At 43.2% G+C, this 144179-nt stretch overlaps 3 protein-coding genes across 4 annotated transcripts; 1 reads left to right on the top strand and 2 right to left on the bottom strand.

The window, feature by feature from the left end:
• Window positions 1-1176: 1176 nt before the first annotated feature.
• Window positions 1177-35423, bottom strand: LONRF3 (LON peptidase N-terminal domain and ring finger 3). Its single transcript, XM_033946559.1, has 11 exons — window positions 34801-35423; window positions 28662-28780; window positions 27898-28020; window positions 25365-25599; window positions 21843-21933; window positions 18432-18546; window positions 13788-13909; window positions 13497-13655; window positions 5340-5502; window positions 3340-3489; window positions 1177-1766 (listed from the first exon to the last, which is right to left on the bottom strand). The coding sequence occupies exons 1-11, from the start codon at window positions 35270-35272 to the stop codon at window positions 1611-1613; spliced, it is 1905 nt and encodes a 634-aa protein (XP_033802450.1). The 5' UTR covers window positions 35273-35423; the 3' UTR covers window positions 1177-1610.
• Window positions 35424-39367: 3944 nt separating this feature from the next.
• COMMD5 (COMM domain containing 5) lies at window positions 39368-71465 on the bottom strand. 2 transcript variants are annotated; one of them, XM_033946005.1, is made up of 7 exons: window positions 71195-71460; window positions 68587-68747; window positions 63969-63997; window positions 60334-60384; window positions 56688-56783; window positions 42632-42707; window positions 39368-40562 (listed from the first exon to the last, which is right to left on the bottom strand). In XM_033946005.1, exons 1-7 carry the CDS (start codon window positions 71325-71327, stop codon window positions 40461-40463), a joined length of 648 nt encoding a protein of 215 aa, XP_033801896.1. In that variant the 5' UTR covers window positions 71328-71460; the 3' UTR covers window positions 39368-40460. The 2 variants fall into 2 exon arrangements, with proteins under 2 accessions (XP_033801896.1, XP_033801897.1); XM_033946006.1 differs by lacking the exon at window positions 56688-56783 and having other exon boundaries at window positions 71195-71465.
• Window positions 71466-71736: 271 nt separating this feature from the next.
• Window positions 71737-107110, top strand: FAM199X (family with sequence similarity 199, X-linked). Its single transcript, XM_033946003.1, has 6 exons — window positions 71737-72129; window positions 86723-86942; window positions 99680-99829; window positions 100564-100725; window positions 102799-103050; window positions 105984-107110. Exons 1-6 carry the CDS (start codon window positions 71966-71968, stop codon window positions 106155-106157), a joined length of 1122 nt encoding a protein of 373 aa, XP_033801894.1. The 5' UTR covers window positions 71737-71965; the 3' UTR covers window positions 106158-107110.
• The last annotated feature ends 37069 nt before the right edge of the window (window positions 107111-144179 follow it).

Here is a 144179-nt window from a genome sequence, read left to right on the forward strand (position 1 = left end):
AGAGTTCAAGAAAGCTTGGAAGAGGAAGGGACTCATAAATGGCACCGATGAGCAGACTGGATAGGCCATAATGTCCTTAGCTGCCTTCATTTTTCAATGTTTCCCAGTTATTTGTTGGTCCTCCTGTTACTGCTTTGAACCCTCACGGGGGATTTTACAGGAAAAGTCTAATTAAAGGTGTAAAAAAAATAATAAAATCTAAGAGATACCACTTTCCAAACCACTAATAAGAAGCTTGATTCTCCCAGCTATGACTACTTCCTATGATATGAACTACTGTGCTCTTTAAGAGGACAACAAATTGCTTTTTATTGGAGCATATGATCTCATCTGAACCAATGGAAAGCTCTGTTACAAAATTAAAGTGTCATAAAGTTCTATATTACAAATATACATTCCACTGCATGCTTTCCCCCTCCCTCACATGATGGATATTTCTCTCCTGTAGGCAGAAACTAACCCATCAATCAAATTCACCGTTTCATAACTTTAGCTAATTTATACACATGTAAATATACACACAAAGTTTATATACAGACAAAACATTCTAGAGTGCGGCATTTAAATATTTGATGATGACATTTTATGCCAGGTCTTAGGTGTGGAAGGCTTAATCCCTGTCACAGACAGTTTTACTAGATGGGGCTTTGAAATGCTTAAATGGAGTTGGGGTGGGGGGGGCTTGGGTGTACCTCCATGGTCCTCACTCTCAGTCTGCAAAGGTTACCAACAAGTTAACTTTTTACGGATACGGTTAATAAGAACACGTAGGCTACCTCTATTGTATTCAAAAACTCATGAATATTCATTAGGGATATCTTGAAAACCTGATCCACTGATGGACCTCGAGGACTGAGAGTTAAGACCAAGGGGATACAGGGATTAATGTGTGCATCGATCTAACTCAGTGGTTCCCAAACCTGTCCTGGGGGGACCCCCAGCCAGTCAGGTTTTCAAGATATCCCTAATGAATATGCATGAGAGAGATTTGCATATAATGGAAGTGACAGGTATGCAAATCTCTCTCATGCATATTCATTAGGGATATCTTGAAAACCTGACTGGCTGGGGGTCCCCCAGGACAGGTTTGGGAACCACTGATCTAACTCTTGCTGTGTTAAATTCCTCAGTCATTTACAGAGCATTAAAAAAAAACCCACACATACACATTAAAAATAAATAAAAATAAACATTCTGTTCAGAGTAGCAGCATATAAATTACAATTAATAATAAAAAAGTGCAAAAAAAAATGAAACAAGTCAAAAGCATCATTATTAGATTCAGTGTTGTATGGAACCTCATGTAATGGAAAAAATTTGTTGTTCACTCAATACCGCAGCTTCATTAGTATTCAAGTGTCCCATACAAATTCCGTTTCTAATTACACATTGCAATGATTTATGGCAAAGGATAGCCTTTCTGTCACCCTGCCACTGCATTACCAGTGCAGGAGCTAAGTGAGAATATGCAGAACAGTTCTCGGTCCAGCTAGAGAGCTGCAGAAACGTCCTCTAACCCGTGGCAAGGTTTGGTTGGAAAGTGACCCTGCCCGTCACATGCTGATCCATAAGAAAATACAGAAGCAAGACAGGAGGGACCCTCCAACAGTTCACAATCGACAGCGGCACATGAAGGTCAGGACACGACGGATGCTGCTCAAGCGCTCTTTCAGCGACGTCATGGCGAGAAAAGGCAGTTGAGCTCTGCTTTCTAGGGGGAGGACGGCTAGCACCCACCAGCACCACGCAGGGCCATTGGGGTTCACCTGGGAGGGAGCAAGCATTGAGAGTCAGCTGCCAGAAGCTACTTCATAGATGACAAGACATGACCAAAAAAAAAAAAAAAAATCACTTTCTGGAACACATTTTCACCAGACTTTAAAAATTTTGTTTCACCCATTGTGTGCCTGCTTGGTCCTGCCATATGTTGGCAGAATGAATATGTATAATTCTTTATTCATTTTTAAAACTTTCATCAAGTGTACAACAATCATAATAAACACAATTAATCAGAGCACTTGCATATCTTATCATTATAATCTAAAAATACAAATGTAACCCTCTTCCCACCCTCCCTCCCTCAAAGCCCTTCATTCATAATAAGAAACCTATATTTGTACCCCTCCCCCCTCCCAATATTATATGGTGTATAACCAATAGAAAAATGGCATTTAATCATGACAAAAACACGTTAATGGCTCCCAAATTTTAATAAAATTATTATTATTTCCATTTTGTATCGCTATTATCTTTCCATTCTATATATGTGACATAATGAATTCCACCAAAAATTAAAATTCAGCCTACTATGATCTTTCCAATTCTTAGTAATATGTTGGATGGCAACTCCAGTCATGATCATTAAAAGTTTATTATTACACGATGACATCCGACTCTTTTCTCATATACATGGAGCGGCAGAGTGAATATGAATAACACTGCACCAAGATTTTAAAACCGGCTACTGACTTCTTCTCTCATCCAAGCATAGACTTGTTCTATGTCTTGCTGCAGAGGCTACCTTGCAAGAACTACATTATTCTGTGTTAATATCTTATTTATTTATTTATTCAGTTTTCCCCCCAGGGAGCTCAGAACGGTTTACATTAATTTATTCAGGTACTCAAGCATTTTTCCCCGTCTTTCCCGGCGGGCTCCCAATCTATCTAATGTAACTGGGGCAATGGGGGGGATTAAGTGATTTGCCCAGGGTCACAAGGTGCAGTGTGGGTTTGAACCTACAATCTCAGGGTGCCGAGGCTATAACTTTTAACCACTGCACCTCACACTCCCCCATATGGCGGAAGATGATCTGAACCAGGCTCCAGCAATTTTGGAAAGTGGAGAACAGTATTTGTGGCAATATAGTGGTCCACTTAACAGTCTAGCCACCACAAGGGAGATAGTCACCTCTGCACAGCAAGTGGCAAAATCTAAGCAAATCAGCAGAGCGTGCCTGGTCTTCAAACCCCTCTTTATCAATAGTATATTAACTATATATGCATGAAAAATAAGTCACAAATATATGGCAGATGACAGATTCAAGTCATGGATTCGACATGGTCCGTGTTTTGGTTATGGTGCCTGCATCAGGAGTCCCAGTGTGAGAAGTCGCTGTCATCCCGAATTTGTATGCCATTTGTGGTTTGTTTTTCTCTTTAAGCATTCGGATTTCATTAATGGTTTGTTTTTATCATTTGGGGCACCTGATGCAGGATTCTCGGTTTCTATTCGCTTGGCACTGCCGTCCATAGCTGACACTAGAGTGGTTCTGCTTTGCGATAAGTACAGAGAGCACACAGCTTTGGAATTTGCTTCTGAAGGATCATGCCGACCTACCTGTGGATCAGGTTCCTTTGCAGGCATGGGACCAAAGTGACTGAGAATCCGGCTCTTGAGCACTTGTTTCAGGGTGTGAAACCACGTGGATGCCTGCTCATAGACTGAATCGTGTAACTGGAGCAGCTCAGCAAAGTTTTTGCCCTGGACCTACACATCAACAGCAGACAATTTAGAATTTGACCTGCTTTTTTAAATTCTTTATTCATTTTTACATCTTACATCAAGTGAATATACATAATAAAAGACAATTTTCACATATCACTTGAATTACAATCAAATATTCTTGTAAGAGAAAATAAATACCCCCCTTTTTATCAATACTCTTATTTCCATATGATATTCATTCCCTCCCTAACCCTAAACATAACCTATCTATGTGCTAAGATATCTGATCATTAGAGTAATTAGTCAATGGTCCCCATATTTTTTTTTTTTTTAAATTATGAATATTCCCTTGTTGTAATGCTATCATCTTTTCCATCTTATATATGTGGCAAACTGAATTCCACCAAAATGTATAATTTAATTTAGTATAATCTTTCCAATTTTGAGTCATTTGTTGCATGGCGACCCCTGTCAATATTAATAATAACTTATTATTGTTTGCAGAAATCGGACTCTGACCTACTTTTTTAGAAGTAGTATATACAATTTGAATTCAATTCCAGCACCCTACACTGTTGTGGTATACTGGAAAGCAAGCGCCGATTCCAGCCTCTGATTCTGCTGGGAGCTGTATCCTGTCCACCTAGCCTAGGATAACTATATCAGTGGCTCAGGAAGCACCTGCCCAGCCTGGTTCTTCAGAATCATCCTATCAGATATGAGATATTTGCATGCAGGGATATCTTGAAAAGCAGACTGGCCAAACAATCCCCAGGGATGCACTCAGAACCATGAAACTAGATAAAAGGGGAGAGAAGGAAAAGAAGCTAAAAAAAGGTCCTAGCTAAGCGGTATATAAAGTATTTTCATAAACATGAACATACAGTCATCCATACTTTTAAACCTTAAAATTTTAATCCTTAAAATACAGCTTGGGATTTACAAAACGATAACCATCTATGTGTGGTGCTTCTGTCCCAAGCCTTGCATGCCAAAGAAAAGGCTGTCCTAATTGATTCCATTTTATATATCATTCTCCCAAGGGAGCTCAGAGCAGTTTACATTAATTTATTCAGGTACTTAAGCATTTTTCCCTGTCTGTCCTGGTGTGTTCACAATCTATCGAATGTATCTGGGGTAATGGGGGGATTAAGTGATTTGCCCAGGGTCACAAGGAGCAGTGTGGGTTTGAACCCACAACCTCAGGGTGCCGAGGCTATTATTTTAACGACTGTGCCACACAAAAATACCAAGATAGCCTAAGCAGAAAGACTTAACTTGAGCATCTTCGTTTATGTATTCCTGAGCACTGGGAAATTAAAGGTTCAGGAGCTTCAAGAGGGTAAGAGGAAAACTGAACCCAGTCCATAAACCATTCTTAAGGTGAACTTGGGAAAATTTGCTGCTTATTCTTTTACTCTTCAGGGATCTTGCCAGGTACTTGCGACCTGGATTGGCCACTGCTGGAAACAGGATGCTGGGCTTGATGGACCTTCGGTCTGTCCCAGTTTAGTAGCTTTTATGTTTTTATATGAGCCAAGTAAAAGACGATCAAGCCATTCTGACATCACTGAGGTTGGCTTTAGGCATTGGTGGAATGAGGCATTATGACATCACAATCTCAGCTCTGGAATGGTGCTACTTTTTGGGTTTCTGCCGGGTACTTGGGACCTGGGTTGACCACTATTGGAAACAGGATACTGGGCTTGATGGACCTTCCAGTCTGTCCCAGTATGGCGATGTTTATGTATTTATGACTGCAAGTTTCACAGCTCACTTCTGGCATTCCACATTTATGTAAAGCATCCGTTAAAATGCTGAACACCTTACTAAGCAGATTGCATTGATCACTTTGGTCTTTATTCATCCTCCCCTATATTCTCTAAACTTACCTTTTCATCTTCAATGTATTCAATATCTGCTGTATTGTATCCATCACGCTGTCCATGCTGTACCACCTTGAACCTCCTCTTCCCGATGCTATCCACTACCGAGCGGCCATCGGCAAAGAATTCTACATTTCTGATCTCCAGCATGCAGCCATAATCTGCAAACCTAGCCAGAAGAAAGCTCACACATTAGTTTCAGAGACAGTGTTTGTGTGTGTGTATACACATATTACATAAAAAAACCACAATGTTCTACACATGTTTATTGTAAGCTTCTGTACTGCCACAAATGACTGGGGAGTCAATTCAGGTAGTTTACATGAGCTTCTGTAATGGTGCTACAATATAGATATAGCGTGTTTCTGTGATGGTTTTCAATACAGCTTCAGATGGTACCCACTGAAGGTTTTGGTGCATTTAGGAATCATGGTATGGTACCTTTACATATCTAGTTACTGCGATCAAGAGTATAATGCTTTAAAATTCTGTAACTGATTTTTTAATATATCCAGATCAAATCAAAAACTGGTCTTCGGGACATTTGGAGCATCACGATTAAGCATCAAATTACTGCGTCTCAATGGTCCCGAATTTGGTCTTGGAGGATGAGATGTACAGTATCTGCATCTATGAGACAAACTTGTTTTTTTCTGATACATAGAGCTTTCTGGACCCCTGTTCGTTTACAAAAATTAGATAGCTCTAAGTCTAATAGATGTTGGCATTGTCATCTCGAAGCTGGGACTTTAGATCATTTATTATTCTACTAGTCTTTAAGCCCGTTACATTAACGGGTGCTAGAATATATGTTTGTCTGTCTTTCTTTATTTCTGTCTCTCTCTGCCGCTGTCTTTCTTTCTGTCTCTCTCCCTGCCCCTGTCTCTCTTTTCTTTCCTTTCTGTCTCCCTCCCTCCCACTATCTGTCTTTCTTTCTCTCCCCACTTCTTTCCAACGTCTGCTCCCCCTGTCCCTCAGACTTCCATTCAGCGGCTGTCCCTTCTCTCCCCTACACTTCCATTCAGTGTCTGTCTCCCTCTCACCCCTTTTATCTACTGTTCACCCTGTTTTTCCCCTTCCATTCACTGCCCTCTCTTCTCTTTCCATTCTGTGTCTGCCTTCTCTCTCTCTCTGTTCCATATGGCATCTCCTCCTTCCTTTCCCCCTTCCTATTCACTTGGTGTGGCATTACCTTCCTCCTTCCCTGCATGCCCTGCCATGTCTTCTTCCCTCTAAGCCATTCTCTCCCCCTCTGCTCCCTTTCCTCCTTGAACTTCATCGGCCAGCAGCAGCATTCATAATTCATTGCTGTTGCCAGGCTTCAGGTCTTCCTCTCTGGCCGGTGCTGTCTTCATGAAGTAGGCAGGAAGTAGGCAGGACCCGCCAGAGAGTAAGGCCTGAAGTCGGCAACAGTAGTGAATTTTAAATGCTGCTGCTGCCCAAAGAAGCCAGGCCTTAACAACAAAGCTCCCTCCAGCGTTGGCAGCCGCGAGAGCGAGGTAGGGATACTGCTGGACTACCATGTTTAAAAAAAACAAAACAAAACAAAAAAAAAAACTTAACGATGGCAGCGGTGCTGGGGGGGGCGGTTTGAAAAGCCATTGGCCGTGAAGTATGCCACCTGCATACTTCACGGCCGACGGCTTTTCCGGATTTTAAAAACTTTGCAACGATGGCGGCAGTTCTGGGGAGGGTTTGAAAAGGTGCCGCGGCTCCTCTGTCGATCCCCGCCTGACATGTCTCACAACAGCAGTTTAAGTCCGAGGTAGGGTGAGAGGAGCCGACACGGAGAGCAGGAAGTCCAGCGCTAGTGGCGAGTGGTAGGTGCTGGAAACTTAAGTAAGGCTGGGGACTCGCGCATGTGCACTCCTGCAAAGCCACGGAACTACATCTCACGGAACAGGGATCACAGAAGCACGTAGTTGAGTGCGCATGCGCGGCTAGCATTTTATTATTTTAGATTGTCCATGCATTTTGGCTTTTTTGAAATCAATTTGGGGCCAAATAAATAGGTTGTTAGAAAATCCGGTAGCCTTGACACATGATACTATTTTATTTGGCATGTCAATGAGAGCGAAAAGTCAGATTTCTTCAAAAAACAATAAGCTTCTACTTATTCTGACTGGAATTGCCATTCAACATATTACATTCAATTGGAAAAATCAGAGTAGATTAAATTACAGTTTTTGGTGGAGTTCTGTATGTCATATTTATAAAATGGAAAGAACGGTAGCCACATAGAGAGGATATTTTGTTAAATTTCGAGATGTTTGGGGACCATTAACAGACTTTTGTAATGAGTAGTAAACATTTTCCCTTCATAAGATAATTGAAATGAGGGGATAGGGATGGGTGGTAGGGATGATTTTTTTGATATATTAATAGAATGTATATTGTATAATATAATATAAATGAATATTTTTGATGTGATAGGGATGGGAGGGGAGGTTAACTTTCATGAATTTTTCTGATACACTTGTAATATGCAAAACTGAATAAAAAAATTAAAAAAAACCCAAAACTTTCATGAATGTCAGTTGATGATAATAATAGTAGTAATACAAGTGATTTTTTTTTTTCAATTCAAATGTTATTTCTTGATACACTTGATGTAAGTTGTAAAATGAATAATCTTTTTAAAGTGGACTCAACCAGAGAGATTCATGGGCAGCTGGGGTTTATCAATCCCGGGATTGGGATAACCCTGTAAAGGCAATCCAGTTTACGGGGTCCCCAGGGACAGTTAATGGATTTTCCCAATTTTTTTATAAAAAGTTTCCCGTAGGATGTCATGACGGGTAACTTCAGACTCCTTAGGAGGTTTTCGAAATCAAATGCCTCAGGAAGCCGTGACTTCTTGGAAACAAATCAAGGCAAAGATAAGGCCCCGATAACTCCTGGGAATTTGAAAAAGAAGATTGCTCAGGTTTAGATGTGGTATCGGGGGCCGAGGGCTCTTCGTCCGACGATGATGCATCCTCCTCGGTACCGAGGGGAGATTCCTCCCAGAGGTCCGGGTCTCTGACATCGGTGTGTGCGTGCCGAGAGACTGGAGTGGAAGGTTCGGTATGATGAGCTTTAGACCGAGACTTGCCTGAGCGTACCAAGACGGCACCGGGGGATGAAGACCTGTGTCTGTCTCGGTCCCGGGAAGAACGGTGCCGGTCAGGTTCGCGGGAAGACCGGTGTTCCGCTCGGTCCCGAGGAGGATCGGATGTCGTCAGAGCTACGGCCTCGGCATGGGCATGGGTATGCGGTGCCGAGAGAATGGGCATGGAGGGGTCCATAGGTACCGATGGCGTGGATGCCGGTTGGACGGTGTGGGGCTCGGGCCGGTCTGGTACCGAAAGCAGCGGTGCCAGGATAGAGGGCAAGAGCTGTTTAAGTTGCTTTTGGAGTTGTTCCTGCAACTTATCCTGGAGGATGGCCGCAATGCGGTCATCCAGGGTTGGCACCGGAACCACTTTTTTCTGCTTTGGTTCCATGGGTGCCGCTCTACGCTCCGGCGATGAGGCGGCCGATGACGAGGCACTCACCGATATCGGAGCGGAGCGCTTTTTAGTTCGGCGTGGAGCCGAAAGAGCCGGTGTCGCCACCGAGGTGGGAGGGCGCTCAAGGGTGGAAGGCTTCTTAGCCGGCTTACCTGGCGCCGGTGGCGCCGATGTAATGTCAGGCGGTGTCGAGGTGGTCGGTGCCGACTTCGATGGTGCCGCAGTTGAAGAAGTCGAGTCCATAGTCGGGCCGGTGCCGAACAGCAGACTTTGCTGGATTTGGCGATTCTTCAAAGTGCGTTTTTTAAGAGTGGCACAGCGGGTGCACGAGTCCGCCCGATGCTCCGGTCCCAAACACTGTAAACACCAATTGTGTGGGTCAGTGAGGGAGATCGGGCGTGCACACCGCTGGCACTTCTTAAAACCGGGCTGCGGGGGCATGAATGTGAACACGGCCTCCGCAAAATCAAACCCCGAGGCCTGGATCGTGACAACAGGCCCCGCCGGGGCAAAGACAAAAAACGAAACAAAAAGAAAATATTTTTTTTTTTTTGGAAATGAAATAAAAAAGAACCCGAAGGTAAATAAAACGAAAAAAGAACGCGAGCGGGAAGGCAAAAAGAGGATTTCAATCGGAGTTGAAAAACGCACGTCTTCTTCGCTCCGCGGAAACGAAGAAACTGGGGACCACGCTCTCCTCCGTCGGGCGGGAAGGCACTCGCGCACGCGCGGTGCGGCCAACTAGAACTTTCTAGTAAAAAGGTCCGTACCGTGGGCTCCGTCGGTGACGTCACCCATGCGTAAAGAATATGCTGCCTGCTTGTCCTGGGATAATAGAAGATACCCAGGAATGGGGATTGCGGCAGTTATGGAAGAAGTTGCCATGGGATTCCACTGGGAGTGTAACCAGAGATTTTGATGACTCCAAAATGAGGCTTGGAATGAACTAAGAGGGGCAACTGAAGCACCAGAATGAAGCTTGGAATGCTCAACGAGGTACCTGGGGAGGCTTGGGAAAACTTATCGGTTTCAAGTTTACGCCCAGCAGTGTCTACGATGAGCTAACAAGACTCAAGGTGAACAAAGCTATGGGACCAGACAAACTACATCCCGGGGTGCTCAGGGAGTTGAGTGATGTTCTGGCGGAACCGTTATTCGCGCTCTTCAATCTTTCCCTAAGTACAGGAAGAGACCCGTTGGACTGGAAAATGGCTAACGTCATTCCTCTTCACAAAAAGGGATGTAGGACAGAGGCTGCGAATTATAGACCGGTGAGTCTCACATTGATAGTGAGTAAACTTATGGAAACACTAATCAAACGCCAATTGGATACGATCCTAGACGAGGAGAATCTTCGAGATCCCCATCAACATGGTTTTACGAAGGGAAGGTCCTGCCAATCAAATCTGATCAGCTTCTTTGACTGGGTAACAAGAAAGCTGGATATAGGGGAATCCCTGGACGTCGTGTACTTAGACTTCAGCAAAGCGTTTGACAGGGTCCCACACCGCAGGTTATTGAACAAGATGAGTTTGATGGGATTAGGTGAAACATTAATTGCATGGGTTAGGGACTGGCTTAGAGGTAGACTTCAGAGGTCTTGGGCCCGATCCTATTTAACATCTTCGTAAGAGACTTGGCTAAGGGGCTTCGAGGTAAAATTACATTATTCGCCGATGACGCCAAACTATGCAGTATAGTAGGCAAAAGCACAATAGACAAAAACACAATGCCCGACAAAAGCTCAGTGCCCGACAGTATGACGCAAGACCTACTCCTTGGTCAAAGACTTGGCAATTAAGTTTCAAAGCCAAAAAATGCAAGGTCATGCACCTTGGGGGAAAAAAATCCATGCAGAACTTACATCCTGAATGGTGAGATCCTAGCAAAGACTGTAGCAGAACGTGACTTGGGAGTGATCATTAGCGAAGACATGAAGACTGCCAATCAAGTGGAGAAAGCTTCATCCAGGGCTAGACAAATCATGGGTTGCATCCGTAGAAGTTTAGTCAGCCGTAAGCCAGAGGTCATAATGCTGTTGTTCAGATCCATGGTGAGACCCCATCTGGAATACTGTGTATAATTCTGGAGGCCACATTATCAAAAAGATGTGCTGAGAATTGAGTCAATTCAGCGAATGGCCACCAGGATGGTCTCAGAACTCAAGGATCTCCCGTATGAGGAACAGCTAGGTAAGTTGCACCTATACTCACTCGAGGAACGCAGAGAGAGGGGAGACATGATCGAGACGTTCAAATATGTCACGGGCCGTATCGAGGTGGAAGAAGATCTCTTTTTTCTTAAAGGACCCATGGCAACAAGAGGGCATCCGTTGAAAATCAGGGGTGGGAAATTTCATGGCGACAGGTTGATCGCTGGAATAATCTTCCACTACAGGTAATTCAGGCCAGCAGCGTGCCAGATTTTAAGATAAGATGGGATTGGTATGTGGAATCTCTTCATAAAGGAAGTTAGGGGGTGGGTCATTAGTGTGGGCAGACTAGATGAGCTGTGGCCCTTTTCTGCCCTCATTTTCTATGTTTCTATGATTATTTATTATTTTATTGTTTAGATTTATTAACTGCCTTTTCATGAAATGATTCACCCAGAGCGGTTTACAAAACACTGAATAATCAGGTATGCTAAGTATTTTTGACCCAATGAAGAGTTTTTGACTAGCTTAACATGCGTGCGTGCTTGTGTGCGTGGTTACCTCATTAGTAAAACATCAGTCATCCAATCCTGGATCTCTTGTACTATTCTGTGTGGCACAGGGGCTGGCTCACAGATTTGTTCATTTTTTAAACAGGATTTTAAAGCAGTTTACTTAGAGAAGAAACATATGAAGTAAAGATTCCCCCCTCCCCGATATACCCAAACAAAGTGAACAGGGCAACACTGGCATGAAGAGATTTAATTTCAAATATTTTAATATAAACAGAATGAGGCAGCAGTCTGTTTATTCAAAAATTGATGCATTGTTCAAATATCTGTCTTTAGTGCTCTGCCCAGGGAATCCTGTTTGCAAGTAAATCCCTCCCTACCCTCATGGTTCTTGGTTATGTGAAAATCTGACAAATGAACCAAAAGCTCATTTCGTGGTTGAGCAGAGCAGTGGGAAAAGAGCTTCAGGCATCCAGGAAATGCCGACTCATCCCCTGAAAATCTCCACAGATAGCTCACATTTTATCTACAGCCAAACAGCAGCAGCTGTGATCAGAGTCTGGTGCTTTGATTACACTTGGATCTATAAAAAAGATGACTCATTATCTGTCTGAACAGTCAGAGAGCTTCGTCAGTGCCAGCAGGAGGAAAAACCGGTCTCAGACTAAGCTAGTGCTGGGGTCTTCTTATGGCCTGCTTGAACTGGCAGTCCTATTGTCAGGGGAAATCAGTAGACATGTCCAATCGTGCCATAGGGGCAGAGAAGGAGAGGAGGGGGGAATTTAGCTTGATGAGGGGGAAAAAAAAAAGGATCCAGCTGACAGCCCCAAAACAAACTGTACCCTTCCAGCAACAGTTGGCTTGTTTACAATTGGACGTGCAACTAATGCTGAAGGGGCTGACGTAGTCTGGGGAAACTCAGGCACAGCTTTATCTCTGAGCAAGCCTTAGGCCGATCCAATGAAATGCTATCAACTTGTAAAGACTAACGCTCATTACATGTTGTTGTACAGGAGCATTAGAGACCCCAGAGGTATCCGAAGCTTGGGCACAACATTTTTGAACAGTCTTGACTTTGCAGTAAGAAAGCTGTTCTGAAAAATAATGCCATACACCATTTCTTCCCTGTGAAAGAGACTAAGGGAACTCCCCACAGCCATTTCTTAATGGCGATCTGCACAGGGCAGGAGCGTAGGAAGATTGCTCCCGTCCCAAAAAACAGCTAGACCACCAGGTAAGGCCGAGAAGCCAGGGGAAGGCGGGAAGGGAGGCGGAGGTGGGTCAGAGCTGGATATTCGCGGTTTTTCACCATTCGTGGTCCGGCTCTGCCCCTATCCCCCGTGAATAACGAGGGAGAAGTGTATATAAACTCCCGTCCCCTTTTACCTTTAAGGGCAGTTCTCTAACTGGGCACCAGCATGTAAGCGCCACTTGCGGGTGTAAATGTACCAAATGCCAGCAGCTTCACAGGGAAGAAATGGTGTAGTAAAGGGGGGGAGGGGGGGTGCAGTTACCTGTCCTACTCCTCCACTGCCACCCCCGCTGCCGTGCGTACATGTCGCTTTCCTTCCCCCGTACCCCTTGCTTTAATTCCACCCAAAACACTATCTACATAGCAAATCAAAAATATTCAAACCACTCATTAGACAGTTACTAGCATCTTGACAAGTCTCATGTAATCCACCGAATGTATTTCACGACAATTCTTGTGTAATCCGCCTTGAACCGTAAGGTAACAGCGGAATAGAAATCAATAACGTAATGTAATGAAGGTGTCAGGATTTTAACATTCAGCACGTCTTCCACTATTTACTTATTTATTGGGATTTATTAACCATCTTTTTCATGAAGAGATTCACCCAAAGTTTTTTTTTTTTTTACATGCAACATACCAAATAGTAATCAGGTACACATAAGTATTTTCCCTGTCTTTCTGTGCTATCAGTTGTTCAATTGCAGCTTCCTTATAAGAAACATGAGAATATTGTCTTTCGTTTAATTCACTCACCCCTTCACTGGATCCCCAATGCACATTCCAAACTGTTTGGTGCCCGTCTCCATGCATCGACGAATCATAAGTCGGTAGCAGGGTTCAAAGATGTGAAGCGGACAGGGCACTGTCGGATAGGCCATTGTACAGACAAATATGGGGACGCTTTGATTTAAGCTGCAATACAGATAACAGTGTAAACAGGTTATACAATAAGAAAACAGCCTTAAGCACACGAAAATACTATATAGAGGCAAACCGAATTCCAGCTTTGGTATCGGCCAAAAATGCAACCCGTTTCCTACGTACTTGGAAAGTTCTGCCATTTCTTCTTGGTAAATTTTCATCCTTTCCTGGAGCTCTTTCACAAGGTATTTGGCTATGAATTCTTCTATCACTTCAGTTTTACAGTATTTCCTCAGGACCAAGTACTGCAGACAACAAAGGGGGGGGGGGGGGGGGGGGGGGGGGGCGGGAGACTGTTACATTACATTAGTGATTTCTATTCTGCCATTACCTTGCGGTTCAAGGCGGATTACATAGGAAGTTATCAAGGATTTCTTGACTACCAGGATTTTTATTTCTTGAAAGTTTTGTAGTCTGGGGTTGTGATCAGTAAATTGGAGCGTTGGTGGTCTAGTTTTGCTGCACTTTGTTCTTGTACAAGACTTTCATTCCAATATTTCCCCTCTGGTTGTATGTCCCTTTGCAATTGCCAATAAAGATATTTAAAAAACAAAACAAAACCATTTTTAAAAACCCACTGCTTTCACCAGAAATAAATCTGTGGTGAGATAATTCAGGTGCTTTAGTTAGAATGATTCTATCTGTCCAAAACGCTCACAATCTAAGCGCCTAATATTAGATATTTAATTGTTTGTGAACCGCTGTGAACTTCGAAGATGTATTGGCGGTATACAAATAAAAATTGTATTGTATATATCCACACCTTTCCCTCCTCTTTCACACACTTCCCATTACTGCCCTTCTATCCTCTGCACTCACTATCCTCCCCTCACTTATCTCCTTGACAAACTGCAGGATTCCACCATGCCCAGCATCTCCCCTCCCTAAACCCCCATAGCTCAGCATTTCCTATCCCCCTTCCGGCCCACCATTAGAGAGTGACCAGAGCCCCTTTTTTTTTTTTTTTGGTTTTGGCAGAAACTGAGTTTGTAACTGAAATTTGCTACTCGGTTTCAGCTGAAACCAAAGCTAAAATTGGTCCAGCCCTGAATGGGAACAGCCTCTACACCCCCCAAATCAAAACAACTTCCACTTCATCTCTCCCCCTATCCCGCTGTTGTGGCAGCCATTTTGACTGCAGAAATAGCATGGGCAGGAATGAGCGAGGATCACTCCTGCCACGACTTGCCACTAGACCACCAGCGGAGAGCTTCTGAGTGGTGGTATCCAGGGACTCTCCGAATAGTTCATCTCCCAGACATGGGGCGTTGGCTAGACGGTCCTGATGGTTGACGTCTAGATCAGAGACCCTGAGCCAGGCCAGGCGGCGCATAGCCACAGCGATGGCGATGCACGGGAGGAGAGCTCAAAGGAGTCATAGACAGAGCGCACCATGAACTTCCTCAGTTGAAGCAGGCTGGAGATGTGCTGCTGGAAAAGAGGGACCTTGTGCTCCGGCATGTATTTTGCATGGAGGAGAGTTGCATTACCAGATGTTTCAGTAGAAGGAAAAATGGAAGGAGTAGTTGTTTGCCCTATTGGCAAGCATGGCATTTGGTAGAGCCGTTTGCCAAATTTGTCCATAGTTTTTCCTTCTCTGCCAGGAGGGGTGGAGGCATACACACTGTGCCCTGAGTCTTTTTCAAGGTGGATTCTACCAGGAGAGACTCGTGGGGCAGTTGGGGTTTATCAAAACTGGGATTGTGTATGACCCTATAGAGACTGTCCAATTTACGGGGGGCCCCAGGGACAGTTAGCGGTTCTCCAATTTTTATAAAAAGTTTCCCGTAGGATATCGTGAACAGGTAACTTTAGGAACTCCTTGGGAGGTTGATCGAAATCCAGAGCTCCAGGAAAGCTTGTGACTTTTTGGAGTCAGATTCCAATGGCAAAGACAAAGCCCCTGAAACTCCCTGAGAAATTTAGAGAAGGAAGATTGTTCAGGTTTGGAAGCGGTCTGGGTGCGAAGGCTCTTCGTCCGACACGATGCATCCTCCTCGGTACCGGGGGGGATTCTTCCCATAGGTCCGGGTCTCTGACATCGGTGGTTGCGTGTCGAGAGACCGGAGTGGACGGGTCGGCATGGTGAGTCTTAGACAAAGACTTGCCTGAGCGTACCGAGACATTTCCTGGCGATGTAGACCTGTGTCTGTCCGATCCCGGGAAGAACGGTGCCGGTCCGGGTCTCGGGAAGACCGGTGCCGGTCGGGTCATGGGAAGACCGGTGTCCTGCCTCGGTCCCGAGGAGGATCCGTCGTCGTTAAGGCGACTGACTCGGTATGGGAATGGAGATGCGGTGCCGAGAGAATGGGCATGGAGGAGTCATAGGTACCAATGGAGTGGATACCGGTTGGACGGTGCGGGGCTCGGGCCGGTCTGGTACCGAGAGCAGCGGTGCCTAGATAGATGGTAAGAGCTGCTGAAGTTGTTGGTGGAGTTGCTCTTGCAACTTGTCCTGGAGGATGGCCCCATGCGGTCATCCAGGGGAGGCACCGGACCACTTTTTTCTTTTTTGGTTCCTTGGGTGCCGCTCTACACTCCGGCGATGAGGGTGCCGATGACGAGGCACTCACCGATATCGGAGTGGAGCGTTTCTTGGCCCGGCGTGGAGCCGAGAGGACTGGTGCCGTCCCCGAGGCGGGAGGGCGCTCAAGGGGGGAAGGCTTCTTAGCCGGCTTACCTGGCGCGGAGGCGCCGACGTCGTCTCAGGCGTCGTCGAAGTGGTCGGTGTCGATTTCGACGGTGCCGCAGATGAAGATGTCGAATCCATAGACGGGCCGGTGCCGAAAAGTAAATTTGTTGGATTTGACGATTCTTCAACGTGCGCTTTTTGAGAGTGGCACAGCGGGTGCAGGAGTCCGCCCGATGCTCTGGTCCCAGACACTGCAAGCACCAATTGTGTGGGTCAGTGAGGGAGATCGGGCGTGCACACCGCTGGCACTTCTTAAAACCTGGCTGCGGGGGCATGAATGGAAACACGGCCTCCGCAAAATCAAACCCGAGGCCTGGATCGTGGCAACAGGCCCCGCCGGGGTAGGAACGAAAAAATAAAACAAAAGAAAGAATTTTTTTTTTTTTTTTTTTTGGAATTGGAAAGAAAAAAGTACCCGAAGGTGAAAAACCGAAAAAAATAACGCGAGCGGGAAGGCAAAAGGAGGATTTCAACTCTGTTGAAAAAACACAACGTCTTCTTCGCTCGCGGAAACGAAAAAACTGGGGACCACGCACTCCTCCGTCGGGCGGGAAGGCACTCGCGCACGCGCGGTGCGGCCAACTAGAACTTTCTAGTAAAAAGGTCCGTACCGAGGGCTCCGTCGGTGACGTCACCCATGCGTAAAGAATATGCTGCCTGCTTGTCCTGGGATAATAGGCTTTCACTTCTGGTGGCTCTATAGATCAGACTTGATAAAATGTGGTTTAATGCCTATCCAACCTGGGAAGGAGCGTGGTTTTGAAGGTTTGCGTAACCGTGTCTGCTGCTGGGCTAGGTTTCTTGTTGCCGTTTAGTTTGTGCTAGTCCTGGAACACATTTCCCAGTTGCTTGCAACACACCAGTTGAATTGCTGTCAGCAAGAACAGTTCATAGCGAGCTGATCCACCATTGGCACTGGAGATCCTTGTACAACCCCAAGCTTATTTCACGACAGCCGATGTAACATCAAGGAGAGGGAGGAACCCTCTGGTTTTGCCACAATTCACAAATTTTAGAGGCATCTGTCCCCATAGGTGGAAGGGGACAGGAAGCTGTTCCAAAGCTCAGGGGCAATCAGAGGGATAAATCAAGCAGTGACCATACCTGGGTGCCCCAGCATAGCTCCCCACTGTCATTCTACCATTAGGGGTAACCAAGATCATTTTTCCTGACTGAGCTAAGCCCATATGATTTGCTATACCTGCAAGGAACTGAATTAAAAAAACACCCCAGACAGTCTAAGCTCAAGTTGGTAATAAAGCAGGAAACCAAAGAGTGGCTAACAAAGTTCCCATGGTTATGATAAAAGCCCCTTCCCTTGATTAAAAGCAGACTGAAAACCTACTTTTTGATATAGCCTTCGATCCATAACTCTACTCCCCACCACCCTCCAACCCAGCCAGCAGATTAACCGTTCCCCTTAACTGTATCCATGGCATCCTGTCTGTCTTCTCTGTTTAGATTGTAAGCCTTTTGAGCAGGGACTGTCTTTTTTGAGACTGTTCAGTGCTGCGTATTTCTGGTAGCATTATAGAAATAATTAATAGTAGTAATGTGAAGAGTTTCAGTCTTTGGGAAGCAGAGTTGATTATGGATGTCATAATGCCTCATTCCACCAATAAGAGCCAACCTCATCAGTGATGTCACAATGGCTTGATTGTCTGCCCACCAACCCAGCCAGCTGATTAACCATTCCCCTTAACTGTATCCATGACATCCTGTTTGTCTGTTTAGACCAGGGGTGTCCAACCTTTTGGCTTCCCTGGGCCGCATTGGCCGAAAAAATGTTTCTGGGGCTGCAGAAACGCTGCAGCAAGACAGAGGAGGGAGCCGGCAAGACGGTAAACACCCGGGGCAGCAGAGGAAAACATTGCATCGCCCTCAACCAGGGCCACACAAAATACTTCACTGGGCTGCATGCGGCCCTTGGGCCGCAGGTTGGACACCCCTGGTTTAGACTGTAAGCTCTTTCAAGCAGGGACTGTCTTCTCTGTGACTCTGTACAGGGCTGCGTATGTCTGGTAGTGCTATAGAAATAATTAATAGTAGTAGCAGCTTCTCATCACAGATCTCACCTCAGCAAGGTCTTCTTTGCAGAGCGGACACTTTGGATTGTGATCTAGGCATCGTTCCAGACATTTCAGGCAGAACGTGTGACCACAGGGGGTAGTGACTGGCTCATAGAACAACCTGCAGAAGAACATTTGCAAACAGAAAGAAAACTATCAATAAACAGCCACTGTAAACATCGATCACCTGCACAAGATTCAGTGGCAACAAGACCATGTAACCAAAGCAGAAAGTGGCTTCCCCATGTCTATTTCAATAGCAGCTTATGGACTTTTCCTCCAGGAACTTGTCCAAGCCTTTCTTAAAACCAGCTACGCTATTCGCTCTTACCACAACCTCTGGCAATGTGTTCCAGAGCTTAACTATTCTCCAAGTGAAAAAATTTCCTCCAATTGGTTTTAAAAATATTTCCCTGTAACTTCGAGTGTCCCCCTAGTCTTCAGAGCGAAAAAGCGATCCACTTGTACCCGTTCTACTCCACTCAGGATTTTGTAGACTTCAATCATATCTTATTTTATAACTTGCCCCTTATCACATCACACATTATCTGTAATTTTTTTGAAACAATTGCTTATGCTGATGTGAATGAAGAAAGTCATTTTCAGAATTCCTCCGATGGCTCCCGATCCCAGCTCTTATTTTCCAGAATTGCTGGGATGCCTGTTTCTAATTCCATGGGAATGGGTTTGAAACAAACCTGGTCATAAGGACATGCTTCTCCCAAAGATGGGGAAATTTCAAGAGACACCAAGCAGTTAATATTATCAAGATCTGTGTGCATCATACTTAATTTTATAACAAAATGCCTTTGTGAGAATTCCTAGTAGGGACCTATTTTAAGCCAGGTTTATACATGCAACCTATATGTCTGCATACTTTTATAAAAATAGACTCCCAGAACCAACCCCTACAGTATGCAAATTTCTACACACAAATCTGCATTTGCTCTGAAAAGGTGTACATATACTCTATACCAGGGGTGTCAAAGTCCCTCCTCGAGGGCCGTAATCCAGTCGGGTTTTCAGGATTTCCCCAATGAATATGCATTGAAAGCAGTGCATGCACATAGATCTCATGCATATTCATTGGGGAAATCCTGAAAACCCGACTGGATTCCGGCCCTCGAGGACCGACTTTGACACCTGTGCTCTATACACACACATGCATTTTCTTAAATAAATATGAGCACTGCAGCTCTGCTTCTGCCCTACCCCAAAAAATGCCCCCAGGAAGAGCAACATTTGCATCTCACATAAAAGCAGGTGCCCTCTTTTCATGCCTTCAAACTTTTTGGACACAGAAGAAAGATACCATTGTGGCAAAGTCTACGCTATAAAGGGGACAATCCTTGAAACAGCATAAAGTGAAACATGGTTCGTGTCAGATGTTATCAGTTTTGATTGCGCAGCGAGGCCGAGTATTGAGATTTTTTTTTTTTTAATTTATAAGATTTTAAATTTTACAAGCATGAAATAACACATCAATACGTTGAGATTTCTCAATAAAATTTGAAAAGAGTCAACAGTAAAAAACCCCAAATTTAACAAAATAATAAAGTAAAGGGCTCCTTTTACAAAAGTGCGCTAGCGTTTTTAGCGCAGGCACCGGATTAGTGCACGCTAGCCAAAAAACTACCACCTGCTCAAGAGGAGGCGGTAGTGGCTAGAACACATGGCATTTTAGCGTGCGCTATTCCGCGCGCTAAGGCCCTAACGCAGCTTAGTAAAAGGAGCCCAAAATGTTGGTTAGAAATTGAATCAACAATGCCAACAGTATGAGCGACACTTCTGAAGGTCCAATGTATCCATTCAGGGAACACATTGTCTACAAAGCAACAGAGGATATATCTATAGGTATCTGAACTTTCTAGGAATTTGAAAGCAGTGGTGAAATAAGGGTGAGCAGCGCCCAGGGCTCCCCTGCCCCGCCCTCTTCCCTTTCCCCATAACTTTTTAAACTTCTCCGGCCTGAGCAGCATGCCCATGTCGGTGCCAGCTCGCCCTTTGACGTCACTTCCTAGGCATGGGCCTGGAAGTGACATCATAGACAGTGCCGATGCCGAGTGGGCAGTAAAAAAAAAAAAAAAAAAAAGATACAGGGAAGGCAAAGGGCACACAGCAAGGAGAGGAGCGGACTGCCCCCCCCCCCCCCACTTACTATGCCACTGTTAGAAAGTGCCCTTTTATTTTGACAGTAGTTGAAATCTGTGTGCATATATAGTCGTGCAATTTTATAAAAGCCCTACAATATGTAGAAAAGGCTAGACACACTGAAAAAGCTTTGTAAAATGATCCCTTCAATGCACACTTTCTTGTGCTAAGTGGAAACCAAACTCAATATAGAACAGAAGACTTATTTGTGTGACGTATTATTGTGAAATATACAATAGTTCTGTATAAATAATAAAATAAAACACAACCATAACTTCTCTAAACACTATCATTGGTATAACCCAAAGAACTAACCAGGGGCTTGAGCAAGAAGAGTAATCTGATTGAGATTTCCACTTTTTTTCTGACCTTACACACTGTGTTTCTGCCAGCTTTGCGGACCAGCCAGAAAATCTCTAGCAAACAGGATGCTAGGAATTATTAGAAAAGGGATGGTTAACAAGACTAAGAATGTTATAATGTCTCTGTATCGCTCCATGGTGCGATCCCATCTGGAGTATTGTGTTCAATTCTGGTCTCCTTATCTCAAGAAAGATATAGTAGTGCTAGAAAAGGTTCAAGAGTGACCAAGATGATGAAGTGGATGGAACTCCTCTCGTATGAGGAAAGACTAAAAAGATTAGGGCTCTTCATCTTGGAAAAGAAACGGCTGAGGGGAGCTATGATTGAAGTGTACAAAATCCTGAGAGACTAAGGGACATTCGAAGTTACAGGGAAATATTTTTAAAACCAATAGGAGGAAATTTTTTTTCACTCTGAGAATAGTTAAGCTCTGGAACGCATTGCCAAAGGTTGTGGTAAGAGCAGATAGCGTAGTTGGTTTTAAGAAAGGTTTGGACAAGTTCCTGGAGGAAAAATCCATAGTCTGTTATTGAGAAAGACACGGGGGAAGCCACTGCTTGCACTGGATTGGTAGCATAGAATGTTGCTATTATTTAAGTTTTTGCCAGGTATTAGGAACCTGGATTGGTTACCGTGAGAACAGGCTACTGGGCTTGATGGACCATTGGTCTGACCCAGTAAGGCTATTCTTATATTCTTATGACCACTGACAGAAAAAGCTTCATTCTTCCTACATATGGCTCAGTAGAGGTCTTGAATCCCAAGAAATGTCACCAGAGAGGAAAAGTGAACATAATGAAGAACCCACAGAATGGATAGCCGATAACTGAGATTCCTGGGATACCCAAGTTTGGGAGGGGGGGGGGCAGAGAGGGGCAAAGTTTGACTGGAAGAAGTGAATACCTCATGCATAGAGAGCAGTCCAGGTCAGCGGGATCCACAAATTCGGATGGAATCGAATGCTCTGTGCCTGAGCTTTCAGTAGGGGCTGCATCTTTCCAAAAGAAAGAAGTTCAAGTTAGAAAAACATTTGGAGCAAATGCATATGAATAACACAATAATATTTCAAAAAGGGAGACCGACTGCAGTGAGAAGAACCACAGATAACCCTTATTAAAACACTTCAACAGTTAAGAGACACTAAGCCTCCACAAAGCCACAGTAAAAAAAATAAAGTGAAGTACGGGTAATGGTAATATTTATTCATACCTGTTAATTTCCTTTCCTTGAGTCCTGCTAGATCAGTCCTTACTAATGGGTGAGACCCCTACCAACAGATGAGGAAAGAGAGACTAAACCATTCCAGTGAATGTGTCAGTATAAGGCTGATGAAGCCCTTCAAGGCGAGATCGTTCAGTGAAGATCTCTTCAAGGGTTCAAATTGTGGACTTGATAAGACACCAAGAATCAGGTGAAGATCCTACTGGGGGAGAACAACCCAGAATAGATGCTGAACATGTTTCATCATGTGCAAAAACACATGATATCTGCCTGCACTGCCAGGAAGCCCCCATGAACCTTACCCCAGAAACATAACAAAGATACCACATGGACATTCAGAGAGCTATGGGCAAAGCCCTGTGCCAGGCCCTGCTACAAAAAAGTCCAGAAAAGCTGGAACTTGAGCTTGCCAGCAGGAAAGTTCACACTCCTTGCACCCAGCACTTGGAATGTCTGCCAGCCTAGGATATTAGTTTTTGCAAAATATGGCTACGTGGATGATTCTCTCTTTTGGTAAATTTAGTGAGGCATCTCCATCGTTAAAATAAATTACTTTGGCTTAGAACAGATTCTTGGATTAAGTTTAAGATTGCATGCATGGTATATAAAAAACGTTTTGTGGCGTGAATCTGGAAAATGTTTTACAGGACATATTTTCTGCTAAAAGACACTCTTCCTTGGGATCTTCCTAGATTACATTGAGACCTTCCTACTCTGAAGAATATTCATTATAAATCAATTTGGGGAAAAAAATCATTTACTTCTCAATGTGCAAAAGTTTGGAACAATATCCCTGTTCATATACATCAAGTTTCTTTTTATGCTCAATTTAGGAAGGCTTTAAAAACGTATCTGGTTTTGGTTCAATGTTGCCGATTTTATTTGTTTTGATCTTAGATTATTAATCCCTTGTGAATTGTACAATCCCTCCTTATGTGGAAGTTTTCTTATTGTAACCGGCTTTGCAGCCTAAAGTTAAGTGCGGAATACAAGAAACCACAACAGAATAGAATATATGCCAATGTGTAGCCTGTCTCCAAGCCTTGAGCAGAGTGGAAATAACTGAAATCAAGTAGAGCCTCTTCCTCCAGTGCTTTTTCAAGGGCCAGACCATAAAGCCAGAATGAACCAGGGTCCTCCGACTACAGACCCTCTCTCAGAATACCAACTCCTCAGCGGTGGGAAAGGGAGCTCTAGCGGCTGGCATCCCAAGGGTGATAGGGAGAGTCCTAGGTCACCATGATCACAAGATATGGATGCCTGGCAACCCTAGAGGATCTTGCCTATTGGGACCAGGGTGGAAACAGATTCAATTCTGGTCATGGTTTATTTAGCTTAATATACTTGTACTACCAATTCATATGTACATAGCAATGCAGTTTATAATACGAAAAATGACAGAAGCACTGCACACAGCAGTTAAACATCAGAAAGAGAAATAGGAAATTAAAAGTTAAAAAGATAGTAAGAGCAAAGAGGCATAAAAACCATTCAAAAATGTCACCAGCCAAAAATTGCACTGGAATTCTCTTTAACTTAAGTATTTTTTTTTTTTTTAATTCTTTATTCATTTTTAAACTTTCATCAAGTGTACAGAAATTCATAATAAACACAATTAATTTAATCATTTGAACATCTTATTATAACCTATAAATACAACTTTCTCCCCATTGTTCCCACATCCCTTAAGTTAACTCAACTTGTACGTCAACTCAACCTGTACTCCACTAATCTTCTGTAACCGCATAGAACTTAACGGTATTGCGGTATATAAACCGTTATTATTATTATATTTTAATAAAAAATTTTTATAATTTCCCTTCTGTACCACTAATGATCTTTCCATTCTATATATGTGACATCATGTTAACTTAAGTATTTTAATTCAGGAAGGCTAATTGAAACAATAAGTTTTGAGAGCAAACTAATAAGTGACCCTTCTGTGATTGTTGCTATGACACTAGGCAGTTGATGAATCCACAAAGGTGTGGTTAAGCAACCTCCCCTTTAGCCGTTTCATTCTTTTTCCAGCAGGATAAGGAAAGCACAGTTATTCATACCCTGAAGATGCTTTATACACCAGGCTGCTAAGAACAGAAGCCAACATTTCCTCAACGTGCTCCTGCAATCCAGTCATTCAGGTCTAAAATGGGGGGGGAAAATTTCAAAAACCCGTGTGAAAAAGCAACGGTCTACTACTGCAGCCGTTTTTATACTGAATCTAAAAACCCAAGACATTCTTAAAAAATTGTGCATGCAAATAAGATCGGCTGACAGAAGGGAAGATTTCCTACATTTGCACATACCCATCACTGTAAAAAAAAACAAAAAACACACTTCTTTGTTGCACTATTGGACGAATGGAAGGGAGAGGAGGGTAGAAGCAACGTCGACTTTTTTCAATCGCGCATAAAACATGCCTTTCTCTCCAAAAAACTACTATAATCCAGGTAAATCTTGTAATTTGTTTTTAATGTAAAATTTAATCAAGACCCACAGCCAGAAACACACAAGACAAGGGTATTATACACACGCTCAAGAAACGTTGGCTTTTAACAAGCGCGCATGAAACATGCCTGTCTCTCCCAGCATGATTTTACTACCCTCCACTAAAAATATATAGATACAACACATTTTTTTTCATTAGCCACAGTCAAAATACAAGTGCTAGCACTATAATGGCACCCCCAGACTAGTAATTACTTTTTGGGCCTGTTCTATCAAATTGCGCTAGCAGTTTTTAGCGCAGAGCCGCGCTGAATGGTACACGCTGCTCCTGATGCTCAAAGGAACTCTGAGCATTCTATGTGGCTCTATGAGAGCAGCATGGGCCATTCAGCGCGGCTCACCGCGCTACAAACTGCTAGCGCAGTTTGATAGAAGAGGCCCTTCATTGCCAAAAGCTGACGCCACTCTTCGAAAATGCCTCGGCGATTTTTAAGAATCCACCAGAGGGCTCATTTCAATGTTAAAGAGCACATTTACATGCCATTGTCGGAGACTGCTAGAAACCTCGCTCAAGATGGAGATAATCCATTTTGATAATCCGCCGCTAAAATGCGTGCAGGCTAAATCGCCGGAAAACAGTTTAGCAACGACGTTAAGGGTTTAGAGAATCTTGCCCTCAATCCCATTCAAGGACAGTAAAACAACCCCCCCAAAAAAAAGACAGCAGCACAACAAACATTGCCCAGACATAGTTACCTCGTCTTTGAAGCTTGTTGGACACATGGCCTGTCCTGTCTACACAGTGCTTTCTCTTCAGGAAGTGGCGAGGTTCCAAAAAAGGAAATGAAGTTTTCACAAAGAAGGCTGCTTTGTCATCACTTTCTAAGTAGGCCAGCTTTGTGTCAGCAATATGGAATGAGTTTCTTAAGCTAGTGCAGTCAGTTGAGTGTCTTTCCTTGGGAATGGTGCAACTTCTCTGTCCCACAGTCATCTGTCAGAAGTGAACACGCATATTATACTTTTGAAAAAATATGAAAAATCCATTCACCCTGGTAGGACCTGCTCTTATCTAAAGCAATACAAAAAGGGGGAAAAAAACCCCAAAACAACCTGTGGGAATAAAGTATTGCTGGGGAAGTTTTATTCATGACTGGATTATAGACATGGTAATCATTCAGCAGAGAAAATGATTATTGTCATTCACTTCCTGCAAAATGCAATTCAATTATTTTTCTTGATGCCCTTTGGCAAAAAGAAACAGTGGCAGTTGATAAAGAAGATCAGGTCAGATCTCTCCTCTCTGCCAATCAGAGTTACAGTTCAGCCATTTATTTGCAAAACAAAAAAAAAAAAGGGGGGGGGGGGGGTGTAATGAAAACCACACTTCATTGGATTTGTAGAGCTAAGACTTGACTATTCAGCAGGGCATGTTTCCCAGCAATATATCATTCTCCTTCTACAAAGCACATTCAAATTACTCCACGGGCGAGGTGGAACAGCTGGCAAGAAGGACTCACCAAACCTGACAAAATAATGCTAGTGTAAAAGATACAAAGCTCCTTCAGTTATTAAGGACAGTTTCATTTAGTATAGAGAACAAAGGAATTCACCTGCAGAAGCAATAGAAATCTGAAAAAAGGCGAGTAGTCAGGGATGTGCCAAATCACTCTGCCTAGGGTTACCATATTTTTCTCTGGGAAACCTTGGAACACTAAACTAAACTAAACCTTGGGTTTGTATATCGCACCATCTCCATAGTTGTGGAGCTCGGCACGGTTTACAGGAATTGTAATGAGAAGGAACTCCATGGAAGGGCTAGATGAAGATCAGAGGGGAGAAGAATGTTAGAGGGTTAGGATGTCAGAAGAGGGAGGGAGTGTTAGGTTTTGGAGAAGAGCCAAACACATGACCCCACCCTGTTCCGCTTCAAACCCTGCCCTCTCTTCTTCCGGACGAGCTGCAGCCGCATCTGGAGGGCCTGGAGCATGTGCGGAAGTGTGTGAATTCATCTGCGCATGCTCATAGGCCCTCTAGATGTGGCTGGAGCTCGTCAGGTCTTTCCAAAACCTGGACAAAATGTCCAAAAGTCCATCTGGGAGCCCAGACAATCCTCTAAAAAGAGGACACATCTTGGAACCCTAACTCTGCCATATGGGTGACCTAATCTAGCTTTTAGTTGCTTAGGCTGGGGATGATGTCCAGTATTGATATCTGGTAATCAGATTCTGTGCATGCGCCTTAGGTCCCACAGAGAACTATGGCTCAGTTTTGCTAATCTGAGGAAGGTAGAGAGGGGAACAGAACGGGGAAAGAAGATTAAAAAGTGGAATAGAATTCTAAGTGGTAACAAATAATGGCTCTTGGCACTACAGCTCAAACCCGGTAGCTTAAAAAGGGTACAGAAGGAAAACTAGATAGGAAAAATAAGAGTTTGTATGAACAAAAATGTTGATTTTGTAGTTATACCTCTAAAGGAAATATTTTAAAAGTACCTAGGCACAAAACTAGTGTATTACTGGTCTTCCAGAATAAGAAGCTGTCAAGCTAGGTGACATCAAGAAGTTTTTCATGTACTATAGCTATGGCTTTATAATAATGTGGGAGTGTGGGGCACAAGGGTTAGAACTACAGCCTCAGCACCCTGAGGCTGTGGGTTCAAATCCCCCGCTGCTCCTTGTGACCCTTGGCAAGTCACTTAATCCCCTCATTGCCCCAGGTACAGTAGATAGAGTTTGAGCTCACCGGGACAGATAGGGAAATATGATAAAGTACCTGATTGTAAACCACTTATGATATAAGTGGTATATAACTAAATATGTTAATTAATTAAATGTCAGTAAACAGACAGGAATGCAGGGCTGGGAAAAAGTGAAGTGCAACAGAGTCTGTGACAAGACAATTATCATGATCTTTCACTACATACAGCAGGCAACTCCAGGCCTTGAGCACAAAAGTTGTTTGGATTTTGAAATCCTCCACAGGGCATAAGCACAAAATGTATTTGCATACAACAGAGGCAGTAAATGCAAATGCATTTCTTCCATACTCATTTTGGGTATCCTGAACGTTCAACAGCTTGCATTGCTTGAGTTGTCTACTCCCACCTCTCATGAGATTCAACAGATGTCACAAGATTTCACAGCCTGTCCATCACCACAAGAATATATAGAGCCCATGAACAGAATGAGGATGGAGAGGTCACAAAGCCTTTTAGTTCAGAAACTAATTCAAGTACTCCTCTAATTTAGGGCTGTACACTCCCCATTGTAAAATATTCTAGTTAACTCACCTTTTGAGCCTCCAATTTGGCCTCCTTGTTTCCTGGGTCTAAGGCAAGGCAGAAAAGAAATGCTCTCAAAGCATCTTCAGTTTTCCCCAGGTTGGCTAATGCTTGTCCTCTGCTTAAGTGACCCTGTGTAGAAGCATATGCAGTCACTATATTGCACCTTTTATTTTTTTTCTTTTCTTTATTAATAAATTTCACAAGATTACTCTCGTTTAAGGCAAAGCAGATGGAAAATCAATGCAAGAAACATATACACTTAATCAATAAGACATAACTAACTTAATCTTTCTTAGACCACAATAAAAGGGGGCGGAATAAGGGCCTTAATACCTTCAGGGGTCTATGACCATTAAGGCACCGCTAGGTACAATTCCATAAATGGCAGGATTATGAAATTGATATATCTTTATCTTGTGGTATAAATATGTCATATAACCCCACTTTTGGAGTCTTTTCACTCAGCAGGTCACACGTTCCTTTTAATTGTAAAGTTCAATTTGGTATTCAAATGCTAGCATACAGACCTTGGACATTTCAGTCCAATTATACTGCATTAACAGAGAACCGAGGCTTCACTCCTATTGTATGCACCAGGCCCAAACCTTTTCAATACAAAAAGGTATTGCCTTATATTTTTGGATTTTTATGTATTCACCTTTATTTCCGAGTATTCAAATAGATTAACATAGCAACCACACTACTTAAATCTAGTATCGTGTGCTGAAACCCGATCTTCCCCCCAGAAAAGTACCGAAACTGGACCTCACCTTTATCCAAAATGGCTGAAGTCTGCATGCCGTTTCGGCATCGTATAAAGCATCTTCATAAGATTCCAGGACAGAATGAATCCCCGAACGACTGCTGTACAGTAAGTGGTTATTCGGTGCTGCAAGTGAAAACAGAATAAATGCTTGATTACTGCATTTGATTTGGAAGACAAAGCACCGAGGTCTTTACAGCATGGAATTGTTATGGGAATTCAACAGCTAAGATTTACAAATGGATTTTGCTTATTTAACACGTTTGAGTTCTGAGCTAAGACAGCAGCTGATTGTAACTTGATTGTCCCAACACCTTTACCGACATGCTGCATCTGCTGATCAATTCATTTCAAGGATAATTTACAATGTGCGCAATGTTACAGAGCCTATCACGGGGGAGGAACGACACCAAATTGGTCCATGTAGTCTCCCCATCTGCAAACCTTCCACTTTGGCAAGATGGACATGTAACTTTCCATCCTCAATCCAACAGACCCCCCCACTTCTCTTACGTAAACTTTCACACACCCCTGTATCAGTCCCATGTGGGCAGAGTCTATTAAAAGATTGGCCTCCACTATCTCCCTCATAGGTTATTTTAAGCCTTATCATCTTTCTCCAATTCTTTCAGGAACAAACCTGATCTGGACAACAAGACCCAGCACTGGTTGAACCAGCAGGTACACTACCCAATTGCCCAAGACAGCAGTTTGTGGGGAGTGGCAAATAACTGTAGCCTAGACCAGGGGTAGGCAATTCCGGTCCTCGAGAGCTGGAGCCAGGTCAGGTTTTCACGATATCCACAATATGCATGAGAGAGATTTGCATCTCAAGAAGGCAGTGCATGCAAATCCATCTCATACATATTCATGGTGGAGATCCTGAAAACCTGACCTGGCTCTGGCAGACCGGAATTGCCTACCCCTGGCCTAGACCAAACATCTGCATGGGGAGTGGCAAATAACTGTATCCTAGACCAAACATATGCACTAACTCAAAGAGCCTTCAGCACATTCTTTATTTTCTTTTCAGCCACAGGGAGGTGGGAAATTTTCAAACACCCCATTTTCCCAGATAACAGCCAAATACCCAAGTGAATATCACGATTGTTGAATAGGAATGTCAAAATCTCTGGTGAGGTAGGTGTAAGGTTGTGGAGGTTTAAGAACATAAGAATAGCCTTACTGGGTCAGAACAATGGTCCATCTATTCTAGCCCAATAGCCCGTCTTCATGTAGGCCAAGGGTCTTAAAGTCCCTCCTTGAGGGCCGCAATCCAGTTGGGTTTTCAGGATTTCCCCAATGAATATGCATGAGATCTATGTGCACGCACTGCTTTCAATGCATATTCATGGAGGAAATCCTGAAAACCCGACTGGATTGCGGCCCTCAAGGAGGGAGATCCTTGATGTAGGCCAATCCAAGTCACAAGTACCTGGCAAAAATCCAAATAATAGCAGCATTCCATGCTACCATCCCATGTCTGTCTGAACAGTAGACTGTGGACTTTTCCAAACTTTTTTTTTTTTTCTTTTTTTTAATTCAGCTACATTAACTGCTCTTACCACAATCCATTCCAGAGCTTAACTATTCTCCGAGTGAAAAAATATTTTCTCCTATTGGTTTTAAAAGTATTACTCTGTAACTTCTTTGCGTGTCATAAGAACATAAGAACTGCCTTCTCCGGATCAGACCCATGGTCCATCGAGTCCGGCGATCCGCACACGCGGAGGCCCAGTCAGGTATACACCTGATGTAGTTTTAGTCACCCATATCCCTCTATGCCTCTCGTAAGGAGATGTGCATCTAATTTGCCTTTGAATCCCAGCACAGTGGATTCCTTAATAACCTCCTTTGGGAGAGCATTCCAGGCGTCTACCACTCGCTGCGTGAAGCAGAACTTCCGGACATTTGTCCTAGACTTGTCCCCACCTTAGCTTCAAACCATGTCCTCTTGTTCTTGATGCATAGGAAAAGAGCGGGAAGCAGAACGGATCCCCTTAAGCAAGGGGTCCACCATACACGAGAGCTCCGACAAGGTATCATCAAAGTGCAAAACCGAGGAGACCTGAAGAATTAACTCATGAAGCTCTTCCCGCTGAAAAATGCGTACCACAGACGCATCCTCGCCAGCAGGGGGGTGCTCGAACCCCTCATTGACAGGATCTGGCCACACAAGAGGAACCTGGAAATCTCACCTAAGTTCCAGGTCCACATGAATAACATCTTGCTCCTCTGGGCAAAAATCCTCATCCCAAGAGACCCTCGGGCACTTGGATGAGAGAGGAGTAGAGGGGTGCAAAACCGCTGCTGTATGGGGCCGCACCGGGGAAGACGTTGAGGGCAAAACCTGAGACTCCTGGAGTGGACACGGAACCTCCAGCCGCCAGCTTTACATAGTGCCAACATAAATTCAGGAGGGAAAACCCCCGGCGGTCCCAAGGGACTCCCTGCCCCAGCAGGGGACCCTGCCATACCTTGCCCTTGAGGTAACAGAAATGAAGGAGGAGGCTTCCGCCAAAATTGGACCTGAAACCGCCAAAATCGGAGCTCCTGCGGTCTGTCATGTCTGAAAAGCCTGGGACTTTCCTGACGCCGAGGAACCGACCGACATGAAAAGGGAATCCCCAGCCACTCCGGTAGTAAGGGAACCCTTCACGAGGTACATGCGGCAGGGTGCCCTGACAACCGGCAACCGTTGCCGATGAGACTCCTCCACCGCTCCGGCCTGCACAATGCTTCCCCTAGTCTTTGTAATTTTTGAGGGAGTGAAAAACAAAACAAAACCCCAAAACGATCCACTTGTACTCATTCTGCTCCACTCAGGATTTTGTAGACTTCAATCATATCTCCCCTCAGCCGTCTCTTTTCCAAGCTGAAGAGCCCTAACCTCTTTAGTCATTCCTCATATGAGAGGAGTTCCATTGCCTTTACCATCTTGATCGCTCTTCTTTGAACCTTTTCTAGTGCCGCTATATCTTTCTTGAGATAAAGAGACCAGAACTGAACGCAATACTCCAAATGAGGTCGCACCATGGAGCGATACAGGGGCACTATGACATTCTTAGTCTTGTTAACATCGCTTTTTTAATAAATTCCTAACATCCTGTTTGCTTTTTTGGCCACTGCCGCCGCACACTGGGCGGAAGGTTTCATCGTATTGTCTACGACGACACCAGAACCTTTTCTTGGGCGCTAACCCCCAAGGTGGATCCTAGCATCCGGTAACTGTGATTCGGGTTATTCTTTTCAATGTGCATCACTTTGCATTTGTCCACATTAAATTCAATCTGCCACTTGGACGCCCAGTCTTTCTCCCAGAAAGAATAATGGGAGTACTCACTGTGACTTCTGGTGCTTGTTTGTTTGAATCAGCCTGTCTGCAGGGAAAGAATTTCTGCCTCAGAAATTGTCAGATCTCAACTATCGATGGAATTCTTCTGGCTGCCGGTTAGACCACAGACTTCTATCCCCGAGATTCCTCACACAGCGATGGGGGGAGAAACTACGCAACTGGCTCCCCGATACCCAGAGGATTGTTACACGGGGGCCCCACAGCCTACACTCAAGCCCCTGGTTAAATCAGAAGGTGAGCCGCTCCCAGCGAGACGGACCCTGAGCTCCTGAAAGGACACAAAGCAGGGTGGCTCCACAGGTATTCGATGAGATTGGCCTGGGAGCCGCAATCCACCCTCGAGGGACTGTGTCCTTTCTTCTGTAGAATAACTACTACTACTATTAATTATTTCTATAGCGCTACCAGACGCATGCAGCGCTGCACAGTCACAAAGGGTAAAAAAACAGTCCATGCTCGAAAGAGCTTATTTCTAAACAGGTAAACAGGATGTCATAGATACAATTAAGGGAAATGGACTAAGCCCAAGAAGGGGACCTCCGAGAACTAAAACCATGAAGAAACTCAAATTCGGACAGAAAAATACTCAAAAATAACAAAATGAAGCAAAGTAGATTAGGACACACCTTCTGAGTTTGCTTGCAAAAGGAAAAACTGAAGAGGGAACTGTTCTCCAATGAAGAAGGGGAGGAGTTCAAAAATCTTAAAGTGATATCCTTCTGCAATTTAGCGGAAACTGGGAATCAACAGCTAAAGTACAGATTCCTGTGTATATGTAACAGGACTAGCTACATTAACCGCTCTTACCACATCCTCTGGCAATGCGAAGCAAAGCCTAATGGACTGTAAAGTCTAAAGGGCATCTGAAGCTAAACCACCATGTCCAGGTCGTGAAGGCCTTTGAGTTCACAGGCCAGGAAAACAGCCTTCCCATGCCAATCTGACCAAGGACATTCCTGGCAAATTCCAGGCTGTCGAATTGAACTGCCACAAAACCAAGCTGCAACGGAAAGACGACCATCCACGTGCTACAGAAACAAGTTTGGAGCCCAAGTATGGAGTTGGGCACTATCTCTTGAATGAACTTGGGAAATGGAGTTGAAACCTGTTGGTATCTAAATCAGGGAGCAGAAAATGATCTTTCCTAAGAGTGGTGCACTATGGTGACTCTATTGAAAGCACTGAACAGGACTGTAAGACCTGTTTTCTGATCCAGGAAGAGACCGGCTTGCAGGTATGCTCTTTCCTGCATGTGCATCATTCCCTGTCTTGAAACCATGATCTTAATAAAGGTTGTAAAAGCCAGGGAACTAAGATCCCCATAGCACTATACTGGGCAAGAGAGAGGTGTTCTTTGTGCACTGAAGATGCCCACTGTGGTATCCAGACTAACAGCTATTTTTAACTTCTCCTCCCATTCTCCCACTACTGATAGTTTAGAACAGGGGTGGGCAACTCCGGTCCTCGAGGGCCGGAATCCAGTCGGGTTTTCAGGATTTCCCCAATGAATATGCATTGAAAGCAGTGCATGCAAATAAATCCTGAAACCCCGACTGGATTCCAGCCCTCGAGGACCGGAGTTGCCCACCCCTGGTTTAGAATCATCAGTAGCTTCCTCACAGGGAGAACAGCCATTAAAAAAATAAAAAAGTGAAATAGATTTTCAGTATCATTTGCTCTTTTTGATAATAGAGTAGACTAAACTATAACTGTTTCACTGTCATACAGGCTCCTACTGTGCACATTCAAAGCATTTTTTTTTTCTCTTCTTAAAAGAAATCTCCAGGCATTCCTCTAGTGACACTAGTTACATAACACTAAATACAGGACTCCCTTGAGCTGCTGTCATCAGAGCAGCAGAATTACAGCTTCCCTTAAATTCACCAGCAGGGCCAGCAGCACAGGAGGACAACCAGGGTGGCACTGACCTTGTCCTAGCTCTCATAACACCCCCCCCCCACCCCTTCATTCTTTTTTGGCATTCTGCACCCCCTCAAAGTCAGGGCATTCTTAAGAGATGGGGGAGGAGACTAGAGGACCTGGGAAACCAATGCTAGCTAGGCATAAGGTGCAGAGGCATAGCGTGGGGTGTGGATAAGGGCAAAAGGGGTTCCATTGAGATGGTAACAATCAGACTAAAGGGGGATTAAAAAAAAAATTATTTGCACATGCTTGTCTGGGCAACTCTTTTATTATTACAAACACTTTATAAAGTACTATGCTATCGTATTGCTATCAGCCCAAAATCCTGCTTTTTTGCCATGCACAACTTCAAAGTCTGCAGTCAGGGATCTAAAAAAGGCGACAAAGAGAGCGCGATGTGCTCAGACGCCTGACCCACTTTCGGGGTTACCTCCCTGCTTATACAACTGTTCTGCGCTAGTCGAGGCGTCGGGATCCCGGCTCGGCGCTCGCTTACACAACCGCTGATCTCCTGACCCACTTTCACCTGCCCGCGCGCGCAGCTCCCCGGGGGGCCGCTTAGGCGCCCAAACCTGAGTCATCCCACCGAGGGGAGAACTCGGAGCCAAACCATTCGGGAGGGGGAGAGGGGGGCGCCCAAACCCGAGTCATCCCACCGAGGGGGAACTCGGAGCCAAACCATTCGGGAGTTTCGGGAGGGGGAGAGGGGGGCGCCCAAACCCGAATCATCCCATCGAGGGGGAACTCGGAGCCAAACCATTCGGGAGTTAGGGGAGGGGGGGAGGTTACAAGCCGGGCAAATCTGTGCCAAAGTTTAGCGCACGCTCCCATTTAGGCGCAAAACGGCGCTCAGCTTCTCCAGCCTTACCTAAGCGCAGCGCCTCGTCGTACTTGAGCAGGGCGGCTTGCCATCGCTTCTCCCCGCACAGAGCGCTGCCCTCCTGCCCCAGCTGCAGCGCCCGGACTTGGGCCGGGAAGCACTTGGCCAGGAGAGCGCTCAGCACCACGTTGACTCGGTTGCGCCCGGCCGGCTCCCCGCACCGGCGGCAGCGGGGGCTCCCCGGCTCCCCCCTCCGCAGGCACGGCCGGCACCAGGTGTGGCCGCACGGCAGCGACACGGGCTCGTACAGGACGCCCTGGCACTGGCGGCACGTGAAGAGGTCCCACCTCGCCCGCGGCCGGGCCCCGGGGCTCTCGGCCGGCGGCTGCTCCCGGGGGCCCTCGACGGCTTCGCACGCCGGGGGCCCCGCCTGTCCCAGTGGCCGCAGCCGCCGATCGCACAGCTCGGCCGCCAGCTCAAAGTTCTGCGCCTTCGCCGCCTCCTCTTTAAACTCCAGCATGAGATCGTGGCTGTGGGGGGCGCCGCCAGCCCATGACACCCCCCACCCCCTAAAGGCGAGGGCAGTTCTGCTCCCCCGGCTCCAGCTCCATCCCTGCGCCACTCGCACTAACTGTATCCCAGCGAAGCGTTATATAAAATCCAAGCATGTGACGTACAGCTGCTCCTCTCATTGGCAGGAGCCCAGGAAAAGGTTACAAAACCAGCTGCTTTTGTAACAGTGTTGCAGCTCCGTGGCCAACCGCCTTTTATCCCCTTTTGTGTTGGGGGGGGGGGAGGGGGTTGCTGAGACGGTTTCCGCTCAGCGCCAAAAGGAGCGCGGCAGAGCCGGCCCCACCCCTTCTTGTGGCCAAGGTGAAAAATGTTTAAAATAAAAATAAAAAAACCCAAACCTTCCTAGCTTTCAGGAATAGGGTACTGAAAAGTAATGCTGGCTTTCACAGTATCAGAAAAATAAAATGAATATGCATGAGAGGCATTTGTAATATACAAAGTTCAGGAAAAGGCTGAAGCTGCAGGTTCTGGGTGGGGACACAGCACTACTCTTCAGACACTGATACTAAAGGCTAGATTCTTCTGCATTCTCTTTCTTAGATTGAGGAAATCTACCTGAGTGAATGGCCATAAAAGTGTCATGACTTTACCCCAGGAAGCAGCACTCTATGCCAGGGATAGGGAACTCCGGTCCTCGAGAGCCATATTCCAGTCGGGTTTTCAGGATTTCCCCAATGAATATGCATTGAAAGGAGTGCATGCAAATAGATCTCATGCATATTCATTGGGGAAATCCTGAAAACCCAACTGGAATATGGCTCTCGAGGACCGGAGTTCCCTACCCCTGCTCTATGCAAAGAAAGATATTTAAATTATAAAGCTGACAGTGATTGGCTATGCAGTGGAAGATTAGGAACAGCTCCCAGCTGGACCCAGCCAGCTAAATAGTGCTGAATATTGCCCCAGCATATTTCTATGCATATAACATGCCCACATGTATAACATAAAACACACAAATTGCATATCTTTTACTAAGCTGTGGCCCAGAATGCTAAATGCTTCATCATTCATAGGAATTCTATGAGCATCGAAGCATTTAGGGCTCCGAGCCGCGGTAGAAACCTCTACCACAGCTTAGTAAAAGGACAGGGGGGTAAATCTGTATAATAAACCCACGCATATAATATGTGCTTTAACATCTAGAGTTACACAATTTATAGAATATGGGGCTCATAATCAAGTTTAAAACGTTAAAAAACCAGATTGTTGCAGAAAGAATCTCCAAGTTTTTGGCATTGGAGGAATCAATTACATCGCTTGGGAGGTTCGAGGTTCACCTAAAAAAACTCGTCTTTTTATGGACGTTTTGGATCCTTATATTCAGAATCTTTCACCAAAAATACGAAGTTTGGTTATCAATGATTTATTATGAAAATTAGGTTTAATAATTACATGATGAGGAAAAAAAGTCAAATTTCACCAGAAAATAACAAGCTTTTATTAATTATGACAGGGGTTGCCATTCAGCATATAACTAATAACTGGAAAAATTACAACAACCTAAATTATACATTTTGGTGGAATACAATATGTCATATATTCAAAATGGAAAGAACAATAGCAATACAAAGGGGGACATATACTAAATTTATAAAAATATGGGGGCCATTGGCAAAATACTGTAATGAATAAATAGTAGGATTTTTCTTCTTCTTTTCTTCTTTTAGGGATCTTTTTTATGACACACATAAAGGGGGGGTAAAGAAAATAATTTCTACATAATATGTTATAATATATTATACAATATGAAATGTATGAATGAAAAGTAATAGAAGGGTGGGGGGAGGGAGAGGGGATAAAATTTATTTAAAACATATTGTATTAGATATAAAAATGTTATTGAAATATTCATCAATTGTATTTTAACATGTTGTACATTTTCTATAAAATTTGAAAATTAAAAATATTATATATTAAAGTAATAAAAGGGTGGGGGGAGGGTGAGGGGGAAAATCAAATTTAGATATATAATGTATTAGATATAAAAGTGATACTATGTTTTTATCAATTGTATTTTAATATTTTGTACACTTTATGTAAAATTTGAAAATAAAAAATAATGGGAAAAAAAAGGTTTAATAATTACATTCCAGTTATTTATTTTAATTCTTTATTTTTGTCAACTTTCATCCAGGGTGAGGGATTTCATTTAGGGGAAGATAGTGGGTAGGGGATGGAATTAAGGGGGGGTGTAGATAAGATTGAATTAATTGATATGAAAATTAAATTTGAAAGAATTATTTAAATTTGTATGAAATTTATTGTAATTCTTATTGTATTGAATGTATTTTTGTATTATCCTATTGTACTGATAATTTGATTCTTTCAATAAAAATTGTTATACATAAAAAACTAGATTAAGTCAGCACTTGGACATTCTAATAGCAGGGACATCCAAATGCCAATAATCAAACCAACTTTCGGGACGTGCAGCAGCACTTCTAAGCTGCTGTGCGTCCAGAGAGTAAAGGGGTATGTTGGGAAGTGTGCGATGGGCAGGAATCGGGTGTGCTTCAATCTGAACGTACCCCAGCCATAGTCAAAACTTTCCTAGAGGGAACTTAAGACGCCGACAGTTCGATTTGTTTGAGTTGTGTCTAAGTTCCACAAAGGTGCCCAAACTGACAAGAAGACCACGGGAAGATTTAAGGCCTGATCCCCCACCCCTTACACCCTCAGTGGTCACAACCGCTCCCACCACTCAAAGAGTGATCGCAGCACAGGAATCCCCATCAGTAGAGCTGGTTTCAGGGATTCCTGGTGGCAGAGCCCAACACCCCTCCCCCTGACATCCCATACCTCCCCCCTGTATCTTTGAAATAGCAAGCAGCAGGAGGGAATCCCACTCCCTCCTGCCTACAGGGCCGCGTGTTGCAATGATGGGGTTTCATCCTCCCAGTGCATCTTGGGATGCAGTGGGAGGCTCAAAATTGCCATTTTTAGCTTATCAGGGCTTTCGGCCCCTTCCAAAGCATCTCAAGATGCATTGGGAGGGGGAAGCCACATCATTGTAGCATACAGACCTGTAGGCAGGAGGGGGTGTAGGGCTCCGTGGCTCAGCTGATCACGGCATGGGGAATCCCCATCAGCTGAGCTACCAGGAATACCCCCGAAACTGGCTCAGCTGATGGGGATTCCTTCTGCTGTGATCAGACAAGGTAGTTGGGTACTTCTGCAAAACTTGCTTTTGTATGTTTTTCAAATGGACATTTTTATTTTTGAAAATGGGCAAAAAAGGTAGATGTCCTAAGAACCAAAACTTATACCTTGCTCATTTTCAAAAATAAAAGATACGACGGTTGGCAGCTTTGAAGATGGACATTTTTCCTGTTGCACAAAATGTCCAACCTCAGACTTAAGCACATTTTTGATTATGCCCCTCCATGTGTATTTCCCATTCCCATGACTAAAATTTTGTCACAGCAATTTATGTCAACTAAAACCTGGTATAAATGCCTGCATTTAAGTTGCATGCAGATCAAGCATAGTCTATAATACTACATGTTAACTTTTATGAATGCCCATAAGAACATAAGAATTGCCGCTGCTGGCTCAGACCAGTGGTCCATCATGCCCTGCAGTCCGCTCACGCGGCGGCCCTCTGGTCAAAGACCAGCGCCCTATCAGTGTATGGCCTTGTTCAGCAGGAAGTTGCCTAACTTTGTCTTGAATCCCTGGAGGATGTTTTCCCCTATGACAGACTCTGGAAGAGTGTTCCAGTTTTCTACCACTCTCTGGGCGAAGAACTTCCTTACGTTTGTACGGAATCTATCCCCTTTCAACTTTAGACAGTGCCCTCTCGTTCTCCCTACCTTGGAGAGGGTGAACAACCTGTCCTTATCTACTAAGTCTATCCTCTTCAGTACCTTGAATGTTTCGATCATGTCCCCCTCTCAGTCTCCTGTGTTCGAGGGAGAAGAGGCCGGGTTTCCCTAATCTTTCGCTGTAGGGCAGCTCCTCCAACCCCTTAACCATCTTAGTCGCTCTTCTCTGGACCCTTTCGAGTAGTACCGTGTCCTTCTTCATGCATGGTGACCAGTCCTGGACGCAGTATTCCAGGTGTGGGCGCACCATGGCCCGGTACAGCGGCATGATAACCTTCTCCGATCTGTTCGTGATCCCCTTCTTTATCATTCCTAGCATTCTGTTCGCCCTTTTCGCCGCCGCTGTCACCCACGACTTGCTTTTGCCCCTCCCCTGGTCACACTCACTTTTAAGATATGTGTGGTACAATTTACACACACTACTTTATAGAAAGTTGTGCTCGTAAATTTTAATTAGTGCCAATTGCTTCAACATCTAGCAGTTCCCATTCATGGCTCATTTCCAGAGATGAGCAGTAGCTCTTCCAAACTTAGTACTTCAGAAATGTGTCCAAACCTCTTTTAAATCCCACGATGTTGGTCACCTTGATCGCATCTGCCTCCAACAGACTTCAGGTTTTATGTGCTTTATGAATAACTTTATATGATTTTGTTTTCAAATTTACTGGCCATTATTTGTCTTTGTGTTTTTGAACAGATTAATTGACTGTTCCCTACTTAACATTCTTCCCCACTCATGATTTTATAAAACTTCCATCATATATCCCCCTTCTCCCAAGTCATTTTTTCTCCGAGATGAACAGCCCTATGCGGTTTAAGCATTTCTATCCGGAAGGTGTGATAGGCCAGAGCACACTACAGGGGTTCAAGGAAGGTTTGGATAGGTTCCTGGAGGATAAGGGGATTGAGGGGTACAGATAGAACTAGAAGTAGGTTATAGAAGTGGTCAGAAACCACTTCACAGGTCACAGACCTGATGGACCGCCGCGGGAGCAGACCGCTGGGCGCGATGGACCTCTGGTCTGACCCAGTGGAGGCAACTTCTTATGTTCTTAATTAAAATATTAGCTAATAAGGGGTTTCCTGTACAGGAAATCTGCAAGGAAGTTACCACCATCACAAATACATTTCTCTGGGAAATCAGGAAGCCTTTTCTTTTTTTTAATACTTCAATTGAAAAAAAAAAGATATATACAGTGTAACAGGTTGCTAGACTTTCTTTTTTCACAACACTTGACACAGGCAAGTGTTAACAAGTGGTGATTCTTTAAACAATCCTTCACAGATACGCACTAGTTTATTGAGGTGTGATCAGTCCTGGATTTTAAGAATGCTTCTCTTTTCTAGGTCATTCATTTCTTTCAGTATCAGGGCAACATTATATCTTAATTCATGAAACTTTGCAACTGGAACCTGAAAAAAAGACAAGAATAGGATTGTTGAGGAATTTTTTGCATACGTATGAGCCTATCCAAGTCATATAGTAAAACAAAAAGAAATAAACCAGAAAACCAACTTTAAACTCTAGGGGCCGGATAGTATTTATAAATTTAGTAGCTGCCACTAAACATATAAGATGTGGTAAGAGCTTTTCACCTTGAGGCAGATCTGTTCCCTTACACCCAACACTTGATCTGATTTTTCTCAGAATTTTTTGGGCCATCATCCCTAAAACCGACTACAGTACTTCCCCAAAATTCATGGGGGTTCTGTTTCAGGAACACCCGCAAATTTTGAAAAACCATGAATGTGGTTTAGGAGCTGATCAAAGGCAGGAGAGGCAGGCGAGGACAGCTGGGGTGCCGGCGGGTGCCGAAAATCATTCTCAGTATTTTCTGACTGCCTCTTCCTGGTACTAAAGTCAGGCTACACCAATCAGGAGCTGCTTTGACATGCCAGATAACAGGAAGAAGTGGTCGGAAAATGACGCGAATTACTGAGTGCGTGATTACCGTGTATTTTGGACCATTTGCAAAGTTATTTGGTAAAAGTGATATGATAATGTCACTCCCTTATTTATTTCTAAACACTGGTTGCCTGTGGTGTATCATATCCCTTTTAAATAGCATACACTAGGTCATCAGATTTTACACTCTGACTTTCCTTTATTTCTTGCTAATTTTGATCCCTTTTGTTCCATTGAGGTGTTTCCACTCATCCCAGCGTCGCCTTCATAATGCTGTGAGATGCAAACGGCCGGACCTGTGGGCAGTGGGCAATTGGCAACTCCATCACGATAACGCACCTCCCCATTCTTCACATCTGATACGGAGTTTCCTGGCCAAACACAACACACCTGTGATTCCTCAGGCTCCCTACTCTCCTGACATGACTCTGTGTGACTTCTGGCTTTTCCCCAAGCTGAAAATGCCCCTGAAAGGGACCAGATTTCAGTCAAGAGAAGACATCATGCAGAATGTGATGGACCAGTTGCGAGCAATCTCAAAAGAGGCGTTCCAGCGCTGCTTCCGACAGTGGCAGAACCGTTCGAAGAAGTGTGTGGCAGCCCAAGGGGACTACTTTGAAGGAGATTAGTATAAGATTGTTGCATCTGAACACGAGCATTTTTTATGAATAAAGGTCTGATACTTTTTGAACATCCCTCGTATACGTGAGGCTCAAACTATATTGAAACATTGTGAATATTAATCGTAACAGCAAAAGGTTGTTGTGTTTAAAGAAATAATAGCTTATAAGGTGCAAATTTTTAAAAAAAGATTTACACAATGCTTATGAAATTACAACATAACAAAAAAAATAAAAATAAAAAAAATATAAATAAGTATACTGATTTAACAGTCGTAAAAGCAGTTATAAAAACTGAATAAACCCAAATAAAACAACTAATATTATAGAATTCTCTCATTTCAGAAACACCTCTGATTTTAACCTCTGTTTTTCCAATTATTCATATTTTATCTTCTTCAATTTCCATAAGTTATGAAAAAATGAACTACAATGAGTAATACTGAATAAACATTGATTTAAAATTTTTTAAAATATCATATTTACCTCAGCAGCTGTAAGTTACATCTTATGTTTTTACATAAGAAGCAATTTTAAATTAGGATCAAATGACTCCATTGGTCATTTTAGGTAGGTAAAATTATTGGTAGTTCTAGTGCAGTGGTCTCAAACTCAAACCCTTTGCAGGGCCACATTTTGGATTTGTAGGTACTTGGAGGGCCTCAGAAAAAATAGTTAATGTCTTATTAAAGAAATGATGATAATTTTGCATGAGATAAAACTCTTTATAGTTTATAAATCTTTCCTTTTGGCTAAGTCTTAATAATAATATTGTAATTTATAGCTAAAGAGACATATGATCAAGAAACTGTTTTATTTTACTTTTGTGATTATGATAAACACCGAGTGCCTCAAAATAGTACCTGGTGGGCCGCGAGTTTGAGACCACTGTTTTAGTGTTAAAACAAGTAAACAAGTTATCATAGCTATATACAGACAACATGTACCAAACTTACTTCGAAGCGGTGACTTGTCTTGTCAGACAGCTTCAGCTGCATTAAAATGGATGGCTGCAGTGCACGGGCCAGTGAGCTGAAAACAAGTACATTCTTGGCATTAAACACATGGCATTTGCTTGCAGCAGTTAAGAGGAATAACGTAAAAGAATTCTTGCATGCCAGGCCACATTCTATCCACAAGTACCATATATACTCAAATATAAACCAAGATTTTTGGGCCCAAAAATGGGGGCTTCGGTTTATATTCAAACCTTCTTTTTGACGAAGGTGCTTTTTCCCTCTCCTCACCACCCAATGATCAACACTGCTATTTTCCACCCCACCCCACATGTCCAGCACTGCTATCCTCCACCCCCCGTCCGATGACCAGCACTGCTATCTTCGTCCCCCTCACCCTCCTATCCTTCACTATGCCCATACCAAACCGACTTCGCACTTAACAGTTCTGGGACTCAGGAAGCTGACGTTCTGTTCTGGTGAAGGGCCTTGAGCGTCTGCGCATGCTCAAGGTCTACTGGCTCCCGCCATCTCCATGATTCTCAAAGGGAGTACAGCAAGCCTTGAGCATGCATAGATGCTCAAGTCTCTTTACCAGCATTGAGCGTTGGCTTCCTTAGTCCCAGAACTGTAAGTAAGATGTTGTTCCGGGGCAGGGGGGAGCAGGTAGTGGAGTCCAAAAGTGCCTAAGCCACTGGTCTTTGATTCTCCAGTACTGCTGTGGCCTCCTCTGTGCTGTTCTTTTGCTGCAGTCCACCCCACTTTGAAACAACTTCCTGTTTCCACTTGGGCAGACCGCAACAAAGGAATGGTGCAGAGGAGGCTGTACAAGAGAATAGCAGAGGAGGCTGCGCAAGAGAATAGCTCCCGGGACGGCAACCTCTTTGTAGTTTCTGTAGTGAGAGGTGCTTCAGAACTGGGTGGGGAGAACATGTGGTGTAACTGGGGAGGTGTGGAGGGGGAGGGAGGGAAAAAGAAGGTAGATATACTGGATGGGAGGGGCAGAGGAGGAAGTGGAAGAGATGATGCACATGGATGGATAGAAGGAGAAGAGAGAGAAGAGATGGTGCCCATGAATGGATGGAAGGAGAAGAGAGGGAAGAGATGGTGCCCATAGACAGAGAGAAGTGGGAGAAAAGAGATGGTGCTCATGGATGGAGGACAGGGGAAGAGCTGGATAGATTTGAGATGGAGGCAGAAAAAAATGGAAGAAAACTGAATATGAAAATCAGTGCCAAAGATGGATGTAGTTAGTGCAAGAGGTGAAGGAGAGTAAAGAAACAGCAAATGCGTAAAGAGGTCTTGAAAACAGAGTTAAGAGCAAAGGAGCAAGATAATCAGAAAAATAAAATTGCCAGATAACAAAAGTAGGAAAAATATTTCTATTTTTAATTTAGTGATTGAAATAGTCAATTTTGAAAATTTACATGTTTTTATAATTTGAACTGTTCAGGAAGAAATTCATTTCTTTCTATTTCTTTTGTAGTTTACTGTGTGCAGAGTGGCATATTAGGGTTTTGTTTAGATACAATAGTACTTTTAATTTGTGGGTTTGTATTTGAAAAGCCTTTTTCTGTTTTCTGCAAGTGTGACTGAAGACAGGTATTCTGGTGTGAATAGAAGTTCAGAAACTTTGGTTGGTGTCATAGCCCCAAGTAGGAAGATATCTGTTGGCTCTCCTTCGAAACAGCTCCAACTGAAAAATTAGTGAGTGTGTGGCGCAGTGGTTGGATCTACAGCCTCAGCACCCTGGGGTTGTGGGTTCAAACCCCGCGCTGCTCCTTGTGACTCTGGGCAAGTCACTCAGTCCTCTATAGCCCCAGGTACGTTAGATAGATTGTGAGCCCACCGGGACAGATAGGGAAAAATGCTTGAGTACCTGATTGTAAAAACCGCTTAGATAACCTTGATAAGCGGTATATCAAATCCTAATAAACTTGAAACTTATGACCCTCACATACCCAAATTTCCAATCTCGGTTTATATTCGAGTCAACCTTTTTTTTATTTTTATTTTTTTTTTTTCCTTTATGGGGGGAGGTCATCTCGGTTTATATTTGAGTATATACAGTATTTCTTCATATGCTATTTTGATTTGACAATTTCCACTTGCTCCTTCAGGATTCCAGCTCAGTCAGAACCAGGGCTGGATCTGGTGCCATAACGTTTCATTTACAACTACCTAGCACGTTTTCCTCTATATTATATCCCTGCCCAACTCACTTTAGTGCAAATCATTGTGTTATGCAGAATTATTTATGAGGAACATAAGAAGTGCCTCTGCTGGGTCAGACCTGAGGTCCATCTTGCCCAGCAGTCCGCTCATGTGGCGGCCCAACAGATTCAAGACCTGTGCAGTAATCCTCTATCTATACCCCTCTATCCCTGTTTCCAACAGAAACTTGTCCAATCCCTTCTTGAACCCCAATACCGTACTCTGTCCTATCACGCCCTCTGGAAGCGCAATCCAGGTGTCCACCACACATTGGGTTGCGCTTCCAGAGGACATTACAATAGTATTAGAGAATTACTAGGCTAAACTTGGAGGAGTGGCCTAGTGGTTAGAGAAGCAGCTGAGAACCATGGAACACACTAGAGAGTTGCGTGGGAACAGAAATGAAACCCGTCCCCACTGGTATCAAACCTAACCCGTCGGTCCTCGCTAGAAATCAAATCCGTCCCCACAAGTAATCTCTTCCATCCTCGACCATTTCCATAAACTTCAAAAGTAGTTATTTCATTTAATTAAAAGCTCTGGTAAAGACCCATTTACAAATAAGCAGAAGCTTTATTAATTTGGAAATATTAATTGGGAAGAATACATACTTTGTAAATGAGTCTCTGCCAGAGCCCCTAATGTAAATATAAAATCTCCAGCTGATGAGGACCCTCAAGCTATATCAGCTTCCTCTAAAGGTGGCAGGGGGGTCCCTTTTACCAAGCTTGGCAGGCAGCAACAGTGTTCCTGAGTCACAGATGCTGGCACCTCAGTGGTTCAGAGATGCTGCCAGCGACTGCTGTGCTTGGTGGAGGGAAGTTCTGGCTACCTTTGGAGGAGGTTCTCAGCTGGTGGTGCTTGGGGATCTTCACCAGCAACAGCAAGGGTCAGCAAGTACTTTAACACTGGAGAAATAAAACCAGAAATGCATTTCCTTTTCTGTTGACCACAATACAAACTGTGAAAAGCAAGAACGGGAAGACCCAATATTCCACAGAAAAAGAAATCCAGCAACAAAACAAACTGTGGATGAAACATAATGTTTTTGACCTTTCTTTATTTCTTCAGTCAATGTCAAGATAAATATCCACATCAACCATATTAAAAGCTAATGGACCCGACATGGGCCGTGTTTCGGCTAACAAAGCCTTTCTCAAGGGTACAGGCGTTAGACAATGCGCTATAATTATAGAATAGGTTTCCAAATTGCAAATACCAATTTGTGGAACGAAGTAGTGTTGACTGCTAGTATACAGAACCTGGGTAAAGTTTCACCATGGTCTCAGCCACCCAAAGGGGTCCCTCTAGGACCTCCCAATGGTTGGTCAGCTTCTTAGTAATGTCCAGATGGGAGGGAAAGAATGTGGTCATAAGTGAGTACTGGGCAGTAGAAGTCTGTGAAGGTTTTATCTGTAATTCTAGGACATAGTCATATCCTCTCCAAGATCCAGGGCTGCCACCTGGTTGGGACCTGGCCTTCTCATGTACGATGCAGAATCTTCTAGTACCTAGGACCCAGACTAGGAAAGCAAATGCACTGATACAGACTCCACTTTATTCCAGTCCTTTTCTGTATATTACACATGGCTCTGCTGTGGGGAAATAAATAAAATGTGCTCTTGGGAGGGTGGGGACACCACCATGACCCCCGAGGAGTCTTAGTGACCACTGTAATTTACGTACATTTTGTACATCATACTTATAAATTCTGGAGCAAAAATCAGACCATGACACTCACTTGCTGACATCCCTGTGTGTCACTCTAGGGTTTCACAGCAGATTTGCTGCTATGTTTCACCAGGGATCCATTTACACCATTTCCAAGCACCAACCAGGATTTTTGACCTGAAACTTGTGTCATCTGGAGCCCCATACCACCAGAGGGACTCAAGGAGGCTAAGCCAGTGGATCCTACTCCCCCTCACATGCCATGAGCAAATGTGAGACAGATGGTCCTCAACTGGCCATCCAGCGCAAATCTGGCATGAATCTGGAGTATTCTGGCCTGAGGAATCCATCTAAACCATTTTGAGCCAAATTGAGGTGTTTTGATGCAGATAGAGGCTTTTATTCCAAAACTGGGAAATCTAGGATGGCCGTCGCAGCAGCAATTTTAGCACCAAAAATGGCCCATAGGAGCTAAATAAAGGGCCCAAAAATTTGGGGAATAGGATTTTAGAGGTAGGGGACCCTGGCCTTAGTCTCAGAAACCTTTAAAAACTACTTTTAAAGACCCCTCGGATTTCTGTCATAGGCTGTTACAGCCAGTATTCGCTGTGCCATGCAGGTGATAGAGCTGCTTAAGCTGAAATTGCAGCCAGAGAACCTCTGCCTCAGAGAAGCCTGGAAACCTAGATAGCTTGCTTCTTCAGACTGCTCCTCAATCCTACCACCTGGACTAAGACCTCAAACCCGTCCAGGAACCCACGTTGGGGTGGAGGGGGGGAATGCAGTAAGTACCCAATCCTGGATAAAAACTGCCACAGGGCAACTCAGCCTGCACTCAAGCTCTCTGCGGACAAAACCTGGAGCGAGCCTAACTCCAAAGGGAATGTTCCCTGAGTTCCAGGTCTGTTAGTATAAGCTGGCTAAGCAGGATCCCTGCAAAGCAGGCTGCCTCTTGGTTACAGACTTTGCCCTCAGAGTCTGTGTTCTCTAGCAGCCAGAGATGTTCCGAGACTGGGAGCCTCTACAGCACTGAAAAGCCCCACAACAGATAACGAAAAAAAACAACAAAAAACACGAGCAAGACAGACAGGCTCCTTAACATCTCACATGTAGAGTGTAAAACTGAAGAGTTACAGGAGTGAGAGGAGGCAGAGCAGAAAAAATGTCAATGAGGCTCTCTATACCAGATCTCTCGATCAGAGATATAGAACTCACAGGTTCAAGAATGATGTGCCTACTGCACTAGAAAGTGAAATTATGTAAAATGCTTTTTATCTCTGGACTTCTGGCGCATGCACAGCAGACCATGGATCTGATAAGGGATATTTACTTCCATGGCTCACAAATCTGGCACAGTTCTCCAAGATGCAGGTAACTTAGTAATGGAGCCTAGCAGAAGGAAAGGAGTTTCTGGGCTTGTGATAATTGAACAGCAATCCTATGCCAAGAGTGCCATATGTGCTAAAGCTAAGGAGATGCCTGCCTGCCTATGATAAGTTGGCACAGCAAATGAATGAGACATATGCTAGTCTATAGGGCATAAACATATAAAAGACAGTGTGTCTTTGGGAACCCTGCCAGTTCTAGTGCTGGTCCTGCTGTAAGCAGAGAGGAAAGCAAACAGCAAAAGAGATCCCGATTGACCAGAAAGATCCAGGACATAGAGTTGAGGGAGAGCCATACCAGTTAAGGCTGAGAGCAAAGTTATCACATACCCTAAATATGGGATATATTGAATTCTGAATTGCTAAACAGGATAAGAATTGTTGTGTGACATAAGGAGACATTTATTATCTATTCTAGTGTGTATGAGTCATAGTGCTTTTGGATATTTATACTTCTTTCTCACTATACAGTAGGGGTTTGGTTTACTAATTGCTTTGACACTATAGCAGTACTCATAGGTGTTTATCTCCATTACTGTAACACTGCAGTGGTGCAAAAGCAAATGATTTTTCCTTAAATTGCAGTGACACATCTCAGCAGCAGCAGATTCCCTCATTCAGTCTTGCAATTCTGTGTCCTAAACTTTCCTCCCCATATGGGATATGAACACGGCCTCTGTTGCATTCCTGTAGTAGCTAGGGTGCAGAAGACCTGAGCAAGGAATGGAACCAGTCTCCCTCTGCATGGTAGCATGCAGCAGAGCCACTAAGCTACTGGACTGACTTCTTCCTTTGTAGCAGGGGGCTGGGCAGGCCAAAACAATTTCATCAAGCTAAACTAATATGCAGGTTTAAGATATTTAGTTCATTTTGTAGATCATAACCTATTAGAAAATCTAAGGGTAGAAAGATGTTGTGTTTACTCTTCTCTCCTGCTCTATTAATTATAAGGGATCAAAAGCTCATGGTCTAAGTCAGCTTTTCTGGTCACCATCCAGTTTACTTCAGGACCAGTACAGCTACAAGAGCTCTGTGTTTCAGGGCCAAGGCCAGCTGAAACGTCCCCCACCATATTGGCCCGCAACTTTTGATCTGGTATCCACTCCCACCCCCTCCACTCAGTGTGGCATCTTTCCCTCCACACCTCCCTCTTATGATTCAGTATCTCTCTCAACTTCCCCCTCTCCCACCTGAATGTATTTTAACACTTTAGACACATGAATACTCATTGCCTGTGTCCAGTGGAAAGCCTTCCCCTCTGCTGCTACTGCCCTGCTAGAAATAGAAGTTGCATCAAAGAGGCGAGATGAGGCACAGGGAAGGCTTCGAGCTAGGTGCAAGTAATGTGTGTGGATCACTGCTGCTCCTAGCACTCTCTAGAGTAGGGCTTTTCAACCCAGTCCTCAGGGCACACCAAGTCCCTTTGAGCTTGCAGGATCTCATGCATATTCATTGTAGATATCAATTTGCATGCACAGCCTCCATTGAATACAAACAGATCTTGTGCATATTTATTGGGAAAATCCTGAAAACCCAACTATGGTTTGGCCTTCGAGGACCAAGTTGCCCACCCCTGTTCTAGAGTGTAGGAAGAGGGGAGTTTGAGAGAGATTGCAGGTAGAGGAAGAAATGCTGAACCAGGACTTTGCACCCATTATCACCGGTGCCTCGAGTTAGTGTTCACCTGGTCCATAAGTTGCGAGCAGCCCTGCTCAGGGCCTTGTGTCTCAAGAGAGACTCTGCAACACTGTGACTGAAAGACTAAAAGCTAGACCTCAGTAGACTACTGGTTTAGATATGAATAAGATCTCTTCAATGGCAAGGGAGTTTGGGTATAAAAATACACAGTGCAACATGCTGGGCTTCTCCATCTTGCATATGCAGCTAATTCCAGGTCTCTGACCTGGGGCTAATTTGTGTCCACTGCTATATAATAAGGCTAGGAATATTCCTCACTAATCTTCTACTAGTAATCATTTCTATAGTACTGCCAGATGTACACAGCGCTGTACATTAAACATGTAAGAACTTACAATCTAATCAAAACAGAGAAATAGGACAAATAGAGGTTAGGAAATTTCCCAAAGAGGGAATGATATAAAATTTCTAAGGAAAAGATGAAAAGAAACAGGAGTCTACCCATGAGGGTGGTTTTTTTTCTGGCACCAATCTTGTGGAAGCAGCTCCCTAACAGGATTCGTGCTGAATGTTTTTTTAAATTTTTTCCTAATTTATAAGTTTGTTAAAATTTTTCTTTACTCAGGCTTACTTTGGTTTGATTGATACTTTAGGGTGAGGGACCCACTGAAAGATATCTATATGAAAGGTTGTACTTATTTTCTTGTGTATTTATAATATTATTTTTTTTATTGGCGCAAACTTTTTATGTTTCTAAAAATTGCTTTGTTTTGTAAATCAACATGATCTCTGCAAGCCAGGCAGTATGGCAAACTGAAATAAATGATGAATGATAAGCGCTGGGTAGAAGTATTAGACATCCTTGGAAGAAAAGAATCCTGCATGTTTGTGACTTCCCCATCAACCCTGTGAAAGCCCTGCTTATGGCACCTTATCTGAATCTCACTGTCAATAACGTAGATTTATTCAAAGTGAATTTTCACATGCATAGCACTTCAGGACCAGTTAGATGCACTGTTGAAGACCTCAGTTACATGCTGTATATTTCTGTATAAGGAATTCCTGAACTTGTCAATTCCATTTAGTTAGATTTATCTACACTTCTGTAGCAAGATTTATGGTATACTAATCAGTTACATAAACAAGTTACGTGTCTGTTAGTTTTGTCTAGGGAAAACCATAAACACTGCCAGGTCCAAATTTTTTGGTCTATTTATACGACACAAGACCCAGGCTAAACAAGCCAGCTGCAATATCTAAATATTGTTCACAAAATATCTGATTACATAAATGAAACACAGTACATAATTATCACAATACACTTGTTAGATAACTAAGTAAAACTAATTGTTACACACACTAAACAATTCCTTATAATAATAATAATCCCTGATTGGTAGCAAATGATTACAGTTATCACCAAGGTAGCTTCACAAACCTTGTCCTATATTACAATCGGATATACTTATCTAACCCCAGCTGATAAGATAGTAAGTTCCGTAGACTCACCCTCTGATTAGGCCTCTGGCGAAAATTAGGTGAAATGGAAAACTTTCTTGATAGCTTCAGGAGATGTAAGAAATCCTTTGTTACAGGTATGTGTTCGTCAGCCACTGGTAAGGCTATAATTCACTGGAGGAAATCCCGCGCCCGAGGACATAGGGACGCCAAAAGAAGGCGAATCTGAGATTGCAATTTGCTTACCCGGGCCTCTGGAAGAAGACCTTCCCCAAGGAGGTGTCGAACAGAACCCCAAGGTACTCCAGACGCTGAGCCGGGACCAACTGATTCTTGGAAAGGTTGACCACCCAGCCCAGCGACTGGAGAAACTCCACCACTCGAGCCGTAACCCGGGAGCTCTCCTGCAACGACTTTGCCCGAATCAACCAGTCGTCCAGGTAGGGGTGCACCAGAATGGCCTCCGACCGCAAGGCCGCCGCGACGACCACCATCACCTTGGTGAACGTCCGGGGAGCCATGGCCAGACCAAAGGGAAGCGCACAGAACTGATAGTGCCGACCCAAGATCGCAAAGCGAAGGAAGCGCTGATGAGAGGCCTGAATGGGAACATGCAAGTAGGCCTCTGTCAGATCGAGAGAAGTGAGAAACTCCCCCGGCTGAACCGCCAGAATGACCGACCGCAGAGTTTCCATGCGAAAAGAGGGAATCTTGAAAGCCCTGTTGACCCCCTTCAAATCCAGGATGGGCCGAAAAGTCCCCTCCTTCTTGGGCACCACAAAGTAAATTGAGTACCTGCCGGTGCCCCACTCCGGAGGGGGCACTGGAACAACTGCGAGATCTAGCAAGCGCTGAAGGGTCTGGCGAAAAGCCTGCGTCTTCCAAGGAGCTTGACATGGAGAGGCTAGGAAAAGGTCCGGCAGAGAGTGGGCGGACTCCAGGGCATAACCGTCCCGCACCACCTCCAGGACCCACTGATCGGACGTGATCTCGGCCCACTTGGGAAAAAGTTTGCGCAGCTGGGCCCCCACCGGAACCAAAGGGGGCGCCGGCAAGGAGTCATTGTGCAGGATGGGAAGCGGGGAAACCGGCGGAGGGATTCCCTGCCCCCTGACGGGCCCCCCCGAAAGGGCTGCATGCGCTGGAAAAACCGACCCCGGGAAAACCCTGGAGCCAGGAAAGAAGCAGCCCCACGCCCAGGGCGATACTTGCGGAACTCCCGCAAACTCCCCCGGGCAGTGCCACCCCGAGACGCCGGGCGGGCACGGTCCTCAGGCAGACGGGGCACCTTTGAGTCCGTCAGAGTCTGAAGCAACTTATCTAATTCCTCCCCAAACAAAAAATACCCCTGGAAGGGAAATTTAGCATGCTTAGCTTTGGACGCAGCATCCGTCGACCAAGCGCGAAGCCACAAAATACGCCGCGCGGCCACACCAAAGGCCTTAGCCGAGATCCGCACCAAGTCATAAAGAGCATCCGAGAGGAACGCGGAAGCCATCTCAATCTTCACCACCTCCTGATCCACCAAAGACCAGTCATCAGACTCCCGATCCAGGACACGCTCAGCCCACCGAAACACGGCGCGAGCCACCAGCCCCCCACAAATAGCCGCCTGGACCCCAAAGGCAGAGACCTGAAAATTTTGCTTAAGAATGTTCTCCAACTTGCGCTTCTCAGAGTCCCGCAAGGCAGAACCATCCTCAACAGGCACGGTATGCCGCTTAGAAATCGCCGAGACCACTGCGTCTACGACTGGCGACGTTAAAGTAGCCCGATCCCCCTCTGGGATGGGATACAAACGAGCCATGACGCGCGCCAAACGAAACGGCGCCTCCGGCGTTTTCCACTGTTCCAGTACAATATCCTGATGCATGGGAAAAGAGCGGGAAACGGTACGGATCCCCCGAAGCAGAGGGTCCCCCACACGCGGAGTCTCCGGCGGCGCATCCTCAAAACGCAACACCGAAGAAACCTGTTGAATCAGGTCCGGTAGCTCATCCCTCTGAAAAAGGCGCACCACGGACGCCTCTTCGCCGGAAGACGGGAAACCCGACAACCCGCCGCCAGCGGCCGTCCCCTCGAGAGGGTCCTGGAAATCCGCAAAAGGGTCCAGGTCCTCATCCAGACCGACACGCTCCTCAGACCATAAATCCTCATCCCAAGACACCCGCGGACGCTTGGACGAGGGAAGCAACAGACGAGAGAGGCAAAGCCGCAGGGAGCGCTGAAGAAAACCCCACTCCCCGAAACCCCCTGGGCGCATACGGGACCCCCAGCCGCCTGCAAATAGACTCTGCACAAAGAAAAAAAGAAATCAGGGGGAAAAAACCCCCAGGGGACCCAGCAGAAACCTGCCCCTGTTTTTCCAATACAGGGGGAAGGTCACCTGAGGTTGTAGACAAAATGGAGGGGCCAGACTGTGAAAATGGCGACTTTCCCGCCAAAAATGCTCCCTCCATAGCCTGTAGCGGCTGAGAAGCCTGAACAGTCCCAGCCGCTAAAACAGGCAAGTCGGCATCAGCTGTCAAAAAATCAGCTGAGAGGGAATCCTTCGGGGAATCCCTCGGTGGGCGGTTGGGGAAGACCGGGCTTCCCCACTGCTCCCAGCCGACTCGCGAGACACCATCGGCGGGGAGCTCTGGGCGCCTGCAGCCGCTGCCGACGGAGCTCCACCACCTCACCGGCCCAAATCACCGAGTTCAGGCCGGCCGCGAGTGCCTCGCGGCTGGACCAAATTGTGATCCACTCCCCCGGAGAAGGGCACAATGGCTCCATACGCGACCTAGCTAGAAATAAAGTGCCGGTTAGATGAAAAAATACAGTAAAAAACAGTAAACAGACCGGCACTACCTCAGGATTTTTTTCTTTTTTAGAGAACAGACTCCACAGGCTCTCGAAGCAATATGCCTTGCTTGATTTAGGGGGCAAGGCTTACTGCTGAGGCTCCTCTAAAAAAATGTGGGGAGGTGGAGGAAGTGGGGGGAGGGACCCCGCTCGAGACCCGCTGGGTTTGACACCCCCGAGGTCGGACAGACCCCCAAACAGGGCCCGCCCAAGCTCCGTCCGGCCAAAAACAAGGACTAGAAACCCCCTAAACAAATTCCAACAGATCTACCAAGGGAGATGGGTACTTATCACTCAACACCTGCTGGAGACTGAAAGAAGACTGAGGTAAATAGAGAAGGGAGTATATTATATACTGTCCCACAGTTTTGTTTTCAGTCTCCACCTGCTGGTCATGATTGGATATATACCCATTTGTAAAGATTAACCTCTACTGGTCTGGAGAGTGCTAAAGAATTATCATTAGCACCTTCTCACTTGGATCACATCAGATGACTTCCTCAGACCAATCCAGAAACAGAACTTAGATGAATAGCCTTTCTGTGTAAGGTCTCATACAGGCTGGTAGACACAGGCACCGTTAGACAGATAAGAACAGGATAGGAGTATAACTCCTCCAAGAATCACACAGTCTAATTATGAAGACACAGATGGATGTCCTTGAGTAGAATACCATTCTGGTACATACCCAGAATGCATCAGGCAGAAACAACAAAGATGTGTTCTTCTTTTTCTCTTCATGCTGGAAAGATTTCTTGCAGACAATGGTTCAGGCTTGATGATGTCAGAGAGGCCTAACCTTCAAGTGCAAATACGGAAACACCCCTACACTTCCTTCTTGTGATCTGCATCCAGGATCAATCCATTTAACAAGAGCTTTCATTCTTTGAGTTCCAGTCATCTATATCTAGCAATCATAGTAACTACCAAGTGATGCCAGGAAACAGCACATCCATTAACACCAAGTTCAGTCATGCCACTAAAGCTCAGGGATCAATGTACAACATTAGGGTTGTCATAGTGGTGATGATGATATATTCTTTTAAAGGTCCCCTAAAGGCGGCACTTTGCACCGAAACACGGACTGTGTCAGGTCCTGTTGTCCTCTACGGTTTTCATTCTGCAAAGATTTTAGATTTTATTTTACTGTTTTTAATAAACTGATCTTTCATCCAGATCATATTCCACCTGTTTTTTGTTCTTTGAATAGCATAGTCGAATAAATATTTAGGCCCCGATTCTGCAACCTAAAGTTAGGCCCTGATTCTGTACCTAAAGTTAGGCGCAGTTTGGATGTCCAAGATAGCAATTGTAAAACTAGATCCTAAAGGCATTGTAAAGGAAGTCTACTTTTCAGCATAATTTGGGCTTCAGATAGACCTGAGTTCTATGTCGCCATTTTTAAATGAATTAATGTATGATCGTAAGCTGCTCACACACAAAAGACCCCTGAAGAAGCCAAAGGTTTGGCTAAATGGGTCCCTGTTGGGCTGAGCTACAATACAATTCTAAGATAAGTGAGGGTGTTTTAACTGTACCGTTAAATTTATTTTTGTTTGTTTCACCTATAATTCAGTGATTTAGACACCAGAGCACATGTTTGTTCACAGTGAGGAGTCATCGATGAAAGAAAGCTTGACCTGCAAAAAGCACTGATGGTCATTTATTGACCTGAATCAGAGAAGGCATACTGAGATTTCTCCTCTCTAATGAGTATGAAAGTTGTGGTTTTGAAAACCTATAAGTAGTTTTTCATTTGAAGTTCAGAGGTTTTGTTCAATAAAAATTTTGATTTAGGTCTTTCATCGAACCAACAAGAAGGGTTCCCAAACTGAAGATACCTCAGGGGAAGGCAATGAGAATTTAAAAATAATTTTTGAAAGTGTTCTTAGATCAAAACAATTTTGGTTGTAAACCTAGCATGAACTTTGAAGTTGCTATTTTCCGCATACAACAACAGTATAGCTAGACCTGCCATTCTGGATGGACTCTTCCAAAATGTCATCCCTATCTTTGTTCTGTCTCTCCCCCCCCAGTCCAGCAAATCCCCTCATCTGACCCCCCAACCAATTTAACTTGGGCCCACTGTGACAGCAGCAATTCATATCCAGAGGCTTCTCTGTGCTATATTTTGCCCTTGCTGACATCACTTCCTGTTTCCTCTCTGGGGGATGCAGCAGAGGGAAACCTGCGCAGGCAGCGGATATGAATTGCTGCTACAACCAGTGATGTTGTGGTATGGGGGGGTGGGGTGCTGCTGGGCTGTGGTTAGGGAAAAGGCAGAAACCAGATCTGGGGGCTGAGGAGAGGGAGAAAAGGGTCTTGAATGGGTGGCTCTCTGCCTACCTAGGCCTGCTCATAGGTACAACACTAGCATGCAAGACTCTGCTGAACCAGTAGACAACAGGCTCTCCTTGTTCCCCTGTGGACTTTGGTAATTTTTGATAACATTGTGCAGCAACTAATGGTGCTTTAGGTGGTGCTCTCTAATATGCTTGTATACAAGACAACTACTGAGAGCCAGCCTAGTGACTGAGGCAGTAAATGGTTGATTCGCAGCTTGGGACTGAGTCTCTGGGTTGACAGGAGTGGGAAGTTGTGCTGATGCATGTCTACATCAGTCAGAATAAGGGCCCAGGATTATAAAGCCCCAAAGAGCCAGGATGGTCATAGAAATGAGGGCAAAAATGACAGGAATGGCAGAGAGAGGTTCTTTTAATCTAAAAGTAATATGTTAAAAAGGGCAGCAGTCTGGCTCTTGATGCAATCCTATCAACAGACAAGAAAAAAAGAATTGTGCAGGGAAAGCAGTAGGGTAACATGTTGGGAATTTCTTTACATTTTACCTTGTAGAAATAGCCACATCTACTCTCCACCGAAAGTCTTCAAGGCCCGGCAGTTGAATTCCTCGCTTTTGAACTGCAGCCTCAAGAACTGTCCGTCTTTCCAGCATCATTGGGAGATAAGAAACTCATATTGATAAGGAAGAAGTAGAAGGGGGAAAGAGCTTCACAGACGTTTTGCAGCTGAATGTTTACATATCAGAACACTACTGCTAAAAAGAAAAAAAAGTATATTCACAAAACAGAATTTCATAACCATGCTGGGAGAGATGCACATATTCAGTGTTGTACTAGATTCAATTCTCCTTTTACAAAAATTCCTACAAGAGTCTGGGTTAACAGGGCAGTAAGGTTTATATTTTTTTGCTGCTTTTATACAGACCCATAGGTCTTTGCACACAAATCCTGCACAAACTATGCCCAGACTGAAGTGTGGACTTTATGCTCACTCAAGAGCAGGTGTAAATTTACATGCATATTTTCATTTATTTATTTTAAAATTTTATATACTGCCTACAGCTAGGCGGTTTACAAAAATACAAACATAAAAAAACCCATTACAAAGCAAAATCTTGAAATATCGTATTTTTCGCTCCATAAGACGCACTTTTTTCCCACCCAAAAGTGGGTGGATATCTCGGTGCGTCTTAAATAGCGAAGGTACAAAATAAATTACACCCCTGTACCGTTTAAAAACACCCCTCCCACCACCGCACCTTTTTTTTTTGTAAATCTTTATTCATTTTCAAATATTACAACAAGTGTATAATAGTAAATCAGAAAAATTTTTACAAATCACTTGACAATCTTACTTATACTCCTTAAAATATATAAATATAAAAGAATCCCTTCCCACCCACCCATATATTAATAATAAACAATTATTAATTATTGCCTTTCCCACTCCCACCCCCCTATATCTTATCTAATACTAAGGTATTTAAGATGTCTGATCATTAGAATAAATAATCAATGGCCCCCAAATCTTTTTAAACTTATGATAATTTCCTTGTTGCATGGCAAGCACCCTCTTCATTTTGTAGATATGACATACTGAATTCCACCAAAAAGTATAATTAAGTTTAGTGTAATCTTTCCAATTTCCAGTAATCTGCTGAATGGCAACCCTTGTCAAAATTAATAAAAGTTTATTATTATTTGCAGAAATTGGGCTTTTGAATCTCATAGATGCACCAAATAATATAGTATCACCTTTTTAAAACACCCCGCCCGCTGTGCCTTTGTAAAACACCCCACCCCCCCTGTATGCCCGCCGCACTTTTAAAACCCCAACCCCCCCGCCGTCCGCACGCCTACAAATAACCTGGTGGTCCAGTGTGATCCCTCCTTCGCTAGCTGTCTCCTCTTATTTCCCAGCCAGTGGCGCGGAGGTCAGAAGAGCGCGGCAGTCAGGAAGAAAGATTTCCGCGCGCCCGCGCTGTTGTCTGAATGGCTTATATTCCAGACGAGACACTCGCAAAGAATTGACTCCTTGCATATTGAGTGTAGATTCCTCTCGAGGTACTCCCAAGGACTTGACTCCTTGTATAGAGTGAGGAGTTGCAGCTTGAGGCGAAGCCAAGAACTCTACTCTGTGATACTGCTTGCTCAGGCTGGACTGCAGGAAGCAGAGTTGAGGCAGCAGTATGTTTGGGAAGGATATTGCCCAACTGCTGGTCCAAAATGGTCTGGATCAGAGCCTCCAAGCGTGACTCCGAGACTGGAGGATCTGGGACTGTTGGTGGAGCCACAGCCTCCGAGGAAGAACGACTCTTCGACTTGGAGATATGCTTTATAGGCAGCTTGATGACCACTGTTGGCACCTGACCTGAGGAAGGCAGCGAGGCAAGTGTTTAGTCAGGTGAAGACTTAGCAGATTTGCTCGAGGATGAGGTCCCGTCGAACGAGGCAGGTTTAATCAAGGACAAGGCCGAGGCAGAATGCGGAACCCCGGTAAGCTTGTCCGGATGCGAGGTCAAGACCGGGGCAAGGGAATCCATGCCGCCAAAGAGCTTTTCCACCTGCACTTGACGACACTTGCGGGCTCAAGATTGAAAGGTAGCACAGCAAGTACATGACTCTGGACGATGGTCAGGTCCCAAATACTGAAATAACCACAGATGTGGGTCAGTGAGGGAGATCGTGTGCTGGCAACGGCTACACTTTTTGAAGCCTGTGACCGGCCTGGAAATAGGTGGGAAGATGGCTTCAGCAAAATCGAAACCCGGCAGAGGAGGCTGCAAAGCAGGCCCCACCATGACAGAAATAAAATTAAAGTTTTTGGGGTTTGGTTTTTTTAAAAATGAAAAGAAAACACGCAAGAAAACACAGCGACCCTGTAAAATAAGAAAACACGAGCCGTAGTGAGAGAAGGCACGAAGTTTATAACTCAGTCTAGCGCAGAGCGTCGAAGCATAGCTTATCAGCTCTGTGGAAAACAAAGAACTGAGGAGACGCGCACCCTTGCATGGGCGGTGCAGCAGTCGCAAACTTTCTAAGTTCTACAAGCAAATCAGCTTGCGAAGCTGTCCGCATCGGAGCTCCGTGGATGATGTCACCCACAGGTTGAGAATAGGCTGCCTGCTTGTCCTGGGATAACATACTTTACCTGTCATGCCCCGCCAACATGCTAAAACAATTACAAACAGTCCAAAATACAGCCCTAAGGCTGAAAAAATACGACCACATTACCTTAGCTTTCCAAGCCTCACACTGGCTCCCAGTACAAGCATGCATACAACACAAATTCTACTGCACCCTATTCAAAGCCCTAAATGGAAATGGACCAAGCTATCTGAACAACCGCCTAATCTGGAAAAACACATCCAGACCAAAGAGAACTCAAGCACATTTTACCCACCCCCCAATCAAAGGCATGCAAAGCAAAAAAATATATGATGGTCTACTAGCCACCAGAGCAGCAAAAATAGACCATCACCTCTCAAATCTGCTGACCACGACGCCCAACTACAAAACAGTCAGGAAAGAACTGAAAACCATACTATTCAAGAAATTTGTCAAATGATCTAACCAAATCCTTAACGACCATTCTCAGATCCCAACACATACTATAGATATCAACCTTGTAATCTCACTGGGAATGCCCAGGCTAATTTCTTGTTGTAAACCGCCTAGAACTGAAAGGTATTGGCGGGATAGAAGACATCAATGTAATGTAAAATTGCCCCCTAAGATCACAAGAAATATTATTCCTGCTATCTTGGAGACCACTTCAGTCCTTTCCTTGGCTGTAGGGTTAAAGGTCCTGTGTGAAGGAAAAAGGCATATCAAAATATATGAGGCAAGTCTGATTCATGGCATACAGCAACTTAATAGAAATACAAACTAGAGCTGAAGAGAGGCTTGGTTATTTTGTAGAGTTGTCTTTTATTATGAATACGATAGTCTAAGACCCTTCAGAAGCTAATCATGGGTGGTCCCAGCAATAATGTACAATTTGAACTGGAAATTTTGAAATTTCCAGGTATACTGGTGTGTTGCAGTTCAAAATCCTATGCAGCTTGGCCAGATCTCAATCACAGCTCTGCCTCACCCTGGGGTTTAATGTCCAAAATCTGAATGCTCATATGCCATGCATGTTTGCCTCAAGTTGGCATACAATCCAACTACAGAGTAATAGTACACTGACCTGTTACCGAATATAAGGCTGGCAAAATCAGTGATAAAATCTTCTGGGATCCTTTAAAACATAAGCATAAAAAAATGATTTGATAGCTGTTTGAAAACAGAAGAGCAATGAGTTTACCAAATGAGTCACATGCAAACAGAAACATTTACAATGTATTTACATCAAAAAGTTATAAAGGATACATCATTTCTATTTAATATCTGTCATGCATAAGGTGACCATATGTCCCGTTTTGAACGGGACAGTCCCGTTTTCAGACCTCCTGTCCCGTTGTCCCCACACACAGCTTCGGGATGCCGAAATGTCCCGTTTTCAGGGACAACGTCCTGAAGCTGTGCTCGGGGACAACAGGACAGGCGATCACTTCCTGTCCCTACCTGCCGCACGCAAAAAAAAAAAAAAAAAAAGCTTTCCTCCTTCCTTTCCCCCAGTCCGCTGCTATCTACCTCCCTGCTGCAGCTGCCGCTAATCGCCGACACAAAGTCTTCTTTCTGACGTCAGAGAGGATGTTCTGGGCCAGCCAATTGCTGCCTGGCTGGCCCAGAATGTCTGACGTCGGAAAGAAGACTTCTCTCCTTTCCACCCCCTTTCTCTGCCCTAAGGTCTAACATTCTTCCCTCTATCATTCCCTTGCCTTTTCTTCCAGGTCCAACATCTCTTCCTCCATCTTCCCTCCCTCTCTCATTTTCCCCCTGGTTCAACATGTCTCCTTTTCTCTTTATCAATGGGTCGGGTATCCCCCCGTGTGCACAATCTAGCAGTTTCCCCTCCCCCATAGTCCAGCAACTGGCCTCTCTCTCAACCACATCCCATCCCCCAGGATCCACAGTTTCTCCCTCTCTCTTCCCTCCTCCATGTTATGGCAGCCTTCTCACTCACCCTTCTATCAGACAGCATCCTCCTATCTCATCCCCCCCAATCAAACAACTCTCCTCTTTCTCAACCCCCCCCTGGCCACCTGTGTTCCAGTAGCCCCCTTCTGATCCAGAAACTCTAATTTCTCTGAAACCCCCTCCTAGCCCCCACAGTCCGGCAGCATCCCCTCTCTGTAAACTTTGCTTCTCTCTCCTAGTGGCTGGCAGCATTAGCAATTCATATAATGCTGTCTCTGCCATTCCTGGAGCTTTCTTTTTGTCATAATTCTGCCTCCACAGAAACATAAAATTACATCAGGGTGGGGGGGGGGGGCTGTACTCGGCCAAAAGAAAGCTCCTGGAATGGCGAAGGCAGCGTTATGCAACTCACTAATGCTTCCAGCCACCTGGAGAAAGAAGCAAAAAGTTTTAAAGGTAGATCAGGCAAGGATGTGTGTTTTTACAGAGAGGGAACACTACTGATCCTAGGGTAGATGGTTAAGAGAAAGGGGGAGCCACTGGATCTCAGGGGTCGGTTTTAACCAGGAGCAGGAACTGTCTTACCAGTCCTTGCCTTGAGCTAGCCCTGTGTGACAACATAATTTACAATGCATGCTGAGCACAGAAATATTTTCACTTAAGGTGGCATAGGGGTTGTGCTCATTGCTCAAGAGTGATACCTAGTGGCAGGGCATAAAACTACAGAGCTTTAGAATGAGGTACACAATTCCTGGCCAAAAATGTTCAGTACAGTGATCAGACCAGGTACACTGTGGGAGGAACGTAAAAAAGGGGAAGATGATCACACATGCCTCAGATGGCAGATGTCCATCCCAAATCCCCAAGGCACAGCTCTCTATACCTGAATTGTGGGAGGAAGAAGCCTGAATCACAATTAAATCATTTCAAAATTTCCAGTCAGCTATGAAAGGCAGTAAAAGGTTTTCTCCCACCTAATGCTATCTGACCAGGATGTTTCACGCTCTCCTACTAATGTGGAACAGTCTCTCAGAAGAGGTGGTAGAAATAAAGACTGAGTCTGAATTCAAGAGGGCCTGGGATAGGCACGCCAGATCTCTTAGAGAAAGATAAAGAGATAATGGTTACTGTGGACGGGCATACTAGATGAGCCATTTGGCCTTTATCTGCCGTCATGTTTCTATGTAACTGCAGGAATGTTTCAGTTCCAGAGGAACATAACATAAATCTTTATTTATAGACCACAGAAGCCTTTCGGTTCGAGGTGGTTTACAGAAAAAGTGGTTGAGAAGAATCAGCAAGCTACAACAAAGATGAAAGAACTGAAGATTGAAAAGATTGCAATGTGGGAAATAAGCAGGACTTTACAAAGAGGGAGGTTAATAAATAGGTAAGGATGGTCATAGTCTGAGAGCAGCATCACAGAATAGCGTATCAATGGTCATCACCATTCAGCAAATTTTCCAGTCCTTGGCCACCAAGGTTAATAGTAGACGGCTAGTATATAAATGACCTGGCACTAATACTAGTCACTTTCCTAACAATTTTCCTCTTCCTTGTTTGAATATGGGACTGAGTCAGCAACAGAAGCCTTCTGAAGTGACTAGTTGCTACCCAGGTCTGCAGTTTTACATCTTAACAGCCATCAGCAGTGGTTCTCAATCTTTTTTTCAGTTGGAACACACCTGGCAGATGATACTTGCATATATGACATACTACATACAAGACCCTTACAGACATTTGGTCTGATACAGTGTGGCAGTTCTTATGAATCAAATGTAAACATTTTCTGCATCCACAAAATCCTTATGTCCCCTGATAAATGGATGCAGATCAGAATTTACATTTTCTGCATGGAAGTTATTTAGAGAATGACACGGGGACAGAATTTGTCCCCATCCCTGCATATAAACACAGGAAACCATGTCATTCTTTAGTGTCTATTTCAACTTCAGTCCTTCTACACCAGCATTCTTCAATGCAAGGTTTGAGGGTCAGCGGTTGTGCCCATTCATACTCTGATTCTTCCCAAGTATGTAAATTTTTTATTTCAATAAGATGGATATATAGAATAAATACGGTACCAGATAGGTTGAATGGAGAGTTAGAATGGGCATCCCTATTCTGGCAGATAAGGTCTGTAAATCCCATCTAGTCAAGTTTACTTCCTGTGCAAAGCTGCTATGATCACTTGTTTGTAGGCACAAAGCAGACCATTGGTTCCCAAATTGTAGACTGGGACCCCAAATGGGGTCACTCATTAATAGAGAAGGATCATGGAAAGAGAGCTTCTTCCCTTCCCTTTGGACCACCATTGTGACTTTTGTTCAATAATGGCAACCAGGAAGTGGCCAGTGAGTCGGTGAATGTTCACAGGCTCTGGCACCTCCACCCACATGGGCTTCCTGTTAAAATGGAAGCTCATGCAGAGTACTGAGGTCTGTAAGCACATAATGATACACACAGTCCTGTGCTAACTGCTGCTACTGATGTCATGACTATGGTAGTTACAGCATTGATGTTTTGGATACAAGTATGTATGTGGGGGAGAGTGGAGGGTGGCAACAGTGGCACACAAAAAATGAATGAAACAAAAGGTTTCACTGCATCCCTCTAGGACTTTGGAATTGAATCTAGAATATACTATAAAACTTGGGTGAACATAGCAGAAAACAGCAGAGGCGCTTGGCCTCTGGTGGTCACATTTTATGGCATGGATGAAGACATGCTAATTAATAGTTTAGTCAAAAGAAAAGGAAAAGATATATATATATATATATATATATATATATATACTATTACCTGAGATCCTTCAGATCTTCCTTAAAAGCCTGAGGGTAAACAAAACCAAAAGTAAGCAATTACTATTTGACAGGTATTTTTATAGAAATATTTTTTGACAACAAGCTGTTCAAGAATAAATGATTTTAATGTTACAGAACAGTTTGGCAACCTCTCTCTATTAGTCTAAATCAGTGTATTGCAAACTGTGCGCCATGGTAGATTCCAGATGTGCCACGAGATGCTGGTGAAGAGGAAAAGTGCCGGCTGACTACTTATAGGACGTGCCTCTCGCGGCAAGAGGCATGTCCTGTAGGCAGTCAGCCGGCACCATTGCCTCTCCTTTTCCAGCACTCCCCCCCCAAGCGGTAAAACGAGGCTTAGGGCCGCAGCTGGAGGGAATCCGTGCATGTCGACTTGTTGCATTGCACAAGGCTTTTCTCTATTGAAATATTATTGAGGAGGTTTTTTATGCCAGTGACTTTATTACACCCTGTAAAACTCCACCTGTTTTCAACCTGAGTTTCTCGGTTTGGTGGAGGGGGGGATCTGAGGCTTTTTCCTCCTCTTAATAATTTTCACAGAAGAAGCGTTGCTGATGTGCGAATTGTGGGGTTTTCTGCCTTGTTCTGGAACTCTATGCCTGTGGAATGTTTAGTACTTCTCTTTGTGGACTCTGCTGATCTTTCATGAGTAGTTGTGCTGTGCTGTAAACCAGGTCGAAAGTGTAGTGAGATTATATTGTTTGGTTTTTCGAGGGGCTTGTGTTGTGTTGACTTGTTGATGTCACACATGTGCATGACATCACATTGATGTCCAAGCATTTCCAGATGACTTCCCAGCTGCAGCCCCACATTTAATGTACTGTGGCTTCAAAAGGTTTGCAGCACACTGGTCTAAATAAAAGCACTTAAATTTGAAGTTAATTTATGTTCTCGTATGTGAAACAAAAAGCTTTCAAACAACAGCTCTGCATCCAAATTTTACAGCTGCAATGTCTTTTACAAACACAGGCTGTGAATACTATTAAATAATGTAACTCTCTAGATGTTCAAAGTTAAGGCAGCCACATCAAAACACACTGGAGAAGCAGGTACCACATAAAAAGCTTGAAAAAGGGGCGGGGGGGACCAAGTGAATAAGTACAAGGGAGAGAGAAAGGTGAAAAAGGGGTGGGGAGGAAGTCCCAAGTGGGACGAACACAGGACAACCCACAAACTTCCAAACTACAGAATATACCTCCAACAGCAGACATTCCCATAGATATACATTACATTAGTGACTTCTATTCCGCCTGTACCTTGCAGTTCTAAGCGGATTACAGTATAAGATTGCTGGACATTTCCAGGAAGTTACAATTTACAGTATAAGATTGCTGGACATTTCCAGGAAGTTACAATTTACAGTATAAGATTGCTGGACATTTCCAGGAAGTTGCCATTTAGGGGACGTTTACACAGTGGATGCAGGGGAATTACAGATAAGGGGCGTTGAATAGTAAGGCAAAGGGGAGAGTTTAGGATCACTAGAAGGGAAGAAGAGGTTTAGGGTTGGTTTCTTGATAGGGTCATAGGGGAGATAATAGTAGAAGGGAGGAGGTTAGCTGGTAGTTTGCATGGAGGGGGGAGGAAGCGAGAGGGGGGATAAGAAGGTTGTATAGTTTTTTTTGAAAAGCAGAGTTTTGATTTCTTTTCAGAATGATTTAAAGTCACTTGTAGTTGTCAGCAGGTTGAAGATGGAGGGGTCCAGCTTCGCTGCCTGCGTCGCTAGGAGGCCGTCGTACATTTTTTTGCGCTGAGTTCCCTTAAGTGGTGGGTAGGAGAATAGGGTCTGGGTTCTTCTTGGTCTGGATATGCTGTTATGATTTAGACGGTTGTTGAAATAGGTGGGTGCAGTTCCGTTTGTTGCTTTGAATAAGAGACAATAGAATTTGAATTGGATTCGAGCTCGTATCGGTAGCCAGTGTGAGTCTAGGTAGGCATTGGTGATATGGTCAAATTTTCCGAGTGAATAGATCAGCCTGAGGGCTGTGTTTTGAATGGTCTGTAGTTGGTTTATCAAGATTGTGGGGCAAGGAAGGTAGAGGATATTGCAATAGTCCACTAGTCCTAGGACAAGGAATTGGACTATGATCCTGTAATGATCTTTTTCGAAAAATTTTCTTATTTTTCGTAGGTTGCGCATGGTGAAAAATGCTTTTTGAGTGGTTTTGTTGATTTGTATCTGCATTGTGCAGCATCTATCTATCGACATTCCAAGGATTTTGAGAGAGGGCTGTATGGAGTATTTGGTGGTGTTTATTTCTAGTTCTGTTATGGATGGAGTTTTGTCCTTTTCAAGTAGTAGGAATTTTGTTTTGTCCGAGTTTAATTTCAGTTTGTGGTCCAGCATCCATTCTTCCACTGCTTCCAGTGTTGTTTTTAGGTTGCCTAATGAAGTAGGGTCTTGGATGTCGAAGGGGAGTAGTATGGTTATATCATCAGCATAGCTGAAAGATGTTACGTTTAGGGTATCTAGGGTGATGCCAAGGGATAATAATAAGAAGTTGAAGAGCATAGGCGACAGCGGTGATCCTTGTGGGACTCCACAGGGGTTAGACCAGGGGTCCGATTTGTGGTCGTTTGACTTGACTCTGTAGGTTCTTGTTTTTAGGAATTCTTGGAACCATTTGTATACAATTTATGTATTTAATTTTCTATACCGTTCTCCCAGGGGAGCTCAGAACTGTTTACATGAATTTATTAAGGTACTCAAGCATTTTTCCCTTTGTCCTGGTAGGCTCACAAAGCACAATTACTTACTGTAATAGGTGCTATCCAGGACTACAGGCAGATATTCTCACAACCCACCCACCTTCCCTGGTTGGTTTCTTAGCTTGTTTTTGGAAATGAGTTACCAGGCTGGACTACAGGAAGCAGAGTCGAGGCAGAACTATATTTGGTCAGTAACTGAACAAATTCCCGCTTTAAGATGGTCTGGATTGTAGCCTGCAATTGTGGATCCGAGTCTGAAACTGGACCACTTGCTGAGGCTAAAGGCTCCAAGGATGAAGAGGAAGAATGCTTAAGTAGCTTGAGGACCACCGCTGGAACTGTCTGCTGAGTTATCTGACCTGAGGGAAGCTCAGAAGACTTGGCAGATTTACTCAAGGTCGAGGACGTTCCAAATGAGGAAGGTCTGATGAGAGTCGAGGTCAAGGAGGACACCTTGTAGCAGGCTTGACCGAATCGGAGGTCGAGGTCGGAGTAGGGGGTTTCCATACTGAAAATCTTCTCCACTTGAACTCAACGACGTTTGAGGGCTCGAGGTTGAAGGGTAGCACAGTGAACGCACGACTCCGGGCAGTAGTCAGGGCCCAAACACTGAAGGCACCAACGGTGTGGGTCAGTGAGGGATATCGCACGCTAGCATTGGCTATACTTCTTAAAGCCCGTGACTGGCTGGAAAATAGAAGGCAAAATAGCCGCCGCAAAGTCGAAGCCCGCAGGCTGAGGGCGCGTGGCAGGCCCCGCCGTCACTAGATAAAAAAGTTTAACTTTTTTTTTTTTTTTAAACAATGACCGAAAGAAAACACAGCGACACGGTAATAAAGAAATAAAACACGAACCACGGTTTAAGAAGGCACAAAGTGAACTAAGTTCAGCACAGTGTCAAAGACGGACTTCTCAACTCCGCATAAAACTGAGAACTGAGGAGACGTGCCCTGTGCTGAGCGGGAAGGCACTCACGTATGCGAGGCTGTCCGCATCTGGGCTCAGTGGACGACATCACCCACATGTGAGAATAGGCTGCCTGCTTATCTTGGGATAAACTAAAAGTACTAATATTTACAAACAAATCCTAATATGCAAGACTCTGCAAGCAGTACAACCCCAGAGGAAAAGAAACAAATGCATTTCTTCTTGAAGAGACAAATCAATCACTAAATAAAAAAATCCAGACAAATCAATTACTAAATAAAAAAAATATAAGCATCTCCCCCACCGTTGTTGTCTTTCTCCCTCCATGTGCCTTGCCTTCTGGCCTGCCCCCCAGTGTTATCTTTGGCCGGCTCCCTGAGTGCTACATTGCACAAAGCTGTGGGCAGCGGCTCCTCACGCGCATCTCACGCCTCATCTGTTAGCCTTCCCTCTGACATTGCGATGTCAGAGATGAGGCTTCAGGTTCAGGCACAGGCCGCACGTAGGAGCCTTTTCCTATGGCTTTGGGCACTGCAGCACTCAGGGAGCCAGCCTGAAGACGCCGCATTGATCGCACTGTGGACCGGTGGCTGAAGAATGCTGTCTTGGGCCCGATGGACGTGCCGGCTCTGCAGACCGGCGGTTGAAGAACACTGCCTTAGACCCTCGGAAATATGTGTTTTCCGAGGGTCTTAGGCGAACCCTGTGAAAGTTGAGTTACCAAGTAGCAGATTGTGTTTGTCTTTGGAAGTGTTTAGTAGGAGGAATTTGGAGAAGTCTTCATTAGTGTTACTCCATTTGTTGGGTGGGATATAGAACAGAGTGGTGCTCAGGTTGGCAGTCAGGTCGTATTTGTGAGATTGCAGGTGAGGATTTCTAAGTCTTCAGTTGATTTGGAGTCAATGATCTGGAAGTTGAAGTGGTCTTTAAGAATGATGGCTATTCCACTGAGTGCTTACCTCCTGTTTAAGAGTTGACATCGGAAGCCGCAGTGCCTCCTGGAGAAGACTGTACATGCCAGATATGAGGAAAGTGAGCTGTTCTTCGGACAGTGTTGAAGTCTCCAAGATTAGCTTCACAGACTCTCTGCAGTCCTTTCCTTCAAGCGCACTCACCACAACTGTGATGCAGAATTGAAAAAAATGACATTTTGATCTTATGGGGAAAGTAAAAAGCTTAATATTACAAAACTGAGTGTACTGGTAGAAAAGCAGAAGAAATGGTATTGTTAATAGAGGCATCTATAATAAGAGATTATTCTGTATTACAACTAAAGCAGGGTCTGCCTAGGAGTACTTGATACACTAGGCCAGGGGTGTCCAAATGGTCGATCGTGATCGACCAGTAGATCACAAAGGTAACGCGAGTCAATTTTGTTCTTCCTGCCTCCCTGATCCAGGCCAGGCACGTAGAAGTACTGGACCCACAAGCCTTCCCCCTCGACGTCAGAGAGGAAGTTCTGGGCCAGCCAATCAATGCCTGGCTGGAACTGCCTCTCAAGACGTCGGGGTGAGGGGGGGAAGGCATGTGGGCCCGGTGCTTGTACATGCTAGGCCTGGCTCAGGGAACCAGGGAGAAATCGGCGTGGTGGCTTGGGCAGGGAGAGAGAAAGAATCAGGGAAGTGGAGAAATCAGCACGATGGCTTGGGGGGGCAGGGGGGAGAGAAAAAGACAGAAATAAAGAGGGGGCAGGGGGAGAGAGAAAGAAAGATAGGCAGGTAGGGGGAGAGAGAAAGACAGAAATAAAGAGGGGGCAGGGGGAGAAAGAAAGAAAGACAGAAAGAAAAGGGGAGGAGCAGAAAGACAGAAATATTGGATTTACAGAAGAAGGAAGTGCAACCAGAGACTCATGAAATCACCAGACAAAAAGGTAGGAAAAATGATTTTATTTTCAATTTAGTGATCAAAATGTGTCCGTTTTGAGAATTTTTATTTGCTGTCTATATTTTGCACTATGGCATCCTTTTACTAAACCGCAATAGTGTTTTTTAGCGCAGGGAGCCTATGAGCATCGGGAGCTGTAAGGGGCATTCAGTGCAGTTCCCTGTGCTAAAAACCGCTATTGCAGTTTAGTAAAAGGGGAGGGGGTATATTTGTCTATTTTTGTAAAATTGTTACTGAGGTGACATTGCATATTTTAAAGTCATCTGACCTCTGAAAAAAAATCCCAAATACAAATGATAAATAACATTTTTTCTGCATACAGTGTGCTTTGTGTTTTTTAAAATTTTATTGTTGGTAGATCATTTTAACTTAGTCATTTTATTTTTTTATATTTATAATTTTCAATCATTACATTTGCATAATGAACAAAGAAAAAAAAGCATTACAATTTTATAATAAATAACACATCAATTCATAATTTATTTTCAAGCCCACATTATTGAGGAGACATTACTTCATTTCTAAGGATATTAAACTAAGGAAAAAGCTGAATGGACTCAAAGTCCAATAAAATATGGCCCAAGATCCATTCGCTAATTAATCAGGGTTCAATCATTTTATTCCTCAATCCATTTGTGTAAACAGTAATCATTTTGTCTATCTAGCCACCAAAAACTGTTGCAATAGTATCGGGTCCCAAAACACAAATTCAGTGTCTTGTAAACCTGATCTAAACTTTTATGCATATATTTCCTCATTCTATAATCTGTTTTTCTCCTTGGGATTTTGTCAGGTATTTGTGACCTGGGTTGGCTACTGTTGGAAACAGAATATTGGGCTTCATGGATCTAGGTCTATTCCAATATGTCAACTCTTATATTCTTATGTTCTAATAGATTGGTAGGTGCCAATTGAACGTAAGTTATGGAATACTGGTTTTATGTACCATATGAGTTGACTTATCAAAATTATCGGGAGTGTTAAACCCAATCGAAACCCCCCCATCTCTGGACACAGTCAAGGAGTTTGCTCAATATTGAGTACCCACAGCGGTCTCCTAAGATATGTGCAAGTGCTAGCTAAATACCCATCAATATTCTGTAACATTTATATGGGAAGGAACAAGGGCAGGGGCTGACATTTACCCCAAATTTTCAAAATGTTACATATGAAACTGTTGCATTCAGGTGCACACATTTACATCTGCACCATGAATAACAACTTATGCTAGTGTTCTATAAAAACACTTATGGGTATAGGCGCTCTTATAGAATAAACTCACAACCCATTGTAGCACCTGCTCATAAAATTGGTCCCATTCCGTAAGAGATTTTGCCTAAAGCTTCTTTAAGTTTTAAAACAACGAGTAATTTAGTATAAGCTGCATGCATATTTTAATTATTTTCTGGGGCCATGGAACACCATTTTGGTTGGAGGAGGCCAACCAAACCAATTTCTAGTCCTTTGCTCATTTACTGAAGTTAGGTTACACAAATGTTGGTCAGGCCATGGCCACTCCAATTGTTTCCACAGATATCACACTATATCAACATAGTGTTTCTTTGGTCCTCGCCCAAACAGGTGATAGTCTAGTATTATATCCAGGAAGTGACTCGTTTACAGTATCACCAAACGTGATGGAGATGGCCTGGGATCTAAATAATCCATAGGAGTCACTCTCACCCTTCAGCAACTTCCTGAAGGTGTCTCTATCCAGCTCTTGCAGATGCTGTGCCATAGTCTCCACCGCCGAGGGCACCCGTGCTCCCAGGAAGCTGGGCCTGCTCCCAGCCAGGCTCTTTCCGGATGATGCCATGTCACGCTTAACGGATAAGCCACCAGGCGTGTCATAGGCCTGAGACTAACGGCCACGGAACGGGAGCTGAGCCAGCACAGACCAACAACTTGCACACGGCGCGCCCACACCCGTCACAGTCATGTGACCGTGAAGCGCAACCCCCCACACAAGGCGCCCTGCACGGCAACAGTCACGTGACCGTGAAGACCCAACCAGCATGGAGCGCCCCAAACAACCAACAGTCGCGTGAGTTCGGAGCCAGACACGCGATAGCCTCCTTCCGCGAGCTCCGAGACCGGGCTGCGCTCTACCACGTGACCAAGGGCGCTCTGGCGCATCGTGCCCCCACCTCGACGCCGCTACGTGACCTCACGAGCGCTAAATCGCCCCATGATCCTTGCGTGCTCTCCGTGTATTCGTTTAAGTGTAGCATGTGATGGGCTTGGGCTTCTGAAAACAGGTGCCGAGGTCAGAGCGCCCCCTGTTGGGACTGGAAGTTTCCCGTGATTAGGCACACGCTCTCCGGAGCGGCAGGGGGCGCTGTCGTGGATCGGGAGGACTCTCTGCCCTTCCGCTGGCTTTGGAAGCCGGAAGGGCCGCGTCCAGGCTTCTGCGCTCCGTCTTCCCTTCTCCCGGGTTTTGTCGTCGGTCGCAGCATGGCCGAAGGCTTGTACGAGAAGTTCCTGGCGCCGGAAGATCCTTTTCCGTTGTTCTCCCAGCGTGGCGGGAGCGAAGAAGGCTGCCCAGATAGCAGTGACTTCGGCTGCCAGCTCTCCTCTTGCCACCGGACGGACCCTCTGCACCGCTTCCACACCAACAGGTAAAGGGGGGGGGGGATGGAAAATGCTTGAGTACCTGATTGTAAAACCGCTTAGATAACCTTGATAGGCGGTATATAAAATCCTAATAAACTTGAAACGGCTCCAGAAAAAGGAGGACGGGTTGAGACACCAGGTTTTACTTCCATTGCTTTCAATAGAAGTAAAGCCCGGTAATCTCAATCCGTTCTCTTCTTTTTTTTTTTTTTTCTGGAGCCATATTGGGGGGGGGGGGGGGGGCACGAGTTGGAGGTGGGCCTTGCCTCGTGGGGAGGCTGCTAGAGGAAGGCAAAAATCAGGTTGGGGGGGGGGCACGAGTTGGAGGTGGGCCTTGCCTCGTGGGGAGGCTGCTAGAGGAAGGCAAAAATCAGGTTGGGTGGGGGAAGGGCCAGCGGACCACCTTTTGGGTTGGCGGAGGTCAAACAATTCGATCTCTGCCCGTCCCCCCGTTAGGTTTTCTAGTGGCTGGAGGCTGTGTTGAGCAAAATATTGGTGGGGCCAATGGGTCACTAGGGTTTGCCTTTAATTCAGACTCCTGTTAAACATTTTGTTTTGGATCTAAACTGCTGGATAATATATTTACAACACTTTAACATAGCAATCAGCCTATATACAGCAGGACCATGAAGGTCTATGCGGTTAACAAAAATCTACTAAAAAGATATACAATTGAATAGAATCAAGATTAAATGACCAGATAATTACAACTAAACAAAACAAGTTACTGAAACTTTAATATCCAGGGCAAGGCTATATACAAAATAAGCTTATTTTATATTATATATTGTTTTGTAAGTTTTTATTTTGAAGTCAAGTCGGTAGGTACATTTTTACTGACTCCACCCAAAATTGTTACTGATTCCACAGCCCTGGGTGAAGGTGGAACTTCTTACTAAACCATACAGGGAAGGTAGAAAGTTGTAAAGTGGGTAACTTTAAAAGTTATTTCTATATAGTTAAAAAAACCACCCTGGTTTATAAGTGGAAATAGTTTCTTGTGGAATTGCTGGATGAGTCTAGATTTTAGAGGTGGGTTCAGGTTTACCAACATACTTTTTTTTTGTTTTTTGTGGGTTTTTTTTTTTTTTGTGGGGGGTATATTTTAAGTACTAGGTGTTCACAAGGGTGCAGATTCTTATAGTGGAATAACTATCAAAGGGTGTGCTTTTCCCAGAAAACTGATATCAAGTTATGCATGCATTTGCACAGGTTAAGCTCTTAAAGAATTGGGGCCATATTCTCAAAATTAATAGAAACATAGAAACATAGACATAGACGGCAGATAAGGGCCACGGCCCATCTAGTCTGCCCACCTTAATGACCCACCCCTACCTTTCTCTGTGAAGAGAACCCACGTGACGATCCCATTTTGTCTTAAAATCGGGCACGCTGCTGGCCTCAATCACCTGAAGTGGAAGACCATTCCAGCGATCTACCACTCTTTCGGTGAAAAAGTATTTTCTGGTGTCACCATGCAGCTTCCCTCCTTTGATTTTCCACGGATGCCCTCTTGTAGCCGTGGGACCTTTGAAAAAGAAGATACCTTCTTCCACCTTGATGCGGCCCGTGAGATATTTGAACGTCTCGATCATGTCTCCCCTCTCTCTGCGTTCCTCGAGTGAGTATAGCCGCAACTTATCCAGCCGTTCCTCGTATGGGAGGTCCTTGAGTCCTGAGACCATCCGGGTGGCCATTCGCTGGACCGACTCCAGTCTCAGCACATCTTTGCGGTAATGAGGCCTCCAGAATTGTACACAGTATTCCAGATGGGGTCTCACCAAGGATCTATACAATGGCATAATGACTTCAGGCTTATGATTGACGAAACCCCTACGTATACACCCTATGATTTGTCTAGTCTTAGATGAAGCCTGCTCCACTTGATTGGCAGTCTTCATGTCTTCACTGATGATCACCCCTAAGTCCCGTTCTGCTACAGTCCTTGCTAGGATCTCGCCGTTAAGGGTGTAACTTCTGCATGGGTTTTGGCTGCCAAGGTGCATGACCTTGCATTTTTTGGTATTGAAACCTAGTTGCCAGATCCTAGACCAGCGCTCCAATAGGAGTAGGTCGTTGTTGCTAATCTGGCTCTAGCCAGTTTGACCTGCCAGTATTTTACCGTCTGATTCTCAGAACAGCTCACTGGTCTCTTCTGAGCTTCCTAGCAAACTCCAACTCTGCTATGCAAATGTATTAAAATGGTAGTAAAATTATGTCATTTATTTGGTTTTATATCCTGTACTCCAGTGTTTCTCAACTTCTTCAAGCCAAGTACCCTCTAAGCCTAACAAATACCAACCAAGTACCCCCGCCCAAGCTCCACCCCTGACCCCACTCCATAATAATAGTACTAATTGTAACACAATTTCTTTCATCCATCTTTCATATATCGTGCACAATATAATCTTATTAATACATAATGGTAACCACAAAATTAAAAAAAAACACAAAGCACTGTACGCCCAGAAAATGTTAATTATCGTTTATATTAGGGGTTTTTTCCCCCAAAAAGGTCAGTGCAAATAGCTTTAAAATATTGCAATTAGAACATAAGAATAGCCTTACTGGGTCAGACCAATGGTCCATCAAGCCCAGTAGTCCATTCTCACGGTGGCCAATCCAGGTCATTAGTACCTGGCCAAAAACCAAGGTGTAGTAATATTCAAGCTACTGATACAGGGCAAGCAGTGGTTTCCCCGTGTCTTTCTCAGTAACAACTATAGAAAAATAGATAAATATAGACTGTAGATATCAATTCACAAACTGACACATGTTGATCACTAAATGAAAATAAAATTATTTTTTCTACCTTTGTCTGGTGATTTCATGAATCTCTGGTTGCATTTCCAATATTTATTTATTTCTGCCTCCTGCATGCTTCCTCTCCTCTGGACCCCATTCCCAACCAACATCTCTCTCTATCTGTCCCTCCGTGAGTCCAACTTTTCCTCTCTTCTCCACCCCTATTGGCAATATGTCTCCCTCTCTCTCTGTCCATCTGTCTTGATCTCTCCCACCCCTTCTACTGCCACATCCAACATTTCTCCCTCTCTCATCCCCCGGATCATGTGCAGCATTTTTCACCACTGCCCACCAGCCCCATGCCCCTTTCTCCTTCTAATACTTCTCTCTAGCACAATGCCACATTCCTCCACATTGCATCCCCTTCAATCTACCCTCTCCACCACCATATCCAACATTTCTCCCTCTCATCCTTCTATTCCCCATGCATCTGTACCTCACTTCCTTCTCTGCCCAATTTTCCTTTCCCCATGTACATCATCTCTCACACACTCATGCCCATCTATTCTCCCTTTCTATTCTCTCCCTCCTATGTCCCAAGTTAGTGCCCCTTCCTACCCTGAAGCCAACCCAACCACAGAAGCCATAGGTGCCGCCGGGGATCCCTGCCTGCGCCCCCCCCCCTCCCCCCCGCTGAAGGTGCCGGGGATGTCTCCCTGTCTGCTCGTCCACTGCACCACCCCCGAAGCTGAACCTGCCACCAAGCCAGAGCCAACACGCTCCATCGCCCCTAGGATCAACTCTGTGTAGGGACATTCCACGGCATGTGCAGCAACTTGCACGCTGCTGGCCCACAAGTTCCCCCCCCCCCCCCCCGATGTCAATTTTGAGGGCGGAGAGAAGGTTCCAGGACAGCCAATCACTGCCTGGATGGCCCAGAACCTTCTCTCCGATGTCAGACTTGACATTGGGGGGGGGGGGGGGGAAGGCTTGTGGGCTGGCAGCATGTGAGTCACTGCATGTGCCATTGTGGCCCATCCCTGTACGGAGTTGCTGCAGGCAGGGTTGGTGCAGCGGACGGGCAGATAGGGAGGCGGCTTTGGCTTCAGTGTGGGAGGGGGGCAAGCAGGGATCCCCATCAGGAGGCATCACTGACGGCGGTTAGGCCACGTACCTCCAAGGCTATGTGTACCGTGTGTTGAGAAACACCGCTGTACTCCCATGAGTGCTCAGAACAGTTTACATACATATATTAAAGTGTTTTTATGCAAGGGGTTGGCAAACACAGCATGGGAGGACATTGTCTGACAGGGATGGAAAACAAAAAGAAATGTATATTGTTACTAGTTCCTCGGTACATGTCACGTTAGGCTAAAAACTTGTACTGTACTGAAAAATTTTGCACTGTAAAAATGGCAAATTGTAACCTGTAAGCTGTATACTGGTATTAGATCCCAGTATGTGTCGATTAAGGATATAAATTTGGATTGAAAAATCTTGCACTGTACAGCAAATTGTAACTCATTAACTATATTTTGTATGTTAACTCTAACCTAACAAAGGCGCGGCCGGACAATTGAGCGCAGCGCGGAGGCACGCGCTGCTCTAAATTACTGTTTTTAGGGCTCTGAGGGGGGGGCCTGGGGGGGAACCCCCCCCCACTTTACTTAATAGACATCGCGCCGGCGTTATGGGGGGTTTGGGGGGTTGTAACCCTCCACATTTTACTGTAAACTTAACTTTTTCCCTAAAAAACCCCCCAAGCCCCCCACCACGCCCCCACCACACGATGGGGGCGCGATGTCTATTAAGTAAAGTGGGGGGGGGGTTCCCCCCACGCCCTCCCGTCGGAGCCCTAAAAACAGTAATTTAGAGCGGCGCGCGCTGCGCTCAATTGTCCGGGCGCGCCTTTGTCCCGGCGCGCTTTTGACCTGACACCTGCAAATCACTCGCGCACCAAGTAACTTGCAATCTAAGCTTTTACTGTATTTTATTACATGAACCTTCAATAGCTGCACTTTATTGTGGAAAATAACAGAAATTTAACTTACTTTGCTAATAGATGACTACGCCAAAGTGTATGCGTTTAGCTATCGGTGGCGTTCCAAACACTCAATCATTGTGTCTTCTTAAGATAGTCAGGATAAAGCCTGCAATGCTGTTCAACTCCTTGCAACAAAGCCTAACACTGCACTGGGTCTGTGGCGATGCCAGTGGCAAAGTCACTTATCAGTTTAACACCTCGCTGGCTGACACAGTGTACGTTTAGCTACTAGCAAAGTATGTTAAGTATGTTATTTTCAACAATAAAGTGCAGATGTTAATAAAATACTTTGATAAAAAGATCTATGTATCATTGCTGAGTGTGGAAACATAAAAGTTATAGCTTTAATACCAAGAAATTTGCTCCATTAAACAAAAATAATAGCAAATTTTAAGAAAAACAGAGCTTTATGTAATCAGTAGCTTTGCGTGACCCTAGGATGGGCTTTAAAATATTTTCTAATCAAGCACAATCAAGTCCATGGGAAAAACTTCAATTCCCAGAGTTTTTCTAAATTTAGGTATCTCTGAACAACCCTAATGTGGCGTTGCAGGCAGATGCCATTTTCAGGGAGTCGGTCCTGGTCCTCCCAACATAAGGAGTATAGAGAATGACACAGTGACACAATTTGTTCCCATCCCTGTGGATAATCGCAGGAAACCATCATGTCATTCTTTAGTGTCTGTCTCAACCTCAGTCCTCCTACACTAGCATGCTTCAATGCAAGGCTTAAGGGTCAGTGGTGGTGCCCATTCATACTCTGATTCTTATGTGAGCCAAGTATAGGATAATGAAGCCATTGTGACATCACTGATGAGGTTGGCTCTTAGGCATTGGTGGAATGAGGTATTATGACATCACAATCTCAGCTCTGGAATGTTGCTGCTCTTTGTTCAGTGGTTGTGCCCATTCATACTCTGATTCTTCACGCCCTCCTTAAAGAATGACATGAGGTTGATTTCCCGTGGTTATCCACAGGGATGGTGACAACTTCTATCACCTTGTCATTAATGCTTTATACATCTGTATTCCATCTGCTGCTGACACTAAGGAAGGAAAATTTTTTTATCTGATCACTTTCCTTTAGGCGCAGCAGATGAATGAAAGGTCCCACCTTGAGGATCCTCGGTTAAACATGGTTAGAAATTTAGCACAGATGATGTCTCATTTGTCAGATCAGTTTCTCTAATAATTTGTAGTTGGTTTTACTCATTTTTGTCTGTGAAAGAAGTTTTTAACCAGTCGACAGCACATGCTTTATTATGAGCAATATTGATCAAGAAGCTTGCTATCCAATAAGCCAGAGTGTAACTCTCTCCACATGCTGGTAGATGGGCACAACCCACTAGTCTTTGGATTCATTGCTGTGCCTAAAGAAAAGAAAATAAGGTAAAGACATAATTTTTCTGTACTTGCCTTTTTCTCCAAGTCGGTGTATCACCAACTGTATGTTGCGATGAGATTCCGGGTGTGCCGTGAGACGCCGGTGAGGAGGAGAGGCACCGGCTGACTGGCTACAGCAGTGGTTCCCAACCCTGTCCTGGAGGACCACCAGGCCAATCGGGTTTTCAAGCTAGCCCTAATGAATATGCATGGAGCAGATTTGCATGCCTCTCACTTCCATTATATGCAAATCTCTCTCATGCATATTCATTAGGTCTAGCTTGAAAACCCGATTGGCCTGGTGGTCCTCCAGGACAGGGTTGGGAACCACTGGCCTACAGGCTCTCACGGTGAGAGGCATGTTCTATAAGCAGTCAGCTAGCGCTTCTCCTCTTTCAGCACCCCCCTGATGACGTCGTACATGCATGTGACGCCATCGCGTCAAGATCCGCATATTTCCTGATGCTTTCTAGCCACAGCACAGGGTTTAGTGTGCTGCAGCTTCCAGAAGTTTGCGAGACGCTGCCCTAAGTAAATGAGTTCTTAAATGACTGGAGTTGCTGTTTATAAGTCTGAAACTTGCACCAGGTCAGCCATGTTTCTGCAAACATGTAGGTCCATTAAGCTTTATCTCTCTTTTTTTTTTTTTTTTTTTTGTTGTTGATGTGTATATAAACAAGTTTAATTGATACCATGTTTTGCTCTGCTTTTAGAGATCTCATTCCTGGTGGTAAGGAACAGTTCTGTCATGCTAAGGCTGAGTTTCAGGCCATATTGATATTGTTAATCCTAGAACTGTAGCATGATTGGATATTGTGGTTGAATCTCTAATGTTTCACCGTTTGTTTATTTATTTTTAGCTGCACATAGAAACCAAAACAGTTAAGTGTACATGGCTCAGTGCTGTCAGCAAGTACTTACTTCCTGCTCAGGAATAGTTGTGGGATGGCACAGTGCCTCCTGGAGAAGGGTGTGCACATGGCCAGCGTGGCATTAACTTGTTTTGAAATCTAATGGGCTGGGGTTTGAAGGACATCTAAAACCTTATGGTAAAATTTAAATGCTCTGATCAAAGTATTCAAATGTTACACTATGGTTTTTCTTTTTTACTTCTTTGACTTTAACAACTATTTTTTGTAATGTTTGCATATTTTTTAAGAGCTGAGCCTGGACCATGTTCAATTCTACAGTATCCAGTCAGAAATTAAAAAACCTTTGTTTTGTGTGTTTTTATATGTCAAAAACTGAAAAACAGACGCAATCAAAAGACCAAAAACAACTAAATTAAAGTTAACAAGTAAATAGCAATGGTAACATGCAATCAAGAAAAAGTTTTCTAAATATATTTTCACATGAAGATTTAATTATTTGTAAGGCTCTCTGGAGACTTCAGAAATGCTGAACTGAGGGTGTTGCTTTCAAATGTTAGTTCAAGTCCCCACTCCCTCATGAAACAGCAGTGTCTGTTCAGCGGAGACCTGGGCCTCTATCTGCAGAATTAGTTTTATCCCAGGACAAGCAGGCAGCATATTCTCACATGTGGGTGACGTCATCTACGGAGCCCCAGCGCGGACAGCTTTTCAAGCAAACTTGATTGAAGTTTCAAGTTTGCTATGCTGCACCATGCATGTGCATGCCTTCTTGCCCACTAGAGGGCGCATCCCCACCTCGTGGTCCTCAGTTCTGTTTTTTCCGCGGAGCCAGAAGCCCTGTTCGTTTTGTGCTCCGTGCATTTTGGCCTTCTGTCACCGCGACTGATTGTTTTCTCTCGGTCGCTGTGCTTTCTTTGTTATTTTCTTTGTCGCGTGTACGTACTTGTAAAAAAAAAAAAAATAAAATAAAAGTTTTTGTTCGGCTCCGGGGGCTCCCGGAAGCCGCGGCCGTGGGACCTCGTTCGTTCCCGGCCGGTTCTTTGATTCATGTCCCGCCCTTTGACGGGCTTTAAAAAATGCACCCGGTGTGATTGGTTGTTTTCTATTACCGATCCCTACCGGTGGTGCTTGCTTTGTCTGGGCGCTGAGCACCCGACTGACTCTTGTACTTGGTGCTCTACTTTCCAGCCGAGAGCTCTCCGCCGCCGTCGCACTCGAATGGCGGAGCTCTTTGCTGTGGACCCCGCGGCGGGGAAGGCCTCGACGTCGGCCTCGGCTTCGACCCCGGCTTTGACCTCGGCCTCGACTCCCTCGACCTCGCCGCGACAGCCTTCCTCATCCTCACTTCCGTCTTCTGTTCCAGGGTCATCGAAGAAGCTGTCCTCGGGCTCCTCAACGGGGGCGGCTGGGTCGTCCTCGGCCCCGGCCCAAACGTCGAAGGCGGGTGCCCCGCGGGAATACTCGAGACCGAGGGAGCACCTGCCGACCCCGGACTTACCGTCCATGCTGGCCGTCCCTGTCTTTCAGGACTTGCTCCGAGCGCTGATTGCCTCGGAGCTGTCCGGCGCCCTCACGCATCTGCAGCCGGCTTCCGCCTCGACTGCCTCGGCCTCAGCCCCGGCCTCGATCCCCGGGGTGGTCCCGGCCTCGAACCCGTCCTTGCCTCGACCTCGGTAGTAGACCAGCCTGAGCAGAGTGTGCAGCCTCGGGACAAGGTGCGTAGGGTTCGGCGGATTTCTTCCACCTCTTCCTCGTCGAGGTCCTCCCGGGGCTCGTCGGCCTCGGGCGAAGCTTCGGGCGAGAAAGCCCAAACGCCATCGGGGCTCTCCTCGACGACGCGGTCGCTCCTCACCGACCCGGACGGAGACCCTGCGCGTCTCGGAGCTCCGCCTCGATAATCCAAGGCTTTTCCGTTCCTCTGAGGGTGGGTTATCGAGGGACCCCTCGCCAAGGGGGAGGGAGCTTGCCTCGGTGCCTCGTACCCCGGGGACTTCCCAGAGGGGGTCCTCGGGGCATCGGAGGTCTCCGACCCCACCGAAGTCGTTTGGTGCGGCGTCCTGGGGCTCGGAGTCTGGCACTAGTCGACCCCGGTATTCCCGTGAGGCTTCCCCATCCTTTTTGGCAGCGCGGGCCTCCCGTTCTCCTTCCCCGCCTTCGAGGCCTCGTCCTTTTCGAAATTTGTTCTGGACATGGGAAGGGCATTGGATCTCGATCTTTTGTTGGGATCTCAATATACTAAGGAATTTTTGGAGGAGCAAGATCTGCCATCTCCTCCGCGAGAGTCCCTGCGTCTGCCTTTGAACAAGGTGCTTCACCAGACGTTTCTGAGGAACTTGGACTCCCCTCTGACCGTCACAGCGGTTCCTTCAAAAATGGAGTCGAAGTACCGTATGGTCCTCTGTAAGGGGTTCGAGAAGGCGCAGTTGTCCCACCAATCTTTGTTGGTCGAGTTGGCGTTGAAAAAATCGTAGCCTTCTCGAGTCTCTGCTGCGGTCCTGCTTGGGCGGAAGGGGCGGACCCTGGACAAGTTTGGTCGTTGCCTCTATCACAATTCAATGATGGCAAACAGGGTCCTTAATTATGCCTTCACCTTCTCGTCCTATTTGCGGCACATGGTGAAGGCGATGCCCCATTATCATGGGGTCATGCCGGATTCCCATAAGAGGGACTTTGGCAAGTTTATGGACTCCTTGTCTCAACTGTGTCTGTACCTTTTCCACGCTATTTACGATGCCTTTGAGTTGTCCTCCCGGGTCTCTGCATTTGCGGTGGCCATGCGCCGTCTTGCGTGGCTCCGCACGGTTGATATGGACCCAAATCTGCAGGAGCACCTGGCCAATTTGCCATGTGTCGGCTCTGAATTGTTAGATGAATCACTTGAGGCGGCGACCAAACGCCTGTTGGAACATGAGCGCTCCATCGCCTCCTTGGTCTGTCCCAAACCCTGGGTGGCGACTCCGAAGCTGTTCAGACCGCCACCGCAGCGCTACCCGCAGAAGACTACGCCGGCGTTTTCCAGGCCTCCGCCTCGGCGTGCCACTCAGCAGAGCAGAACTTCCCACCAGAAGCCTCAGGCGCAAGGGGCGTCTAAACCCGCGCCGTCTTTTTGACGTGCTGCGCGGATGGGGGCAGGCCCCCTCCGCACCGACCCCGAACCCACTTCCCATCGGGGGCCGGTTACGGGCATTTCATTCAACATGGGCTCAGATAACTTCGGACGTTTGGGTGCTCCGGGTCATCTCGGAGGGTTACTCTCTCAACTTCTTGACGACAACGCCGGAAAGCCCGCCAGACGCGGCTCCTTCCAATCAACATCAGCTTCCTCTTCTCCTCTCGGAAGCCAGGGCCTTGTTGAGACTTCGGGCAGTGGAGCCGGTGCCCCACACACAACGGGGACGGGGGGGTTTACTCCCATTATTTTTTGGTCCCAAAGAAGACTGGGGACTTGCGCCCCATTTTGGACCTCTGGAAGCTCAACAAGTTCCTGGTCCGAGAGAAGTTCCGTATGTTGTCGCTTCCGGTCCTGTACCCTCTGTTGGAAGCAGGGGACTGGATGTGCTCCCTGGACCTGAAGGAGGCTTATACCCATGTTCCGGTGCATCCCGCCTTCCGCAAGTTTCTTCGATTCCAGGTGGGGGACTTGCACCTTCAGTATCGGGTCCTCCCCTTTGGGCTGGCTTCGTCCCCTCGAGTCTTCACGAAGTGTATGGTAGTTGTCGCAGCGGCCCTGCGGTCTCAGGGTCTGCAGGTCTTTCCCTACCTGGACGATTGGCTGATCAAGGCCTCTTCCAGGGAGGGGGCTATCTCAGCGACCCGACAGACTATCATCTTCCTTCAACGTCTGGGGTTCGAAGTGAACTTTCCCAAGTCTCAGTTGTGCCCGGCTCAATCCCTTCAGTTTATCGGGGCCGTGCTGGACACGGTTTGCCTATGGGCGTTCCTCCCGCCTCCGCGGTTGGAGGCCCTGCTTCGCCTGAGTTCCCAGATTTCGCTGCAGACTTCGGTGTCGGCACAGCGTCTTATGGTTCTACTCGGCCATATGGCGTCGACGGTGCATGTCACACCGTTCGCCCGCTTGCACCTGAGGCTTCCTCAGTGGACCTTGGCCTCCCAGTAGCGTCAGGATCCGGGACCCGCTCTCCTTTCCTGTAACAGTGACTCCTTCCTTGAGACGCTCGCTCCGTTGGTGGACCAACTCTTCCAATCTTTCCGGGGGTTTGCTCTTTCTCGTCCCTCCGCATCGCAAGGTCCTGACCACGGACTCTTCGGAGTACGCGTGGGGGGGGGGCTCATCTCGACGGTCTGCGGACTCAAGGTCTATGGTCAGCGGAGGACCGTCTTTGTCACATCAATGTGTTAGAGCTTCGTGCCATTTTTCTGGCGGCTCGAGCGTTCTGCCACCTGCTGCACGATCAGGTAGTCCTCGTGCGGACGGACAACCAAGTGGCAATGTACTATGTGAACAAGCAAGGGGGGACGGGCTCTTGGTCCCTGTGTTGGGAAGCCCTGCGCCTTTGGGAATGGGCGGTCTCCCAAAACATCTTCCTTCGGGCGGTTTACATTCAGGGAGAGAAGAATTGTCTGGCCGACAAACTCAGTCGTCTTCTCCAGCCGCACGAATGGTCGCTAAACTCCCGAGTTCTGCACGAGGTCTTCGACCGCTGGGGGACACCTCAGGTGGACCTGTTTGCCTCCCCGGAGACTCACAAACTGCCCCTCTACTGTTCTCGGATGTACTCCCCGGACCGTCTCGAGGCCGATGCCTTTCTTCTCGACTGGGGAGGGCGGTTCCTTTACGCGTTTCCTCCTTTCCCTCTGATCTTGAGGACGTTGGTTCATCTCAAATCGTCCAGAGCCACTATGATTCTCATTGCGCCTCGTTGGCCTCGTCAACACTGGTTCTCCCTGCTCCTTCAACTCAGTGTCAGGGAGCCTCTGCTTCTGCCTGTGTTTCCCTCTCTGCTGTCTCAGAGTCGGGGTTCGCTGTTGCATCCCAATCTTCAGTCCTTGCATCTGACGGCTTGGTTCCTTTCCCCTTGACTTCGGTTGCTGTTTCTCAGTCTGTCAGGGAGGTTTTGGAAGCCTCGCGCAAGGTCTCGACTCGGCTTTGTTATTCCCAGAAGTGGACCAGATTTTCATCCTGGTGTTCCTCGCACCATCTGGATCCGAGTTCCGTTCCGGTGTCTTCGGTTCTGGAATATTTGTTGCATTTGTCCAAATCTGGGCTGAAGACGACTTCCATTCGGGTGCATCTTAGTGCTATTGCTGCGTTCCATCGGCATCTTGAGGGTCGGTCTCTCTCTCTTTATCCTCTGGTGACTCGTTTCATGCGGGGGCTTGTAAATGTTCATCCTCCTCTGAAACCTCCTCCTGTAGTTTGGGATCTCAATGTGGTTTTGGCTCAGCTGATGAAGCCTCCTTTTGAGCCTATTGACAAATCTCATCTTAAGTTTCTCACTTGGAAGGTGATCTTTTTACTTGCACTCACGTCCGCTCGTCGGATTAGTGAGCTGCAGGCTTTGGTTGCGGACCTACCTTTTACTGTGTTCCATCATGACAAGGTGGTTCTTCGCACCCATCCTAAATTTTTGCCAAAGGTTGTGTCTGATTTCCACCTCAATCAGTCCATTGTTCTTCCGGTGTTCTTTCCGAAGCCCCACTCGCATCCTGACGAGGTGGTGCTTCACACGCTTGACTGTAAGAGGGCGTTGGCTTTTTATCTTCAACGCACTCAGTCTCATCGGAAGGTTCCTCAATTATTTTTGTCCTTCGACCCTAATCGGTTGGGACGTCCGGTTTCCAAGCGCACCTTGTCCAACTGGTTGGCTGCTTGTATTTCTTTTTGCTACGCTCAGGCTGGTCTCGCGCTGCATGGTCGGGTCACGGGACATAAAGTCCGAGCGATGGCAGCTTCTGTCGCTTTCCTTCGGTCTACTCCGGTGGAGGACATCTGCAAGGCTGCCATTTGGTCTTCGGTTCATACTTTCACCTCCCACTACTGTCTGGATACGTTGTCCAGAAGCGACGGCCGGTTTGGCCAGTCGGTTTGGCGTAATCTGTTTTCCTAAATTGCCATCCTCCCACCGACCCTTTTTTGGTTGGCTTGGAGGTCACCCACATGTGAGAATATGCTGCCTGCTTGTCCTGGGATAAAGCACAGTTACTTACCGTAACAGGTGTTATCCAGGGACAGCAGGCAGATATTCTCACAACCCGCCCTCCTCCCCGGGGATGGCTTCTTTGCTGGTTATGGAACTGAGGACCACGAGGTGGGGATGCGCCCTCTAGTGGGCAAGAAGGCATGCACATGCGTGGTGCAGCATAGCAAACTTGAAACTTCAATCAAGTTTGCTTGAAAAGCTGTCCGTGCTGGGGCTCCGTAGATGACGTCACCCACATGTGAGAATATCTGCCTGCTGTCCCTGGATAACACCTGTTACGGTAAGTAACTGTGCTTTCAGATGTTGGCCTCAACCATCTGTTAGCAGGTGCTATTTATTTAACCCCCTCCAACTTCCAAAATAAATGGACATCGGAAGAAACTGGAGCGGACTAATGGTCCCTAGGATGAATTTTCAGAGTTATGTGCTATTGAGGTGGTGTGCAACATACAAAGATTCTAGTTCTCTCCAGCATCAATATGGTTACTGAGACACTGGTATAGGGTAAAACGTCTTTGCTGTTCATTAATAGAATTGCAGAAATCCTGGGCTCCTGTAAAGTAATTTGTTGCCTGTGTCTAGGTGCTGAAGATAGCTAGCTGACCTCCAAAGAGGAGAAAGTGGGGGGAGCAGTGGGGATCAATAGCAGGAAAGTAAGGAAAAAGGAAGGGAAGTGAAGAAAGCTCACCAAACAGCTGTAAGACTCCATTTTTTTCTTGGCTGTTAACTTGATGACAGGCCAAAATTTATCCCTGCTTATTAAGTAGTAATGACTGGCCTGGGTTTAAGAATTAAGGGCATACATGCTTTGTAAGCTCTTGAGGAATACCATTACATGGAAAAGTCTGCAAGTTTGTATGATGGTAATATGGAATCTATACCCTCTGCCTCCATAGCAGTGTTTTTGACTTGGACATTGAATGCAGACAAGCCTGTCTTTCAAATACTGAGTAATAATAGACTGCAGAAAAGATGCAGGAGGGCCTTGTGCCCATATATTATCTTAAAATCACATTTCTGAAAAACTTTAAATGCTTAAATAATATTTTGAAGACGTATATTAGCTGGTTTTTCAAGTAGGATGGTCTCTGAGGAAGGTTGAAAGGCCAAGTTAGTAGTTCTAAAATCAAAACTGCAAAATCTTGGGGCAAAGGGAATTATTAGGAGTTTTCAGTATAAAATAATGGTCAGATACCAGGATTCTGTTCTGCATGGCCTCAGAAATTCAATTATTTCTTGGGGATCACCTCTCCCAAAAAAGTATTTCTTGTACATTGCAAATTTGCTTTCTTTTAGCTGATTTTGGATAGATGGTACAGGGGCCATAGTACTTGCAGTTCTCCAGGAAAAGATGTGCTTTAATATTTTCTGTCCACTTGGGTTATTCATGCAGATGGAACCTGACCTCATGTGGAACAAGTGTGGCCAGCTCGGAGTGCAGCGAGGAACTGTTTTCATCTGTTTCGGTAGGGGATCAGGACGATTGCTATTCTCTATTGGATGATCAGGAGTTCACATCTTTTGACCTGTTTCCAGAGGGTAGTGTCTGCAGTGATGTATCATCTTCTATCAGCACTTACTGGGACTGGTCAGATAGCGAATTTGAATGGCAGGTAAGCTTTTTCTTTTTCCTGCAGTGTGCTCAGTGAAATGCTATCAGTGGTCTTTAGGTCATGTGTGTGTTCCAGAAGTAAAGCAAGCTTGCAAAGGGTAGGGGTCCTCAAAAATGAAATGCATCTGTTTGAATTGTTAAACCTCACCAATCTGGCATGCACTGAGATATGGCCAAACAGATTTGTGCAAAAAAAGGGGGGGGGGTGATGTGGGTAATGACACTACAGCAGAGGGTTTCAACCCAGTCCTTGGAGCACATCCAACCAGTCAGGTTTTCAGGATATCCACAATGAATATGCATGAGAAACATTTGCACACAATGGAGGCAGAGTGTGCAGATCTCTCAGAGAATGACAGGGATAAATTTTTCCCCATTTTGGTGCTGTCATGTCCAATTCCTGTAAGCCTTGAACACTTAATATTTTTTTTTTTTTTCATTTTAAAGACTTTATTGAAAATAGAAATAGACATGAGCAGAAGTCTCCAGTCAACAGCCAATGTACAAACTACATAATATAGTACTACATTGATATAGTACCACATTGTTCCAATCCATATTCCCCCATCCCACCCCAAACAGAACCGGTCAATATTAACTACAGCCAGCAACAAGAGCAGAAGGAAAATTATAAACCTGTCTAGCTAGATCTCCATGTCTCTTACACCTTCCAAACCTTATGATAGGGGAGCATTGCCTGCCTCCTAGTAGCAGTTAATTTGTACATCCGTTGGACATAGTCAAGTCTATGGATCAGACACTGCTGATTAGGCATTTGAGGAGAGCGCCAGCATCACGCCAAAGCCAGATAGGCTACCGTAAACAAAAACCCCGCCAGATTTTTGCCTGAGGAGTAAATCTGGAATAGTAGCATTTAATAAGCAACATTGAGGCAGCACAGGGCAATGTTTACCTGTAATTTGGACAAGCATTTGACCCACCACTTACCAGTAATCTTTCACTTAAGAACAAACCCATCAGATATGCCAAAATCACCCCGCTGACCACAATTCCTCCAGCAAAGCCCTGAAGAATGGCCATAAATTTGGAGCAAGCGCTGTGGGGTCAAGTACCTGTAGTAATATAGCTTATACCTGTTTTCTGAACACTTCTGATTTTTAAGTGTGTGAGGATGGAGCTTGCAGGAATGGGGCAGGGAAGGGAAAATGAGTTCCTGTGGGGACGGGGAAAAATTTTTCCCCGTGTCATTCTCTAATATCTCATACATATTCATTGTGGATATCCTGAAAACCAGACTGAGTTGAGAACCCCTGTACTAGAGTGATGTACCCTGGAAGACCCTATCTACAATAGCAGCATTTCTGCAGCCATGCACATGAAAATGGCAGAGGACATGGGGTTTGGATCTTGACCCATTTTAATTGATTAAAAATTTCTATTTCTATTAATTTCTAAAGTACTGTCCTTAAGCCTGAAAGCTATCAAAGGAGTGTACATTGAGATAAAGTAGGTGTTTTTCTGTCATGGGAGAGCTTACAATCTGAGTTTGTACCTCAGGAAATGGGAGGTTAAGTGGCCTGCCTAAGATCACAAGGAGCCTCTGTGGAATTTGAACTGGGACTACTTCATTTGCTTTGTATTGTGGCACTTGCCTCTTCTGTTCACAGTTGATTGTGGGTAGGGGGTGTCTGGTTTATCTGCCAGTTCTTGTTGCCCCTTTTTTTGGACCTCTTATTCTTTTTAGGATTTGTTCTGATCCTTCTCATCTCAAGACTATTGCACAACTTCTGTGCTGGAAACAGAGTATGCTGTGCGGGTAGTCTGTAGGCATACAAGCTGCTGCTAACTGCAGAATTTGACAGGCAAAGCCATTCCAGCGGGCATGATTCCATTTATGCATACAAGCAGGGTAAATAGGATGGGGGGGCTAAGACTGGCATACTTCCAATGATCACCAAAACCTGTTTGAGCCCAGGAATTTCAGCCAGAAACACGTAGGAAACACTGTGTACTTACATTATGATATAAATGTCATGTACTGCATCAAAGGTTGGCCATTATATGCCATGTAGAGCTTGCATTAACCTGGAATCCAGACACAAAGCCAACTTTTTGTTGCAGTTGTTTTTCAGTGTACAGCTGTATTCAGCGAAAGGGCCTTGAGGCCATAGGATGCTTAGAAATTTTCTTTTGACTTTGTTAAAGAATTTGAAATGGACATGCTGGTGGTCTGTTCACAAACTTCCGGGCTGCTCTCTGACCTTTGCCTTGAAAGGGGGGCCTTGTCAAAATGATTGTCCATTTTTCTGTATAACTTTATTTTTTGCGGTGGGTGGGAGGAGATCCTTCAGGTGCCATGCTTCCAGTGGGATTTTAAAGGAGCAGAGCAAGCGGCCTCCTGTATTCCAGCAGCAGATTTCATTGTTGCATGGGAGAGCGGAACGATAATTTCAAAATGAGCTTCATAGTAGTTAAAGAGCCTAAGAAATTTGAGGCTTAATTTAGCATTGTGCTTGGGAACTCTCCTGTACTGTTTGGACAATGATGTACGATAGTACAAAAAATAAATTGTATAACATCGCAAGGTAGATAAGTTTCTGGTGTTTGATAGCTTCTAGTCTACTTGCTTCCCTCTTCCTTGGGCTTACATTAACGACTCTAGCTTTAATCCAGTACAGGTGAAAAGGAGTAGAATTTCAGCACAGCTAATTTTAGCTTTTGCTAGATGGAGTTGCTATAAGTTCTTCTATTAGGTTTCTGTAGCCAACTATTGGCTCAAAATAAACCTTGAGACTGAATGCAGGATGGTTCTTCCCACTTGGCATTTACTTAAATCTTGGTGCAGGGTGGATTTGATTTAACTCAAATCAATTTAAATCATGATTTAACTCACTAGTCAGAGAGACTTGATTTAAATCATGGTTTTCCACAGACTCATTCTTGCTGGCATAATCTTATTAATTTCAACCTGATGTTGTCAGAATAGGCCAGTTCTTGCTATACAGAGTTCCATCTAGCATCGTGTGGGGAATGTTAGCTTAGTTCCACCCATTCTTTTCAGAGCTGCTGCAGCAAAATGATTTCTTACGGAAGTATTTAGCAATTTCAACGGCATTATTCTTTATTTCTGGGATACTGAAGTCTTTGGCTGGGACAGTCCCACAAATGTTTTGACGCTGCGGCACATTAAACTCGGTGCCATGGCTGGAGGGCATCCGGAGGTTTGCGGATATCGATGTGATGATGACATTCATATGCGCAGAGGCTATTCAGCTGCGGTCCTTGTTTCTACGCCGGTAGGGGTTACTGACGGAGGAGAGGCGTGGGGAGTGGAGGAGGAGAGACATGGTTGGGGGGGGTGGCTCAAGAAAGTTTTCCAGTTTAAAAAACTTTCCTATTTATTTTCATAAAACATTTTTCTCTTAATGTTCCTGGAACCTTTAAATAGCGTTGGGTTTTGACTGAGGCGTTATTTGACCTAGACGTTTACATAGTTAAACCATCTCCCTCCGCAGTAATTTCCTACACTCTGATTGCTCCTACCTATGCTGGTTCCAATCCCCAAATGGCAGCTGCGACTTCCTGTGGCAGTCTCAGCGGGATCAGGTGCAACTTAGGACGCTTCTTTGCCAAAGAGGCAACTAGACTACCAAGGCGGGGAGGGGGTGGGCACTGGCTCCGGGGAATGGACTTGTAGGGGGCAGGGCCATGCATGGTTTTGGTTATGGCTATAACCAAAGGGCAAATTTTCAGCTGTGAATTTGGGTTTAGCCGGAATCAAACCCACCGGTGTCGGTCGACCTCTACTGGATAGTCCTGCACTTTGCTGAGGACCAATTAGGGAGAAACTTTAAAAGCCAGCTGTGCCCATAAAACAGAGATGCATGAATGGAAAAGGCTCATTATAAAATTCCTTGGCATACAAAGAGGTAGAAGTTGTTATTTCAGAGATCATATGAACAACTGGTTGAAATGGAATTGGAGAGTAGTTTCGACAAGCTCTCTTTAAAAAATTTTGTGTTTGTGCTTTTGTTTGTAAAAGTATGTTGTGTTTTTATTGTAAACAAAACCAAGGTTAGTGAAAACTAACAATAACACCAAAACACTCTTTCACCATACAATGTACTAGGTCCATTCATCAGTTCAGTGTGTATCCAAATCAAAGCATGAACAGGCTAATTCAAAACTCAAAAGGAGGGAAAAGCCTCAGAACCAGGTACTTACCAACCACAAAGTGGCTCAAGGTAAAACAGGTAACAATCTCATTGGCATTAAAAAAAAAAACCTTCTTTGTTTAGTGAAAAAAGCTCTGTGTTTGTCAGCATCTGTGAGACAAACTTGGTTCTTTTTGTTACATAGAGCATTTTGGACCCCAGTTAGATTACAAAAGTTGGATAGCTCTAAGTCTAATAGATTATATTTTTACTTCAAAGAATTTGACACATCAGATATCACAAGCTGCCATTGATCCAATCATTTTATCTGATCATGGTGGGGTCTGGATTAAAATTAAGATTATAGATCAGTATATAAATAGACCATACTGGAAGTTTGATAATACATTGCTTGTTGAAACAACCTTTATTGAAAATCTTCAAATAAAAATGAAAGATTTTTTTCAATTAAATGATAATAATGAAGTCTCTAAAGAAATATTATGGGATGCTTTTAAAGCATCAATGAGAGGTCAAATAATTTCATATTCGGCTTATCTTAAAAAACAGATCAAAAAAGAATTTATAAATTTAGAAAATGAGATTAAAAATTTAGAAAAAAAACTAACAGAAAAATGGGAATATTCTATTCAACAAGCATTAATGAAACTTAAAATAAAATATAATGAGATTTCATCTAAATTGATCAGGAAAGAATTATTTTCTCAACAAACATTGTATTATGGAAACTCAAATAAGGCAGGAAGAATATTGGCAAATTACCTTAAAGCAAAAAAAAGAAAAACAAAATTAATTGCAATAAAAGATGAAAATGGTGTAACATTTACAAATATTGATTCTATTTTTTTTTTTTTTTTTTTTAAGTTCGAAATGTTTATTGGTTTTTCATAACAAACAGTAAAATAACAGTACAAGCAGAGTCAGTGTATAAAACAAGTACAGTAAACAGTCTGCAGTAAAACAATTTTTAAAATTTTATAGATCCCTTTATTCTTCTAAGACTTATTCAAATAAAAAAAAAGAAGGTTTAGAATTTTTACAAATGTTAGAGGGTCCAAAGATTCCTGAACATATAAAACGAAGTATGGATGAACCAATATCACTAAAAGAATTAGAAACAGCTTTAAAATCCCTTAGAGTTGGATCCGCTCCAGGTGGTGATGGATATACGATAGAATTCTATAAAACATTTCAAAAATTTTTGTTACCCTATTTACTAAATCTTTATCAATACCAAATTAATAAAGGTTCAACAAATGGCACTATAGCAGAATCATTAACTATCATTTTACCAAAGCCAAATAAAGACCCCACTTTGGTTTCAAACTATAGGCCAATATCTTTAATAAATGTAGATGGTAAAATATTAGCAAAAATATTAGCTTTAAGATTGGCTAAAGCTCTCCCACATATTATAGGAATGCATCAAACAGGATTCGTAGCTCAAAGACATTCATCTCATAACACTAGATTGGCATTTCATATGTTATACCTATCAAAACAAATGAACGAACCTACTTTCGCTATATCTCTAGATGCAGAAAAGGCTTTTGATAGAGTAGAATGGACTTTTATGTCTCAAGCAATGGAATGGTTTGACATAGGTCCTGGATTCATACAAATGATACAAACATTATATAGCTCCCCTTCTGCTAGATTATATATTAATAATACGTTTTCAGAAAAATTTAATCTACAGAGAGGAGTTAGACAAGGTTGTCCCTTGTCTCCTTTATTGTTTGATATAGTTTTAGAACCCTTAATAATAGCAATTCAACAAGTGAAGGAGATACAGGGTATACCACATTCAGATAAAGAATACAAAATATCAGCTTATGCTGATGATTTATTATTATATTTAAGGAATCCAGAATCTACCATTCCACATTTACTTGACCTAATTGAAAAATTTGGAAAATTTTCTGGATATAAAATAAATTGGAACAAATCAGAAATACTTCCATTAAATGTACATTGTACAAAAGGATTATTTGATACATTCTCTTTTGTTTGGAAAGAGGAAGCAATTAAATATCTTGGAATTTGGATTACAAAAAATTTGAACGACACAATGAAAATTAATGAAAAATGTTTATTACAAAAAGTGACTGAGATGTGTGATCATTGGAATCCACTGCATTTATCTTGGTGGGGAAGAGTACAAACAGTTAAAATGATGATCTTGCCTGTAGTTTGTTACCAAATGGGTATGATACCAGTTTTCTTCCAAGATTCTTTTTATACAAAGTTAAATAGGATATTAACAAAATTTATTTGGCTCGGGAAAAACCCCAGAATTGCTTTAGTGACATTGCAAAAAACAATTGCGGAGGGAGGGGTAAATTTTCCCAATCTTTATAGGTATCATCAAGCCTATATTTTACGTCAAGGTATGTATTGGATCCTCCCAGAACCCACTGATAATATTCCAGACTGGTTCTGGCTAGAATGGAGACTCATATTTCCTTTACGTCTTAATCATGTAATTAGTATCAAAATGCCAGGGCTATACAAAGAACATAAAATACTTATGGATACATGGAAAACTTTAAGATATATAAGTAATCTAACTCCTATCCCAATTAATAAATCAACAATTCAAACGATTTGGCTAAACCCCAAGATCAAAATAGGCGGTTTCAAAATAATCTGGAAAGACTGGATGTTAACAGGTATTCGTACTTTAGATGATATAATAAAAAATGGTAAGTTGCTGGAGTTTTCACAATTGCAGCATAAATTTGATCTTAATAAAACACAATATTTTAGATGGATGCAATTGAAGCAATCCATTCAGGTAGGGTTCCCTGAATGGAAAAATCTTACCAATTATCACAGTTTGGAATTCCTGTGTTTCCAGATTAATTCAACAGGTCATGAAGCTGCACAGTGGTATAAATTAATATCCGGTTATATAAATAAAAAACCAAAAAATGGTCTTAGAGACATTTGGAGCATTGAGATAAAGCACCAAATTAGTGCATCTCAATGGCCACGACTTTGGTCTTGGAGGTTAAAATGTACGGTGTCAGCATCTATGAGACAAACTTGGTTTTTTCTTTTACATAGAGCTTTATGGACCCCTACACGTTTACATAGAATTGATAGCTCTAAATCTAATAGATGCTGGCACTGTCATATCGAAATTGGGACATTAGACCATCTTTTATTCTTTTGTCCATTCATATTAACATTCTGGAAATCAATTTGGCCCCAAATTAATAGGATGTTAGAAAATCCAGTAGCCCTGACATATGATACCATATTGTTTGGAACAACTATGAGAAAAAAAAGTCAAATATCATCAAGTAATAACAAACTTCTTTTTATTTTAACTGGAATAGCAATACAACAAATCACTTATAATTGGAAAAAACATGACAGATTAAATTATACATTCTGGTGGAATTCTGTATGCCACATATACAAAATGGAACTCACTATAGCAACACAAAAGGGATATATAAGTAAATTTCAAAAAATATGGAGACCATTAACTGAATACTGTAAAGAATGATTAATTTTCCCATGTTTAGAATTTGATAAGAAGGTAAGGGGGGAACTGTATTAAAACTTTATTCAGATATTGAGGTTCTGAAGGGAGGGGGGGAGGGGAAGGGATAGTATAATATTAACTAAAAATATATAAATTTAGATCTTTGAAATATTAATATGAATTAAAATATTAATTTTTATATAAAAAATTAATTCAAATATTAATAGATGAGATTATCAAGTATGTATATATATAAATTTTTATTGAGATTATGTAATTCACTTGATGTAACATTTGAAAATGAATAAAGATTTAAACACACTAAGTCTAATAGATGCTGGCATTGTAATCTGTAAGCAGGGACTTTGGATCATTTAATATTCTATTGTCCCTGTATCATGGCCTTTTGGAAATCAATTTGATCTCAATTTAATTGTTTACTAGAGAACCATGTAGCTCTATCATATGATACAATTTTATTTGGTACCTCAATGAGAATAAAAAGTCAAATATCATCAAGCAATAATAAGCTTTTATTGATAATGACAGGAGTCTCCATTCAACATATCACCAGGAATTGGAAAAATTACACTAGACTTAATTACACCTTCTGGTGGAATTTGTTGTGCCATTTATACAAAATGGAAAGAACAATTGCCATACAAAAAGAGAATTATAATAATTTTAAAAAGATATGGGGGCCATTGATAACTTATTGTAATGATTAGAAGCCATTTTACACTGAAAGTACATTTATAATTATGGGGAGGGGGGTGGTATATAGTTATATTAAAGGTTTAATCAATAATATGAATGTAATGTTTATATGATATTTTTGATTACAATATTTGAGGGAAGGGTGGGTGGTGGAGGGAATAAGTTTATATATTTAAGATAATAATAGAAGTTCAAGTGATGTGTACAAGTTCAAATGATGTAATATTGTGTACTTGATGTAAGATGAAAAATGAATAAAGAATTTTTTTTTTTTTTTTTAGAAAAAAGCTCTGTGTAATACAAGGTGAGATCAACAAGACTGAAATATAAATTACTTATCTTGTGCGGGGGATCAGCGCACCGATGATGGCCAGTGTTTCACAATCCATGTCACCTCAGGGTGTGGAAATCACAGATCAATCCTATAACAAGGATATAATAAGAAACGATCCTCTTAAATACAACTGTTAACTAAAACACCATGAAGACGTGAACCTCTTTATGGGAGCACGAACAACTGAGTCTTTCTGTGCCACAAGATGGCTGGCACAGCTGCTGGGTTGGGTTTAAAGACACTCAAGTGTGACGTAACATCCTGGAACTTGGACTCCAAATTTCAAAGTCAAAAATGAATGCTGGAAACCTCAAAATTGAGATTAAATGTTGACAATCGAAAAGGCTGGTAGGCAAAAAAAGCTGACAAACAAAAAAGCACTCAAAAAACCAATCACAAACTAGTCAGAAAAACTGCTTCCATTCTAATTTCACATTCAGACCTTTGGGCTCCTCACTGTTCTGGATGTGAATTCAAACTTGCGCTGGGCTAAACGTTTCTTACGGTCGTATAGGTCTTTGGGAATATGGTCGATGATACTACAATGTCAATCCTCGAACCTATGATTTTACTCCAGGCAATGTACTGTACTACCAATGGGGCTTGCAACTTGTGTGCTAAACAGCTCTGATGTTCTGTGCTCTGTGTTCTAAACTGACGTGTGGTTTGACCCACGTACATTCTCGGATACGGACAGGTGATCGTATATACCACAAAGAAGTGGGTACATGTTGTGTGCAGGGCTGTGGAGTCGGTAGATAAATGTTCCGACTCCGACTCCAGGTACCCGAAATTTCCTCCGACTCCGACTCCTCAGTTTTTTGTACTTCTGACTCCGACTCCAGGTACCCAAAATTTCCTCTGACTCCGACTCCTCGACTCCGACTCCACAGCCCTGGTTGCGTGCCTTAAAACATTACATTACATTAGAGATTTCTATTCCGCCATTACCTTGCAGTTCAAGGCGGATTACAAAAGAGTAATAGATGGAGGGTTACAATAGAAGATCTCTGGTTATGTTATAGAGAGGGTAAAAAGAGAGTCAAACAAATGTAAAAATATGTTGGTTCCATTCTGATGTCATCTCGCACATCAAACATTTGTGGCGTTTAAGATGGCTACCCATACAATCTTTTGCTATATCTTAAGGACTTAGAAGCTCTTTAAAGTTTTTCTGCCTAGTGAATGTGATCCTGAAGTGAAAATCTTGAAAGACTGGATGCATTTCCATTATGTTCCAGTGTCTTCATAATGTCCTTACCACAGTGTTGATTTTAGAATACTGTAAAATACAGGTAGCAACATTTTCCTCTGGAGATCTGACTCGAGGGAGTGGGTGGTGGTGGTGAATAGCAAATCCCCTTCTTTAGATGCTTTGCCCGTTGTAAGCACTTTAGTGTCTTTGAAGGGTTTCCCCTGTTTTGTAGATGTGAATAAAGGTGTTTGCTTTGTCTTTTCTACTCAAAGATATCGGAACATATTCTTCAGTACCTGAAAAATTGAGATACGAGTAAACTGCATTTTAGAGTCAAGGGATGGATACTTGAAAAATCAAAAAATGTGTTTCTATCGATAGATTTTCTAAACATTGTAGTTTCAAAAGTATCTACCCCTTTGGTTACCAATACATCTAGAAAGAAAATTTGATGTGGGTCACTTGAGATGCTGAATTGAATTTTAGGATGTCTTGAATTCAACCATTCATGAAACAGCTCCAAATGTTGATGAAACGTAACCAGATGGATGTGTGTTCAGCAAAAGAATTATTCCTAATCCATTTCTGCTCAAAATTTTGCATAAAGATATTTGCTAAGGAAGGTGCCATAGAGGCATCCATAGCTACTCCCAGAATCTGTTGAAAATATTTGTTTTTGTACCGAAAATAATTCTTTAGCATCGCCAGAACCATAATCTCAATCAAAAAATCTACAGGAATTCTTGTTGTATCTGCATATTTGGTTAAAAATCCGCTATAATAAAACCCTTAGCGCGCATGTGCAGTTGAAACTCCGTGCGGCTGTGATCCCTGATCCGTGGCTCTGTATTGCTGCATGCACAGTAGGAGCCTTCAGTGGTTTGCGATGCTTGCACCGGTTTCCCCAGCAAGTTCCTGCCCCGATCTCTGACGCATCTGACTTCTGACGACGCCTCCCTTCTCATCCCCAGAGCGGCAGCAGCCGCAGGGCATTTGCTAGGCCGGCCCACTTCGATAATGCGAGGCGGGCCAGCCTAGCAAAAGCTCCGAGGCTGCCCGGCCTAGCAGATGCTGGACAGTGAGCAGGTAAGGGAGAAGGGGTACTACTGGACAAGGGGAAGGTAAAAGGAACAGAGGAGAGATACTGCTGGACAGGGTGAGCAGGGAAGGGGTGCTGCTGGACATGGGGGAGGTAAAAGTAAGGGAGAAGGGAAGACAGATGGAGGGAGAGAGACAGAAAGAAAAAAAGACAGACAGGGGGCAGAGAGAAAGACAAATAAATGCCTAAGTTTACACATCTATTCTAGCACCCGTTAATGTAACGGGCTAAAAAACTAGTTCTTTAATAATGGAAATTGCTTCCAGCTGAGGAATCGCTGTGTATAATGCTTTGACATCCAAAGTTACAAGGTGCATCACCTCACAGATGTTAGTAAGATCCACTAGTTTTGACAAAAAATGTGAAGTCACGCAAATAGGAGAAACCACTTATCACAATCGGTCTCAGGAAGATGTCAGAGAACCCTTACTGATGTCAGAACCCCTACTGAAAACAATGGGATGTCCAGGGAACTGATCATGTCCTTATGAATCTCTTTGGTAAAATGTAGAAAACCGACACTCTTGGCGTTTCTACATTTTAAATATTCAAATTCATGCCTAGTCAAAAAAACCCTTATCTCACCCAGCTGACATCAACTTTCAGATAGTCTCAGCTAATGCTGGAGTGGGATCCTGATCCAGTTCCAAATAATCAGTAGGGACCATCAGAAACTTCATGACTTCTTCATATTTCAACATGTCCATGACCACCACCGCCCCACCTTTGTCAGCCTTAGAAATACACAAAAGACTGATTTGTTCAAAGATATTTTAAAGCTTTTTTTGCCTACCAGCTTTTTAAATTGTCAACATTTAATCTCAATTTAGAGGTTTCCAGCATTAATTTTTGGCTTTGAAATTTGGAGTGCCAAATTCCGGGATGTTACATCACACTTGAGTGCCTTTAAACACAACCCAACAGCTGTGGTGACCATCTTATGGTGCAGGAAGACGCGGTTGTTCGTGTTCCCATAAAGGTCATCGCGGTGTTTAGCTAACAGTTGATTTTAAGTTAACATTTACTTCCAAGAGGATCGTTTCTTATTTTATCCTTGTTATAGGATTGAGCTGTGATTTCCACACCCTGAGGTGGCATGGATTGTGAAACGCTGGCCATCATTAGTGCGCTGATCCCCTGCAAAAGATAAGTAATTTATATTTTGATCTTGTTGATCCCACCTTGCATTGCACAGAGCTTTTTTCACTAAACAAAGGAGGTTTTTTTTATGCCAATGAGGTTGTTATCTGTCTTACATTGAGCCACTTTGTGGTAAGTACCTGGTTCTGAGGTTTTTCCCCTCCTTTTGAGTTTTGAATTAGCCTGTTCATGTTTTGATTTGAATACACACTGAAGTGAAGATTGAACCTACCACATTGTATGATGAAAGAGTGTTTTGGTGTTTTTATTGTAACCCATCTAGAGCTTTGATATTTTTAAATCAATACAATAAAGTATGCATGTAATGCCATGTGTCATTTGCTGACTGATGCATGGATTTATGTGCCTACTTCAAGATTCATAATATTTTTTGGTTTTCAAATGTTCCTTAAATTTTGTTTAAATTTTTGTTTATAAATAGGTGTAAATAATGTGCATGTAATGATTGCTGCAATTGCCGGGTCTCACTGTGCCCCAAAACAACTGCAACAACCATGATGCTAGCTGCAGAAGCCTAAGAGAACATATGTGTATGTAGTTTCAAAGAAAAAGTCTGGTTTGATCTCACCTGTTCCTCCCCTTTACCCACACTCATACAAGTTACCCAGCAGCGATATCGCCAGTGGCAGTGATGTGCTCTCCGATGTCATCCCAAGCATTCCCAGCTCCCCTTGCCTACTGTCAAAGAAGAAAAGCAAGCACCGGAACCTGGATGAGCTCCCATGGAGTGCCATGACCAATGATGAACAGGTAATGAGAGCTTCTTGAGAACACAGTAGATTGTAATACCGGTCAATTTTTATTTTATAATATAAACCTTATGGGAGTGGCCAGGAGCTCAGTTCCACATATTTTTCTGTATTTGGCCGGCAAGGAGTCCTAATAAGTGAGGGTTAGCCTGAGCCTTTTGAAACTGAAGCTCAGGATATCCTTGGTTCTGGATAAGCCTATTTGGTTTCCTCCTGGACCCAGAATTTTTTTCATCCTGCCATAATTTGGAGGTTTTTGACAATCATAGCAACCTCAGGAACATAAAGGCAGCCAGACCTGAAGAGGGTGATCTGTCTATCCTTTTTCAGAGTTTGGATCTCTTGTGGCAGCTTCTCACTGAAAGGTGCAGGGTAGGAGAGGTTGGTAAAGGGAACATTTTTGTTCTCTTTGGAGGCAGGATTAACTAAGTAAACTGGCACAGATCCTTTAGTGATATACGTAAGGTGAGCGTGAAAGTTGGCAGTAACAAATCTGAGAGTTCAATTAAGGAATTTCTGAGCAGTCCTCAGCAGTAATGGAGTGTCATATGCAGTCCATAGAGTGTTACTAGTTTATATGTGATTTGTGTGAATGGAAATGAATGTAAAAGAGCAATTTCTTTGGGACCGTGATCATTAGTGTGAGGAGCTTTACTTCTAACATGAAGGTTTCTGAGCCGTGTCTGTGCCACTGCAGAGAGTGAATTGATTGTCACTGAATTCTTTTGTTTTTAGGTTGAATATATTGAATACTTGAGTCGGAAAGTGAGTACAGAGATGGGGCTCCGAGAACAGCTTGACATCATTAAAATCATTGATCCCACTGCTCAGATCTCTCCAACTGACAGCGAGTTTATCATCGAACTGAATTGTCTGACAGACGAAAAATTAAAACAGGTGGGTTAAAAAGTGGCTGCTTTCTTGTCCAGGATTATAGAACTTCTTTGCTCTGTGTATGTCATGTGCCTTTCTGTATTTTTGTCTTTAATGAGGACAAGTTAGGCCTTGAGCCCGAGCCCTATCTTTTCTCCTCTTCCTCTTCAAACTTCCCACATTCTGTTCTTTTCATGGTGAATCTGGAAGCATGGAGAGTTCAGTTAGACTCAGAAGAGGCCCACAGTTGCCCCTATACTGCTGCTTTTAGGGGCCCTTTTACTAAAGCTTAGCATGCACTAAGTGCCACAGGGTATAAAATAGGTCACATTGCATTTAATGTTTTCTAATATTCTTTAACACGTGCTAAGCAAGAGCCCCTTGCTAGCTAAACAGGCCATGGCCTCCATCTGGCATTGTGCCTGTTGACTTGCCCTCTCTCACTTTGGACCCAGGGATTCAAGTCCATAAATTTAGTAATGTCCATTGCCCCTCAGCCTGGAAGCTGTATATATTTGGAGTTAAGGGTAGTCTTATCTGTAATGCCGTGTTTCTTCTGTTCTGCAGTGTATGGTCAGATACAGTAGGTATTTTTCTGTTCTGGAGGGCTCTGTCTGTTTTGTACCTCAGGCAATGGAGGATTAAATAATTTACCCAAGAACTCAAGGAGCTGCAATGATTATTTGAGCCAAGGTCTTCTAATTCTCAGTCTGCTTCTCTAACCTTTAGGCTACTCCTCCACTCCAGTAATTTTTTTTATTTTTCTGGCAATTCCTTGTATTTTTAAGAACATTGGCGACTGACCTAGCATAGCGCGATTGAGTTGAGCACCCTGTCCCTGACAGTAGCCAGTTCATATCGCTTTGACTATATCTTTCCATCATATACTGCGTTGAGCAGGTTCACCTTTGGAAAGTAGTTTATAAGAATTTCTATATAAAATTGGTCTATAGGGTTATTGCTCCTTCTCACTCTTTGAGGTGGAGATTAAACTTCTGCCCTCTTTCCCATGAGGTGGGACAGGAAAGGCCTTGGTTTCCTCCTTTTAAGTTTTAATAAAGTCCATTGTTTGCAGGTTATGACTCAGTTCAGTGACCTAAGACACCACAAATTTCCTTCAGTCAGGGTTTAAAGACAATCTAGTATGCCTCTGTGGAGTAAGAAAACTTTCCCTTCATTTGTAGATTGAAAAGCTGCTAAATGTCCCTACAGAAAGTTGCCACAGAATTTACAAACAAATACTTCCCAGCAGTGTCTTGACTCCTGGTCTTGCCTGGGTAAGACCTAGACATGCTCATTCTGGTGGTATTCCAGAACCCATTTTTCTTTTTTTTTTAATCTGCTTCTCGATTTTCCTCTGATTACTTTTAACTTAACAGACTAGATTCCCACTGACATCGTCCAGCATGCTGAGCTGTTAGTGGGAGGTATCTGCTATCTGGATAATGTTTATTGCAAGTTGGTGGTTTGCTTCATTTTTCTACTGTTCATATATGCATTTTCAATTAACTTTTCACCCTCCCCCCCTCCCCCCCGTTTTGTAAAATTGAAGCCAGCTGCACAACAGTTCAGTAATTTGTTAAGGTCCACCTCAAATTCTAATAGTAGATTCCTTGCTTTATCTAAGAGGGTGATTTTCTGTGTAAATGAGCCCTTTTTTTGTTGGAGGAGAGGAGAAAGATTTTGTCATTTGTAACATGAACTACCTCATTCAAGAACTTGCTGCCGAAGCCGTAGGCATACTTTGGAGTCCTTGCTGTATTTCTTTCCAATCTGTGACTGACATTTCTGAAAGTACCATTGAGTGATGAGATGGCTTTAGATAAGTGGAAAACAGATGTTATCATCATGCTGGTAATTTTTTTTTTTTCTAATGTTGTCATAGAATTATTTTTGTTTGGGATAGTGACTGAGTTAATACTAAGCACCAAGACAGATTGACAAAACATTTGTGTTTCTTCTGATAGAACAGTTTTCTGGCAAAAGAGGATTTTTTTTTCTCTACTAAATGCACAGTATGACATTTTCATAATGCAACTGCAGCTTTTTCTTTGTTTTTCTGACTTGTTTTTTTTTCCCCCCCTTACTTTCTCAAAGGTGAGAAATTACATCAAGGAGCATGGCCCACGTCCACGGCCTGCTCGAGAGAGCTGGAAAAGAAGTGGCTACAGTTGCGCGAGTACCAGCGGCGTGAGTGGTGCTAGCAGCAGTGCCAGCATGGTCAGCACGGCAAGCAGCAGTGGTTCCAGTGCTGGCAACTCTGCCTCCAACTCGAGCACTAACATGAGTCGAGCACACAGTGACAGCAATTTGTCGGCTAGCGCTGCAGAGAGGATCCGGGACTCGAAGGTAAAGACAGCCACCTCCAGCTCACTCCGTGGGGAACACTGGGATTGATCATTAGAGCAGGGCACTATTTTTGCCCTGGTCTATGTGTTACATGTAGCCTTTTGATTTATTTTTGGCATGCTTTTCGTTCTTTCCTGTGAGATAGATGGTTATACACAAAAGTCACAGCCTATACCTCAGAAAAGAAGAAAAAATGTAGATAGCTCAGGTTATAAGATAAATGTGTTAAACAGCTCCAACATGGAATCATCAGTAAAGACCAATTGAATTTCAATTACAACTTTGGTGCTGAAACAGGCCCGAAATCCAGGTTTGGTCATGCTTTGATTTCAGCTGAAAATTCCGGTTAACTTTCAGATGGAAAACAAAACACTTCCTGAGACCACAACACACCAGCTCTTCCTGGGCCTACCTTTAGAAGCCCCAGTGGTCTAGTGGCCTCATTGGGACAGGATCCGGAGTAACTCCTGCCCATTCTGGTTTTAATCTCAAAATAGCAGCAAAACGCATAGCTGGCAGCAGTGACTCGGGGTTGCTCCTGCCACAAAGAGGCCTCTAGATCACCAGGACTTCTAAAGTTGGCCTAGCGGAAGGCCTTTGGGTGGTGGGAGGGTAGAGTTTGTGGGCATCCTTGAGGGGTAAATGGGGATGAGGGTGATATTTTTGGTTTGTTGCCCTCTAATCATCAAATAATTCTACATCTTGGTGTAATTCTGGCAAGGTGAGGCAATTAAAGATCATTATCAGCTGATGTTTTGCTTTGTGTAATAACTGAGATTAGTGATGTTAGGCAATTGTAAATTCTCAGGCCCCTATTCTCAAAGCTTTGACAACATGTTAATAAATACCGTGTTGTGAGCGATTTAATTAGTTAATTTGAGTGATGTTCAGCACAAATAGCATGCAAATCATATGCATGTGGTTTGTGCAGAGTAGTTTGGTAAAAGGGAGGAGAAACTATTCCTGGCACCTGCTCAGAAGAGCTAATTGATACGCACAGCTCTTCTGAGCAGGCCCAGTAGTTTCGAGACTCCTCTGTTCCTTGCCCACTGCCAAAAACCTCCTCTTCCTTGTTCTCAATCAGCTGAGTTGGCAGTGGGGGAGACTATGATCAGCTGAGCCAGAGCCACAATCAGCTGATCATGGGCAGGGGAGAAGAGGTTTGGGACTTGAATATGGGCGCAGCTGTTTGTGCATGTGTGACACACATAGATGTGGTCCTAATAAATTAGTATATAGGCTTATAGATGGAAAATATTTATAGAAGAATGCGTACTGTTGCAACCTATGGGGTGGGATGCACTATAGCCCTCCCCACAATATCTTCTATATTACAACTGTTTATTAACAAAAGTCTTCAGGCCCAGCATCTGGTGGCACCTCTGAGGGCCTGAAGACTTTTGTTAATAAACAGTTGTAATATAGAAGATATTGTGGGGAGGGCTATAGTGCATCCCACCCCTTAGGTTGCAACACATAGATGTGGGGCATACATGCACACACAAACAGCTAACGGCAGCTCTGAAACAAAGAAATCAGATCATGTTACACCTATATTAGTTAATTTGTATTGCTTGCCTATTACAGGATGAATCACTTTTTAAAATTTTATGTTTGGTGTTTAAAACTTTGAAATGGAATATCCCACATAAATTGAGTAAATATGCTCCAACACATGTTCTGCGTTCATCTCAGAAATAAATTGCTTCAGTTACCATCATTGGATAACGTGAGATTGACTGACTAGAACACGGAAAAGAGCATTCTGTTATGCTTGCCCTAATTTGTAAAATAAGCTGCCAATTGAATTGCAGTTGATGGCAAGTTACTTGGCTTTTCGCAAGCTTTTGAAAATGTGTTTTTTTTTTTTTTTTTTACTGAAAACTTTTCTATTGTGGAATGAACTCTATAACATGGATAGTAAGGAGAGTCAGAATGCTATGGGTAACCGCTATTTATTGAGGTCTTTTACTGTATATACTTTAATATAAGCTGAGATTTTTGAGCCAAAAGCCCAAAAATGGGGGTCTTGGCTTATATTTGGGTTAGCGTCCATCTGCCCTCCCCCCTCCTGGACCTGTTGCAGGCTTCTGCCAGGCCTGCCGTAAGACGTAGTGGGCCAGGACAGAAGGGATCCCTCCTGCCTCCTGTCCCGGCTGACTCTGACAATTTTTACCTCCCTCCCGTCTCCCCCATGTACCCTTCAATTCTCTGGTGGTCCAGTGGTGAACCAAGCAGAAGCGATCTTCCGGTGCTCTTGCTTGGCACAGAGCCGCTAGTTGAATGAGTGCCAAGAGTTCTTGCCCTTCTTCCTAAACCAGTACTGCTGTGAACAATGTAACTGATGGACATGTTCTAAATCTTTTATAACCCGCTTAGATTCCTTGCAGAAAATTGCAATATATAAGATACTGTATTGTATACAGTAGTGGTTTTCATTAATTTTTAAGCTGAGGCCACTTTGGATTCTAATGATCTGGAAGAGAACCACCAGATACCTTCCCATGTAGCACCCCAACACTGCTGACAGCAATTTGTGTCAGTGACATCCATTCTCACCAGCCCACCTCCAAACTTCATTGGGGGGTAGTCTTAAGGTTGTAAGAATTTCCAAATACATTCTCTTTTTGTATATTGAGAAATGCCTTGTCCTTCAAGCATATGACTCGTTCCCCATCCATTTTCCTTTTTCTGTACTGAGCTTGAGTATAGAGGCAGAGTAATGGGAAAAAACTTGAGAGAGACAGTGGGGATCATCCGAGAAGTCTCTGGGGGCTGCACATTGAAGAACATCAATTATACAGCTTCAGAAGTTGTGTTGGTGTGGGGGTGGAGAGCTGGGTTGAGTTGATGGTATCTTATTCCTTCTACAGCAGTAGTAGTGTGGAATCTGCTAAACTGATGGAGCTATTTTGCTGTCTTTGTTTTGACAGAAGCGTTCCAAGCAGCGGAAGCTACAGCAAAAAGCCATGCGAAAGAGACAGCTGAAGGAGCAGAGACAGGCACGTAAGGAGAGATTGAGCGGCTTGTTCCTAAACGAAGAAGTGCTGTCCTTGAAAGTGACGGAGGAGGACCCTGAAGGGGGTGACGTGGACGTGTTGATGTGACGGGGTGAATTCAGCAGCGTTCTTGCTAAGCCTTACTCTCGGTTATGACTGTCATTTAAGAGATACATACCATGTTGAACAATTTTGACATTTATTGCATTTGCCTTTTGCCTCTGTCTAATTGTTCCAGTTTTTCTGGCCTGGGCAGTATCTGCTGCTACTACTGCCTGCCCAGGTTGCTTAGAAGGCCTTCATCTTCTCCAGTGCACACAGTTAGCAAACCTAGTTGACAGTAGGATTCATCCTTCCTGCACTGAGCAGACCTGGGATTGCACTTTATCGTAGAGTGGCCTGAGCCACAGAGCCAGCTGGTATGCTGTACCATTTTCTTTCTATTTCTTTACCCCCAACACCAAAATCATCTTTGTAATGACATTTTAAAAAGAAAATTCTGGATGTAATTATCTATCAGTAACTACCCCTTCCCCTTTTTGAACCATGACCTTATGTTGGGTTAGGGTCATTAGCAATAAGACAATAAATTCTTCTGTCCTGTTTTGGCTGCACGTTAGAGAAGCTTCTTCCCTTGCTGAAATGCAACCCTTCGATACAAAGATACGGAGTCTTATTTGTGAATTATGATGTCTACATCTTGGTGCTCAGTTCCTGGTGGCACTTCTGAAGTTGCCAGGTAAATTTCATCACTGAGCCTATGCAGAGGTTTCTGTAGGAGGATGGAGCTGAGCTGGAGAGGGCATTCATGACTTCTATCACCAAATTTTTTTTAGGTATGAGTATATGACAGTTTAGAGAGGTTATGTGCCAGTGCTCATCTTCATCACCTCTTCAGTCTGAGCCAGCTAGATTGAAGTTACTTTGTAATTAACTTTATTTATTTTTGCTCTGGGCTTAAATCTCTCAGTGATGTAGGGCAACAATTCTTGGATGGCTGTTTAAAGACATAGGCAGAAAAAAAAAAAGTTTGCATGCTCCTGAATTGAAAAAAATCTATATCTAAGATCGTGTAACTAGCCCACACCAAATTAAGGTTCTTCTGTTGGCACCAGTATGTCCCTGAAACAGTTGGTCCAGTAGAAATGTTTCTAAAAATGAAAGGGAAACCTTTTCTGGTTGTAAGTCTGAAATGAGGGTGTGAAAGCCTGACCATGTTTTTCACCTTATTTTTGAGTTATACATTGATAATGCCATTTCTTTATCAGTTTTGATGTGAAACAATGTCCCTATATTGCCAGTTATTTAAAGGCCACATCCCCACTTCTGTATAGCCAGAGCGGTGGAAGATCACATAGTAACACCTGGCAGACTGTCTGAGGCTACAACTGCCTTATGATTTGCCCTTAGAAGACCTGCTGCTGCTCAGTGTTGGCCCTCTTTGGAGGCAGCCTTAGCATGTTAGGAAACTGCCTGATGAGAACTGCCGTCATCCAAAAAAAGTCTTACCTATCCTTGTGGTGGATTTATTTTAATGGGGGCTTCCAGATGCTTGTAACATTGCTAAGCTGAGGAAAAAAAACCAACCACCTTCTATACCAAAAAATAGAATGTCATTTTATTATTATTATTATTATTATTATTATGTTCTTATATCCCGCCATACCCAAAGAGTTCTAGGCGGTTTACATCCATTACATTAGGATCCGGTCTGAACCCGGATTTACAAAAATTTTGTCGGAATTGCAGGTAGCGTGGAAGGAAGCAAAGTAGTTTTAGCACAGGTTTATCGTAGTTGGGTGAGAAGATAAAATGGAGGGTGTGGGAAACCAGCGGAGGGGGGGGGAGAGGGATGTGGGGGTGGGGGGGTTGGAGTGTATAGAATAAAGCACTAGCCTACTCCTCCCCACGTCGACAATTAAGCATCTGGATTCCTTTATGAAACCAAAACCTACACGTTAATCCCATTCTCAGATCAGGTCTTTGTAGAAGTCCTGAGAACCAGAGAGGGGTTTTGCGGCTCCTGCGTAGTGACCCTGGCAGGTGTTTTCTCTCATACATACAAAGATAAGTAGTGTGGAAATGGTCAGTTTTCAGCAGGTCCAGCTAATTGCTTATTACTAATGTGTCCTAGTTGGTAGAAGTTTTAACTATTGATTGCGGGTTAGGAGGCTTCTTCCTGTTCCTTAAATTCCAAATATAGTAACGTAGAAATGGGTACATGGTGCTGGCATATATAAGGGATATTATGTTTATCTAATGAAAATTTGTATTAGAATTTCAGACTGGATTTGCCAGGTGTTTAAAGGTGTGGTACAGGCCTTTTCAGACCTGTCCTGGGGGATTCTACAGACTGTTTGGTTCCAGGGTAGCCACTATGAATAAGCATGTCATAAATGTGCATATATTTAAAATGCAGTGTGTGCAAATTTTATCTCCTATAAACTCACTACAGATATTCTGAAAACCCAGCTGACTGGTATCCCCAGGACAGGTCTGAGAAGCCTGGTTGTAGTGTCTTAAGGTGTTAGCCAGAACGTTTGTTTTAAGTTTGACATCTATTTATAGTCCCATAGGACTTCTCACCCTTAAAAACCTTATGCAAAAGCAAACTAAAAACTCTAAATGAACTGTAAGGTCAGGATAACTCTGTATGACAGGTATAAAAATATCCCTCAGTCGTTCTGGTTGAAATTGTCATTGATATGGCTATGCCTGAGATGGGCTAAATTGTTCATCAACCATAGAACAGACCATTCTTCAGACATCCCACTGTATAGTTTTTATATGGTTGCTTTCCAGTAGATCTGGATTTTTGACCTTCCTCTCTTCACTTTCTTTTTATAGGTGGAAATGAGTTATTGAAATGCTGCTTACTTATTTTTGGGCGGCAAAGATTGAATGTATTTGCATCATGACTGGTGCAGTAACTGAAATACTTGTTTTGTGCCTGTGGGCAGAGTAATGGCCAAAACAATAACCAGCATTCAGCAGGGGTGAGAGAATAACTACTTTGATATTGTTCAAAAAAGGCTTAGCAAGAACACTGGACTGATTTCAGCAAGCACGCTAAACTAGCAGAGTTACATCAGAAGAGACGTTTTTGTACACAAGGAAGTGCAAAGTGACTGCTGGGTCTCTGTGTGTAAGACTGTACATATGTATATAATGTAACTCTACTTTTCTATGTGCAGGTGTGCTCTAAGGCTGTTAATATTTAGAGGAAAAACAAATCTGGTAGCAATTTAATCCTGAGTGTGGTACAAATCTGGGACTTTTCTGGGCTGCATATTCAATAAACCAAGTATGTGTAAGTGTGAAGTTTTGCATTCTCTGGTCTGTAGAATGATTTTTATTATTTTTCCCTTTTAGGGATGCGTTTTGGTTTTGGGTTTTTTCTTGAAAAGAATACTTTAAATTGTGACCTTGCATTGATGCTGAGGTTTGGTATTTTCCGTATGGAATACTGTATGAAATGCAACCTTAATTCAATAAATACTTGGACGTTTAAATGAACCATAGCACAGAACAAAACTTTCCTGTGGCTCATTTGATCACTATTGGCATTTGGTTCATTGTACGTGAACTTAATTGTGGAAAATGACACATTTTGCATGTGATTTTTCTGGGTTTTGGATATGTGCATTTTGAGGAAAAGTGATATCCCCCCCGCTATGCTTTGTATTTTTCCCTCTTGCCTTTTTAACTCGGTTCATAGACAGTAACGCGGAAGACAAAGGCGCGCGCCGACAACTGAGCGCAAGACAGAGACGCGCGCCGAAGAAAAAGACTGTTTTTAGGGGCTGCGACGGGGTTTTTTGTTGGGGAGCCCCCCCCCCCACTTTACTTAATACATATCGCGGCGGCGTTGTGGGGGGTTTGGGGGGTTGTAACCCCCCACATTTTAGTGAAAACGTAACTTTTTCCCTAAAAACAGGGAAAAAGTTAAGTTTTCAGTAAAATGTGGGGGTTACAACCCCTCAAACCCCCCACAACGCCCCCACAATACGGCGCGATCTGTATTAAGTAAAGTGGGGGGGTTCCCCCCACACACCCCGTCGTAGCCCCTAAAAACAGTCTTTTTCTTCAGCGCGCACCTCCGCGCTGCGCTCAGTTGTCTGTTCGCGCCTTTGTCCCGGCGCGCTTTTGACCTGACACCTTTTAACTCTTTGCTGGTAGGTGATAGTATTTTCTTTCTTCTAAAGTATTCATATTTAGGTCTTTTTCTGTCTTTCTTATGATGCAAAGAAGACAGTGGGAATGGACAATGAGCACTCCACAAGAGCCAGCAGTATAAAGAAATGTCTTAGTTCAATCTGGGATGTACAATAACATGGACCTGACACAGTACTCTGTTTCGGCAAACATAATTCACCTGCATCAGGGCTCACTGTGATATGGGATCCACAGATCAAAACAACTCCTTTGTTAATGTGTGAATCTAATTGACAAAGTAGAATGTTAAGTACGTCAGGAAACAACTGCTTAGACAGGGCTTTCTGTGTACTGACCTAATCCCTCACAAGAAGTTCTTTGAAATATAGGCAGCCTCTGAATGTATACTGGTAGTGATCTATATATAGGATATCCTTTAGGTCTTGAGAGCCATGCAGGTGCTATGTGAGGCCCACGGTATTTTCAGATGAGCAGGAAGTTGGCTGTATTTAAACTTGCATTTTTCAATTTCCAGATTTTAACATTATGAAAAACATTTTGTGTTGGCTCTCCAAGGCCAGTTCTAGTGCAATGAGTCTAAGTAATCCTGAATACTAGGGTTATAGACATTTGAACCTGCAAGTTGCTTACAGAAAATCATCACTCATCTTTCAACTCCTGTCTTCCCAGTAGGCTTGCTCCTCCCCCTCTGTTTTTCTTCTGTAAGCAAGTTATTCAGATGTGTTTCTGATCTGATCTGTGTTTTTATTATTTTCAGAAGGGGAGGGGGGTTTCTGTTTTAAGTCTGAAGCTTAGTGCCCATAGGTTTCCTCTTGTTAGGACTAGAGAATGACACATTTATTTATTAAGAAATGTATATACCGCATACAACTATGCGGTTTCCATATTACATACATAAAATCTTGTTTCCCTACGATTTATCACATATAACATAAACATGTCTAAGCAATATCATTAATTGTCCCTGTTATAAACAGGGATAGAGTGCAAATTCAATCAATTCAGAAATACAAGCAAGCTTTAAATCATACATTGCTGTTAAAAAAAATTTTCCCGCCCCAGAGAGTTCTTTTCCTGTCCCTGCCCCATTCCTGCAAGCTCTGTCTTCATCTGCACAGGCCTCAAACACTTTAAAATCATAAGTGTTCGAGGCTTGTGTGGTTAAGGCAGAGCTTACAGAAATGGGATAGGGACAGTGATGAAACTCGATGGGATGGGGAAATTGAGTTCCTGCAGGGACGGGGAAAAATTTGTCCCCGTGTCATTCTCTAGTTAGGGACCATTGCCTGGGAGAAGACGCAGACTCGTGTGGTGAAAGTCTTCTGCTAGCAGGATCAGCCCTCGGGATACCTGTCTATCCAGTCTGCTGTAATATTTTTGGAGCTTGAGGGCTGTCCCCTGAGGGGCTACTCGTATCTCTGATTTATTAGGAGCTCAAGCGCAGGCTGTTTGGCTTCTTCCTGGCTTGGCCAGGACTAATAGCTGGGCTGGTTGCGTGGTCCTCCCTCCATCATGGCGAGAGAGTTTCTGGGGGTTGAGACTCAGTTCAACATGTCTGACTGGCAGCCTGAAGACCAAGTTTTTAGAGTGAACCTGTGAGGCTGAGTTTCTTCTCCATTTTTTTCCACTGTTCTTCTGACCCGAGACAAGCAGACACCACATGGTACAGTAAGGCTGCTATTGCCTATGGGGAAAATTGCGGGGTTCCTGGGGTCAGAGCTAGGGTACCCCTTCAAAACCCTTTTTCCTGTAGTTTTTGAACTTCAGGGGAACCCCTGGGTCGTTTCTGGCTTGAATTCATTGGTGGTGGCCATCTTGGATTTTAGAGAGTTAAAAAAAAAAAAAAAAAAATTGTTTATCTGCCTCAAAACCCCTTGATGTTGCTTAAAATCTATAGGGATGGACGTTTCACACTTTTCTACTCCTGTATCATGCCAGGTTTGTGCTGGATGGTCGACCGAGGAGTGTCCATGTGCTGCAGGGCATGCAGGAAGGGGTAGGAGCCTTGGTCTCAGCCTCCTCTGAGTCCTCTAGGGCTAGGGATCCGCAGGAGGTTCAGTCCTAGGAAAAGAGGCCCTTGTCAGAGAAGATTTGGTGAAGCACAGACATGTGAATGCTGTGGAGCCCAGGAGAACCTTCAGGGATTTCCTGCTGGGGTAATTGAGACCCTTCTATGCAAGGCTTTAATCCCAGATTTTGTGAGCCTGATGTGGAATGCTTATTTAAACTGCCAGGGTCCCCCAGTGCGACAGTTGTGGCAACAATAGGGATTGGTTCTCAGCCCACGTCACATGCAAACGAGGACCCAGAGCTGGACCAGAGGTCCAGCCTGACAACGACTGGAGGATGGGAGGTTTGATTCCATGCTCTTATTGTCCCAGGACACAATTTCACTGGCAGAGTCAGGTTCTCTGCATGAGACCAGTGCACAAGAATCGGTGGTGGACCTGGACCAGGGGGAACACCCCACAGTGCAGCAGCTGTTGAAGGCATCAGCGTTCTTGGTAAGGTGGGAGTTGAGTAGCAGGTCAGACTTGTATTTTAAGTATGCTGCATTGAAGTGTGCAAGTGGGGCTGATTTAAAAAAAAAAAAAAAAAAAAATTTGTGCCAGATATGCTAAGGTACCCAGTTCCAGGTTGGAGGTTTTGGCCAGTTATGGTTTTGAGCTTGCATTTCAAAGCAGGGTGGGATTTGTAGTGCCTGATCTGTCCTCTTCAAATCAATGCTGTGAGTCCCCTAATGCACCAGGATGGTGTGATCAGAAATCCAGTACTGTCCCCAAATCTCCAGCCTGGAACTGGGTAACTTACCATTTCTGAGTATGGTAGCTGTGTTAAGAACATAAGAAATGCCTCCGCTGGGTCAGACCTGAGGTCTATCGCGCCCAGCAGTCCGTTCACGCGGCGGCCCATCAGGTCCAGGACCTGTGCAGTAATCTTTTATCTATACCCCTCTATCCCCTTTTCCAGCAGGAAATTGTCCAATCCTTTCTTAAACCCCAGTACAGTTCACTGCCCTATAACGTCCTCTGGAAGCGCATTCCAGGTGTCCACCACGCGTTGGGTAAAGAAGAACTTCCTAGCATTCGTTTTGAATCTGTCCCCTTTCAACTTTTCCGAATGCCCTCTTGTTTTTTTATGTTCTGAAAGTTTGAAGAATCTGTCCCTCTCTACTCTCTCTATGCCCTTCATGATCTTGTAAGTTTCTATCATATCCCCTCTAAGTCTTCTCTTCTCCAGGGAAAAGAGACCCAGTTTCTCCAATCTCTCAGCGTATGAAAGGCTTTCCATCCCCTTAATCAGTCGTGTCGCTCTCCTCTGAACTCTCTCGAGTAACACCATATCCTTCTTAAGGTATGGTGACCAATACTGGACGCAGTACTCAAGATGCGGATGCACCATTGCCCGATACAGCGGCAGGATAACTTCTTTCGTTCTTGTTGTAATACCCTTCTTGATTATCCCCAGCATTTTATTCGCTCTCTTGGCGGCCGCTGCGCACTGTGCCGTCGGCTTCATTGTCATGTCCACCATTACCCCCAAGTCCCTTTCTTGGGTACTCTCATTCAATAACATCCTTCCCATCGTATAGCTGTGCCTCGGGTTTCTGATTCCCACATGCAATACTTTACATTTCTCAACATTGAACTTCATCTGCCATCTCTCTGCCCATTCCCCCAATTTGTCCAAGTCCCTTTGCAATTTTTCACAGTCCTCCTTTGTCTGAGCTCCACTAAATAGTTTGGTGTAGTCCGCAAATTTTATTATCTCGCTCTTTGTTCCTGTTTCTAGATCATTTATGAATATATTAAATAGCAGCGGCCCGAGCCCTGAGCCCTGCGGAACACTACTCGTGACCTTCCTCCAGTCTGAGTAGTGTCCCTTCACCCCTACCCTCTGTTTCCTACCCGCTAACCAGTTTCTGGTCCATCTATGCACGTCTCCGTCCACCCCATGGTTCTTCAGTTTCCGGAGTAGAAGTTTGAGGCACCTTGTCAAAGGCTTTCTGGAAATCTAGGTATATGATGTCTATGGGGTCTCCTTTGTCCATCTGTTTGTTAATTCCCTCGAAGAAGTGCAATAAGTTGGTCAGACACGATCTCCCCCTGCAGAAACCATGTTGGCTGGTTATCAGAAGTTCGTGTTTTTCAAAATGTTCAAAAGTCCACTTTTAAAGGTAATACATAAAAATAATAAATTTATTAGCTTTTGAAGGCAGTACCTTCTTTGGGTTAGAAATGAGCAAAAAATGACAAATACCAGAATGTATAAGTGAAACGCAAAAGCTTTTCCAATACCGGTAAATCCTATTGGGGAAAGATAGGGATGATAGAGATAGATGGATGATCAAAGGGTGACAAAGCGGTATCATTTAGTGGTTTATAATGTGATGGGAAACCTAGATTTTTGAGTTGTCTGTTGAGATATAAAAAAAAAGCAGCCCTCTAAACTCGTATGCTCTGATACACTTCTCTTTGTAGTACTGGCTTTGGACTGCTCTCTTAATGATCAGAGCTGTAGGTGCAGCCTTGCTGATTGGCTGTTTGCTGAATGTGAAAGAACAGAGCAAAGTAAGCAAAAAAGAGTGCCATTGAGGCCAACTGCACAAAAACCAGATTTTCCTTTAAAAGGTATAGACTTTCAAAAATCTATGCATTTTTTTTTTGTCATGTTAAATTTAAACTTGCACTAGTTCTGTCATCTGTTCATTAATAGAGTAAGCCTGCTACTTAACTTCTCCATGGACACAGTCCAGTGCAGATACTCTTGTTAATGTTTGCTGCAGACTGCCCATCTGAAAGTGCCCTCTCAAGCTTTTCATCCTTTCGTTAAGCCAGTCAGGTCTTGAGGTCTCCTTCCCATGCGAGTGTGTTGAGTTTTTTTTCTTTTTCTGCCCTGCTCAGCGAGCATAGCCTTCTTACGTCATGAAGAAGAGCTGTGCTTATTTCAAAATACAAGATAAAAACTTTTCATATTACCACCAGAGTGGACCATATTTGTGCCAGTCCCAAAGACCTCAAGTAGGTACTGGCAGGAATTCAGTTTTCTAGCACTCCAAGCACGTCAGGCATGGTGGCTTCTCGGGCAGTATTCAAGGGTCACAGCACAACAGTTCACAACTTTCAATGAAACCTTTAGCGCCTCAGACTACTGCAAACACTTCAGCACAATTATTAAAACCTTTGAAAAGAAAACCAGATCAGTCATTAGAACAGCCTCAAAGTAATATTTAAAAACTATCATTCTGACTCGCATGACTCCAGCAATAAGGCTGGTACATCCTTAAAACACTTCCATTTACACAAATGTTCACATTCCTCTAATACTACTATTTGCTGTTACTATTTAACATTTCTATAGTGCTGATAGGCATACGCAGTGCTGTTCAACAACATATTTAAGAGATGGTCCCTTCTCAGTAGAGCTTACAAGCTAAATTAATAGCAGGACAAGTAGGGGCTTAGGAGATGTAGGTTTGGCTGGAAGGATAAGTAGTTCAGTCTTGGCCATGTTTAGTTTTAAGTGACAGCAGGACATTCAGGCAGCAGTGTCTGATAAGCAAGCTGAGACTCGGGTTTGGATTCCTATAGAAATTTCAGGTGTAGAGAGGTACACCATCTTCATTTGCTCAACAACCTCTATTTCCTCAACAGCCAGCCATAAAGAAAATTTCTTGTACAATGCCACTCTATTTCTAGACTAATGGGTTATTCTCTTATGGTTGCTCTGTTAAGGTCTCACTAGTCCAGGAATAGTGTGGCATTGTACAATAACAAAAGATTAGGTTCTTACCTTGGCTAATCTTCTTTCTTATAAATCCACACTCTATTCCAGGAACCCGCCCTGGAAACTGCTGAATCACCAATTGTCTGCCTTTATAAGTACTGGTAAGCTGGATTTCTGATTTATTGACCAGCCTTTCTAAGCATTCCATCCGTTGTCTTAGGGGTCCTTAGTCCCAGCGCCCCCTGTGTCTCCTTATAGCACTGTTCTTTTTATTGTTCAGGTTCCTGGTGTTTTAATGACCTGCTGAAATTGTTCTGGTTTCATGTTATGAGCAGATTAGCTAATTGGTCAGAGAGTATTTCCCGTACCCCTCTATTTTACCTTTGTCCTCTACAGGTGTTTCTGGCTGTTTCGTCACCAACGGGATTCCTAGAGGGCAGTCCGGAGGTAAGAGGGGAGGGGCTCAAGACTGTGTATAATGAGCTTCCTGGTGACCATAGGAGAATAACCCACTAGTCCAGGAATAGAGTGTGGATTTACAAGAAAGAAGATTAGCCAAGGTAAGAACCTAATCTTTCGTTCAAAAGCTAATCACTCTCCATTGCAAATGTCTCGGGGTTTTACCTCAGACTCCTGCTAATCCTAACCTCTCAAGAAGCAGCTCTACTACTACAAATTTTACAGCAATCTCCTCTACCAATTGATGCCATGCACATTCACAAATCCTTCACAGCCACAACAGTCGGCATAATTGCTTCCACTACCTCATAACCCTTCGCTAGCACTTTCTATTATTCCTCAAAGCCCAGTCACCAATCGTAGCTGGGAAGGTATCTTTTTCTTATTCTTCAGAAGACGAGCAAAACAACCCTATATAGTCGCAAGATGAAGATTCAGTTCCTACCACTAGCAAGGGACCACACTATGGAATCTGACCTAACTAAACAAGACATACTCTTAGAGGATATTAATTACTCTAAATTTATTCAAAACGTACTTTAAAAAATTAGCCATGGAAGCAGAAGTCACTAACATGGACAAGAAAAATTTTGAAGTAATTATAAAAGCTATTGATACTATAAAAGGTCCCATTGCAATACCAGTTCATTCTATATTACAGGGTCTTCAGACAAGAATCTGGCAAAATCCTAATTTCACCAACCAGTTTCCAAACCATTGGATAACAAAGTTCAAGCAGCGCCTGGATTTAGAAGACCACAACTTCCACACACCTCAGTGGTACCTGATGCAGTTATGAATAAAACCAAGCATTCAAAGTCATCTTCACACTATCCTGGGAAAGATTACAGAGCTTTAGTCTTAGGCCAGAAAGTTGTGGGGGGAGGGGGGGTTCAGGAGGCTAGAATAGCAGCACATCAACTTCAAATTTTACATTACCAGCAATCTCAGCTATACCAATCTTTAGATTCAGCAGTTTCATAGTATGTTGAAGTCCTCATTCCTTGTTTGCATAACCTTATATGCAGCATTTATGATGTCTGACTCCATCCAGGATAGCTGCTATGTCTATTGCTGCTAGAAGAATAGCTTTTTCTTCAAGGCTCTGACAAGATCTCCATGATCACCTCACAGATGCTCCCTGTCAAGGAGATAACTTATTTGGAGATAAGTTCAAGACACTGTTACAGAAGTCAAAGATCACTCAATACCCATAAAGGAACTTTCCATACCAGTATCTCAAGTTACTTCTTTCCTCGTAGATACTGGTCCACATATTCAAAGAGTTAATTCTATCCTTATTACCCAGTCAAACTATAAACAAAGATACCAACCACCTCCATGAGTACCAATTCAGTCTTCTTTTCAACATCACAGACCTAGAGAACATAAAACCTAATCAACTACCTCTTTTTCTACAAAACCCAATCCCAGTGTTCCCCAGTAGGAGGAAAAATACTCTTCTACTCCAACAACTTGTACCATATTATAACTGACTAGGGAGAGGTATGGCCATTCATACATCTAATTTGGAACAAGACCCTGCTTATCTGCACAAACAACCAGGTCACAATGTTCTATTTGAACAAATAGGGAGGCATGGGATCTCGCCTTCTGTTTAGAAGCTTACAGGATCTGGATCCTTACCATCTAGGAGCATTCCTGCAGGCAGTTTACATACCAGGAATCCAAAACAACTTAGCAGACAACTTGAGCAGAATCCTACTACCACATGAATGATACCTTTCTCCTACAGTAGCTCAAAGAATATTTATTGCTGGGGAATACCGAAAGTGGAAATGTGTCTTTTGTTCAAAACTCTCTCAAGATGCTTTCAATATATCTTGGACAACTTGCCTCTTCTATACTTTTTTCGTCCCATTCCTTTCATCTCCCAAGTTCTTCAGAAGATTATTCATGATTTCACCAAAGATAGTGCCAGACTGCTTGATAGCTCGACTGGCCTTGTCAACCATGGTACTGCTGTCTCTCCACTGACTCACTAATCCCATTAGGCACTCATCCAAACCTCACTCAACAGGGCTGCCTGATGCACCCCAACCTTCCAACTCTAGCTCTCAAAGCCTGGTGTCTCAAGGGTTCTTTATCATCTTTACCACCAGTAATTCAAGATATTCTTAAAACAGCAAATAAACCATCCACAACAAAATCATATTCCTTGAAATGGAAACGTTTTTCTTTATGCTATTTAGCTCATCAATTCGAGCCATACCATTGTTCAATTTCAGACATTTTTACAATACCGTTGGCATCTTTCCAATTCTGGACTCAAGACAACTTCCATCAGAGTTCACCTAGCAGTGCTCTCTTCTTTTCATGCAAACTACAATAATAAACATATTTTTCATTCAACAGAATGATTAAAAGATTTCTCAAAGGACTCATGTACGTACATTACTACTCCCTCCTACTAAGTAGGATCTCAAACTTGTTTTATCACAACTTCTAGTACCTCCTTTTGAACTCCTAAAATCAACATTGCTCCAGTTTCTCACATGAAAAACATTGCTTCCTAGTTGCGTCGGCGAGATTCAAGCAATGATTCATTAGCCACCATATACCAGATTTTTTTTCCCTACAAAAGTAGTACTTCATAGTCATCCCAAGTTTCTCCCAAAACTCCATTCCATCATAACCAAGATATCATCCTACCCATTTTTTTTTTCTGAAGTCACTCTTCATACTTTGGATTGAAGAAGAGCACTTTTATCTATCTATGATGAACTAACTCACCACAGCTTTTCCTTTCCTATAACTCTTCTCGCTTGAGCCTACTAGTTTCCAAACGAATGCTTTCCTCCTGAATAGCAGATTGCAGAGTGAACCTTCTTCCTCCAGAAAGAATAGGAGGCCATACCTCATGAGCAATTGGAACAGCAGTAACAAAACTACTACATGGTTGTCATTACACACTTTCACCAAGCATTACTGCTTAGATACTGCATCTAGGTTTGATAGCAGATTTGGACAATCGGTCTTACAAACCTTATTTAATTGACTTTGATACCTCTTCCTTTCATCATGTATAAACTGCTTACGTTATTCCTTAACCAAACACAGTCCTCGGCTAGGGAGTCACCGGTGTTTCTGCATTGGACTGCATTCACGGAGAAAGAAAAGGGCTAGGTTCACAAAGGACACGGATCGAATACGATCCGTGAGGGATCCAAACTGATCTGTGTCCGGGGGGGGGGGGGGGTTAATTCACTAATCACCCTCATGCAAATGAGGGCGATCGGAATCACGCCCCCATCCGACTGTCGGGATCGCTCTAGCAATCCCGACGCATGTGCAGACCATCTGTAGATGGTCTGCGCATGCTTAAGAGCAGCATCCTTTTTTAACTTTTTTTAAACTGGTTTTAAAACTTTCACAAGCCCGTGGTTTTAACCCACTTTAAAACCATAGGCTTGCACTGCGGGAAGGGCAGAAGAGATATGAGGCGAGTTGGGGGTGGCAGGCAGGAAGATTCAGGGCGAGTTGGGACAGCAGGAGAGAGTAGGAGATTCGGGGCTTATAGCAGAGAAGCAGGGCAGCAGAAGGCAGGGCAGTTGGAAAGGGCTTGAGTGACTGGTCCTCAGCAGTCGCTTGTTTGTGATCGGCCAGCCCAATCAGTGTTGCAGGGTTTTGGTTAGTGAATCGGGTCCCTGCCTGTTTTGCATGCCATTCCCCTCATTTGCAAGTGCAGATCAGAGGATGGTTGGCAGAAAGGTAAGTGAATCGGGCTGGAGTAAAATTGGGTTGCAAAGGGGTCCCAAACCGATCGGTACACGATCGGTTTGCTTAGTGAATTTATCCCAAAGTTGCTTACCTGTAACAGGTGTTCTCTGTGGACACCAGGACAATGTATTACACATCTTCCCTTCCTCCATCTCAAACAAAAAAAATCAAACTCAAACAAGATAAGACATTTTCTGTTTTCCTTATTTTGCAACATTCCTTGAGCTATTGCATCAGTTCACAGACAAAACTAAGAACACGCTCATGGGAGAAGATCTTGGGACCTGATTGGCTTAACAAAATGATGAACTTGATAGGGCACTTCCAGATTGACAGCATGCGGTGAACATTAACTGGTGTGTCTGCATTGTCCTTTTGTCCACGGGAACACCTGTTACAGACAAGCAACTTTGCTTTCTCTGCTATTTTTTCCTTTGACCACTAGAGGGCCTCTTTTTACCATGCAGTGTTGGAATTGGGTACATGAGGTGCTGCTGGCTTGCATTTCATTTCAAATATTTCCCTCTCTTGTTTGGAAAATAGAATGTATATGGAACTGAGGTGCTACCGGACATGCCAACAATTTATTGGGAAGAATAAAGGTCAATAATCTCGCCAAACCTTTTGCTTTGTCTTTCGTTTGAAGAGGATAATGAAGATGATTGTGGTTGACTTTTTTTTCCCAAATATAGGCAGATGTTAAAAAAGGTTCAGTTATTATAAGGCTGTATTTAGCAAAGGATATGCAGAATTTGTATATCTGTAATAGGTGTGCGCAAATTCAGTCTTTGAGGACTGAGAATAGATGGGGTTTTTACAACACATCTAATGCATATGCATGAAAGTTCTGCAGGCACTGTTTGCCAATCTATCTTATTTTTTTATTTTATTGCACTTACAGACTACAAATCTACAGATTTTAAGTAGTTTACAATAAAAAAATCACTAAATTTGAATACAATATAGCACAAAACTTTCTAATAAAACAAAAATAAATTAATCATGCATATTTATTAGAGATGTCCTGAAAGCTTGATCTGTTTGTAGCTCTTGAAGACTGAATTTGTGCACATCTGATATAGATGGGTGAATTTTGTATGTCCTTTACCAACCTTTGTGAATTGCTTTACTCTTGGCTATGCATAGAATCTTTCTTTCATGCTCATGAAAACCACCAGAATTTCCATATCTCCCCCTTCCTATCTTCCCACCTCATTTTCCTGAATAGATTATACCCTGGTATAACTTTATCCAAGTCTTGATTGTCCTGTGAACTGTATCTCTGTGACTGCTACAAAATCCAAGTTGGCCTTTTCCAACACAGCCTTTAGATCCAGAACCTTTTCCCCATTATTATAGAGGTACCGGTATTTAATATTTTACTTACCAGTCTCCTTTCATTGTACTGTCCCATTAGTCCATCAAATTTGTGTCTCAAGCTTTCATTTGCTAAATTTAAGACTGCATTAAAGATCCTCTTCTTTAGGCTGACCTTTGGGGATAGGGCTTAGGTGTTTGGTTAATAGTGATCTTTTAATCCCAGTATCCGAATGATACTATTTAGCTGTTTTGCCAGATGTTTGCCTTCTGATGTAACCATGCTTTGTATGAGAGTATTTCTTTAATTTTTACGCTGCCCAACCAGTGTTCTAGGCTGTTTACAATTTTCAGTTGCATATTTTTTCGCTTGTACACTATCTTGTTGGATTCGCAAAGAAAGATACAACTGTGCCCGTCCCTTGCTGTGCTGGGACTTGACTACTCTAACTGTGAAAGACCAAGTGCACAGCCCAGGAATACTCCTTGATGGCAACCTGTTGCTTTCTGACCATATTTCCCAGGTGGTATCTTCCTCATATTACTACCTATGACAACTCCAAAAAATAAGGAACTACTTTTCAGAGTTTGACTTTACCCAACTACTCTCTGCCTTAGTACTCTCCCGCATGGATTACTGCAATGTGCTAGTCAATGGTCTTATGGCAAAGAACATCGTCTTCAGTGTGTTCAAAATGCAATGATCAGGCTTCTAAAAAGCCTCCATGCCCGCAACCCTGTCTCCCAGGCTGTAGCGTCAGCTCACTGGCTGCCCATAGCTAAACGTGTCTTCGAGAGCCTGATTCTAGCGTTCAAATCCTTGCAAGACATGTGATGCCTAAGCTTCCTCCATACATACCAAACTGGTCTTTCTGCTACCAGGCTGAAATATGCCTCAAAATGTCCCCTGGTCATGCCCTGCAAACTGCCAAATGACATTCCTACTCCTACTTCATCCTGAGCCACTGTAATCAACTGCTCCCACAGATCAGATCCCTTGAAGGACTCATCAACTTTAGGAAAGCAATAAAAATATACCTCTTCACTTAACCCCCCTGCCCTTGACCGATGGACTACAAAGAAATGTACATTGGTACTAGAACCCAGTCTGTGTCGCGTAAGGAAAGATTATAAGGTAAAATCTAGTATTATAACTATGGCAAATCCAACCTATAAACTGTGTGTCAATTAGGATAAAACTTATACCGGAAAACTTGCACTGTAAGAAAAACCAGGGTAAGTTATAACCAGTAAACTGTATATTAGTATTAGACCCTTAATAGGTGTTTTCTAGGAGAAAACTTGTACTGAAATTATGGCAAATCTAGTGTATATTGTAACCTGTTACCTATATACCATGTATGTTTAACCTGTAACCCATTCTGAACTCTTTGGGGTTAAAATTAAGATAGAAATAGCCCCCCCCCCCTCACCCTTCCCTGGATGTGTGTGGAAATAAACAAAAATTAAAGACAAAAGACAACTATAATGAAGTAATAAGACGTCAACGGGCCCCAAACCAAACATGTCAGCATTAGGATGTGAGCTTCTCTGATTTGGCTTTTACCCATACTGTTGTGCGCTTTGAAAAATCTAGCAACTTTAACATATAAGTTCTTAGAAGGCCTTTATTCATCCAAGATATCTCTCTTTTGCTCATTTCTATTCCTTTTACTATTGGTCAATTCAGGTTTTTCAGGAAAGCACTGCAAGTTCTACTACTACCTTTAACCATATTTCCATCATGGATGGTTCCTCCTCTTCTATCCCAGTTATTTGGGGGCATCGGCCAACAAAATTAGATGATAACTTGGTTTTCTTACGCTCCCCTGAACGTATTGATGTTCTATTACTATCTCATCAGACAGCCTCTCCCATTTTAATTTCATCTTCTCCAGATTTAAAGACTATTCAACTCAATATAGGTTTAATTAACGTCCGTTCCATTAAAACTAAATATCATCTACTTAAATATCTTATTATTCAACGCTCTTTTGATGATTTATGTTTAACTGAAACTTGGCTCACTGAAGGAGAAGAAGCCTACCTCTCTTATGCTTGCCCCCCTGGATTCTCGTTCCTCTTTAACCATCGACGCCAAAAACGAGGAGGAGGACTAGCAACTTTTTCGTGCTTCCCTACTGATAGGTATTGACAACTCCCCAGCAAATTCTTCCATCGAATTCCTACAATTTTCTCTTCAAACTAGACCTAGAACAGATGTACTTCTTCTCTACTTACCGCCCCCCATTAACTCCAAAAATCTTACTCAATTGCAATCACTTCTTTTCGATTTTGGTTCCTCCACTTTGAACCCATTGATTCTGGGTAACTTCAATATCCATTTTGATGATCCCAATAATACTTATACCAAAGCAATCTTATCCACATTAACCATTTAGATCTATATCCCTTACTTACAATGCCTACTCACCAAGCTGGACATACAATAGATATGGCCCTAACTTCTACCTCAACAATTTCCAACTACTTTGTAAATTGTTGTTTACCTGTTTCTTGGTCAGACCATTTCCTAATTTTTATAACACACACCACTTTTCATAGTTTACCTCATACAGCACATCAGATGATCAAATTTATGGACTTTAATAATCTCTCTTTAGATTCAATTCTCTCAACCTTTGAACTGGACTTTTCTGATTCTAAGACTATTTCTATGGATGATTTGCTATCTCAATGGAACATCTCTACAAGCTCATTATTAGATGAACTTGCACCACTGCAATCTAAAATCATCTCTGCTCGAAAACTTTTAAATCCATGGTTTACAGCTGAACTTGCTCTCATTAAAAAGAACTTAGATCTTTAGAACGCAAGTGGAGGAAAGAAAAACACAGACCAATACCCAATTATTCAAAGAGCATTCTAGATTTTACAAATCAAAAATAAATCAGGCAAAACTGAAATTTTATTCGGGGCAAATCCTGAAAGCTAAAAATTCCTCAGCACTCTATGCAATATTAAACTCAGTAACAGTTTCAAGCAAGCAACGAATTCAAACTACCAATACTTTGCCCACTGCGCAGGAACTTGCTGACTACTTTATTGATAAAATTAACAAGATCAGGAAAACTTTCACAGCAAGTCATCATATAATAACTGATCATGAACAAACTGTTTTAGGTTCATTATCCTCAAAATGTTCACAGTTTAACATACCAAATCTTAAGGAGATTGAATCCATCATTAAATCTATTAATATTAAGGGTACTAAAGCAGACTTAATTCCTCCTTTCATCCTTAAACGCTACTTTGAGATTTTCGGTCCTTTCATTCTTACACTAGTTAATGAAAGCCTCCGTCAAAGCATCATGCCGAAGGCATGGAAGGAATCAATCATCCGACCTATTATTAAAGACCAAAAAATTAGTTCTGAGGATCCATCAAACTATAGACTAAACTAAAGTAAACCTTAGGTTTGTATACCGCGCCATCTCCGCAAGCGCAGAGCTCGGCACGGTTTACAGAAGTTAAGAGGAAAGGAACTACAATGAAGGGATATAGGAGAGGGACTGAGAAGATAGAGAGGGACAGGGTACTAGAGAACGGGAGGTGATTAGATTTTTGAAAAGAGCCAAGTTTTCAAGTGTTTGCGGAAGGATTGGAAGGAGCTTGAATTTCTGAGCGGGGATGAGAGGTTGTTCCAGAGTTCTGTGGTTCTAAAGGGGAGGGATGTTCCAAGTTTTCCTGCGCGGGATATACCTTTTATAGAGGGGAAAGATAGTTTCAGTTTTTGGGAGGGTCTAGTGGAGTGTGGGTTTGAGGAATTCCAAAAGAGTGTGATAACGGGAGGAAGGACACCATGTAGGATCTTGAAGGCTATGCAGGCACATTTATAGAGGACTCTGGAGTATACTGGGAGCCAGTGAAGCTTGGAGAGGAGTGGGGAGACGTGATCGAACTTGCCTTTTGCGAAAATAAGCTTGGCCGCGGCGTTCTGAATTAGCTGAAGTCTATGGAGGTTTTTCTTAGTTAGGCTTATATAGATGGAGTTGCAGTAGTCCAGTCTAGAGAGGATGGTGGATTGAACGAGGACGGCGAAATGAGAATGATGAAAGCATATGAAGACCAATAGCAAATATTCCTTTCCTAGCAAAGCTGACAGAGAAGGTGGTCTTTAATCAAATTTTGGAATTCATTGATAAAACCAACGTTTTACATCCAAATCAAACTGGCTTTAGACATCATCATTCTACAGAACACTCATTGATTGGTATGTCCACCTCTATACAATACTTTCTAGATCATCATCATTCGGTTCTCCTAATTTCTATTGATCTTTCTGCCGCTATGTACGTTAATGCCCACAGTTTGGGAAATAAGATTCTGGAATTAGAGACGGAAATGAGGAACGCCGACCTAGATGTGGTGGTGATATCCGAGACGTGGTTCACGGACTCCCATGGGTGGGAAATGGCTATACCGGTATACAACTTACTTCGGCGGGACAGAGAGGGCAAAATGGGAGGAGGGGTAGCACTATACACTAAAAGAGGACATCAAAGTTACCAAAATCGCAGATGTCAAGTACACCGGGGAATCCCTCTGGGTGAATTTGGCTAGGGGAAAGGACAAATGCCTGTATCTTGGTGTAGTATACAGACCTCCAAGACTACAGGAGGACATGAATATAGAATTAGTCGAAGACATTGAGAATATCACTTTGCGTGGAGACACAATATTGTTAGGAGACTTCAATATGCCTGATGTGGATTGGAACAATCTTTCCGCTACGACCAGCGGCAGCAGGAAGCTATTAACCTCTATAAAGGGAGCGACACTCAGACAAATGGTATTAGAGCCCACTAGGGATCGGGTGTTACTAGACCTAATACTCACCAACGGAGAAAGTGTCCTCCAGTGACCACAACATGATATGGTTCAACCTCAGGAAAGGTTTCACTAAGTCAAGCACATCTTTAAGGGCACAAACTTCGAAAGCATGGGAGATTTCATCCATCGGGCACTGCAAAACCATGCCGAAACAGATAATGTAGAGGTAATGTGGTCAACTCTGAAATCAACCTTACACGAAGCAACCAACCGCTACGTCAAATCAGTAAGTAAACAGCGAAGAAACAATAGACCACAGTGGTTCTCTGCGGAGATCTCAGACCTCATAAAAAAGAAGAAAAGAACGTTTATCATCTACAAACAATCAGGGAAGCGAGAATCCAAGGAAGACTATCTGGCCAAGTCAAAAGCGGTCAAAACGGCAGTCAGGGAAGCCAAACTCTGAATGGAGGAGAACCTTGCGAAGAGCATAGAGAAGGGCGATAAATCCTTCTTCTGGTATATTGGTGACAGAAAAAGAAACACAGATGGGATAGTACGCCTTAGGAAACTCGATGGGAACTATGTAGAATCGGACTCCGACAAAGCCAAACTTTTAAATGAATACTTCTGCTCAGTCTTCACTTGCGAGGCGCCGGGATCCGGCCCTCAGCTGCTGACGAGGGAAAACTCGGAAGACCCGTTTCGAAATTTTGAGTTTACGCCCAGCAGTGTCTACGAGGAGCTATTAAGATTCAAAGTGAATAAAGCTATGGGACTGGACAAACTACACCCCAGGGTGCTCAGGGAGTTGTGACGTCCTGGCGGAACCGTTATCCGCGCTCTTCAATCTTTCCCTAAGTACAGGAAGAGTCCCGTTGGATTGGAAAATGGTTAACGTTGGAGAATCTACGAGATCCCCATCAACATGGTTTTACGAAGGGAAGGTCCTGCTAATCAAATCTGATCAGCTTCTTTGACTGGGTAACAAGAAAGCTGGATATAGGGGAGTCCCTGGACATCATGTACTTGGACTTCAGCAAAGCGTTTGATAGCGTCCCACACCACAGGTTATTGAGCAAGATGGGTTCGATGGGACTGGGTGAAACATTAACCGCATGGATTAGGGACTGGCTTAGAGGTAGACTTCAGAGGGTAGTGGTAAACGGTGCCCTCTCCGATACGACGGAGGTGATCAGCGGAGTGCCGCAGGGCTCGGTCTTGGGCCCGATCCTATTTAACATCTTCGTAAGAGACTTGGCTGAGGGGCTTCGAGGTAAAATTACATTATTCGCCGATGACGCCAAACTATGCAACATGGTAGGCAACCGCACAACAGATGAAAGCACAGTGCCCAACATAAGCTCAATGCCCGACAGTATGATGCAGGACCTACTCCTGCTGGAGCATTGGTCAAAGACTTGGCAACTAAGTTTCAATGCCAAAAAATGCAAGGTCATGCACCTTGGCGAAAAAATCCATGCAGGACTTACACCCTAAATGGTGAGATCCTAGCAAGGACCGTAGCAAAACGTGACTTGGGGGTGATCATTAGCGAAGACATGAAGACTGCCAATCAAGTGGAGAAAGCTTCATCCAGGGCTAGACTATTCATGGGCTGTATCCGTAGAAGTTTCGTCAACCGTAACCCCGAGGTCATAATGCCGTTGTACAGATCCATGGTGAGACCTCATCTGGAATACTATGTACAATTCTGGAGGCCACATTATCAAAAAGATGTGCGGAGAGTTGAGTCGGTTCAGCGAATGGCCACCAGGATGGTCTCAGGACTCAAGGATCTCCCGTTTGAGAAGCGACTGGGTAAGTTGCATCTGTACTCACTCAAGGAACGCAGAGAGAAGGGAGACATGATCGAGACGCTCAAATATGTCACAGGCCATATCGCGGTTGAAGAGGATCTCTTTTTCCTTAAAGGACCCATGGCAACAAGAGGGCATCCGTTGAAAATCAGGGGTGGGAAATTTCATGGCGACACCAGAAAATATTTCTTCACCAAAGGGTGGTTGATCGCTGGAATAATCTTCCACAACAGATAATTGAGGCAAGCAGCGTGCCAGATTTTAAGAAAAGATGAGATTGGCATGTGGGATCTCTTCATGGAGGTAGTTAGGGGGTGGGCCATTAGTGTGGGCAGACTAGATGGGCCGTGGCCCTTTTCTGCCGTCATGTTCTATGTTTCTATGTTTTGATACGATCGATCACCAGCTTTTGCTAGACAGACTTCAATCTATTGGTATTACAGACCAAGTTTTTTCTTGGTTTGAGTCTTATTTTACAGATCATACCTCAATTGTTTCCTTTAACGACTCGATCTCTAAAAGTTCTTCGTCTACGTATGGTGTTCCTCAAGGGTCTATACTTTCCCCGCTTTTGTTTAATATTTTTCTTGCTCCATTGATGACTTTGTGCCAATCCGTTGGTTTTCATGTATTTGCCTATGCTGATGATATTCAGTTTTTACATCCTTTAGACACTAACAACCCTTTGGATCTCATAGCAATTAATAAGAAGCTCGAACAAATACACCAATGGCTGGACACTAATAGATTAGCACTTAACATTAACAAAACATCTTTCCCTGGAAAGATGATTCTGAACTAAATTCTCCTATTTCCATAAAGAATGCCCCTTTACAATCAGTAAATAACATCAAAATTCTAGGGGTTATTTTCGATAATAAATTAACTTTCCATGATCACATTAGCAGTATTATTAAAGCAACCTTTTACAGACTTCATCGAATCCGCTCAGTTTCACAATTTCTTTGCTCAAAATCTCTTAACATCCTCATTCATTCTTTGGTGATTTCCAAAATTAACTATTGCAACCCCCTATTTAAGGGAATTGCTCATAGCGAAATCAAACGTCTACAAATTATTCAAAACGTTTCTATTAAACTCATATCAAAAGCAAGGAAATTTGATCATGTAAGCACACTGGCTTCCCGTAGCTTACCGGATAACTTATAAGTTATGTCTGCTTACTTTCAAATCCCTACTCTATAAAACTCCGACATTTATTTTAAAATTATTAATCCCTTATACTTCTAATAGAACGTTGAGATCTGATGAACAGCATTTGCTGACGATTCCTTCTCTTAAGGTTATTAATACAAGATGACAATTTATTTTCTCTGTTACAGCTCCTCAAACTTGGAATTCTCTTCCTATTTATTTGAGGGAAGAGTGCAATCTGGAAAAATTTAAGAGTAATTTAAAAACCTTTCTTTTTAAAGATGCCTTTGATAACTAATTAGCCAGTTCTCTGGCTGATTTTATTTTTGTTCGGAAATTTTCTGCTTCCCTTTCCTTATGTATTTTCCTTGATTGTCTTGCTTTCTCTTAAATAACTTGTAGTTTATTTCCCTTCCCTTCCTTGTGTTTATGGGTTTGTCAAGTCTGTTAATAGTCCTGATGGACTTAATTCTTAAGTATTGTATTGTTCCCTAAATATTGTAATTTTATTATTATGTTCATTGCTTAGAAATATGATTAAGCGATTAATCAAAAACTTATTAAACTTGACCTATGTATCCATCATCTTTGCTCCCTCTCCCAGAGCTGTGAAGTCACATTTGATATAGTTGGGGTATCAGAGCTCATTTGCCTCTCTTAGTTGGCACAGAAATGGATACTAGCCCACAAATAGTTTTGTGAATGGGTCTCGTATACTATTTTAAAAGTGAGAACATGGGAAAGAATGTGCTCATATCAGTTTTACCTGCTACAGTACATCGATAAGGATCTGCATCTGAAATGACTTAGGAAAACCCACCAGCATTTCCCATGATGTTCGAGGCAAAATGACAGGAAAGAATCTAAAATTGTTTCTCTTCTCAGGGCTGGTTTAAGCTTTGGACCAGGTGCTACTCTGGGCCAGCCCGGGTACTGATGCTAAAGGGCAGCAAACACCCAGGGCCTGATGTCACCGGCTCATAAGCTACCCTGCAACAACACTCCCTACCCATTTCTGTTGCCACCCTGTTCGCCAAAATTTCCAGGGTTGCCCAACAGTAGGAGCAGTCTGCAGCTGAACCCTCCATTCTGTACACCAAGGTCCAACACCCCCATGCTCAGCTTTTTAGCTGCCCCTCTGTGTCCTTCACAGCTAGAGAATCGGAGACTGTGCTAAAGACTTTGCTGTGTCCTGCCACACTGATGGAACTTCCTGTAGGTGGGACAGAGCCAAGGAAAGTCCTGCCAGCAGAGATGCTGGCTGTAGCGCTCTCTGATGCTGTATGTAGAGGACCCCACAGGCAAGTATATAGCTGAGTGTGTATGTGGGAGGGGGTGGGACCCTTCTCAGTCCTCCCACCCTTTCTAAGTTGTTTTGTGAGAGAAACCTGCACCTCTCTTTGGAACCCAAAATTTTCTTGCTGCACTTGTTGCAGACGGAAATTGCTCAGGATCAGGCTCAACTCCTTGGGCCGAGCATAGCTGCAGCTTCTAGCTAGAGCATGAATACCAAAGTGAAAGGGCCTCTACCAGAAATTGTGGGTGGCTTACTTTTTGTGTAAGTTAATCGTGCTGTGACATAATAGACATAAGTGATTTGAAGCGACTTGGGAGAGTGTTGTGCAGTGGTTAAAGCTACAGTCTCAGCACTCTGAGGTGGTGGGTTCTAACCCACACTGCCACTTGTGACCCTGGGCAAGTCACTTAATCCCCCATTGCCCCAGCTACATTAGATAGGGGAAAAATGCTTGAGTACCTGAATAAATTCATGTAAACCATTCTGAGCTCCCCTCGGAGAATGATATAGAAAATTGGATAAATAAATAGTGTGAAAAGTTTCAGCCTCTGATAAGCAGAGCTGGTATTGTGACATCATAATGCCTCATTCCACCAATGCCTAAGAGCCAACCTTTTCAGTGATGTCACAATGGCTTCACTGTCCTATACTTGGCTCACTTTTACTACATTTTGATTTCTAGAGTGGTGCAGTGGTTAAAGTGACAGCCTCGGCACTAACCATGTTCTTTGTGACCCTAGGCAAGTCACTTAATCCCCCATTGCCCCAGGTACATTAGATAGGGGAAAAATGCTTGAGTACCTGAATAAATTCATGTAAACTGCTCTATAAATTAATTAAGAAACTTTTCATGAGAAAAAGACTCTAATTTACTAGTTGGTGACTAGGTAGATAAATTTCTGGAGTGCCCTAGAGTGGGATTGGATGAAATTCCTGGCCTGATAGGAAAATTGGTAAAAATAAAGTATAAAATAATAATTTTCGTATTCTTTGAAGAAAACTCCAGTTGTAAATCTAAAGCACGTGCAGAGACTAATTTGTCAAGATGTGGCATGTTCATATTATTTCTGATAAAATGATAGCACCAGAAGATTTTCTTGTGATGGTAGGGGGGGTTGTGCAGAAAATGATCAAGAATGCCTACAACATTTTGTTTCAGTTCAGTCTTTATAGCTGAAATATGTCTTATTTGAAAATAGGCAGAAATTCAATAATCTTGTCTTTTTTGGGAATAGCTGAAATTAGAACATAATTCATTTCTAAGGAAAAACCTCCCATAAGGTAAGCTTTCAAAAAAGTAATTTCAATGAAGGGGCTAAGAGACGATTCCCTGTCTTATAAATCTAATTGCCAAGTCCATTGGGCTCGGAAGCTTTTGCAAACTTGTTCCTAGATATTGGCTGGTGGATTTCTAAGTCAGAGAGAGGTTCATTCAATTCTTTGGCTCGTAGATTGTTACTCTTCCCTAAACTTGCTGCAGAACTCAACAATCTGTGGACCCTAACACACCAAAACATTCATTTGTGGCTCTCTCCATCCAAGGTGGATGGCCTGACTTCCTGCCTCCCCCAGTTCAAGCCCTCACAAGTGCCGTCATAGGGACAACATGCTCCACCCATGGGAGGAGGAGTTATTGAGAGGAAAGGGAGAAGATTTCTAATGGTATTGAAACAGCCACTGAAAACTGCCCCCAAGAGGTTCCCCGCTGAAGAAGTGCTGGTTCCAAGAGGTACCACCATCAGGGAAGACAAGCTGCTAGAGCCATTACGACCTCAAACCATGAGTGCTGCAACATTCTCATGTGCTGGTCCAGCAGAGTGGAAAAAGCTCCCGGGTTACATACGCCAGCAAGGGAATCTTACTTCTTTTAAATGTTTGTTGAAACACCATCTGTTCTGTCCGATGAAATATCGGTGCTAACAGAGAAGACCATACAGTTTTCCAACTTGAATGTATAAATGTTATAAGGAGAGAGGAATGGGTAGTTGTGGCATGTGGGTAAGTATTGTATGTGAGGGTGGGTGGATTGTTTTTGATGTGTATTTTATGTAGGACAAGGCAGTTTGGGCAAGTCTGTGCCTGCATGTATGTGTTTTGCAATGTGTGTTCCTTTTGTGTGGGTTGTTGTTTTTTTTTTTTTTTACAATGTATGTGTTTGTATAAAGTGGGATATAAATAAAAACCATAAATCCTCCCCCCCCCCCCCCCCGAGGAACAGTCATCAAAGAAAGAAGCCACTGAAGCTGGCATCTTACTCTACACAAGAAATTGTGGGTGGTTTACTTTTTGTGTAGAAAGAAGCTGCCTTAGCTGCTTCTCCCTCCCCGTTCAAGAGGTGCAAATTTTAGTCCTATATAACACTATGATGGTAAATTTATAAAGCCTTTTCCTCCATGGTTTGACCTCATCTTAAGTTTCCGTGCAATTCTGGGCCCTGCATCGAAAACAAGATAGGGTTACCAGACGTCCTCTCTTTTGGAGGGCTGTCCGGGTGCCCAGATGGACTTTCCAAAACCCAGCATTTGTCCATGTCTGGAGGGCCTCTGAGCGTATGTGGATGATGTATGTGTCCGCGCATGCTCAGGGGCCCTCAGCCATGGCCCAGAAATTTAAAAAAACATGGCTTTGGAGGGAGGGGAGGGGGGCAGGGCTTAGGGCAGAATGGAGCAGGGTCATGCATCTGGGCTTTTATCAAACAAAATATGGTAACCCTATATTGAGGGGCATTCTTGATATGTCTAAATCTGAATTTAGATGTTTTGCGGAACACGCACAAAAATCCAGTACCAAACATGCCCATTTTCAACACTGCAAAACGTCTGTTTTGTTCTTTTGAAAAAGGATGTTATTGTACTCGGGCAATCTATCATTTTGAACCATTTTTGGGGAAAAAAACCCCCAACAACATCCAAAAGAAAACCACACAGAGCAAGCCATTGGGATGTAGATGGGGCCAACATTCTTAGTAGACTGGCCATGCAAACATCCCAACAGAGCAGTGAGGCACCCTAGAGGGCACTATAGTGAACTTCACATAAAAAAGCCCAGGTACACAATAGAGAATGACACGGGGACAAATATTTCCCCGTGCCTGCCCCATTCCTACAAGTTTAATCCTCATCTGCACAAGCCTCAAACACTTTAAAATCATAAGCGTTCGAGGTTTTTGAGGTTAAGGCAGCGTTTACAGGAATGGGACAGGGACAAAACTCACGGGGACGGGACAGGGGAATTGAGTTCCTGCAGAGACGGTTACAAATGTGTCCCCGTGTCATTCTCTAATACGTATCTCGCCATAGCTGCTTTATATTGTATGGTGAATTCTCCAAAACCCACCCCAAGCCCACTGTACACCACACTAATTGCCCTTATGCCTGCAGGTGACATCTATACATGGATACAGTGGGATTAGGATGGGGTTTGGAAGGTTGCCAAATTCCACCATAAGTGTAATAGGGTGGAATATAGCAATTACGTCCAAAAGTGGAATTCAGAGAAAATATTGTTAAATCAATTCTTGCAGGAAGAAAATTTCTTCTCAATCGGTTACCCAACAATTTCAATTATATTATCAGATCAAACATTCTTCTTATTAAGCGGGATGGGACCTCAGACTGGTTTCTGGTACATACAAATCATCTGAACAGCTGTTCAGCTGAATAAAACCATAATTTAATCACTGGTCCACCTCTTCCTCCTAAATGATTCTAATGTGCAAATTCAGTAATTTAAAAAAATTCATAAATAGTTGCTTTAATTTATATCAAAATCAATTTGCAGTTCATGGATAGTTGCTTTAATTTGTATCAAAATCAATTTTCTAGGCCACTTATCTTAATGCTTTATCACTGATTCTGACGGGCCGGTTTAGCCCTTCAGAGAATCAGATCAAAATCGGGACTGGAAACTTCCCAGTCCACTTATTGTGATGCAGTCATAAGTGCAATTCAGAATGACTCCAACCTTGAAGTCTCAGTGAGCACTAATCTGAAATTGGAATCCGAGCCATTGCGTTATGATGGTTCACCTCCTTCCTAAATAATAGATCCCAAAGTGTACTGCTCAACAATGCGCTATCAAAACCAAAACCAATCAAATACGGTGTTCCACAGGAAGCTTTACTATCCCCCCCTATTATTCAGTTTCTACATTAGACCGGTCCTTGACATAGCCCACAAATAGCAAATACAGATTCACTCCTTTGTAGATGACATCCAACTATTTCAACCACTAGGAGAAACTCTTGACTCCCAGATCACGAAACTCCTAAACTGCCTCTCGGAAATCAAAAACTGGATGTCCCTCAACAAATTACCACTAAACGCCTCCAAAACGGAACTCCTTAGGATCTGCAAAGAGCACTGCAACCGGGCACATCCCTCCCTGCACTGGGTCTCAACTACCATAACTGCAAAGGACCAAATGTGCAGCCTAGGAATACTCCTTGACTCCAGCTTTTCACTTTCCAACCATATCTCTCACATGGTATCTTCCTCATTCTACTACCTGTGATAACTCCGAAAAATAAGAAACTACTTTTCTGAGTCTGACTTCACCCATGTACTATATATCCTTGTCCTCTCATGCATGGACTACTGTAACGCGCTATTCATCAGACTCACAGCAAAGAACGTACACTGTCTCCAGCATGTACACAATGCAACAATCAGACTTCTAATAAACTAATAAAATAATAAATATAATAAAATAATAAATATGGAGACCATTAACAGACTTTTGTAATGAATGATAACATTTTCCCAAGGTAAGATATTTGATAGAAGGGAAAAGGGTGGGTATTATATTTATTTATCTCATAATGTATATGAATATGCCAATAGTCTTACTGTATTTATATGAAATTCTGTTACGGGAGGGGATGGGAGGGTTTCTATTTAATAATAATTGTTTAGATATCAGGTGTAATACATAATATTCAAGATATTATACAATATAAATATGTAATGAAATGTTATATTTAATGTGTTATATGAGAGTTAATCAAGTGTGTATTTATAAGTTCTTATGATTTTTATCTAATACACTTGTTGTAATATGCGAAAATGAATAAAGAATTTAAAACAGACTTCTAATAAACTTCCATGCCTATTCCCACTTCATACCAAATGACTGGAATCAAATGCCACCACAGATCCGATCCCTTGAAGGACTCCTGAACTTTAGGAAAGCAATAAAATCATACCTCTTCACCTATCTTGCAGGCTCTTAGGCTTCCCTACAAGATTTTAATGATTAAACTCAGTAAATGTGATTACCCCAATCTTATCCCTTTCAGAGTTGTCCTGTACATCAAACTGTTTACATATATTTCTTTTATTTTAAATATTTATCTGCCTAAAACCTAGGTGGCTTACAATAAAACATCCAAAGTCATTCAACAGACATTTATTGATTAAAAAATTTCTATACCGCATATAACTATGCAGTTTCCATATCTCATACATAAAATCTTGTTTCCCTGCAATTACCACATATAACATAGACACGTCTAAACAACGTCATAATCGTCCCTGTTATGAACAGGGATAAAACGCAAATTTAATCAATTCAGAAATACAAGCAGCCTTTAAATCATACATTACTGTCAAAAAAATAAAATAAAAAACTCAACATTTACATCAATAAAATTAACAAAACATCTTTGAGATCAACCTAATACATAACCTTTCCTGAATACAAAAAGTCCTCCATTTTAGTGAAATGCTAACATAACATAGAAACATAGTAGATGATGGCAGATAAAGACCCGAATGGTCCATCCAGTCTGCCCAACCTGATTCAATTTAAATTTTTTTTCTTCTTAGCTATTTCTGGGCGAGAATCCAAAGCTTTACCCTGTACTGTGCTTGGGTTCCAACTGCCGAAATCTCTGTTAAGACTTACTCCAGCCCATCTACAACCTCCCAGCCACTGAAGCCCTCCCCAGCCCATCCTCCACCAAACAGCCATATACAGACACAAACCGTGCAAGTCTGCCCAGTAACTGGCCTAGTTCAATCTTTAATATTATTTTCTGATTCTAAATCTTCTGTGTTCATCCCACGCTTCTTTGAACTCAGTCACAGTTTTCCTCTCCACCACCTCTCTCGGGAGCGCATTCCAGGCATCCACCACCCCCTCCGTAAAGTAGAATTTCCTAACATTGCCCCTGAATCTACCACCCCTCAACCTCAAATTATGTCCTCTGGTTTTACCATTTTCCTTTCTCTGGAAAAGATTTTGTTCTACGTTAATACCCTTCAAGTATTTGAACGTCTGAATCATGCTGGACAAAAAGATATGGTTTTAAACTCAGGCACATTTTCACAGAAGCGCAAATTTCCAGGGATATTATTCCACAAAACCGGACCAGTTGCTGTACCATCACCCCTTATTCCCATCTCCAGCAACATATTAGACATCAAACTGTTACATATTATAGAATTAAGAACAGTTTGATGGTTCTTTGGATGGATATCAGGATCTATTTTGTTATGATTGCAGCTACTCTTTGCTTCTTAACCACAAGAAGGCATTTGCTCAGCAACTGCCTAGTTTGTCAAATGTTTTAAGTAGAGAATGACACAGGGACACATTTTTTCCAGTCCCGTGAATTTTGTCATTGCCCCTGTCCCATTCCTGTAAGCTCTGCCTTAACCGCACAAGCCTTGAACACTTATGATTTTAAAGTGTTTCAGGCTTGTGCAGATGAGGACGGAGCTTGCAGGAATGGGGCAGGGGCAGGAAAATAACTCAACGGGACGGGAAAATAAGTTCCTGTGGGGACGGGAAAAAATTTGTCCCCATGTCATTCTCTACTTGGGAGAACAGTACAAAAAATTGAATAAATAGTGTGAGGAATTTCAGCCTCTGATAATCAGAGTTGGTATTGTGACATCATAATGCCTCATTCCACCAATGCCTAAAAGCCAACCTCATCAGTGATGTCACAATGGCTTGATTGTCCTACACTTGGCTCACTTTTACTACATTTTGATTTCTAGAGTAGTGCAGTGTAGAGAATGATACAGGGACAAAATTTTCTCCGTTCTCGTAGGAACTCAATTTCTCCGTCCTATCCCTGTGAGTTTTGTCACTGCCCCTGTCCCTGTTCCCATTCCTATAAGCTTTGCCTTAACCGCACAAGCCTTGAACACTTATGATTTTAAAGTGTTTGAGGCTTGGGCAGGTGAGGACGAAGCTGGCAGGCACAGGAAAAGAACTCGTGGGGATGGGATGGGATGGGAAAATGAGTTCCTGCGGAGATGGGGAAAAATTTGTCCCTGTGTCATTCTCTAGTTTTACGTCAATTCTGGAGAAACCCACAAGTCCTTGACTGGCAAAATGAATCTGATTTGGAGTCCTTGGGCAATTCAATGCATAGGCAGGTAGGATGGATGCTACCCCAATCTCATTTTGATGATTTCACAAACAGCTTAGAAGAAAATCATTTTTGTTAATTACGAAACGGCATTAAAAGGCAAACTCGAATGCATTCAACTCTTGCTCTTTACAAATACAGGCACTTCCTTTCAGAATGATTTAGATCATAAAAACTGTTTGAAGTTCCCAGCGTTAGCCATTGGAATAAAAAAGCAGGGACAGACCTCTTAGCGTAAACCCATTTCCAGGAAGATAAAGGGAGCTAACGTGTGTTCCTTAACCTCTTATTGACATAAGTATTAAAATTCTGGAATATGTCTGCTGTTTTTCTCAGCATTGCATTAGCTTTAATTTCTCTTTAATGCATGAATTCACTTACATATTTGCTCAATACACCAGCAGATAAAAAAAAGTGCCAAAATGTGTATAAAGGGGTCATCACTTTAGCCTAATTGCACACAGATTTCCTGCGTACTCCGCTGTTCAACTCCAATAACAAGACTGATGCAGCTAGAATAAACCCATTAGCCTATAAATTTAGCACTTCTGACTGTTATGCAAGGAGAGTATAGTCTCTAAATGAGCCTGGTAACATTGATTTGTGATTAATCATCTCACTTGATGACTCATCTGTGATCACAGTACAACAAAAATGTCCTGTTTGCTTAGTGGCATTAACACCATTTGTCTTGCGTTGTGTTCAGAGGATTGCTTTGTTGCCAGTGGCATTGTGGGGTAAGAGATATGCCTAAACAGAATGGTTAGAAAACCCAGTTATCTCTGATCCTTTATGCTAAAGGAGAATAAATAAAATATTAGGAAGAGATTTTTTTAAGATGAAGGTTAATGTAATGAACTAAGGGAGCATAAATGAAGCATGCCTCCCTATCCATTTTGTGATGCTTTCAAATCAGCAACCACTCAAACCAATGAACGCTTATGCTTTGGTCTCCAAGATGCAATAAAAGATACCAAGTTTGGACAAGGCATTTATTGCTTTAACCTTTCTTGTCCACAAGTTTAAGGTCGCATCTGCACAAACTTATAAACAACAAACGCCTTAAGATCCCAAACGTGGATTTTAGTATTATTCCCTAAATTCCTATTTGGTAATGTTTCTGCAAGTGAACACATATTCATTACACCTTGACTAGAAATTCACATTATTTATTTGTTTTAACAGTATGTTTTGCCTCTGAAACAGTACTTGTTGGCGAAACATTGGGCACACTTTTTTAATTAAAAGACATTAATAAAGTCTCCTGATTCTTTTATCACCGTGTCTGCTCCAGTGTCTTCAAACATCAAGGAAGTGCAGGCCTCAGCACAAGGTTGTTGCATCTCTGTCTTTTCACTAACAGGAAGTCTATCTCAGAGTGGGTGAAGATGCATCTGGGCCTTCAGCAATGTTGCACCAGGTCCGTGGTTTTCTTGCCCAATTGGGCTGCTTTCGAAAGTTAGTTAGGTGCCATTAACTCATGTTCGAGTCTTAATGACTTGATGAATTACAGATCTAAAAAGAAATTAGTTGTGCTAGTCCAGTACAGTCCTCCAGCATCATCCCCAATGTTGTTTTCACCCTCTTTGCCTGGTTCCTTCGATTTTCCCCAAACATAATGTCTTTCTCCAATGACTTTTCTCTTCTGATGGTGTGACCAAAATAAGACAGTTGTAACTTCATCATTTGGGCTTTGAGTGACATAGCTGGTTTGATCTCTTCCAGAATCGATTTGTTAGTTCTTCTGGCAGTCCACGACATGCATAAAATCCATCTCTAGCACCAAAGCTCAAATGAGTCAATCTTCTTTCTGTCTTGTTTCTGTAGTGTCCAACTTTTACATCCATAATTGAGTGCTGAGAAAATGAGTGCAAGGACAAGTCTGATCTTCATTTGGAGTGTTATTTCCTTGCCTTTGAATACTTTGTCAAGAGCCTTCATTGAAGAGTGAGCAAGTGCTATTCTGCAGAGTATTTTTTCCCTGCTAGTTGCAAAGAAGACATTCTGTATCTACTGAGAAAAGTCAAAGCTGAAAGTCATAATATGAGATTAGAACTGGACATAAACAAGACAAAGATCATGAATATGGAAAATGATGAAGATTTTGAGCTTGAAGATGATAGAATAGAACTTGTAAAAGATTGCAATCTCCTGGGCTCTTTCGTAAACTTTTTTTTCAAAAGTTAGTTGCGGGAAATTTTGAGCAGTTGCAGGTTGTGTTTTTTGTGGAGCTGGTTTGTGATTTTTGTTGATGTAATTGGAGCCGCATGAAATTTTCATTAAATTCTCGGCAATCGTAGTAGTTAATTCTTTATTTGCTTGCACTCGTATAGTTATTATGGGTAAGTGGTGACTTTCTGCAGCTGGGACATTTTTGCCAAGAGTGTGTTCTCTCAAATGAATCTTATTATAACGAAACTGAGAAACAGGATTCGGCAAGGCATGCTGGAAGAGTTGATATGCATTCAAAGCCACATAGAGTGCAAAGGATTTATCCCAACAACAGTAATGCTCCGTAAATTCCAGCATTTATTCAAATAATGATGGTGATGATGACGTTCTACCTGCCAAGTATTTTGCAGTTACAGATGAATATTCTTCTATTTACCAAACGTTATCTAAAACCCCATAATTCACCCTTTTCTTATCTCCTAAAGACTTCTACTTCCCGTTGGTAACTCTTTACCCAATGTTTTTTATTACCTTAAAAATTTTATGTCATCGCTTATTCTATTCCTTCAAATTTTGAATGTAATTCTTGTTTTAGTTTGGATGTAATCCGCCTTGAACCGCAAGGTAATGGCGGAATAGAAATCACTAATGTAATGTAATGTAATAAGGTTTGTTATGATTTTAATTATAGCTGATTATGGCATTTAAAAAAAATCTTACTTAGGGCTCCTTTTACAAAGGTGCATTAGGGCCTTAACGCGCAGAATAGCGCACGCTAAAATGCCACGCGTGCTAGCCGCTACCACCTCCTTTTAAGCAGGTGGTAATTTTTTACCACCTGCGCACTATAGCGCATGCTATAGTGTGCGCTAAAAACCCTAGCGCACCTTAGTAAAAGGAGCCCTTACGCTTGGGAATATGAAGAAATACATTGGGCTGCCTATGAGTTGCTTTTTCAAGGTAAATAGGTGGAATTTTAGAAGCTTTCAATTAACAATAAGCAATTCAGTTGGCCTCTAATTTAATGCAGCACTTTTTTTTTTTTGGGGGGGGGGTCCCCCTCTTTGTATCTGGCAACCCTGCTTCAGCGTCAACAAGTGCTCAGTTCAGAAACTTTCTGTTGTTCAGCTGCTGGCTTGCCTGCTTATTCCTGCTGGTTTTCGAGCTTTGATTGTAAAGAGCAATTTAATTCCTGTCCAGGCTGCCTGCTGGTTTGTTGTACCCCAAACCTTAAAAAAATAAGCAAAATTCCTGAACTAAGAAATATATCCAAAGAGGGACAAAACACACACACAAAAAATATAATAACAAATCAATAAAGAATTCTTTATACTGTAGTGTAATAAGTCCTGATATGGAAATGTAATAGAGAGAACCTTCAGTTATCAGAGACCAAGTGAAGGAAAAGCCCAAATCAAGGCTCCTTAATAAAGACCTCCCACAGGGACTGAAGGTCACTGATAAATCAACAGGTCTCTCTACAATATGTTGTGTAATATTCCAACTGAAACAGTTCAAGTTTATTAGGATTTTTATATACCGCCTATCAAGGTTATCTAAGCGGTTTTTACAATCAGGTACTCAAGCATTTTCCCTCTCTGGCCTGGTGGGCTCACAATCTATCTAACGTACCTGGAGCTATGGAGGATTAAGTGACTTGCCCAGGGTCACAAGGAGCAGTGCGGGGTTTGAACCCACAACTTCAGGGTGCTGAGGCTGTAGATCCAACCACTGCGCCACACACTCCTCCAAAGTGAAACTGTGTCCCTTATTGGAATGAAAACATTCAGGCCCAGATGCTCTTTCCTCAAAATTGGTCATTACAAGGAAGGAGCAGCATTCAAGGAAGAGTTGTTTTCCTTCTTACATTTATTTATTTTAAAATGTTCTATTCCGCTTAATCCTAAAAGATTACAATGAACACACATCTCTTATGCAAACATACCATGTCCAGGGTATAAACTGAGTGTTCAAAGCAGGACATTACTAAACTTAAGACCCTTTTTACGGTCATAGCATATGGTAACAGGCTAGTTTCCAAGTTTATTTAAAATTTTCTATCCCACCCTAGGGAAAACCTTCAAGGCAGTTTACAACCTAAAACATATTTAAAATACACATAATACAAAATAGAGATTTTAACCCCCCCCCCCCCAAATAAACAGAACAACAAACAAACCATAAATGATATTCTTCTGTCTTCCAAGATTCCCACAGCGCTACCCAATTATACGTGAGAGTATGCATCAGAGAAAAGATAGGTCTTTAAGTTTTCCTTATCTACTGAAGTTATTCTTTTAAGCGCCAATGGTATCAAAGTCTAATATTTTGAACTGTTTACTGCACAAATGCATTAAGAGGCCGCGCTGTAGTTTGCTTGTTCCCGCACATTAAACCGAGTGTTATTGCATGTTTCTGAATTTTTCTTTGAGAGGGCAGGACATGGGTGGACAGTAGGCATGATAGTGTTAGCCATTATACTTAGTGAATGCTAACTGGCTAACGCAGAGTTAAATGGGATGTGGTAAGTAGTCCTGCACTGACATTTTGCAGTTACTGTGTGATAATGGTTATCACATAGTCTGTTCAATAAAACTAAATCTATACAAACTATTAAAATATCTTCATCTTATTCGTTTTATACCTTCCTCAAGTGATCCCATCCTTTGTGTTCTTACCTCAAATGTTCCCCTTTTTTATAAATTGTAGTCCCTCCCATCATCCATTTGTACCAGTTTGTATCAGTTTGTAATAGAACAAAAATGATATGTATGTATTGTCTTATTAAGGCCAGATGGGATAGACATGTGGGATCTACCCGCAAAGATAAATAGGGTGGGTCATTAGAGTGGGCAGACTTGATGGGCCGTGGCCCTTATCTGCCGTCTATTTCTATGTTTCTATGTCTTATTTTATTTTATTTTGTCCATCCTGTTTTCTTTTAATGGATACATGTTATACGCATTGAATTATATGACATTGCGTAAAATTAAACACTATTAAACTTGAAACTATTAACGCACAACCTGCAATAATAAATACATTGGATTACAAGTAACTTGGTTTGCAAGTGTTTTGCAAGAAAAGCAAAACATTTGATTAAATTTTAACTTGATATATACAAGCAATGTCTTGTAATACAAGTACATACAATATACACACATCCCAACTGAGCCGATGGTTCTTCTCTCTCTGACACTGCAGGAGTGTAGTGACTGTTCTAAACAAGTGAGGTCTTGCAATAAAAAGTACCTATAGTATCTGGGGTTATGGGGTTTCCATTATTTCTTATGGGGAAATTCGCTTTGATATACGAGTGTTTTGGATTACAAGCATGTTTTCGGAACAAATTATACTCGCAAACCAAGGTTTTACTGTAGAAGGAATGCCCTTCAAAAGTGCTATGCCAAATCTGGACTTAGAGCACAGCAAAGTCCTGCATTATGTCCAGATTTTAGTTCATTTTAGTAAAAGGACCCCAAAGGCCCTATTTAATAAGAATTTTCCCCATAATAATAATAATAATAATAATTTTATTTCTTATATACCGCTGTACCGTGAAGTTCTAAGCGGTTTACAGTAGAAACAGAAGAAATGCAATAAGTAAGATTAATTAAGATGAAGAGAGAGTACTTAGAGTTCCCTGACTGTCCCAAAGGCTCACATTCTTGCTAAAGTACTTGAGAAAAATAAATTAGTTAGGTTATAAACATAGAGTAGAAGAAGGTAGGAAAACAGTTGACATAGACACAAATTGGTGGGGGGACGGACACCCTTCTAGTAAATAGTTACTACTTAGCAGCCTTTAGACTTTGCATTTTCAGTGGATAAAGCCATTCCTTGAAACCCACAAAAAAGTTCCCTTTCTGAGAAGAAAATCGTTCTTTTTTTTCTTAACGTCTCAGACTTTCTTGGGCGGATGGTGGCATCATGTATCTAATATAACAGCAATTTATCTCCCTTCTTCCTTAGTGTCATCCCCCCACCCCCACCCCGTAATTCAGACCAGCAATACAAGTTCTTACGGTTGTTCATGACAACTCATCTGGCGCACATAATTACGGCAATTTAGAAGGCGCTGCAGCAACCTG

This window comes from Geotrypetes seraphini, chromosome 5 (assembly GCF_902459505.1).
Source record: "Geotrypetes seraphini chromosome 5, aGeoSer1.1, whole genome shotgun sequence".
NCBI classification, from domain to species: Eukaryota; Metazoa; Chordata; class Amphibia; order Gymnophiona; family Dermophiidae; genus Geotrypetes; species Geotrypetes seraphini.

Bases quoted from the DNA above. Each gene is read 5' to 3' on its own strand.
- LONRF3 (XM_033946559.1), bottom strand. From the start codon at position 35,272: ATGCTGGAGTTTAAAGAGGAGGCGGCGAAGGCGCAGAACTTTGAGCTG. The intron at 28,781-34,800 runs GTAAGGCTGGAG...TTTCACTTGCAG, and splicing joins CGACGAGGCGCTGCGCTTAG to CACCGAATAACCACTTACTG. The intron at 25,600-27,897 runs GTGAGTTAACTA...CACTTCTGACAG, and splicing joins CCAAATTGGAGGCTCAAAAG to ATGACTGTGGGACAGAGAAG.
- FAM199X (XM_033946003.1), top strand. From the start codon at position 71,966: ATGGCCGAAGGCTTGTACGAGAAGTTCCTGGCGCCGGAAGATCCTTTT. The intron at 86,943-99,679 runs GTAAGCTTTTTC...CACTCATACAAG, and splicing joins ATAGCGAATTTGAATGGCAG to TTACCCAGCAGCGATATCGC. The intron at 99,830-100,563 runs GTAATGAGAGCT...TTTTGTTTTTAG, and splicing joins CCATGACCAATGATGAACAG to GTTGAATATATTGAATACTT.
- COMMD5 (XM_033946005.1), bottom strand. From the start codon at position 71,327: ATGGCATCATCCGGAAAGAGCCTGGCTGGGAGCAGGCCCAGCTTCCTG. The intron at 63,998-68,586 runs GTAAGCACTCAG...GTTTACCCTCAG, and splicing joins TGTCAACTCTTAAACAGGAG to GCTTTTAAGGAAGATCTGAA. The intron at 60,385-63,968 runs GTAATAGTATAT...TATGTTTTAAAG, and splicing joins GAAGATCTGAAGGATCTCAG to GATCCCAGAAGATTTTATCA.